Below are 118402 nucleotides of genomic sequence, written 5' to 3' on the forward strand. Positions count from 1 at the left end.
ATCGATCTCCAGATCTTTCTTCACCAAGATTCTTAACATCTATCAACAATGCTATATATGATAATTCATGTAAGCATCTCATGACCGAAGTCTCTACTCAATATGACATCTATTAGTGGCTTCATCAACAATGACAAAAGATTCCTGCTCAAATCTTAAATCTAGGCTCGAGTTTTAGATTAACACATCCAATAATCTCCAACAATTATAAGAAAATTCAGGAGCCCAATCCAAACATGCGAATTCAAATAATTAGAATTCTCCCATCAATATGCATACTCTATGGCCTCAAAATAATCAAATACATCCATAGGAAATAGACCTATTTGCAATATCCAACATGCCAACACCAGATATAATCCACATACATTTTCAACTTCGAAGAACGTTCCTTTCAATATTATGAAATCTCCTTAGCTTACTCCAATACTAAATCAACGTACAAATCCCACTCTAATAATTAGCAGCAAAACCAAAAGTATGATCACATTAAAACCCCATCAAATTTGAACTTTCAAATCATTTAAATAATATCTAAACATGGTATACTCGATATGCCATTGTTGACCTATACTTATCTTAGGTCAAACCTCTCTTATCATGATCAAAGACAATTTATACTTTCCTTCCGTATGCATCGAAAACCAAACCGATGCATACATTTTATCACAATGCCCAGTGATCTTACAGCTTAAACACTGAATTTAATTGTCATGTCCTAAGTGGTCATAACCTTAAGCTATGATATATTTCTGTCACGATCCCTAGTGATCTTAAACATATGCTCAGATTCCAACTGGTCACATTTTCCAATAATCTTAAACCTCAAACTTTAGTGCCACTAAGGCCACAGTCCCTAGTGGTCTTAAACCTTAGATTATAATATCATTCTTGTTACAATCTCAAGTGATTATAACCCAAATCTCTGATAGTTTTTCTATCATAATTCTCCACTGATACTCGCCTGAACATAAACCCTAGGATACCTTAACCTTAAGCTCTGATACCACTCTGTCACGCCCCCAAACCCATCACCCAGGTCCGGCACGCGACCGGCCGCATGAGCCCTAGAGCGGTGCCCTAAAGATCATGCAAGGCCTAAAAGGTACAACATTCACATATATGCCAAAACCAAAGATTGATGTAATTCAATCAAATCCGGCTACAATGTACTGATTTATTACATAATTTCAAATGTCCATAAATAAAAGATAAATTGACTTCTAACTATCTAGCAGTCTGACTCCAGATCGAGCTCACTTCTTGTCCCATCCGACAGATTCTACGAATCCAGTGCCTCTGAAAAAAAAATGGAAGTGTAGTATGAGCTTTTCCAGCCCAGTAAGAATCCCAACAGCCACACACAACAAAATCATAAAATAATCAAGTATCAAAATATATATAGCATTTCATCATTTCAAAAGCTCAACAAACAACAAATATATGTAATCAGTACATATACACAAATCCTTTGTTGTTTTCACATTATGTGATCCATTCCCATATTACTCAAATTTTAAAGTTTTCAAACTTTTCATTTCTGGCGTTGGACTAACCAAGATCATGTCCCAGTCCAAGACTGCACAAATCCCACGCATCAGCTCGTGGCCGCTATCCTACGCATAAGCTCGTAGAGGCTATCCCACACGTAAGCCCGTGGAGGCTATCCCACGCATCAGCTCGTGGCCGCTATCCGTAAGCCCGTGGAGGCTATCCCACGCGTAAGCCCGTGGAGGCTATCCCACGCATCAGCTCGTGGCCGCTATTCGTAAGCCCGTGGAGGCTATCCCACGCGTAAGCCCGTGGAGGCTATCCCACGCATCAGCTCGTGGCCGCTATCCGTAAGCCCGTGGAGGCTATCCCACGCATCAGCTCGTGGCCGCTATCCGTAAGCCCGTGGAGGCTATCCCACGCGTAAGCCCGCGGAGGCTATCCCACGCATCAGCTCGTGGCCGCTATCTTATGACAAGGTTAGTCCAACCCATATTACATGTCTAGTTTTACATGTTCAATCACATTCCCATCACATCACATATTTTCATAAATTTTCAAAAATATGTTATTTCTTCCCAAATGAATTTATCTCAATATTTTCATTATAAACAACATGCACGCCTCATAGGTGCCGCATCAACTCATAAACAATAACAACATAATAATGAAAATATGTTGATAAAAATTCGTCTCATATGTATCATATCAACTCACAAGCAATAACATCAAAACCGTAAATAAATCCAACGATAAATCAATATATGCATAGAAGTGCTCAGATGTAGGGATTCTTACAGAAATTGTAGACTGACTCAAACACAGTCCGAATCACAACCTACGCGCTGGGGTGCTGAGTCCCCTGATCAAAACCTCCTGGCTCTGCCGACTCTTCCTCTACAACATCAATTACAAATTACAAACTAAATCATTTAATATTTAAATATTCCAAACCATAATTGATATTTACTATGGGGTCCATAACCAGATCCCCAAACATCTCAATCTCTCCAAATCTAGGGCAGTCGGGGTGGCCCGACTCCCACCCTTGTACCATCGGCCCATGTCGTCGCCAGCCGTGGCCGCTGCCACGCCGGCGACGATGGCCAGTCCCGATGAAAAGACCAAAAGAAGGGTGGATGATAGAGAAGGATTCTTCCTCCACCTCTTTGGTCCAAGGGCAACAGCCGGGGTGGTTGTGCCCTCACCTTCCCCACCCTCGGCCACCATTGGCCGAACCATCGCCGGCCACCCCTGCTGCAGTCACCGGCGATGGTGGCCGGCCAAGAGAAAGAGAGAAGAAGAAGTCTCTTCCTCTTCTTCTTCTTTTCCTTCTCCTCTTATTATTATTATTATTATTTTATTCTTATTTTCTCCTCCTCCTCCTTCTTCTTCTTTCCAATCGACACTGTCCCCTACCCCTTTTTCTTCCATCATCAACCGAAGACCACCGAAATGGTGGTTCGGCTCCCCCCACCCGACGGCAGCCACAAGGGTCCACGACCACCGCCGCCGCCGCCTGTGGCCAGCCGCCATCGTCACCGCCGGTGGCCAACCGACGCGGAAGGGAGAAAGGAGATGGGATGGAACCATGCGGGAAGCCCTCGGTCCACCCATCCCGATCCCCGACAAGGCCCTAGGAACTCATCTCCACCCTTACACAACTCGATCAACCCCCAATGCCATGGATCCCGGCCAACCGGCGACCGGCGGCGGCCAACATTCAGAAGAGGGAGGCCGAAACAGGGGTACCCTGTTTCGGACTCTTTCCCGACGATCCGCCGGCCAAAATCCCACTCACACGACCCAAAAACCAAGCAATGAAGCACAAGGGCTTACCTCGGTTCGGCGGGATGCTCCGGCGGCCCTTCCGGCGAGGATTCGGTGGAGAAATCCATGAGTAAACCCACGGATCCGAGGCCTCTTCGTGCGTTTGGTGGGGATCCTCCTCCTTGACCGGCCGGCTCACGAGATCCGCTGCCTTCCCGGTGCTCAAACTCCCCCCGGCGACTCGGCTCCCTCCGGCGATCCCCTCTAACGCCGCCGCCGTCTCCCTCTCGTCTTCCCCCTCTCTTCCACGATCGTGCCCTAGGCACGATCGTTTTAAGGGGGATGGGCCCGGTCTTTTCGGGCCAGCCCATCCGCCCTCTTTTTTTTTTTTTTTTTTGTTGCTTTTCTGGGGTATTACATAATCTAGTACAACTTCAAGAATCACCTTTTTTTCATTATTTTTGTTTATCATTTATATATGAAGCTAATGGTGCATCAAAGTTAATAAGTAGTTTATGTTGTTCGCAGTGCACCTTTGCATCAGAAAGGGGAGGCTTGGGACGAGTGTGTGATTTGTTTATCATTGTTCTTTTCAGCTTTGCGTTACTGCATAATCATCTCTCCTATTCCATTAACTATTTGAAGATGAACAGCTCTTTAAGTCAACTTTCTCCAGAAATGAAGCTAGCTACCTTTTCCTCACAAACTTCTTGAAGAATCTTTTTGAAAATAGTATTATTCCTTGATTTGAAAAGATATTCTCCATTACCATATTTTACTTGATGGATTGTCACTAACCATAGCACTGCTTTATGTAATATATATATATATATATATATATATATATATATATATATATATATATATATAAGAACTTCAATTCAAAGATAATTCTCAAAGCACATTTAAGGACTTGATTTTCATGAAATCATAATGTTCATTTTCAGCGTCCAACTAAAATCACAAATTATCACACTATTTTTAATACATCTGAAAGAGCAGTCCATCTTTTAAACTATAGTTCACACAAATAAACTTCACCTACAATTTTGCACAATAATTTCCTGACTTTTTGAAGCTAAATATTGTACTAGATGGCATCCATTAGTAAATCAGGAGCATGAATGCATGCGCTTAACATAAATCAAGAAAAGGAGGGGCATGAAAAAGGTAGAGGAGCACTTTTGGCAACAATGGGCCATGTGTCATCAATTTTTTTAAAAAAATCATAATCTTGTCAGCAAGATTAAGAACTGGATTAAAAGTAATCGTTGTTTCTTATAGAAACATTATATTAATAATAAAGCAGTTTTCTATCAACTTTGCCTTCATTAAATGCTGCAGTTGCTTTACATACTTAGCCAATAAATTGCTTTCCAAATCAGAAAACAACTTTTCGCCTATTTAAACCTGTCTAAAACTAGCTCCATGGATTGCTTCCTTCCCGGCTCATCACTCGGGAAGTTTTTTCTGGATAGACCATGAAGCTGTGCCGATGCCTTTGCACAGCATTTTGTTTTCTGATTTTGTCGGCCGTTTTCACACTCATCAGGTGTGAGCCACCGATGTATTAAAAAAAAAAAAAAAGGGCTCTATGGATAAACTATCTGTAGTCATAGTGGATATCAGCTCAGACATTGAAGTTATGTAGAGGATCAAATCCTCATAAATTGCAAGGTCTGTAGAAACTTGAAGTGCAGGCCAAAAATATCAGCAGCCTAAATGTGTATTTAGGAGAGGAAAAAAAATGGACTGCAAGCTTCTGCCAGTAAGTAATTTGGTGCCAAAGATGAACTTCCTGCATCCAGCCATTTCTGAGCACTTCTGCACCAAAATGAACTTAAAAGTAGGAAGTTCATATTGGCACCAGATTGCTCAGAGTTGGCCTAAAAGGTATTAGTGGAATCTAGCTGGGATGGGGCAATGAATTGAGAGATTGGTTGAGGTGGGAAGGCGTGGCAGGTCTATGGTACAAAATCATTTTGGTCGAAGGGCCCATTTTCAGATAGGCTAGAGTTTTAGTCCTTGTAAACGTAGAAGCTTTTTGGCTCGGTAGATCTAAGCTATCTGTCATGCACCAAATTATTAAATTCTTCCTTTCCTCTTCTTTTAAGGAAAGTAAAAGCTCTTGATATAATCTCCAAATGCAAATATGAGCATACAGTACTATTGTGCACAAGCTTTGGTTTTGCTAACTAATATTGCCAAGTGATGGTAGTACAAGACAGCGGTGCAAGACCCATTTCTAGCATATGATATAAGATCTTAACATGGTAGTAGGTCTATATAAATAAGCAGAAGATGTTAAAAAAAAAAAAAAAAAAAAAATCCTACCTGAATGAAATACAGACTCAGCAACCAGTTTATAGATATGAAATAACTGAATAATTTGAATAATAATATGATGATGCTAGTTGTTCTTCGAAATATGAGTTTCCTTGTGAAACACATTGAATCTTTTGCTGATTTGTTGCTTTTCATCTTTCGCGAAGCAAAAGAAGGGATCTTCCGCTTATCAGTTCAAAAAGAAAAAGAAAGAAACGAGAAAAGGATCGAAGCACAACAACATCAAGATGTCTTCTCCTTCAAAACTTCAATTTAAGGTACTCTCTCTCTCTCTCTCTCTCTCTCTCTACATATATATAAAATGCCAGAAAAAATACCCTCTAGAGAAATTCATTAAAAAAACTGTAGTCAAAATTTTGTAAAGAATCATGAAGGAAATGAAAAGGATCTGTAGATGACAAGAAAGAGAGGAAAAGAATTCTACAGAGATCAAGAAGAGCAGTGGTGGTCTTCTCATAGTAATGAATCGATTATTTACCCTCCTGATGGAGTACTGCTTTTTCGATCAGATGACAAGTTTGATGCAAGCTTACCAAACCCTGGTTACTGCCGATGCTGGCGAACAATCTAGTCTTGCTGATCTTCCATATCCAGTAGTGTTAGCAGAAAATTAGGTAGGTTGGGCATGGTGGAGAAGATGGGCACATGAAGAACTACATAACTCTCTGTAACTTGGTGAAAGAGAGGTGTTCAATAGTAATGCACGTGCCCTGCTTCTCCATCCTGCACAACCCACCTTCCAATGCTCCGGAGCACCAGCAACCACCTACAGAGATTGAGAAGCTCTCCCTCCTTTCTTATTCATATATACCATCCAATTTGGCCTGTCCATCTCTCTCTCTCTCCCCCTCCCTCTCTTATCTTCTTCATTAGTTTACCTCGGCTTTGGATGGGTATTGGATGGGTATTGGTCATGAAGAGTTGGGAGGGTACCAACCTAGGGGTCCAGGGCAGAAAACTTTTCTTTTTCCTTCCAAAGAGCAGGTGACAGATGTAGTCCTCCTCCTAGTGATAATTAATGCCACATAGGACACATTGCCCGACGACTTTGATGACATGGACCCATGGGGAGTCCACAGGTGTGATTGGCTGGTTGGGCATAGAAAGGCCGAGCTCGAAGGTTTGTGGGAACGCAAACTTGGTATCACCCACTGCATGACAAGGCCCAAATCGTAGCTTGCTACCTTCCATTTCTGCCAAATTTTTTTACAGTAGCTGCAGGGTCCGTTGGAAGTCTTCTTCCTTTAATAATTTGTAATGTTAAGAGAAATTTTAGTCCCACATTATTTGTGTAAAGTTTTTTAGATAGTTTTATAAGCATTCATATCCTATACATGTTAAAATAACTTTTTGGTGGGAAGTTGTGGAGGGAAAGCCAATATTATATTATCAAAGATTGGCACTTGCACCTAATTTTATCCGTTTTGCACAAAATAACTGCACTAGCAGTTATGTTTTGAACAGGCACTATTCCAAAGGTTGTGCTGGTTCAGAGTTTAATTCAGGATTATAAATTGCCAATATTCTTCACAGATTTATATAACTTCTTCTACATAAATCTTTCATTTCGTTGTTTTGAGGAATCCTAGTTTTGCTGGCTAGGATTCTGTTTTGGTTTTGTTGTATCCTGAAGCGAATTTGCTGGATCACTAATAGCAATATAGTGGGGCAAAATTCGCTTAAGGACAGTGTTAATTCACGCTTCAAGATCGGTTTCAAATACTAGAGTTCTTCCTGCTTCAACTGCGTCGGCAATCCACTCGTCTCTTCAGAACTCACAGTAAAGAGTGACGCATGGGAGTGATTCACTGATTTCAGTGTAAGTTTGTGATATTTAGGTTATGGAAGGTGCCTGCAGCCACCCTATTAATTATTACGGCTGCTCATGAAGATGACATGGGCGTGTTTCTACCTCAACTACCATAAGCAAACTTTTCCTGTCCTAAAATGACAAAACATAATACTTTTCATATGTCTTTTCCTTCATTCAATCTCCACGCTACCTATAGTTTCAATATATGCACAAAGAAATAGAATACTTTTCATTTGGCTAGAAAGAAATTTAACCGCAAAGCATTGTGTTATCATACTATTTTTTTCTACCATTCCATACAAATGATGGAGAGAAAAAAATTTCACATAAATGTGCACCTTAAATGAAATCTACACTGATTAAAAATTGCCCAAACTAGCCAACTCAATTACCAGTGAAACCATATATGATCCAATTGTTGCTTTAACCATGGTACTTGAGTTATTTTCTAGTGCGGCTAATGCATTGTATATCTCATATACCAAAAATGTGAAGGAAATATGACATAATGTTCATAGGACCACAATCTCTTTGTCCCAATTAAACAATGGTCCCAAAGAGAGACCTGGATCTTGATCTATCAACAAAATCCATCCCACTACCAGATATGTAGAGAAATTGGAGAAGGGTGTCGCTTAATGACCATCGATCTTCTCCTGCGATGAGCAGCCTCAAAACACTAACTACATTTTTCTAGCATCTGCCATTTCCCCATGAGTTTTAGAAAATATTTCTTATTATCTAATTAGTTTCTATCTAACATCTCAAACATCTCGAGAGAGCAGGTAGACATATGGATATATCACATGATGGCAGCTTTTCTGTCATGACCTAGGATCTCACCTAAAAAGATTAAATAGAAGATATTGTTTGGATTTCTTAGTTCTGTGTAAATATCTAAGATCTATCCCGTGTATAGTCGATGTGAGACTACATTCATATCTACATAGGTCCTCACATACTTCCTCCATTTAAGTCCTAGTATCCTTGCTTGGCTAAGAGTTCAAACTTAATCATAAATACTACAATTCCAATTATAAATACCATGACCAGTCCATGGTCAGCTCAAATGGATCCATCTTGCAGTATTCTCTAGTCTACATAGGCCACGGACCATGTTCACTCTGATACCATTTGTTATGACCTAAGACTTCACCTAAAAGGGCTAGCTAGAAAATATTATTTTAGTTTTTTGGTCTTGTATAAGTACTCAAGATCTACCTAATGCATAGCCAATATGGAAAACAAACACTTATGCAAGTTCATACAAAATATGCAAGGATCCACATGAGCATATATTTAGTCCTACATCAGTTATACAATAGGTGGATCCTAGGAACTTATATAGTGATCCGATTAGAAAGAATGGAGATTTTTCTCAATCCGCTTAACTCGAATCTCTTGAAAGAAAATAGAAGAAGATAGAAAAATTATAAAAATAGAACTTAAATCCTCTTCTCTTTTATTGATGATTAAAAAAACGAGGCATATAGCCTCTATTTATAATGACGAGATTCACCCTTATATAATTTAGATCGAATACATTTTCTTAATTCTAATAAGACTCTCTTTCCTAAAATAAATATTACTAGTAGAAAGCTTCTCGAAAAAGTTAAAATTAGTAAGGAGGTAGATCTCGACTTCTATATCAACTCTGCCTACTGTTGCTCCATATGATTCTTTTCGAATAAAAAGTTATGTCTGGTCAAAGTTTTATTCAAAAAAAAAAAAATCAGTTTGACAAGCCCATTTCAAGCCCCAAAAGATAGAACTTAGGCTCAATTGCTAGAGATGCTGCTCCCTTAAAAGGTTTGGCGTCACATTGTAGATTCAAAAAGTTGTCTGATTTAAGAAAAAAAGAACATCTCAATCAGACGTCATATGATCAAATTATGGTCTCCAAAAATTTGGCCTGTGATTTGGCTTCCTAATGTAGCAGATTTTGCTTCTAGACCCTGTTCAGCTCTGCTCATAGTGGCCAAGATAGTTCACATCAATCTGAGGATCCTCCTGGATCATATAGGGCCGAGGTATCTAAATAATACCTTCTGGCTAACCTTTTTGGATGAGATCCCGGATTGTTAGAAAATGCATTAGAACAAAACTCAAACCCATAACCATGTGGACTCTAGGATACTGTAGCACAGGTCTACTTGAATTTACAACAGATTGATCATGATATTTGTGATTAGATTTGGATACTTGTTATTAGATATGAATGAATTTGAACTCTTAGCCTAATGAGGATGCAGAGGTCTTAATGGAGAGAAGATGCGAGAACCCGTGCGGGTATGTCTTTAGTCTCACATTGGCTACATAATGGGTAGATCCTAGGTATTCGTACAAGACAAAAAAATTGAAATAATATCTTCTGGCTAGCCTTTTGTGTGAGGCCGTGGGTTGCTCGAGTTTCCTTGTTTATTTTTTTCTGCATGACATATCTAACCTACACTAATAAGCTACATTTATATAGCATAAGTTACATCAACTGCAAACATATTTGCATGATAGTCGATTCTGAATTGTCGTATCTTGGCTTGGAATTCAATACATACCTCAAACTTTGCACTAAAATTTGTCTTCTCACAAATATAAATTATTTTTAACATAGTTAGTCATTGATAGCAGTTGTATCTCTATGAAACCTTTTATATTATTCATCCTTCATTTTTTAAAACAATAGTATGATAAGGATGCAACCATCAAGATTTGAAACATGTACCTCTGCCAAAGTGGAGAATGTGATGCATGTAACCTAATATCTTGCTGATCATAATAATATCTTAAGATTGAGTGCAAAATTCATTCTCTATCTAGCATTATAAGATGAAACAAAAGGTTTAATTATAAATAGATCAAATGTTTACAGTGTGCTTGACAGGTAAAAGCGGCCAAAGGATCCTAACACCCATATTTTTCTATGTGCAGATGAGTAGATCGCGTCGTCGTCCTACTAAGATTCGTCTGCTGGATTGGTGGAAGGAACCGTGGCATGGTCGGAGATGCGCGTCCTCGATACGATTCCACAGTGGATTCCAACACGGAGATCCTTCCAAATTTGGGCTATTTATATACGCAGTTCGGCTGCAATGTTTCAAATATAAATTTGAGGAGGAGGGGGGGGGGGGGGGGGGGGGGTTTAGTGACGGACTTTAGTGGTAAGTGATCATTTCATGGCGTGAGGACATTAATGCGCGAGGAATCATTACACATGCGAAAAAGAGCAGGCAGGGAGCAAGTAAAAAAGGTTGGCTTTGGCCATCTTTTTATATAGCGATGGTCGTCGCAAGAGCCAACATCCATGAACCAGGCGTCAGTGGTGAATCCAAGACATAATAAAAAAAACGAAAGATTAGATCCCCACCTTAATATCTTAGGCAAGCGTGATTTGTGCACCTATACCAATTAGTCCTAGTAGTTTCCTCCCTGGTTTCGTGCAACCATTTGTACTAAATCCTCTAGTTTTTTCCCTGGCTTCCTGTTTGCTTTTGTCCTGTATCCTTCTCTTTCTCCCCCTTCTAGAATACGTGGACTATCCAATGAGAAAGGAGGATAAAATTCACCCTTCTTAAGGTTTTTTTGGGGGAAAAAATCACTAGTCTGAGTGCAAGTGCTGCTTTCTTATTAACGACACTTTCAAGAAACAGTGCAAATAAGAAAGTGATACCTGCTCTTTGATGCCTCAGTAGCTTTTACTAGCATGAGAATTTGCATTATATGTGGCCATGATTAAGTCATGAAATCCACATCAAGTAGCTAAACTTTAAGCATTTAGATACATTAATTTGCATTGTGCATAGGTATATAAGTCACATTGCGCTATAGCCCCTTTGAATCTAAGGGACCATAACAGGTTATAATATATACATATATAATTATTCTTTCCTTTTTTCTTGAGAATGACAGCAAGAGAAAGTTCAGCTGAAACTGGGATAAGGGCAAGACCGAACCGAGATCGTTGGCATTGGTTGCCACCTTCAACTTTTTTTTGAAATTGTAATGCTTATATTTATATATCTCATTTCCATAGGAACTTTTGCATTCGAGTAAGGTGATATGAGCTTGGGCCTGCTCTAGATATGAAAACAATGAGTAGGAAAACAGTGGAAGGCTGATTGGTCTCATGACATTGCCTTGTCTGATACAAATTAGATTTTGTTAACATGCGGTCCCCTAGTGGACACGCATGCAACAATAAGGGCCTGTGGATCAGTCTTTTAGTTTACGGTCCCTCCCCCATCCCTCACCATAGGGGGCATATATGCTTTTTAGAGGGATTAAAAATTAAAAAAATATACGTATAGTTATGGACCGATTATTAAAAAAATGGTCCGATGGTAGCACTTTTTAAAATTTTGGTTTATAAAAGGACCAATTCTTTAGTTTCCCTGATAATTAAGAGGGCTCATCTAAGACAAGACTAAAAACTTGTTTGATTCGAAGAAAAAAAATATATCTAATAAAAAATAAAAAATTTTCTGTTTGGCTGGAGTTTTCGAGATGAAAAAGTAGCATTCTCATGAAAATAAAATTCTCATATTTTATGAAAAAAAATTCATGAGACATGAAAAGGCTACTTTTCCACCGATTGAAAATTAAATTTTTTTTTCTGAAAATATCATTAAGCCATCAAAATTTATCGATAAATTTTTTTTCTGTATTAAGAATATAATAGATATTTCATACAACTTTTCTAAAAAAAAAAAGTAGTTGCTCAACTAAATATAAGCCACTCTAAAAAGTGTCACTTTCGTATAATCAACTAAATATGCTAAAACTATTTTTTTAGATATTATATTCTTAAAAATTATTTTATATATATATATATATATATATATATATATATATATATATATATATATATTTGCAAATCAAATAAGTCCAAAGAGGAGTATCGGGTTGCAGTCTTGCAGAGGAGCTGGGCTGGAAGGGTCCCCTACTTTAACTCCATTTTGTTGGTATTTGAAATGCGCATCTTTCCTATATTTTGAGCCAGACTTTGTCTATATTTTGAAATCTACTGGCCGATGCCCTGCTGTGGCCTCTCGTTTCAAGCCACTTGTGGTCACGTAGCATCAATCTGAGCCTTCTCTTTTCTCTCCGAGAGAGCACCTTTCATCTCCGTGGGCATCATCGTCATCTCACAAGTCACATGATCAAGCTTACGTCCTTTTCCAAGACATCAGCCTCGCTTGGTGCCTTTGCAATGGCTGTCGGACCCGCGATGATGTGACTAATGGGGGCCCTCAGCATGGTGACTTTGGACTCCTCATTTGAAATGGCAAGCTTGCAACCTCAATGACTTTGATGTCTCCCTCAACATGGCAAGTTTGCACTCCAGACGTATCGAACATGGTGGCCCAAGATGTGATATGGCTCATTGAGTAGTGTCATGTTCAATGATTAATTTGACAATCTAAAATAAAAATAAAAATACTAATAGCGCAGCTGATTGGATGGTAACTTAAGTAGCCAACCATATCGGAACTATATTATGGAACTTCATAGCTTATTTTTTTTGCTTAATTTTTGAATATCTTATTTTCTAATTTTTACGAATATATTTATTATAGAAAGTAGTTTTATTTTATCAGATTTATCAAAAAAATTACATCAATAATTTACAAAATTGATGTGCAAACCTAAGTGGACAATTAAGTATCGTAAGTAATACAGATTCTTAGAAAAAGGTAAGACAAACAAAGTAACTTTTGTACAAGATTCTCATCTAGATGTACATGCATGTCTATGTGTATGGACCGCTATCAAGTGCCGTTAAATACGCATATCATATGAGAAGCAAAATGAAGATAGGCCGCACGAGGTGATACCTTAATTATCACCAAACCTAATGGTTGATAGTCTCAAATTAGTGATCTAGATATTAAGGACCTTATGAGCTTTCCTCTTTCTTCTTTTTTTTTTAAAAAAAAAATAATGGTAGTAGTGTCTTTACATTTTGTAATCTCTCTCTTTTCTTTTTCTTTTTTTTGAGTGAAGGGGAGGTCAAAGGCCTCCCAATTTATTAAAAGGAAATGTACATATCTCCATTAGACAAGGAATAGGGGATGGTAGTTGTGGGCTTTTTCTTGAAAAAAATAAACTTAGAATCCATTTTGGATGTATCATTTCATCTTTCACTTTCATCCTGAAAGCTACTGCATTGAAAAAAATTAACTTAGAATCCATTTTGGATGTACAACCAAGCATTGCTGGCAGAAGGCTTAGGTCTCAGAAGAGAGATATCTAGAGATAATTTTCCATCTATAGTGTTGAAAGAGAATATCTCTCCATCCTTGTATATAAACAGTCCGAGCCAACCTCTTTTCCAATTGCGGTGCCTAACATGAGTAGTCATGGATGCTTACATGACAAATTGAGTGACAAGAGAGAAATTTCTACACTCAAATCCAGAATTAAGCCTTGCCGGTGATCATTATTCGCTCGATTGCGTCTATGATAGCTAGATGTAGGATAGCTACATCCTCAGCTGCATCATATTGTTTTCTTGGACCATAAGAGAGCCCAAGCTTGTTATCTTTCCCCGTTTTCGTTAAGTTTTACTAATTATCAAAAACATAAGGCAGGAACATGAAAAGTAAAACTAAATAAATGCATGCTAACAATTAATTGGCTGCAAGCAGGAAGTTTGCAAGGGTTGCTTGGAGACGAAGGAATTCATGTAGATAATAGCATCTAAAATTTAAATACTTAAAAAACTTTTAAGTAGAATTGAGTTTTAGTTTGCATATCAAGATCTTTTGTTGAGTTTCTCTCTAACAAATGGTATCAAAGCCGATGACTAGCGATCGTAGATAACTTTCGAAGCCATAAAGGTACTGAAATTAGTAACTCTCATGAAGAAAGGTAACATAAGAATTGATAGAGCCGCGTTGTAGTAGTTGTGGTATGTCAAGTGAGTACAGCAAATCAACATGTTAGAGCCAAAGCGCTGTTTCGAATATGGTTCTTGGGAGGCTCACTAGGCGAAATGTGGCTATTAAAGAGTGCGGCCAACGGATCTTCGATTTTTCGGTGGTATGTGCTAAGCTCAGAGCCGCCTGGAAGCGCATATCCTATATCCAACGGACACTTAGTGCGGATTAGATCATCCTCGAAGGCGACTTGGCCATAGTGATTGATTGGATCAGGGGTCGAAGACGTGCAGACGAGGTCAGGCCGTTGCTACTTGACATTCGCAGACTATTGCAGGAGTGTGGTATCCATCAGGCTACACATGTTTATAGAGAAGCGAATTGTGCAGCTGACTGAGTCGCTTCCTACGCGGCTCACCATTCTGGAGGTTTTGTTTGGAGGGAGCGCGACACAGTCTTTGTTATTTTTGGATTTTGTTGGACGTATTTACATCCAGAGGGTGTGAGCCGTCGTTATACTTAAAAAAAAAAGTGCGAAATTCTTGAACTGGAGCAATAATATCGGTGGTGAAATATAACTCTTGGGGAGCAGGCTGAAGTAACACATTATGCATTCAGAAGAATAATTAGGGACAGAGCTGGATTGGAGAGTAGTGGGTTGGACTCAAGTGAGTTAAAATTGTCTCATACATGAAGGGGAAGACTGTTGAGGATTATACGTGAGTTTTAGTCCCATATAAAATAATTAGATGAAGGTAGAAGGATTGGTACGGAAGATTGAATTCAAAACTAAAGGATTAAGCTTTTAAATTGAAATTAAATTTTACTTGTATATCAAGATCTTCTCTTAGTTGGACTCAAACTTCCTTAACAGTCTCCTTCTTTACACTTTTTTTTTGGGGGTGGTTGGGCTTGCAAGTAGGCATCGGGCCTAAAATAGCCTAATTCATAGCCTTGTCCAAATTTGCCAAATGATGTATTTTTCTTTGAAACTCTCTTCATCGAGGTAGTCCAAAGAGGCAAAACCTGCGCGTTAGTTGGTGGGAACAAAGTCCGTTCGCAAGATTGGATGCCGCCAACATAGGGTCCAAATGTCATTGATTCTAGAGGCATATTTGGTTAGGGAGAACTAGATGCTCGAATAGGAATAGAAATAAGTAACTCTTATCCTGGCTGTCTTGTTGGGGGGAATTTTATTTTCATTCCGATTTTAGAAGGAAATGAGAATGCCCTAATCCCAAAAATTCAATTTATACTCTTTTCTAATATTCAAACCTCATTCTGATTTTTCATCTCGAACCAAACATATTAGCGGATATGGCCATTCCGATCTTCCAATCCATTTTGATTCTGAATCTAATTCTGATTTCTATCGCGAATCAAACACACCCTGTATGTCCTAAATAATAAAAAAAAAAGTTCAATGTTAGGGGCTAATGAAAATGAGGTGATTGAGCAAATTTCTCATCATATGTATATTTTCTCAATATATATATATATATATATATATATATATTGATGTGCCCTTATTGCATGCCTGTCTCGTGTCTATTTGTGTGAAAAAGAGGGACAAATCAAAGAAATTTGCATCTGTTGCAGTACCAAATGTAGAGAAATTCTTTCATCCCGCATGTGCGTGGGTGCGCATGTATGTATGCATGTGTGCATGTGTATGTGCGGGTGCGGGTACATGTGTGCTTGCGTGTGCACTTTTTCTTATTTCCTACCTTGTAACAAAAGTTTTGGTAGGAATTCCTCTTTTTAGCTTCTCCTTCTTCTCTTGAATATCGAGAGCTCTTTTTAGATAGAGCTTCTTTAGAAAATAGGGTGAAGGGATTGCCTTCACTTCAAAATTTATAGAAATAAACAAGAAAAAAGAGTAGATTTCTATAAAAAATATGAGCTTTTAGATCTTGCTGCACGGGTTTGTGTTTACAACCATAACAATTTATTAGGACTGGCAATGGACTTCAGTCAAACCAAAATCCATTACGCTAGTCTGGCTTTAGGTTATGTTTTGGACCAGACTGAATTAATTTTGCATCAATTTCAAGCAAACCTTAGCTTGGCCTAAACCTGCTCCTACCTTAATTTTGCATTAATTTTGAAGCCCGAGCTTGAAGCTTGATATATATCCTGAGCTACCATCACTTTTACATGGAATCTTAAACATCATCATCTTTTATCTAATCCAAAACAAAAACATAACCCCTTCTCACTGTCATCGCTTTGCTCTTCTTACATCCCATGCCAGCTCCCAACACCTCGTTGCTCTTCTTTGCCCTCTTCCTGTTCCTCCCCACTGCCCATCTTAAGGGCCTCAGCTCTATCAGCAACACAAATACCTATTCTACTTGGCCCTTCTCCACATCCAATAATACTAATAGCATTAGAAACGATCACTAAGAAGCCTGTTATAATGGCCAAAGCTACCATGCTCTAACTAAGCTTTTGTCCTTTCTCTTATCCCATGAATGTCCCTGTCCAGGTAATAAAACAGGAAAAATTAGAATTAACACAAGTTCAATTATATAATATAACTAGTACATCTATAACTAGCTAATAATATTTTTTCAGGGCTTGTAAATTTAACATCATGTATTGTTAGCCTATCAAGCGAACATCTCAAGAAAAAAGTTCCCAAGATTCAGACCTCTTGAATTATGTGGCATCTGCAAGTCCTCCTAAATTGGACTGAACCGATAAGGTGAGTGGATACTCTTCCTAGGATCTTACCTAGCCAAGTGATTGGACCAGTTCAACATCTTGACCCATTCCTATATGGGCTGGACCAAAAGCATTTAGCATGCTAAGATTACCGAGAACTTTCTTCTAATCACGTACTAAGATCTTACCTCAGAACTATAAAGCCAGGGAAAATTAAGGAGAGATGAATGGCTGTCGCACAAGAATAAAGATACAACAATATGCAATTATGCAAAGCCCTGTCGCAAGGAGAACAAGAACATAGTCTAATGATCACATTTTGCCTCCATTTATAAAAAACTTTCAGGTTTAAAACTTAGCAGAGGTTTTCTAGGTTACCATGGACATTGGTATCTAAAGCGAATTTCTGTCCCTATTCCTAAGAAAAGTTGCAAGACCTAAATGCAGTTTAGTAACTTGAGAAAATATAGTAGCACAAAAACTTGGATGGTGAATTTTCCCAAAATTGGGTTATTTGAGCAATGAGAATGTGAAGTCTGTTGGTTGCGGTGCTGCCAATACCTTATTGCATTTGCACTTGTAAGAGAAATTGTAACAAATGAACCAAACTTCCCTTTTAAAGGAAATAAAAGGAATTTTTTTTGCAAGATCCAATCAATGTCCTAGTAATTTAACTCTTGTGAATAGGACTTCATCCGATTTTGACTCTTCTATTACAATAATTATGAAACTGCTACTCTATTCTTTGCAAAGTTTTTTAGTGTTTGACATCTTTATATTCTTTTCATATATTTTTTTTTTACGTATAATTCCTTTCTTTTGTTGACTAATCATATACAAAGACTCCTTTTTTACACAGTCGACCTCTCTTATTCCAGAATTTCTTATAAATCTTAAGTGAACTTCTTAGTAGTCACAAAAGGATATTTTTCCCTATTTTTTCCCCGTTTCACTCATCACTCGGGTCTTTAATACTTCTAACCAGTAAGCCATTTCATTCTTTTCAACACTCTTGTTGTCCCGTTTCAGTTTTGTTGCCAGCATCATTGCTATATTTTAGATTTCCATTCTATCTCAAATTCGAAGTCAAGCAACAATAGGGAGAAATGTGGCTCACTTAGTTAAAAGCTTTGAAGGATTGAAGAGATGGAGGGAAAGAACTACACTAAATACTTCAATGTGGCTAATGGGGAAGGTAATTAGGATCTTATTAGACAATTTTTTTTATAAGCAAAATGTCTATATATATATATATATATATATATATATATATAAAGGACTTTATGCACAACTTATTGATAAAGAGAGGAGTTATATAAAAAAAATCCCTGACAAGTGACAACTGACAAGGTCAGGAGAAATTAATACCCTATCATCAGGGAATGAATTTTTCATTAATACCCTCCTGCCGTAAAGAGATTATACCCTCCACCAAATGCACAGATCAGCAATGCACCATGCCAATAAAATTTCGCCACATGGCCGTAAGAAGAAAAAACAAAGCCGCGCGGCAGGATTGCCTGCCTCATCATCGCAGACCTCGCTGTCCCCATCGTGGCCCAAGCAGAGCTGATCACGGGCCTTCTGGCCCGCCCAGCCCGGTCCGAAATTTTTCGGACTTGGGCATTAGAAAAAGGCCCATAGGTCGGATTTGGGCAAGAAAAACGGTCCGATCAAAAAAATCGGGTCGGGCCTGGTCGGGCCATTCTGGCCCATTTCCAGATTCCAAACAAAAAAAAAAAAATCGGACCTATCAGGTCGGGTCGAACTAGACGGGCCTAGAACCAGATTTATAAAGTCGGATCGGACCTGGACAAAAATTTAAACCCGTCAGTCGGGCTGGGCCGAGCCTGGGCATAGCCATCGGGCCTAATTTCTGCTGTCGAGACCGATCCGAGCACGGCCCGGCCCGGATTTTGATCAGCTCTAGGCCCAAATCCTCGCCAAGACATCCGGCCATTGCTCGCCCTCCTCCGTGACAGCGGCACAACCTCCCTCCACGCCCAGATCGCGGTCGCCCTCAGCAACCACTCCGCCGGTCGCGAGCTCTTCTTCCTCATTGTTGCGGACGTCACCGTCCCTCTCGTGCTTTTTTTTTTTTTGGTGAAAACGGCTACTCATATCATATAACTCGAACGTGAGTACATCCTGCCAAATCAAGAGAAAGTAAAGAATACAAAGGACAGGGAACATCTGAAACAGACGTCCAAATAACATCCCCAGAATGTCGGGCGACATAGGAGGCGACCCAATCTGCTGCACTGTTCGCCTCCCTAAATACGTGTGCTGCCCGAAAGCCGCCCAGCATCTGAGCCATCCTGCGAATCTCCCGGATAAGGGGATGACCATCACCAAACCTATCCGCCCCTCGAACCCAATCAATCACCATGGAGGAATCTCCCTCGAGGTACACCCGCTCGGCACCAAGAACCAACCTCGCATAGGATATACCCTCCCAGGCTGCCCTCAGCTCAGCTCCCACTACCGTAAGTCCCGGCGTGCAGCGACCTCCTGCAGCTATCATCCTACCAAAATGGTCCCTGATCACAAAACCAACCCCTCCAGTCATACCATCTACTGACCTACTGTCGTCGAAGTTAACTTTGATATAGCTAAGGGGTGGGGGTACCCAAGAAATAAGGGCAAATCGGGGCGCTAAAAAAGCGTGACGAGTACCCCAGGTGTCCCTAGCCGTCCCAGAAGAAAACACATCGGCAGCCATCAAAACCTCCCTCGCATGTGTCAGTGCTCTATCCACCACCATCCTCGGTGACATCCTCCTCCCCTTAAACAGACCAGCATTCCTGCCCAACCAGATATAGTAAGATAAGTAAGCCATCAGAATCCCTACCTCCAAAGACCGAGGGCCCCGCGTGGAATCTCTCAGCAGGCGGATCAGGTCATCCACTGAAGCCACCGTGTCAGGGAGTGGGACCGATGACCTCCTCCATATCTCTCGGGCTCTAGGGCACTGCACAAGAACATGCTCGATGGTCTGCTCAACATCTGCACAAACCTCACAACACTGAGAGATCCGCATACCACGATGAACTAACAAACTCCTAGTCGGGAGGCAGCCCCATGCCACCTTCCAGATGAAGAGCGCCACTCGAGGATGGATCCGCAATCTCCATATCCAACCACCCTCAATCTGCCGATCTGGCTCCGATCTGAATAGGCCGAGAAGATCTATCGCTCGCACTCGCGACCGTCCCGTCGACATCCACACTAGCCTGTCAGACTCCCCCCCGATAGGAACCGGCAAAGTCAGAACCAACTCTGCCAACTGCTCTCCAAAAGTCCCTCTCGTGCTTCAGGTCCTCATTGCTGCCCTTGTTGCCCGGATGGAGTTCGCCCGCAAGGATGCCATCCGCCCCTTGTCTCCTGGCCACGTGGTGAAATCTCATTGCCGAGGTGCAGGACCGATGTGGTGCACCAGGTTATGGTTTTCGCAGCTGACTCTTAGCAGCCAATCCGTGTTCAGGGCATTGATGGAACTCCATCACTCGAACACGTGTCATTCATCCGATGGGAAGATGAGGTATTTCTCCCAGCGTTTACCTTCTTGTCGATTCCCAACAAAACCCACCCATCGTCGACTGTCACAATCAACCCTCATTTGCCGCTCTGTAATTGGTTCGGTGCATGGCGATAGTAGTGATGCCACCATTCATCAACGGCCACGTCATATATAATATTGTTGTGAATATGGAGGTGCCCTTTAGTATTTTCCTCTTTAAAGATTCGCTGGAAAGCGGTGGGTTATCCACTTGTCTTCCCTTCTCCCTACCTTCGTTTGGTCACACCAAAAGCCCCAAAGCTCCTCCTCCTACCGAGATCAAAAAGGAGAAAGAATGTCTACGAAAGAAAGGGAAGAACAATTAAAGAAAAACCCTAAAAAGCCCTCCTTTCGCTCTGTCTGTTTGCGCTTTTCTCCTCTAATCTCTTCCATCTCTGGGGGCTTCTTGGTTCTCCAGGAAGAGAAGAAATCTCTCCTCGTTTCTTGACCAATCTTGAAGCCAGCGGTGAGTATGTCAACCGTTTCCAGTTAGGATTTCTGTATTCACATGTTACTTATCTGGAGCCCGTTCTTGCCCCGTTCTTTCTGTTTATTTTATAATGGGGTAATGGAAATCTCAGTTGAAATATGGTGAAATTTGAGATTTTTGTGGTTTATGCTTATGATTCCTTCTTCTCGATCGGATTCGTTGCTCTATACGTGAGTTTGACTGCTAATTGATATGTTTTGGTGATGATATGTATCTGGAATTAGTTAAGTTTGATCGAATCAGGGATTTCAAGGCCGGGTTTTGTTGAATCTTCGTTGATTTATTGAAAGAAACAAAAATTTAGTCTTCTCTTTTGTTCTAACAAGTCTGTCTGCTGATGCTTCTTCGAATTGTAAAGCTTTGTATAGGAAAACTTTGTTGATTAATGACATGCTGAAATAAATGCGGGCAATGCGATTAAAAAAAAAATGGAAGGATAAATGCGTCCACCAAATGGTTCCTACATATGAGGGGAAGAAATTGTGGGTATTCGATAATTAGTCTGACCTTTATAGTATAAAACAACGAAAATTCTTGGCTAAGAAGTTTAAAACTTCGAGGAAGAAGATCATTAGGTATGCCAGTGAAGTAGGAGGAGCTGAGGGAAATGGGAGGTATGGATCCTAGTAAAGCAGGGATCCAGGCTTATGAGGGTTGATCACTGTAAGGAGGACACCTCCATATGATCTTGTGGACTGGTCCAAATTCAACAAAGTCGAGGGAAGAAACAATGGCAAGAAAGACAATGTTTTTTTCCTTTAATTTTTTTGATAAAAAATTTAAAAAAAATTACCCGAGTATATGTCAGCCATGGAATAGCGGATTGTAGTTGTGAGCTTTTTCTTTAAAAGAAAATAAACTGAGAATTAGGACTAACTTACTGTATAAGGTGTGGTAGCCTTGCAGGCAGAGAACTTATGGTCGCCTTATTGTTGAACATGCTTTAAAAAAATATTTTATTAGTTATTTTGTATTTACAAGCAATAAAGATGGGGTGTCACATCCTAAATCCAAGACATAATACAACCATGCTACCGTGGGGTACCCCGCTCACGATAACATGAAGCCAATCATGGCAACTTGTATAAAAGTTCATATTATACAAAATATAATAATAAGGGATCCAAAATCTTGCATCAATTAAATAAGAATCAAGTTGTTGCTACAAATCTTCTAAACTCAAAATTCTCATATATTCATAAACCAATATTTCAAAAATCCATAAAATTATTAACTCTAAGCCAAGAGTCAATTAATAAACTAAAATTCTGCTGCAAAGGTCTCTTAGCTCAAACTCCAAGCCTAGATCATTCCTCATTTCTAGTGATCTTATTTGTCTAAAAAAAAAAAAAGATGTGAGCTATATAGCTCAGTAAGTAAACCTTATACTATCTTATCAGATCAATTATAAATTTTTACACGCATCATTAAATCATTTAAAGAAAATAACTATCACTAGAAAACAGAATATATTATAATAACAATATAATCGTAAATTAATCGTGTTTTTGTATATGCATAAATCATGCAAATTACATAAATATGGTTTCCAACACAAACAAAATCGTAAATCATGCTAATTTTATAAATTCATAAATCATTTATCATTTTGCTATATCATAATTCATAATAATTCTAGAGACTGAATGCTAAGATCAACTTATATCCGTGACAGGACTGTAATCAAAATCATGCCAACTACTATAACTGCTGGTGGGGCTGTATGCTAAGCTACTATAATCCGTTGGCGAGAGCTGTATGCCAAGCTATTGTAATCTGTTCACGAGAACCGTATGCCAAGCTACTGTAACTCGCTAGTAGAATCGTACATAGCTATTTAAGAGCCCATAGTTATATTTCTTATGCCATATTTTCTTAAAACATATGTTCATATGTCATAAATAAATGAATAAATAAGTTGAAAGACATTAAATGGCTTGATAGAGTTAAGAGTTCATAAATAAATCATTAATAGTGAAACAATTATGTAAGCAGTCGTTTCATAATAAAGATGCAAATTCCATAAATATGAAGTTCATAGTTCATAAACCAGTCATTAATATAGACATATCAATAAAACCATACTTTTCATGACTGTACATGATTGCATAATATCATATGCTTGACCTTAATTTAAGAAAACATAAAATCATCAATATCAAATATTCTTTTTATATTTCAAAAAGTTTTAAGCAACTGATAACTCAAAAACTACTAAGAAGTGTCAGAATTACTTATCTTTTGCGTTAAATCCTCAAAATTCACTAGACAAATCTGCTAAATTTATTTAAAGATATTATAAGAAAAATTAATTCATATTCGATAACTGTAATAGTATTAAAATAATAAGAAAAGGGGACGGTTGGTCAGGCATGCGGTAGCACCGGGTGCGTGATGTCTAATTGATTCGATCAATGAATCATGAAGCACGGACTCGATCAAGGCCAAGATCGTTTGGTAGGATTTATCTATAATGGGTTTCAAGATGCTCAATAGGGTCGGGATGATCGGTCTGATAGGCTATTCGGGCCCCAAGGCAGCTTCGAGCCTCTTTGCAAAGGTCAACTTGGATCCATAACAAAAAAAGATAGAACTTTGAATTGGGATCCCTAGGTCCGCTTAGAGAGAGAAAGAGGAAAAAGAGAGAGAAATAAGAAAGAGAGCATCTTCATCTCTTCTAGAAGAGGAAAGGGAGGTTGGGATCATCAAGGACCATGCTGGGGGGCATGGCTAGTGGCCAGTGGCGGTGGACAACCACCAGCAGTAACTAGTTGGCAAGAAAATAAGGGGCAAATGGTCAAAAAGATGGGAGAACATGGAGTTTTCTTCCATTTTTGTAGCCCTTGGTTGCTCACTGGCGGCGATGGCTTCGTCGGAAAGGGTCATAGAGAGGGTGGGGGACTTGGCCAGAGGTTCGGCATCAAGAGGCGGTGGCATCGGTAGCTAGAAAAAGGAAAGAAGGGCCGAAAAAAATAGGAGAAGCAGAACAAGGAATTTTTCGGTCAATTTTCAGCCAATTTCTTGGCCGGTGTCAGTGGTTTAAGGCTATGGGAAGAAGAGAAAACAAAGAGGAGGAAGGCCGAAGCCTTGCCTTGGCTCCGCAACCTCTCCGACCCCAATTTCCAGTGGGCACAGTGACAGATTCTCCGAGATTTTGAAGGGAGAAAAGAGGGAGAAAGAAGAGAATGAGGGTTGTTGCTCAATGGTGGAGGGTCATAGAGGGGAGGGGTTTTCTTTTTATAGAGGAGACCTAGGGTTCCGGCGGCCTTAGGTCTCCGATTTGTGCTCGGAATCCCCGATGGGAGTCTACTGTTGCATGTCACGTGCGAAGCATGCAAAGGGCCTGTGATAGGCCAAGCCCAATCAGGCCTAGTGGACCAAGCTCAGGCGGGCCTTCACATGGGATTGCAGAAGAAATTGCTGAAGCTGTTTGTCATGGCTTTAATATAAAGAGATGGGTTAGAGCATATGCCAGCCCTCTTTTAAGGGATTTGCAGAAAAGTATAGGAAAGAGTGAAGAAGAAAAAGAATTAACTGACAAGATTCTTGGTGGTTTAGATTTGGGGAGGGTGGGGGGCAAGAGTTTGGCCTTTTTATTTAATGTAGGTGCACAAATAACATGAAAGTCCAAAGATAATTATTTTTGTATATTTTATGAAAATATTATTTGAATTTAGTGGTCCAAATATCGCCTAAACTGAATTATCTTTAGTTGTATTAAACTAGTACCGGTCAGTTTTCTTGATTTCTTAATATTCTATTTTTGCTTTAATTGTTCTTGCAGTGGTGCATATTATCATTAATAGTGTTTCATGGATGGCAAGGCTCTAATGTATCTTGTTTTTATATACATTCAAGTTTATTGTCTGATATTCTTATAGAATTAGTGATCTTCAGTTTCATGCTATTATTGTCTGTTGGAAAGCTTTATTAAATAAGTATCACTGTAATAATGACAATTATTTGATATTTTAAATATTAATTTACTGCAGGTTATTCGGTCGATTGCTTATCAAGATTAGAGTTGGTGCTGTTCCTAGGACAGAATTTCAGGCATCTTACTTGAGTACAGAATTCTGTCATACCTATTAATGCTTAACTCTGTGTTCATCTGTGGCGTATCCTTCCAAAGACCCAGAAAATTCATAAAAAAATAGTGAATCCTAGCATTTATGCCCTTGAGTGACTTCAGAAAGAGACTATAGTAGGGTGAATTTCCATTAAGTAGTTAATCATCAACTACTTCTAGTCACAGCTGCCTAAGAGACCTGAACTGGAGTATCCATTGAAGTTTGCTTAAACTATACAAGAGAATGGTTTCAAATGGTAATGGAAAATCCACGAATGAAATCCAGGAAGAAGTAGGATCAACCATGCCACCAAATGGTTATGGAACCAAGGATCAGATACCTCTTTATATCCAAACTTCTCAGATGGGACTTCTGGATGAGAATAAGCACCACAATAAATTTCTGAATACATTAAAAGCTATTCCTTCTAAATCCAGATTTAAAAAATTTGGGCCTTCCCCTTCAGCCAAATTCCGGCAGCTTGCAGCAGAACGAGATGAGATCTCACGATCAGTTCATTCTGCTGATGAAAGTTCTTCGAGACACTTCCATGTGCCCTTTGTCCGGAAAGTCAATTGGACTTATCTGTGGGGACTGTGTAAGGAATGGATCAAAGAACCCATGAACATGGCTCTTCTTGTTTGGATTGCTTGTGTTGCCATCTCTGGTGCTATCTTGTTCCTTGTCATGACTGGCATGTTAAATGGTGTTTTAACAAGGAAATCCGAGCGAGACACTTGGTTTGAAGTTAATAACCAAATTCTCAATGCTCTGTTCACTCTCATGTGCCTCTACCAACACCCAAAACGATTCCACCATCTTGTGCTTTTATGCAGATGGGAACCCAAAGACATTCTAAGGCTTAGAAAGATATACTGCAAAAATGGGACCTACAAGCCTCATGAATGGATGCATATGATGGTCGTGGTGATTCTCCTCCATTTGAATTGCTTTGCTCAGTATGCTTTATGTGGGCTTAATTTAGGATACCCCCGATCAAAGCGACCTGCGATTGGAGTCGGCCTTTGCATAGCTGTTGCAATTGTTGCACCAGCTTTAGCCAGTGTATATAATATTCTTAGCCCTCTTGGTAGAGAATACAAGATTGAAATGGATAGTGAAGCACAAGTTGAGATCATCTCTACTGATGATAGCAGACCAGCAGCTCTCCGGATCAAGTCTCTTGAAAAGAAATATTCATTTATTGCAAGAGAAGACCACGGGGCTCCAGAGAGTAGACCAGAATGGATAGGGGGGTTATTCGATTTCTGGAATGATATTTCTCTAGCCTACCTTTCAGTCTTCTGCAGCTTCTGTGTTTTTGGGTGGAACATGGAGAGGCTTGGGTTTGGTAACATGTATGTTCACATCGTGACTTTTCTTCTATTCTGCACGGCTCCTTTCTTTATTTTTAACTTGGCAGCGGTCAATATTAATAATGATGCTATTCGAGAGGCATTGGGAATTGCTGGCATTTTACTTTGTCTTTTTGGCTTGCTGTATGGTGGCTTTTGGAGGATTCAGATGAGGAAGAAATTTCACCTTCCTGGAAACACCTTTTGCTGTGGTCATCCCTCAGCGACTGATTGTTTTCAGTGGCTTTGCTGTTGCTCATGTTCTCTTGCTCAGGAGGTGAGGACAGCAGACTATTATGATGTTGTGGAAGATAAGCTTTGTATGAAGCAAACCAGTGATGATAACCAGCTTGCATTGTCTCCTTTGCCCAATGAAGACGGGTTGCCTCTATTCAAATCCACCCCTAGTTCTCCTTACAGGGGAAATTCCAGTCCATCTCTTTTCAAGATGGAATACTCATCAAGTCCCGGCAGGTTTTCAGGTGGGCATACTCCAGACAGGCATTTGCCTGCAGTAAAGGAGGGTTCATCTCTGGAAAAGGAAGAGGATGAAATGAGACCACCTGTTCAAGATGTTATAGAAAAAGAAGATACTCGGGCACCATAGTTTGTGGAATAAGAGAATTGTAATTTTGAGTGTATTCTAGTCAAAACTGTTTTTGTTTCTGCAATTTCTTCTCACTGTATGGAATTTCTATATTGTGTTGCATGAAATGGAAGTGATCGAGTTTCAATATTTTGATCTATGTCTGCCCTTAGATGTTTTCACAGAAAATCACCTTCTTTCCTTGCATATTCAGAAGTTCAATGACATTTATTTGTCATTAGCTTATTTATTTCTCATTGCAAAATATGAACAAAATATAACTACTACTAAAGGTATTACATATCTAAGACCTAGCTGGTGTCTGATTTACCTTGCTTGGCTTCTTATTTACTCTCCTATCAAGTGTAATGCCTGATTAGTGCGATGAGATTAATATACTTTGTTTAAATTAGTTGCAGAAGAACTGTATGTACATTGTTACTTTTCCGGTTCTAACAGGTCTAAAACATATTGATCAGGATGGATCTCTCTTTCCATCATATTCAGTTTTAGCTAGTCTTGGGTCCGGGAGGGTGAAGCCAACAAAGTCAAACTACTTCTGATTGCTATAGGGTGGGATTTTGCTCATGTCGAGAATTGAGAGTGGAGTATTATCTGCTGCAAAAAGTCAGCAAAAATGGCAGATTTCAATTTGTTGTAGGTTCACATTTGTCTCTCATCATTTGAAACAGGTAGATGCTCGAATATGAAGCCACCTAGTTAGGAAGGACTACTGCGTAACATGTCTACATCGATCTCTCAAGTACTAAGTGATGAGGATAGCCCTCATTCCATGCTCCTTAAGCCATCTCTATGATTTCATCGTCACAGCGCTGAATGTTTTTTATACTGAAGAGATGGGAAAATTCGGTCATGTAAAAGAGATCCGGTCGCAGCGAAAATTTGAGCCTCCTCAAATCAGAAATCCAAGGGGAAGCAGACAATTCAAACATAGTAGACCACCCACTCTTTCCAACCACATTCCCATTCTGACATGTAAAAAGGCCACTTGCTCCAATATTCAAGGCCTGTTCTGATGCAAAAGTCCATCAACTTGCTCCAACCAATCACCTGTTCCGATAAAGTATATGGAGTTTAAACTTACACTTCCTTTCAATTCTGTTTAAATCTTTTATTTCCCCGTAAGCATGTCATTGGATATGAAGGATAAGAATTGATGAGGTCTTTCAAGAAAACAATTAATGAGACTGTCCTAGCGATATTAGTGGTTTAATTCGGCATTGTTTGGTTTAATGCGTCTTCCTGTCTTTTGTCAAGTGGAAGCAAAATGATGCATATCATTAAAAACAGAGGATTCTGCTGTTTGACGGCATTTCCGATGATTAGAAACTCCTCTTTATTCATCCATTATTCGCAGCCAGATCGACGGCAAATTGTGTCAAATGGGTGATCCCAGAAAAGCTTCTTGTTGTCAACTCTCTTCCCATCCAACATTTTGCTGTTTAATAGGACGTTTGGGGTACTTGGATCTAATATGTATCTTCTGTTGCTCGGTCAAGTTTGGGTACCCACCACGGTCCATTTCCTGCTCCACCGGAGTGGGGTCTTGGCGTGTTGGTCCAGGCCTGCAGTCGACCTCACCAAGTCTTCCCAAATAGAAGGATTCAATAACGAGAGAGGATGCGGAAGAGGGTGAGTCATAACGGTTTCCAAAGCCAGACTATTCCACAGTCAAATATGTCATACTGCTTGTTTGTCAAAAGCTATTTAGATGAGACGCTGGTCGTTTGTTACATATATCCTTCTCAAGCCCGAGTCCCAAACTCCCAATCAAATAATATTGACTGGAAAGTTGCAATTTCTAATAGCCTGATGGTCTTCGACTTACAAAAAAGATTACTCTTTCCTTCTTCTGATTAGCTGAATTTTTTTATTCGTGGCTGGAGAAACTCTCATGTTGAGGGTACAACACCTAAAAATGAAAGGAGGGTCCTATTCCAAGAATAAATTTATTCTATTCCTCCATTGAAATAATTATTCCAGAAATAAGTAGGCCCGGTGGGAATAAGCATTCTTGCGGCTGAACTCAATAGGGAGGGCAATGCCGTAACTTCGGTGAGACATGACTGGACTCTCTTCGTTTGACCCAAAGAAGTTTGAACGTCTGGTGGCGAGCTGACCGTTTCCACCCGCCCTTTTGCTTATGATATCCCTTTCGGCCAGTTCATTTTGATGTCTAATTTAATTTCCTCTTCTATATATGTATATTAAGAAAAAAAATAAGGCTTTCACATGTTTGTGGTACAACTAAATGGAAACTTCTTCCAATATGAACGAGGGAGCCATGCTTGTTCTCTTCCGGGCAAGCCCTTTCTGACGGGAAGCAGGAAGAGCTCTGGTGCGGACTTCCCAGATTCTTTCGATCGACCGGCATATCATCTCTCACCATCGCAGAGGTAATTCTTGCTCTTCGATTATATTTAGGAAGCTGGATTTGTTTATTTTTAGTAGATCATAAATATGAAGATCTGAAGGTTTTGGCATGACAGGTTTGGATAATAGAATTTTTGTTTCGTAAGATTGGGTTTTGAGTTTTTGTGAATTTGGCATGTTGCTGAACTCGGTAGGATCTGCTGAACTCGGTTTCTCTTATTGTAGAAAATTTCAATCGAAATGATTATATTTTGATCATCTGGTTTGTTGTTTCATGCTATATTTATCAGCTACAATGGGATTATTACAAGTTATATTTTCTCGATGCCTTGAAAGCAGTTTTTGTGTCAATTGATGGATATTTGTTGTCATTTTTTATGTGAATCCCATGTTGGATATCTCAAGTTAGTGATGGTATTAAGGGCTTCCTTCAGCAACTTGGCATTGGTTTCTGGCATATGGCAACAAGTGATCACTAGAACTTTCGAACTCTTTGAATCATAGTTTGGTGAATACTTTGCTAGGATGGGGAAAGGATAAGGTGTTTGTGTTTTCTGATAATGTGCTTTAAAGTTTGCAACTTATGATTTGCCCTTTTATTTCCCCTAGAAAAAGAAGAAACAAACAGTTTTCTGGGTAGATGAAGTTCTTCAGATTCTGATTGTATACCAGTATTAATATAGCTTTTCAGATATAAACACCAAAGTTAACATGCTCAGGACTATTTCTGCTCAAAAAACATGGCTAGAATTATTCATCATCTTTGGGATTTCGATGCAGGAAATTTGGTTTTGGTCCTGAAAATTTTGGTGCCGCCAGCCAGCATCATATTTGCAAGAAGTTTTGTCCAAATTTCTGGCATCCTCTTGAGAAAGTTGACATTCTATCCATCAAGAAGGATTTGGCAAAGAGTGGTCCACTGAATTCCTCATTCTTCAAATTATTAGCGTAAAACAATGGTTTCTAGTGGCAACGAGGATAGCACAGAAGAAGTCCATGATGGATTAGAATCTGGAACAGCACCAAGACTCCCCAAGCTAAGGGAATACCGCATTAGGATCCCATCACTTGATGCAGGACCACTGGATGAGGGAACACGCAGAAGGAGGCTTCTGGACTTTCTGAAAGCTCGTCCCTCCGTCGAGTGGTTTAAGAATCTCAAATTCTACTCCCCCTTCGCAATTTTCCGGCGAGCTGTAAATAAAAGAGAAGAAATCTCAATTTCAATTCCTTCTCCAGTTGGCAACCGACGCCGTTTCTATATCCACTTCATCAGGAAGATCAACTGGGCTTCTCTCATTCATATCTGCAAGGAATGGTTGAAGAATCCACTGAATGTTGCTCTTCTTCTCTGGTTTCTCTGTGTTGCTGTCTCTGGTTGCATGCTGGGTTTGCTCCTGCTTGGGCTCTTGAACAAGGCCTTCCCTACAACATCATCTAGAAATCATTGGATTGAGATCAACAACCAAGTCCTTAACGCACTCTTCACACTCATGAGTATTTACCAGCATCCGAATCTCTTCCATCACTTCTTTCTACTCTGCCGATGGAGATCAGAAGACATCATTGAGCTCAGAAAGATATACTGCAAGAATGGAGCTTACCGGCCTAAAGAATGGGCTCATATGATGGTTGTTGTGGCCCTCCTTCATATCACTTGTTTTTCGCAGTACACCTTGTGCGGTCTCTACTGGGGATACTCCAGAAAGCAGCGACCTGAGTTTGCCGAGAACTTCTTCTTTGCTTTGGGGATTGCTGCACCAGTCTTTGCTGGTCTGTACACAATTTACAGTCCTCTCGGGAGGGAATACAATTCTGAATCCGAGTCTGATGAAGAGTCCCAGGCTAAGGTTTCTGGTGCTGATCCTAACCAATCTAATAAGGTTGGTCTTAGGCTATACGAAAGGAGAATAGTGATAAGTCAACCAGAATGGGTCGGCGGGCTGTTCGATTGCGGCGACGACATTACCGTCGGCTACCTCTCTTTCTTCTGCACCTTCTGTGTCTTTGGATGGAACATGGAAAGGCTTGGGTTTGGGAACATGTATACTCACATCTTTACTTTCCTTCTGCTGTGTGTAGCTCCCTTCTGGATTTTTAGCATCTCTGCCCTCAACATTCACGATATTGTAATTGGCGATACGGTGGGGATTGCAGGGATACTTCTATGCGCGTTTGGTCTGATCTATGGTGGTTATTGGAGAATCCAGATGAGGAAGAAATTCAAATTTCCAGGTAATACCTTGTGCTGTGGCTCTGCTTCGATGACTGATTACATGCAGTGGATGTTCTGCTGGGCTTGTTCCCTGGCTCAGGAGGTGCGAACTGGGAACTTCTATGAGATCGAGGATGACAGCCTCTACAGGAAGCTTTTGGATGCTGATGAAGAAAGCCGGTCTCATGATGGTGGATCGAGCCCAGAGATTGCATCCGATTGTAGCTCCCCTCTTCCAACCTCTTGTACAGCTGAGTCACCAACTTCTACTACGAGAAGAGGAGTGGAATGTAGCAGTCCAGATGATCAGTCATTTGGAAGAAGGCAAGAGAGCTCCTTGTTGACTCTTCATGATGTAATGACTCCGCCTGTTCAGCCATTGATGGAGTCTCAATACAGAGCTAGCGATGATGATGCAACCACACCATCACCGGCTTCACCATCCATATTACGTACAGAAGATAAAACACCGCCTCCAATTTAAAATGTGAAGTTTTATGAGTTTGTAAAGATTGTGCAACGTTTGTACCAAAAAAAAAAAAAGATTGTGCAACGTTGCTTTACCATAACTTGTTCAGCAGTGTGCACAGAGAACACTGCTCTTATTCATCAGAGCAAGTTGTTTCAATTTTTAATGAAAATTCATTCATGATATCTTAATGACAAAAAGGATGGCTTGGTATACGAGGCTCGAAGATTTGGAGAGGGTCGGATGTGCATAGCCTTTCTATTTCTGTGTTCGGAACCTATGACATCTAGATCATAGTGAAACAACCCTGCAATGCTGCACTCATGAATTACCATACTATTAATGTATTACCATATTATTACTATTCATGAATTTCTAAATTAAGGATTCTATACTCATAAAAGGGTTTTTATTTTTTGTTGAATTTATATATGGAAGAAGGCAATGGCTTTTGAAAGATGGATTTACAATCGTATAAGCTTGAAATTATTTATTCTTGAAGAATATATAACTAAATTTCTATAAAATAAGAATGAAAAAAAAAGATTTTAGATACAACCACTAATTAAATGGAAACAATTGTTAGGAACAAAGCAACATTTTGTCCAAGATGCGGATTTTTAATAATAATATTCAAAAAATAACTTTTTTATAAAAAAAATAGGTGGATTGAACTCTAAGCCTCCAACAATATTGCAGGTATGTGCGAGTCAAACATAAGGTTAACACTTAATATTTTCATTCAGAGATATTCTAGATCAAAACCTTCCTATTATTTTTGCGCCTTGTTGATGCATCAGACCACATGAGATCAGCTCACTTTAGGATACAAAATTTTAATATATACCCTAAATTAGCCTTAATCAAGTCGTATTGTTTCATTGTGTACTGAAGGGGTCTCTGATCATACATGAATCTTTCATTGATCAAGTTGTTAAAACTCCATTAATAAAAATGAAAAAAGAGACAGCATTTAGAAACATAAAACAGGACTAGGATCACCAAGCATATATTTTGATCTTAATACTGTTTTCCTCTTTTTGAACAGAAAATAGAGAGAAAAAGCTTAGACCATCTTGCATTAAAAAGAAATATGAGTCTAGACTATCAATTGTTTTCAAGATATTTTACAATTATTCATGATAGGCATAAATTAGTGGTCACTGTTATTGCTTCCACCTATGTGCTTTATATTGGCTTTCAGTACTATAGTTGTATATAGACAAATCAATAATTTTACAAATATTCATGGATGCCACATGTAAATATTTTTAGTGAAATTTTTTAATACATGATTGGAGTTAATTGCGTTGCCCCTCAAGCTTGGGCCTATGGTGAATGGAAGCTGACTACTGCAAAGATTCAAAATTTCGCAGCCTTCTGAATTGTCCACCCTTTCACTGGCCTCTCAAGTTTATGGAAGGGTAGGGTATAACTCTGATATAACATAGTCTGGAGGTGGCCTGCAAGTCTCCTAGATTTCTGTTCGCTTACTCAACCCTTTAGATTCACCAATAACAAGTCTAAGTCCTCTTCTGCAGCCTAGCTTTAAGGGTCCAAAGGTGGACCAATCAGAGGGTCATATTGTGATTATAGACCATGCATGGTGCTCGGTCAATGGTAAATGATGCGGCGATATTGTTAATTTTCAGGAGGCTCATCGGATGCTAATTGGTCTAGACTAGTAGGATCACTTATATCATCAAATCGGCACATCAGCATGGTAATTAGTGGTCTCACTATTGTGACCATGGTTGATTCTTGCATTGCATCATTAATCTGAGTTGACTACGCCATTTGGCCAGGTCAACTGGTCAAAGGCACATTGCTAACCGACCGATGAATGCCATATGGCCCAAAGTTAGATTGATGAATCAATTATATCCGGTAGCAATTGGTCGTCTTGCCATGGTTACCATGATTATTTCATAAGTTGCACCTTAAAACCAAGTTAAATGCTCCACTAGGCCAGGTCAAGGGTGCATCATTGGCCTACCAATAAATGTGACATGTATGGCCCAGAGTCAGGTTAGCCAAAATGACCTAAATTAAGTTCAGATAGACTTTGGGGTGATGGTAGGCCCCAATTGGGCTGGACGGTTATCTAATTAGATTTCTTGGCTCAATTTGATACTGATTTTGGAAAGTCCACGGGAAATCGCCCAATATTGGACCGGTTCCATCTTCTTTTATTGGTAATGACCAGTTCCATGTAATGGCCGGAAAATTGTTCTTCAATTGGCCAAGAAGAGCTCGCCAGCTGGTCAGCGTGAATGTAGTCATGTTTGGACTCGTGTGGGCAGGCTTTGCGGCCAAATATTTTTCTAGTTCTCCATGAAGTTCATTTGATGTAAAGAGGATAGATCCTATATATTGGCAAGAAAATGTTATAGATTAGTAGTGTGTGGTTTGATTTAGTAAGATGATATATGATATGAAACTAGCATATATAATCTGCAATAGATACCCTTCTGTAACTTTTTTTAACTATTTTTGAAATGCAATATTGTAACAAACTATATTTTTATTAAAAAATAATAATGTAACAAACTATTAATATCCGTGAAGTGTGGGTATATTTTTGTCTCCTTTACAATATAACAATGTATTAACTTATAATAAATAGAAAGTTTTAATGATTAAATTTTTGTTGCATATTAAATAATAAATTTTAATGATGGTTTAGCACAACACCATCAAATAGTGAGCTTCAATGATGGCCGACATCCTAATACGGATATCTATATTGGACAAACAAGACCTCCATGCAGAAACTTTTATTAATAACACCGTCATCATTAATATTTTTGTTACATATCTCAGGCTTGACTGGAAACCAGGTTCTAAAAAGACAAAAGAATAGTTTAAGGAAGAGGGTGGAAGGCGAGAACATCGATAGCAGGTTGTAATCTCTGAAGAAAGAGGGGTCGAAATCTTTTGTATTGGTTGAGATTACGAAGGAAACATGCAATAATCTATTTCTTCCTTGCGTGTATGGATGTCCGGTCCCTACTTTCACCTTGCTTTCGAAGCATCCTCTGAATTTCCTCCGAGTGTCCCTTGTGAGAACAACGTCCGGTTTTCCACAAGAAAGGAGATTTGTTCCCTAACCGTGTCAAGTAAAGAGGCTTGCAATTTTTTTTAAAAAAAATATAATATAACAATATAATAGATTATAATAAATAAAAAAATTAATAATTAAATTTTTATTGCAAATTAAACAATAAACTTTAATGATGGATGAGTACATGAATATCGATGTCATTAATAGTTATTGCATATTAAGCAATGAATAGTGTTAGCATTATTAATACGGAGTTTATATGATATAAGTTAAGCCTTTATTTTATTATGTATGTATACATATAATAGATGAATTGGGTTAATAAGAAGATACTTTTATCATTAATATTGATATCATCCATTTGTCGAATGAAAAACTGTACAATTTTTATGTAGAAACTCCTCTCATTGATACTAGTATCATTAATACCGATCGCATGTGATCTAAGAGATACGTTTTTTCTTCTTTTTCTACATGTTCTTAAAACATAATATAATAATATAACAAATTATAACAAATAGAAGATTTCAAGTGCTAAGTTTTTGTTGCATATTAAGCAATGAACATTAATGATAATCAGCATATTAATGTAGACATTATTGTTACGAATATTGATATGGTGAATGGAGAGTTTTGTACAAATTAAATCTCCATTTTAGACATATAAAATAGAAGAGAAGTGAAAAAAATAATTAGTTAGTTAGGCAATCATATGGTTTGCCAGGAACATTGCTAATCCATTTTTATTAATTTTTCATCCAGGACAATTTTGCAAAAGTGAAAATCTTGAAAGTTGACTATAAATAAAATTTTTCTACTTAAACACATAACATGTTTCCAAGCAGAGTATTTGCGCCACTAATAATGATTCAAATATATAAATTCACTTTTAACAAAAGTTTGTTCTCAGCATGTTACAGAACACAAAGTGCAGTATAGATTTGTTTCATTGTCCAAGTTACAAATATTTTTAGTACAATCAGACAACTCGAGGGCTCTTGTGTCATAAATTTTGTAATTAAGATTGTTAGCATATAACATGGAACTCATCGTCCACTTAATACAAATTTCAAACTCATTTATGAAACACATCTTGTTTCAAAGAAAATACCTCATTTCCCTGTAAACACTTAAATACTGTTATCTTTCCATCAACCTGGAAATAAAAGGAGAGAGTTTGGATGCGTGTCTATTTGTGTATGCACGTGTACGCGTAATTGTCGCTAAGTAATTCGTCAAAACAAACGTGCAAACCGAAGGTGTGAACCTGTGACTTCTGGACCCGACGCAATAACATAATGAAAAAAGTGGGGTAAATTTATCAATCATCCGGTAGCCGCAATCCGCGCAAAGATCTTAAAGGACGCACTGAATTCAAAGACGCACCTCATCAATTGGACTCGCAAATCACGCGAGTCGGGGGGTAGTTCGGTAATTATGGCGTGGTCCGCCAGCTCCAGCACGACAGGATACCTTGTGCGTGTGGGTGATTTGGTCAGCAGTCCTCCCTGGAAGTCGACCAGCTTCCGCCCGTTTCCGTCGACCGTTAAACGTTTGAAAATCTACAGTCCCCGCTCCCTCTCTCACCATCTCTTGCCGCCCTTCTCTGACCTCTTCATCCTCCCCTCCCAAATTCCTCAAGCTTTTAATACAGTTAATGGGAAGTTGCTGCCATTGACTATAAATTTCTTTTTTTTAATCGGATATCTCCAAGGAGACCATTGACTATAAAGCCTTGAGGAGAGGCAATAATAAATTTAGTTAACTCTAAGAGCAGAAAGGTCACCTCTATTGGTCCTTATCATTTATTTTTTCTCTTTCTTTATATATAGTGGGAAAAAGGCATTGCATGCCGAAAGTGCTCCTTAAGCTTTTCCAGGTCTCTTTAGTCTGGGAAAGGAGGGATCAGGAGCATGCGTTTCTAGTCATCTTCTCCTCCTGCTTGCTCTCTCCGCTTGGCCAGAGGTACTATTGCTGGCCTTTACTTCTTCTGTATCATGTTCATTTGATAGATGTATCGATAAGGAATTTAAAAGCTTGTGTTTAGAAAAAAAAATCATACTTTCTGAAATTGAATTTGACACTGTGATCGTTTGTGTTGTAGTTTTTCGGTCTTAAAAGAATAAATCTGCTTTTCTTCTTGATTCTGTGCTTTCTTGATCAAATATGATGTCGTATTATTCTTTTCTTAGGATATTTTTTGCTGCGTAGGGAGGAGGTATATGCTCTTTGTAACTCATAGTTCTATAAATCCTAATGGCATGTCAATTAATTGATCTGTACAGAAAGATCATGGCTTGGGAATGGAGTGATAGTTTTGAAGATTTTGCGCACTTATGTGTTAAAAAATTCTACAATTAGGTATTGATTTTTCTTAGGATAGCCTTATAAAATCATTATGGAAGAGAAGAAATGACGCCGGCATCAGTTTCACACAAAAAAGAAAAGAACTTAAGGCATTTGGAAACAGATGGATGAGCAGGACAGAAAAGGAACTAGTAGGAGAGAGAGGACGAAGAGAAGGACAAAATTTCTTGGATGTATTCGTACACGTATTGTATGAAATACCCGTTTTCAGCAAAAAAAAAAAAGAAAAAAAGAGAGAAGGACAAAATCATGATAAGAGAAAAAAATATTATGACAGAGAAAAAGGTTTTAGTAACAAACCACAAGGTGAAAGAGAAGGTGATCTTTTGATGTGATAAAATATGAAACCACAATTGACATCCATCCAAATATAATTCATCGTTTAAATGAGTGTTAATAAAGATAAAGTGGCTTCTCAATTGGGCTTTTGGAATCTGACGCTGAGTTTTTACAGGTAACTGGCATAAATATTGGAGTCCCTTCGTTCTACATAGATACAAAAAAGAATGGATTCCGACGAAAACGGTGAGAAGAAAGATGAGATCCAGGCAGCACTTGGAAAGGGCAGAAGGGATCACATCCCTGTTTGCGTCCCAACTGTTGAAAAGGAACTTCTGGATCAGAGAACCCGCAAGAAAAGATTTCTGGACTTCTTAAAAGCCCGTCCATCCAACGAATGGTTCTCCAAATTTGGCTCCATTGGTAGGTCGTCTCCTTTCACCTTTCTGAAGCGAAAGGGAAACCAAAGGGACGGCTCTTCACCACCTGATCCTGCTCCCGGCGGTAGATGGCGACACTTCCATGTTCGGTTCGTCAGGAAGATCAACTGGGCGGCCTTGCTCAGGTACAGCAAGAACTGGGCAAAGCATCCCATGCATATGGCTCTTCTTGTCTGGCTCTTCTTCGTCGCTGCGGGAATCATCATGCTCTTCCTCCTCATGACCGGGCTCCTCAACGGTGCGATACCGAACAGCTCCCAAAGAAAGAGGTGGACGGAGATTACTAACCAAATCCTCAATGCTCTCTTCACCATCTTGTGTCTCTATGAGCACCCAAAATTGTTCCACCACCTGGTACTCCTATGCAAATGGAGATCGAGCGACACCGTGGAGCTAAGGCAGGTTTACTGCAAGACGGGAGCTCGCCGGCGTTATGAACGGGCTCAAATGATGCTCGTCGTCGTCCTTCTCCACATCACTTGTTTATGTCAGTATGCCATGTGTGCTCTCTACTGGGTTTACACCAGAAAGACGCGACCAGACTGGGCGGTGAACCTCTTAATGGGCCTTGGGATTGCAGCACCAGTCATCGCCGGTCTCTACGTTGTCTACAGCCCCCTGGGGAGGAAGTATGAATCCGAGACAGATGAAGAGTCGCAGCGCGAAGTAGCCATGGCTTCTAAACCAGAAGCAAGTGAGCTGAAGCAGTATTCCAGAAGGGTAGTGGTGACGAGCCCAGAGTGGGTAGGAGGGCTCTTTGATTGCTGGGATGATCTCACTGTGGCCTACCTCTCGTTCTTCTGCACCTTCTGTGTCTTTGGGTGGAACATGGAAAGGCTCGGCTTCGGCAATATGTACGTTCACATCGTCACATTTATGCTGCTCTGCCTTGCTCCTTTCTGGGTGTTCTACGTGTCGGCCCTCAACATCGAGGACGATGTGATCAGAGACATGATGAGGATCACAGGCGGCGTGCTCTGTTTTCTCGGCTTACTCTATGGAGGCTTTTGGAGGACTCGGATGAGGAAAAGGTTCAAACTTCCTGGGAATCCCTTCTGTTGTGGTTACCCAAACGTGACTGATTTCATGCGGTGGCTCTTCTGCTGGTCATGCTCTCTAGCTCAGGAGGTGCGGACGGCGAATTTCTATGACATCGAGGAAGACAGCTTCCATCGAAAAGAAATGGAGGAGGAGAGCTGCCCGGGGTTGCAGCCGCTGCCACGAGAAGGTGGACTGGGGCCATTGGTTGCACCCAGCCACCCAATTCTGAGCAACTCTAGCCCAGCTAAAGATGAGAACAGCAAACCAGATTCTAATGGAATAGCAGCAGACTGTACTCCTGATGATTCGGCAATCACCACCAACACAGGGGTTTCAACTTGAAGATAACCAGATGCACAAGAGCTGAGATAGGTCTCTGAGTGGTTGATGGGTCAGAAAGAAGAGGGGGTGGCCGTCCATAGGCTTCCTTCATCAGATAGGACACTTCGCTTGTGTTAGAGATTCTTAATTAAGAGCCTAAAGAGTTTGATGATCTTTCTTTGTACTTATTATTCATAAGAAAATTCTTTTCTTATCAGTATAGGATGGAAACATAAGCTGATTTAATATTGGGGTGGAAGATTGTAACTGGGAAATGCATATAACCTTAGCAATTTGGTTGTGTAAGGCCCAGCCTTACTGGGCCGGCTTGTTGGCCTGGCCTGGTGCCAAAATAGTGGCATGAAGGCCTGTTTTAGTTAGAAACAGAGCAATGCCCTGGTAGATCATGGCGGAGAAGGAGGAAGAGTCCTTCTCCACCATGAACTCCATCAAAGGCTAGGATAAGCCTAGCCTCCACTACTATATACAGCCCTCCCAACTCTCCTTCAAACATCACCAACGATCGCCGACCACCGTCGCCACTTTTTTCCTCTTTCTTCTTCTAATGCCGCCGATTCCTAGTCACTATGCTCGCCGGAAATTAGGGTCGACGACGCCGACCGAGCCAAGGTAATGCTCCGATCCTCTTCCCCATTCCTTGTTCTTCCTCTCATAACCCGAAGTAATAGCTGTTTGCCACGAAATAGACCAAAAGACGACTGGATAAGGATCCCTCATTTTGCCTCTTTTTCCTTTTTTTTTGGCAATGCTCGTCGGCGGCATTCATCGCCGAAGCCATCGGCCGCTTCTCCATATTGGTTCATGGTCGGAGCCAGACCCTCAGCCATCGGCGAGCGAGCTGGGATCCGAGTTCACTGAGGTATCCAAGAGAACCATCCCTTGTTGACCAATTCTACGAACCCGAGTTAACCTCTATAAAAGGCCCTATCCACTCTGGTGCCCGAGCTGCCTACTCGACTAATCGCTTTGGCCCTGTTAAATGTCCCTACAACCTTCATTGATAAACCATTTTAATTAATTTTGGCCCTAATTGAGTCTGATTCATTGAGCGAATTGTCTAAACCTGACCCACATGAAACCATCGTATGCCCGATCAAATCTTCTCGTATTATTTTATTAAAATTATCAATTAGACATTAATTTTGTTGTTAATATTTTAAATAGGTCTAGTAGAGTTGCCTAGTGAAGTCTGACAGTCTAAGATAAAAGAGGTAAGTAGATCTTACACTCCTTATTATTTTTTACATAATCATATTTTTTTTGTGCATAAAATTTGCTCGTGAAAATATCATGCTTTTCTGAAAATTATGGATCAGCATATGTGTTATGAAAATCATGCTTTATTATGAAAAATAGTTTCATGAATGTTTTGATGAAAATAGTTTTATTATGAAATATGAATCTGATCATGTCATTTAGTGTTTTTCATCTATTTATATGTATGTTTTAAATATATATATATATATATATATATATATATATATATATATATATATATATATATATATATATGTTTTCTAAAGGCTTTTAAATTACTATGACCACTCACCACACAATTGCCTCCGTCCCTCATAAAATAAATGTTAGAAATACATATAAAGAATAGTAAATTCAGTGGCCTGTGTGATACATAAGTAACATAATTCCATCCCTTGAGGGGAGGGAAAGAATTCGGCATGTGACATGCTGAATCAATTTAGAGTACCAATGTGCAAACCAGATCCCTTGAATCCCATAGAGAATTTATGCAAACCAATTTACAGGTTTAATATCTAGTTAATCTGCTATATGACCTCAAGGGCAATTACCGTGGCAGAGAGATCTTATCTGAGGTATGAATTGTGGGAGGGAGCATCAGAAGGTTGTCCATCAAAGAAAACATTGAGAGGTTGGAATAAAACCTAAAATGATGAGTTATGAAACTAATAATCTATAATAGGAGGCAAAAATAAATTATTCCTATGAAGATCCATGGGGGCGTATGTTTAGTCCCACATCGACTATGTATTAGATAGATCTTCGATATTTATACAGGACCAAAAAATTCGAATAGCATCTTAGCTAGTTTTTTTGGGTGAGGTCATGGATTATTACCAATAGTATTAGAGCGGATCGAGCCCATAATCCACCTAGATTAAGGAAAACTGCAGCACAGGCTTATTTGGGTTAACCATAAGCTGATTATGGTATTTGTGTTTGGTTGACCCTTAATCTGGTGAGGATGTTAGGGATTAAATAGAAGTATACGAGGATCTTAGAAGTTTTTGTTTAGTTCCATATCGGCTATATATTGAATAGATTTTGGATATTTATAGTGGGTCAGGAAATCCAAATAACATCTTCTGATTAGTTTTTTTGGGTTCAGTCCTTGGTTATTACAATTCTTTTAATGGTTCTCAAAATGGTGAGCTTAATTGCCTATCACATATATCTAGTCTAATGTATTGCATATCTCAATACCTACGCCTTGTTCCTTTTTCTTCTTTAATCATTTGAATGCTCTGAGGGAAGGATGTCTTGATGTAAATAAGCATCTAACCGGGTGCAAGGATATATCTGTGTGTGTGTGACACGTACTCTGCCCAGAGTTCAAGCGATAAAGCAAAAGGGAACCCAATTATTTGGTCATAAGCTCATAGGCTGAAGGTTTCGGGTATGTTGTATAGCTACTACAGAATAATAAGCTAGGGTTCAGAACGTTAAATTCGGGTTTATTTGGTGATATTGATCGCCCACTTCACACAAAATTATCAGATCTGGATTCATGCAGCCTCCACCTCTGGTTTACAATGCTGACATCCCCAAAGTTCTTGAGCAAACCTTGACCACTTCACAATTTTTGCTCATTTAAAAATGTATAATTAGATAGACCTCTGAATACTTTTTTCTTCTTATTTAGATGGTGTTTACATCCCTCCAAACTTTTAAGATCAAGCTTCCTCAGAGCCAGATGATCTAGGTAAAATGAATGTGAAGTGATACTTTATGACAATGTCTAAGCTGCAACTGGGTCATTGATTGCCTTGTTTTAGCTGGCCAGGACAAGTTAAAAAATTTCTAGAGACTCTCAAAACGTGAAGCTAAACACTACAAATTATTTGGGCTCTGAGTTCCTTTTTGCCCCTCTTTCTTTTCTCCTTTTCAAGATGCCATCAACTTGATAGAATATAGGACAATTGGATAAACATTCTATGACCTGATTAGATTTCAAAATGACAACCTTGCTATTTATTCCCTGCATATCGTACTTTAGAATCTTAAAAAGCTGCTAAGAAATTTTTAGGTGCTAATCACAGCAACGAAAGGGTAGCATTGGTTATAACCAGCCTTAGCTGAGCTGGTTGGTATCCCTTTCCACTTGAAAGAGATCTGGGGTGAGAGCACCAATGGTGGCACGTTCACCGTATTTCTTAAAGAAAGTCAAAATTCGTATTTAGTCCAGCTGCTTTAATAACATCAATAAACGCTAATTTAAAGAAAGTTTGGTACCAGAAAGTAACATTTCAGATCAATATAGGGGAGATGAGAAGGAGGTTGATGTAAATGGAGAATATTCAGACAAAAAGGGGTTTTGAAATATATACCTTATTTCTGGAGGTATCTCTTTCTAAAAGCAGGGAGAACAAGTAAGACAGGAAGTTTTCTTAGTGCATTCAGACTTTTTAACTACCTTTGGTTCATTTAGACATTTACCTTTTGGGCTAAGTTAGGGTTTGAGAAGTTCTCCAAAAAGTAAATTTGGTCCGAAACCTATGTCGATAGGATAAATGGCTTTAAACTAATTATGTTTCTCAAATTCTGGATTTTGATATTATCAAACCGAATTTTTCTCTAGTAACGAACTTAAAGGATTTATTGCTCCAAGAAAGAAAGCAACAGTTTGCATTGCTTTCAAAAATAAAAACTAAGATAACGGCACGTTATAATTCTATTTGCAGAACAATATAAAGTGCTTTCTCTATTTAATGATCTAAATTGAATAGTGCAAAGTTGGGTGGGGTCAACAGCTTATTAAACATACCTCAAATGCAAAAAAAAGTTTATTCTCCTTACTTCTTGTGATAACCTAAGATCTCACCCAAAAAGCTAGGCCGAAAGTATTTTTTTGGTTCCTTAGTCCCGTATAAGTAGCTAAGATCTACCTAGTGCATAGCCGATGTAAGATTAAACACACGCCTGTACGAATCCTCATATACTCCCTCCGTTTAAGCTCTGGCATTCTCACCAGGCTAAGAATTTAAATACATTCAAATCCAATTACAAGCACCATGATCGACTCATGGACAACCCCAATGGGTCTATATCCCTTAGTACCCATAGGCCATGCAATTCAGGAGAATCATCAGACTCAATGTGGACCATTTTGGCCACTACGAGCAGGGCTCGACAGGGCTCAGAAGCGAGATCCTTCACATCAGAAAGCCAAGTATTAACTCAAACTTTAGGAGGCCATAATTTAGTTATACAGTGCTCGATTGAGATGATTTTTTTTTTTAATTGGGTATTTTTTCGAGATCTACAACTTTGGGCCAACCTAGGAGATTGAATCAGGCTAAAATTTTTATTGTTTAGGCTCCGAAACGAGTTGGTCAAACCGCAAGTTTTCTTTTTGGGTAAGATTTTGACCGAGCATAACTCTCATCCAATAAGAATTCGGTGGAGCGACAAAAGACAAAGTTAATGTAAAAGTCGAGATCTACCTCCTCAATATTTTTAAATATGTCTATTTAAGAAAGAGAAGTCATACCAGGATTATAAAGAGGAATCCGATCTAAATTGTGTTAGAGCGGACCTCACATTATAAATAGAGGCTATGTACCTCATTTTTTAAATGATTAATGAAAGAAAAGAGAACTTAAAGTCCTACTTTCGAAATTTCTCTATCTTCTTCTAGTTTTCTTTTAAGATATTCGAGTTGAGCAGATTGAAGAAAATCTTTCTTCTCGCCAATCGGATCACCATGGGCCAAGTCCGTTTTGATACCATTTGCAACAATTTAGGACCTCATCTAAAAGGTTAGCTGGAAGATATTATTTGGATTTTTTAGTTCTGTATAAGTACCTAAGATCTATCGAGTGCATAACCCATATGAACTAAACTCACCCATATGAATCCTTACACTCCTAATTTAGTCTTGAGGTATAAACCGCTCTATCAACGACGTGTTGTTAGTAACTGACATGCTTCAGCAGAACATACCACTTGCAAATTATAGAGCTCGCTCAGTTGTATCACTTGTAGCGAGTGCAAGGACCTTCAAGGTTGACCGAGCCCCTCTAGAACTGCTCTTTCTCCATCCCTCCTCAAATGGAATTCCCAACTCAAACTCTACTCCATCATCCCTCCGCGCATTTACAAGCATTTTAAATGCTAAAAGTATTTCTATTATGATCTTCTGTTACACACAACACTGTAGAATCCACTTTTCAATTGACTTCAGCTAAATTGGTGGTGCAGTTGGATGCAGTTGTTAAAAATACATATATAAATGCACTACAATACACATAATCTAAAGTATACTATGAAATGCCTGTCAATTTTACAATCACTGGAGCTTACACTTCGTTTCTATTAGGATATTGATGTTCTCATTTGGGCTTTCACTCTTTTTTTTTTGGCACTTCTTTGAAAAGGTACAATCATCATCTATTTCTCCTTGTCACCGTGGACCATGTTTGGTCCATTATATAATTTCTATCATTGTTAATTGGCTATTGGATCTGATCCTGCAGCATACTTGTTTCAATCTTTTGATGATAACATTTAGAATGGCATGAATTTTAATCATCTTCACCCAAGGGTCAGACTTCTAGGAATGAGCAACTAAGTAGCCCTGCAAAATAATGCATGTTGGTGCCAGTTAGGAGATTAAACCGTGACTTCCACCACCTTATAAGTTATAAATTGGCATTGTCATGGTAGGCCACCATTTCCCACGCCTAGTGTGACCTAATTAAAAACTCATCGGTCCAACTCTCACTCATTGCAAGCCCTCAAAAATCCTTTTTCTAATATCAATTCAAGCATTGCATGCGTCGATTATTTGCATCATTTTGATATATATAATATAGAGATATACATGTATATTATGTATATATACACATACATATATATAGACACACACACACACATACTTACAAGCATACAAGCATACACATTTTGCTAGATATTTCAAGCACACACTTACTGTGAGGACAATAGAACAATTATTTCAGTTCTCCAATTGGAGTATTTCTGGGGAAACAATAGCTTCAAGGCAAAGACAGGCCCACGTTCCTTCCCACTGAAAGGAAGGAAAAATACAAGAGAAAGGAAAAGGCTTCATCACTCATTGCAGTAATGGAGGCCATTATTTAAACTAAAATGACACCTGAGTGGTGTAGAAGCATCAAAAGTTCTCTCATGATGCATGAGGCTCTTCTTGTGCAAACAACGTTCATGTGAAGCTTTACAGTAAGAAATTACGACACAATGTACATGTATTGTGCGGTTCTATGTTTCAATTGTTGGTGATGTATGAGGTTTCCAAATCTTGAAGCTGAAGTTCTTATAGTTGCATGATTGTAGGGCCTGCCTTTTGTTGGTCGTTAAGTATCTTAGAGTTGTGGCCATTATAAATAAGTTCATATAAAAATTGAAGATACTATATGGCAATTATATTATATATAGGTAACAAAGATGACACGTGAAATGAAGCCTTAGATCTTACGGACATCAAGCTTGTATGGTACTAGATGATTAATAATAGTTCTTATACTAATGATATATCCATCGAATTCTGACATGCTAATTACTAATTAGCAATTTTGTTTCTTAAGTTAGGTATCAAGGTACATTTCGTAACTGTTCGTTCCACATCGGAATTCACAGTTGCTTTCCCCTTTATTTTCATGGTCGAATGTTATAGATTATGTTCGATGATTTCATCTTCCCATTTCCTGTTATGTTAAGTTATTATCGGTAAGGTGATTGCATCAACAGAACAGGAGAAATAAAATAACAGTTAGAATATAGTTGTTCAAGTTAAGTTGATGTTTTCCACTTAAGAGTGACGGAAACATGGTTGCGATTGTGATTAAGATATGATTTGTTCAAGTTAAGTTGATGTTTGAAGTGTCTTAATTTATGTTTTACACTTAGTGTAATGAAAACATGGTTGCAATTGTGATTAAGATATGATTTGTTCAAGTTAAGTTGATGTTTGAAGTGTCTTAATTTATATTTTACACTTAATGAAAACATGGTTGCGATTGTGATTACGATATCATAAATTCTCTTGGACCTGCTCAAGTATGGGAGTGGGACGGCCAGATTTGGTAGGTAGTTGGTCTCATGTATTGCACTATAAGTATACGGTCATGATGAGGGGGTCCATAGTATCAGACATGGTTGGAGATAACGACATGACTCCAACCAATAGCCAGAACGGCAGAAGCTGTTCTATTTCATCATTAAATATGCTATGTTTCGATGATATTGTCGCCGTTAATTAATTAATCGAGAAGTTTGACCATACCCCGGCTGTGCGCGTACTTTTCTGCTTAGATTGCGCCGCGGAGCATTCTAACTCGGACTCTCTTTTACCAATCGCAGGCTATCATGTGATCGCAATTATGCTGCCCCCGCACCGATATAAGGACGTAGATAAAGTTACTGTTACCGTCCGTGATTTCCTTTAATTTTGTAAATAAATTTATAGTCTAGAGGTGGGCTTCACTAGTTCATGTAGAAATACAAACATTGGCATTTGATTTACAAGAAAAAGAAAGTACTCTTCATGATAGTTAAATATTACAAACAATATAATGTTTGAAAAATGTATTGGTGAACTGGTGTACAAAAAAATAAATTACATGAAAGAAATGTGGGTTCAATTAAAATAGCTTTATCACCAAATGGTAGATAATATATCTATTTTCTAGAAAACATGTTGGTTACAAACATACAAAATCTACTCCATGATATGTGTGTGAAAGAAAGTGAAATTGATCTTTTTTTCAAGACATAAATAAATTTTGATTTTTAGTTATACAAAATGATAAATGTACTTTTATGTTCAATTTTCTAATCATTTTATTTTTTTTTTCTTATGAATAAGGGAATTGAATAAGTCAACATATTGATTAAAGGAAGGATCAGTAATTTTTTTTTAAGAATATGATAATGGAGATAAAACTGGAAATGCTATAATGGCCAGTGTACGTGGAGCCATCAAAACATTCATCAAAGTATAGAGATAGAAATGTATTACTAAATTAAGTATTTTATATAAAGCTTCTTTAGCTAAAGCTTTTGTAGCAAGAGAAAAGGGTTGAACTTTTGAAGCTTTCATTGTTCTTGAGTTGAGAAATTTGTAGAACTTTTTCTAATTACAAATTTGAGAATTTTTTTTTGCACAAAACCTTTTATTGTTGACTTTTCTTCTACATCAGAGAAACAAATATTTTACAGCTAGGGTTGACCAAATATTGTTATATCTATATCCATATTTATTTTATTTGATAAATACAAATATGGATATAGATGTTAATCAATTATAAAACTTCATATCTATATTTATTTTAAATAGATGCGGATACAAATTAGACATCGATAGTATACATATAAATATAGATATAAATTGGTTAATTAAACTTTAAAATGATAAAATCAAAAATATTACTAAGTGTATGATAAATTAAGTTAATAGTATATTAATATAGTTATTTTTTAAAAAAAATTATGAATGCTATGTAAAATTAAATAGAATTATAAATAGAATCGGATATTCGAATATGAATCGAATAATTATCTATCTATATTTATATCTATTTTTTTAATAAATATAAATATTAGTTGAATTCTCGATAGCTTGATTTGTACTTTTATCCCTATTTCCCGCGCTCCGTTTTTAACAATTGTTTTGACAACGTAAAGATCACTACTTACATCCAAACCTCGGAAGAATTAATGCTTATGTTAATCCGCCGGTAAAATGTAGCAGGTTGATGAAGCGTGACGTGGGTTACCGGTTTCCGCGGTAAGCTGGACCCCTGAATGGCGCACTTTAAGGTGGGTCCACCGTCAAATTAACTCAGAAGTTTTTAACGATCTTATTAAATGCCTTCGCTTCTATCCGGTTTCCACTGTATATTCACTGGAATTCCCAAATCCCTAAAAAAGGAACCAAGAAAAAGAGAAGCAAAGCGAAGGGGCTAAAGAAATCTCGTCTTTACGCCTCTCTCTCTCTCTCTCTCTCTCTCTCTCTCTCGTTCTATGTGAGCTCTGTCGCAGAGCTCTAATGGACGAAATGTAGCAGATTCCCGCAAGGAGAGCGGCTCCCAATTTCGAAATCCGGCAGTTTTTCTTCTCTTTCTTTGGGTTGGAGAGATGCCGATGATTCGGTACCAGATAAGGAATGAGTACGGATTGGCGGATCCGGAGCTCTACGGAACTGCACAGAGGGATGATCCCGAGGCGCTTCTTGAAGGGGTCGCCATGGCAGGCCTCGTAGGCGTCTTGAGGCAGCTTGGAGATCTCGCCGCGTAAGTGTGATTTTTCTTTTCTTGAGCTACTCGTGTGTTTCTTGAACCTTGCTCGTTGATTCGGAGTCGGAATATTTTTTAAGGGGATTTGACGGGATTGGGTTCGGGCATCAGGGTGGAATTGGAGAAAACTCGCGCTTTTATTTCTTTGGAGGATTTGAGTAATTGAAAAAGAAATAGGGTTTTTGGGGTTTGTTTTAAGAGAAAAAAAGGTGAAGGGCTTTTGGGGTATTTTAGTTGCTCAGGTTTCTTGCTTAAACTATTAGGTGTCGGTGGAGAAAATGTTGGATTTGATTGTAAATTTAGAAGTTTGGGGGATATGGATTTCCTTTTCGAGCCAAAAGAATGATAGAGGGATATATCAAGTGTAAGAAATTATTATTCGTAACGAATGGAATGAAATAATATGTCTTTTGATGATCTTGTTCGACATAAATAAAAAAGTAACCATCTTTCCATTTCTGTATTCCTCCATGCTTACTGAATTATTGCTTATTTGGAGTCCTTAGATTATGTGCCGAGCGGCACATTAAGAGTTAACATGATCCTTTGGACTTCTGATATTTAAGCTACCTGGATTGTTTGCTTTAGGAACTGAAATGGTTAAGGTTGGCTCTCTTATTGTACTTTTGTAATACAATTGGATCTCTGTTGAGAGTTTCAAAAACCCGTGTATTCTGCAATTACATTGAGGCTTAAGCTGTGAAGGAACTCAATGAATAGAAACACTTAAAAGTATCTGGCATGGCACTGTCTGATGTCACGGGAGATTGGTGGAGCTATATCACAGTGAGATTGTAGGAGCGTAGCAGAATTATGGAAACCAGGTATGATGCATAATCATATAAACTTGTATAATTTTAATAAGACTTGTGTATCAGAGGTCTATACTTGATAAAAAGGGAGCTGTTAGTCTCAAGTGGGATGTAATTGAGGGGACTTTAGATTCTGGAGGGGGTGCCACAACCAAGGTAGATAATTTTAGTTACTTAGAAAATGGATGAAAGATCAAAAGATTTTACCAACCACTTGAATATATACAAATAAACAGCAGACCATGGATGATACAATTAATAACAAATAAACAACAAAAGAGGAAGATAAACAGTGAGATGTGTGTTATAAATGTCACGCTCCAAATCTGGGACATGACACGACCATACCACCGAGAGGTACAACTCATGATAACATGAAGCCAATAATTACATTTAACTTCCAAATTTATCTCAAACAAAATATAGTAAATAAAAGTCCAAATTCATCATCTATTAAATGCAACCAATACTGGTTTGGAGCATCTAAATCCAAACATAAATACTAAACCCATAATTCTCAATATTTAAAAAATTATTAAGCTACAAATTCATGACCAACTAAAGAATTAAAGTCCTGCGACATAAATCACCAAACTTACTAGCCCAAACTCCAAACCCGAACCATCCTTCCTTCTACAAACTCTACTCATTTGAGAGTGAGAAAATAAAAGATATGTGGACACAGCTCAATAAGTAAAATTTACACGACCTTACCGAATCGAGCATAAGTTTTTCGATATCAATACACTATTTAAAGAAAATAACAGTTATTGTAAAAATAAAGCTTTTTATAGTACAATATATTAAAAAGTCATAAGCCAATCATGCATGCATAAATCATCAATATTTCATAAACATAGTTTCAAGTTTATATTATAAATAAATTTATAAATTATTTTTTTGCCATTTAGCATATCATAGTTCAAAATATTGCTTGTAAATATTCGTGCTACAATCACTTTATACTCGTGATAGGGTCCTGTTTCGTAATTGACAAAAAATTATGTTTTGTATGCCAACTTTATATCCCCTGGCAAGGTAGTATTTCGTATGGATGCTAGCTTCAAGTGTCGGTCTTCTCCAAGTCTGGAAGGTCATACATAGCTATCTAAGAGCCTTTCAAATACTTATATCTTTTTTTCTTAAAACATACACATAGATAGATAAAAAAACTAAATTGAATGATCGGATTCATATTTTATAACAAAGCTATTTTCAATTCATGAAACTATAAAGTATGATTTTCATAACACATATGCTGATCTATAACTTTAAGAAAAACATAATATCTTCATAGACAAATCTTATGCATAGAAGATGCGATAATTTAAAAAATAATAAGTAGTGTAAGATCTACTTTTCTCTTTCATTTTAAACCGTCAAACTTCGTTAGGCAAATCTACTAAACCTATTTTAAAATATTAAAACCAAAATTAATTTCTATTCGATGATTTTAGTAAAATTAAAAATAATAAGAGAAGACTTGATTGGGCATTCAATGGTTTCGGGTGGGTTAGGTCTAAACGGTTCGCTCAATGAATTAAAGAGGCGCATACTTGATCATGGCTAAGATCGTTCAGTAAGTTTCATCGATGATAGTTTGAGAGATGCTCAACAGGGATGGGGCGATCAGTCTGATAGGCTGTTGGGGCACCAGGACGATTTAGGACATCTTTACGGAAGTCAATCTGGGTCCATAGGATAGGAAAGTGGGACCCTTCGCTGGGGTCCATAGGTCTTTTAGAGAAAGAGAGAGATGGGAGAGAGAAGAGAAGAAACGAGAGAGAGAAAGAGAGGGATGGGTTCTCTCTCTCCTCTTCTTTTTTTCTTTCTTTCTTTCTTCTTCTTTTCTTGGTAAACAGGGGAAGAAAGAGAGGGTGGATCATGGTGGTCCGGTGATGGTGCCAACCGGAGGAGATGATGGGAGGTGGAGAGCGGCCAATGATAGCCTATGAGAACGACCATGCTCGGCCAAAGCAAAGGAAGGGAGAGAAGAGGAGCAGCATCCCTAGCTGCCTCGGTGGCAGTTTTCTCGGCCCAAGGGAGCGGCGACGGGGGTGGGGAACTCACCAGCGAGTGGCATGGATGGCAGCTCTCAGCCGTGGCGATGGATTCCGATGAATCTTAGCGAGAAGAGAGATGATGGCTCTCAAAACAGGGCACCGAAAATTAGAGGGCGAAGGTGGTGTTTCGGGCGGTGGTGCTCGGGCGGGTGACACGCCAGCCACTAGAGAAGGAAGGAGAAAGGAAATGGGGAGAGGTGCGGTGATCAATCGAAGGGAAGAAGGAGTTTAAATAGTGGTTTTGGGAGAGGATAAGATTGAATCAAGTCGGTTGTTCATTGGTTGCAGCGGCTCCCAACAACCGCCGGCCGTGGAGAGTTTGCGCTTGTTGCGCCTCCCTAATGGTGGCCGTTCGGGCGGGGGATTGCGATCTCCTACTCCATTTCCTTCTTTTTTTTCGTTGAGGAGTTTTGGGCTTGTTCCAAAGATGGGCTGGTCCAGTGAACCAGGCCATCATAATGAAGTAGCCAGATGAGCAGAATATCTGATTCACAAGTAGTGGATGGAAAACTTTTGTAAAAGCAAGATAGACTATGAGGGCCTAGGAAGCACAATACTTCAAATTGCATCTCGTGCTGATATTTTTTGGATAGTTCAAGGGTATACGTTAGATACTTATTTTAATTTTTAAGTATCTTATTTTTCAAAATTTTGAAAGGCTTCAGGTATTTCCTGAATATTCTTGAGATACTTTTTCGTTACCTCTAAGATGATGGGGAGGGCTGTATTTCCTTACATCTTTTTTATGAATTTTCATATTTTATGGTTAATCTTGGAGTTTGTGGTGTTGATATTACTGTACGGGGTATGAAATATTATCTATTAATTTGAATCCAATAAAATGATGGAGTTTGTGAATTTTAATACAGGCTAGGTTATCTAGTTAACCCACTGTGCTTTTCACCTAGCAATATTGCGTCCTGCTTTTTCAAGATTTCCCATACCAGTTATTCATATTGTGTTATATCCTATGCCCTATCTGGAGGCGGTGCTCCATGAACAAGGGTGCAATTGTGCTGGAGGAACTTTAGGCGATTCAACCTTCAAAGAGAGAAAAGCTATTAGCTGGAAAAAAATCTTTACCTTGACATTACCTTTTATTTTCTGCCTAGTTCGAGAGTGTAACAGATCCTACACATTCAAGATATTCTGGCTACTTCAGTTTTTTCTTCCTAGTAATATTGGTGAGATTCTGCTGGCTTTGCTTTTAGTGGTGTTGGCCATATTATATAGTAATGAGATGGCAAACCTTTGAGGCAAATTTTCGTTAGTTAATCTGTAATGTTATAGAAAAATTAACTGCCGAGTTGTTTTTGTCTACTTCAACATCGCTCCTATTGTAGTTAAGTTTATTACGTTTAATACAGTCAGCATATAAGAAGCAATATAAGCAGCCACCTAATTATCTAAATTGGTTAATGCATGTTTTATCCTTTTCTTTGTGAATGGATGTTTTTGCCTTGGCATCTTCATGATAGAGATGGAACATGCACTCATAATATCAAGATGGAATTTAATCTCAATATTGTTTTGAGTTATATAGTTCTGTATGATAAGAACTTATTATATCCTTCTCTTTTAAAATGTCATTCTATTACTCAATTTGGGAGTTGGTCATATGTGTGTCTGCATTTTTTATTCTATTGTTTCCAAAAACATAAAGCTGACATGAAATTTGGTCCCCTCTATGCAGCTGTGCGATAAAAATTTCATTATTTGCTCACAGTTATTTTGGATTGTTCAGTCATTAATCTAGGTGGTTGTGTTGCCTTTCTGCCACAGGTTTGCTGCAGAGATATTTCATGACTTGCACGAAGAAGTGATGGCCACGGCTGCTAGAGGGCATGGACTGATGCTTCGTGTCCAGCAGCTAGAGGCAGAATTTCCATCAATCGAGAAGACCTTCTTCACTCAGACAAATAATTCAAGTTTCCCTTGCAATGATGGTTAGTGTGCATTTGTAAATTCTTCAATAATGCTAATTTGTTGTTGTATTTTTAAGGTCACAAACAAAGTTTAAAAAACATAGGTCTGTTTGCAGTTTGGTTAAGCTGATGCAGGTTCACTTAAGTAGTTATAGGAATTAACCACTCTAATTATTGAAAAAGGAGCTTAGTTAAAAACTTTTATTACATATTAGGTTGAATTGTTGTTTTGTATCTTTTCTCTTAATTGATTATCCTGAAACATTAAAGAAGAAGCAATATTGTGATATCAGAACTGGTAAGAATGTTAATCCCTTGGAAGCATCCAAGTTCCAACATTTTAGTTCATATATATTCTTATGATTGTTGTTAATGTGACCATGCTGTAGGTATTGACTGGCATGCTAATATTCAAATGGATCAGAATCTAATCACGCAAGGAGATATGCCTCGTTTTATCTTGGATTCTTATGAAGAGTGTCGTGGTCCACCTCATTTATTTACACTGGACAAGTATGATGTTGACACTGGGACCTCATCTGCTTTAGTGATATTTAAAAGTTGTCTTTGATGACTCGTCCTTGGTCCTTCAGGTTTGATGTTGCTGGTGCCGGTGCATGTTTAAAAAGATATTCTGATCCCTCTTTCTTTAAGGTGGTGTTAGCCTCCTCTGGAATGCTGGAAACAGAGTTCCCAAGAGAAAAGAAAGCTCGTAAGACTAAGGTAATATATTAAAAAGTAGATAATGACAATATGACACATTTGCCATGTTAGGATTGTGATACGGCTTGTCTGGAGTTTCTTGAGAGATCTTTTGCTATATTTTGTTGTTCGGTGTGGTTTCTTCCTATGATTACTGCATTACATTTTAGTTGACTTTGTAATGTAGAGTAGGGCCTCCATAAACTTTTAATAATGAGTCCATTCACCTTCCTTATTTTTTTTTTGTTTTCTCCCCTCCCCTCTATTTTCGTTCTTCAGTGAGCCGTCTCCCTCTTCGAGGACCCTTAATCAGATTGGGGATACTGTGATGTGACATCTATAGCTTAGACTCTTCACAATAGTTGAAGACTGGATGCTGCCTTTGGCTTTATGACTAGAGTGAATATAATGGTGTAATCTTTTGGGGAAAGATGGACTTTAATAATAGGTTTAGAAATCTCTCATGCCACTTTAATTAAGTTTTGAACTTTTGGGCAATTTGATCCACCCATTTTCTTGATTTTTTTTTTTGAGGACTTCATGTTTGTGACTTACCTTGCAAGGAAGATTGGAAATTACTGACATATGTATATATATACATATATACGTACACACACACACACATATATGCATATATATACATACACACACACACACGCATATACATATATATATATATGCATGTGTGTATAGATATACATATATACATATATATATATATATATATATATATATGTCTCTCTCTCTCTCTATATATATATATATATAATCTATGTGTGTGTGTGTGTACAAAAAGGGTCCTCTGAGGCAAAGAAATCATGATCCAAACATCATCTAGTCATGCTTTTGTCTTTGAGGTGCAGCAGCTTGGGCATCACTTACTTCTAGTCGTCTTACTCATCTTTTAATTCGTGCATTTGTTGCATGTTCTGTTTGCCTGTTTCCAGGGCCAATAGGACCCTTTTTGTGATTTTCTTGAGGATGTGTAATCAATGGTGATTAGGATATGCTATTTGTGCCTTTTGAAGAATGAGAGCATTCATTACTTGGCTATATTGGCACTGTAGTGACATTTACTTCTTCTTTTTTTTAATCTGTTGAAGGGTGATGTATATTTCTAATGCTTAGTTAGGAATCTACCTTGGCCTTCCAAGAACGAGATATGTTTGGGTTCCCCCATGCAATTGACCATCCTCCAGCCTGCCATTCTGCATACACTCATTTGTCAAGCTGATGTTCTTCTCCAGTTCAAACTCTAGGTTTTTTTGTATGCCTTTTGGTACATCGAAGGACCATTATTTGTTGCTGTTTATTCTATTCAGGCTCTTTGCTTAAGGCCAGATACCACACTTATGTTGAGAACCACTTATTCTGCCAATCAGCAGTCTACAGCTGTCTTTTACGTCTTCTTTTTTGACTTTGTCATAACCTAGAACAGCAAGAAGCAATTTTTTCCGTCAAACAAAAGCACCAATCTGACTATCTGATGTTGTTTCATAATATTCTGGAGGTTGTTTAGCTTTCTCTCTTATTAATAAGTTGCCTTTGGTGATCCGTTTGTGCTATACTTTAATCACCAATAATATGTGCCAATAGTAAAACTAATAGCCCAACTCTTCATCAACACACAAAATGTGTTTATGTTAGGGGGATGAAGCACTGATGGTAAAGGTAGGGAATCAATGCCCTATGTATCCACATTTACCAAAATTCCTGTTTGAGGAATACATTGAGATTTTGATTCTCATTTTGATATTTAGTTTGATCCCGATATGAATCTCTTCCTTAGTGTAGTCTATGTAGCATTTTTTTTTTAAACTTAATAAGAAGATTCAACCCATCATGTTCTTTCACAATTTACAAGAACGAGCCATAGCTCTATGATTGCCATTTTTGAAAGGAGTATATGTGTGGGAAGTGAGCGGGAAAAACTATATTGTTGGTATGTATTTTCTACTTAAGTGTTATTCTGGTGTAACCATAGCTATGCAGGTGTATTAGCCAATTGTCATTGCATATCTATCATTATACTTGCAACTTGTAAATCCATCAATAACTCCACAAGTTAGTGGTCTGATTATTAACTAGTTGCATTGGTATAATAGTTGCCAACTTCCAATGGTCTTGAAACTTCAAAGATACCAGACTACAGCAAACATGTGTTTTAATGGTCATAATTTCTCCGAGAATCTTTGGCCTAGGTATTTGCTGGAAAGAAGAATCTTTTTGAAGCTATGGTATTGGAATCTATTATTATCACTGTGAGGTGACTAATGAGATATGATAGAGATATTAAAATGTTCAAGCACCTATAGACTCCCCTGTTTTTAGTTTACTTTTGCATATTACTTTGCTAAGAGGCTGTTGATCATTATTATTTTGTGGAAAATTTTGACGGGTAAAAATACCATTCTTTAAAATAATATGTGCTAGTCTCTTCTCCATAGTAACATAATCTATTTTTATAATTCATATTTTCCCAAGAAACTTTTTCATATTAATGAGTTATAATAGGAGTTAATTCTATTGCATTCCAGCGATCATGTTGTGTCTCTTCCCTATGTTGTATTTTTGTTTTTCTTTACTATTTTCCACTTTTTTAAGAAAACCATATTATCAACCTAGTTTAAATTATCAATTTCTTGAAATTTGAAAGGAACATGCTTTATCATTTCTCTTTCAGAAGAAGGGATCACGTCGGAAGAATGGTCAAACACTCGAGTCCTTATTGGCACCCGATGCCGATTTTGAGTAAGCGTCCTTTTGATTTAATCTACAAGCTGATTATATTTTTGATACATAATGTCAATTTATTGTCTTTAACTTTATGATTGGTGCATACAGTTTGCGGCAGATAACTTTTGACCAAGTTTCTGAGAAAACTTCAAGACATGTGAGGTTGAAAACTAGGCATTCAAATGGTATGGACAAAAGCAACGACAGAGGCTTAATGGAGCGTCTACTTGAAATACATTTATCTGAGCAGAAAGTTCTGTTTGGAAATGCTATAAGCCACTCCCACGTAAAAATAAATCCAATTGATTCAAATGAATCAGCTACTGAAATACGCGAGATTGCAGTTGATGCTTCAGCTGACCGCCCATTAGTTAGAGTGACAGACCTAATTCAGTCTCCTGATGAAAAAGAAGTGGCAGGGTTGCCTTTATATGATTTGGAGATGCAGAAGATAAAGAATAAAGAATTGTCAGAGGTACTGCATGACTCATTTGGTGAACTAAAGAAGACTGACTCAGACTATCTTGTTGTGGAGCAAAAGGAAATGTCCACTGAGTGTGGATATAAATCAGAAGTCTGTCTTGATGGCTATGTATTTAATCAACCTGAAACAACTCCTTCACTGCAGGTGGTTGATCAGAACAAATTGTTGGGGGATGCTGAATGCAAAACAGAAGGTGGTGCTTCCGATGACATAAGTAGTGAGCTGGATAATTTCGTGGATGCATTGAATACAGTGGAATCAGAATTAGAAACAGATTTTGAATGCAGAGGTAAAGCTGAGGCGGGTGTCTTCAACATGGAATCTCATGGAGAGGATTCTGACACTAATGAGGCACAACAGGAGTTGCAAGCGCAATTTTCAGAACGAGATTCTGTTGATAACTCTGCCAAATCGTTGAGCTCAAACACTATGCTTAAAAATGAAATAACAAGTATTTCTGACTCAGATGCAAGTAGTTTGGCTGTTGCACAGCCAACTCAAAGGAATATGGTTTCTCTTGATTTGCCTGCCAATTCAGAAATTTGGACCGGTAAAACCCATAATAATACCACTGAAACAGATTGCAAAGACATGGAAAAATCCGATCTGGGTGTCGTTATCGTGGAACCTCATGGAAAGAATTCAGACAATAATGAGGCACAACAGGAGTTGCAAGTTCATTTTTCAGAACCGGATTCTGTTGATAACTCCACTAAGTCATTGGACTTGAACAATATGTTTAAGAATGAAACAACATGTGTTTCTGAATCAGATACTACAACTAATCCACTTGTTGGACAGCCAACTCAAAGGAACATGGTTTCTGTTGATTTTCCTGCCAATTCAGAAATTTGCCCTGCTAAAAGTCACGATAAAACTACTGAAGAGCTCTGGCAAGATGACGAGGACATGGAACTGAATTCTTCAGGTGATTTAGTCTCTAGTTCTTGTTTTAGAGATTCAACTTCTGTTCTTGTCAGTGATCATCATCTGGGGAGCTGTCATGAATCCCAGTCTGTTACCGGAGACCAGAATGGGTTACCTTCTGGTTATGAAGCATCAGAAGCTCATGAAGCTACCAAATATTTGGATGGTAATTTATGATTCATCTTCGTGTGGAAAATGCTATGATGAAAAACTCTGAGAACAAATATAAAGACTCGTATTTGGGAGACAAACATCACTTGTCAGTGGATCTCACCTGTCAGCGTGGTGTTCTTTATCCATAAAAAAGAAGAGTCTTGATATTTGGTGTTAACATAGAATTGCTGTTTTCCTATTTGCTGAAAACTTTTACATTTCTTCTGATTCTTTACTCTATATAATATGGCTGGCAGGTTCATCCCTTGAGAGCGATCATCTTGAAACGCCTCATCCTGCAGAGCATGTTGACGAGCTGATTTCAGAAGATATGGCAGGAACATTTGACATGCCTGATCTCTTTTCCCAAATAGAAGACAGAAGTGTGTCCAGAGAAGTTCCTACAGGGTATATTGAAGACTCATTGCTTTCATTAACTGCGTCCATAATAGGAGAGTCACAAGAATCAACAGAACCAGATACTAGGGCTTGTTCAGGTGGGGCCAAATCACCAACCATCTCTACATTCTCCCCTGACATCAATTCTATTGCTTCAAAGCCTGACAGCTTGGCTACAGAACTGGAAAATGGCATGCAGCCTGAAGATATAGTTTCACAGACATCATCTGGCTTTGTGAAAGACACTCATGACATAGCTGAAGAGTTCGATGGTAAGTTTCTTGCAGAGCAGAGGCCTCTGAACTTCTTTCTCAAGCAAATGATGACATGGTGTTTAAAAAATTTTAAACAGTCAGAACTCATTTCTGATGTTTTTTGCATTTATTTTATACGACAGGTTCATCCCCTGGGACTAAAGATGATGTTTCTGAAAAGATTCATCCTTCAGACCATTCTGTGGAGCTAAATTCAGAAGATGTGACAATCATGCTTGACATGACCAATCATCATTCCCAAACACGAGATGAGTGTTTTCTTGAGAAGGTTCCTCCAGGCTTTGTGGAAGATTCAACCCTATCTTCAACCGGGCACATAGGAGAGACACAGGAATCCATGAAACAAGATACAGAAGCTTGTTTATGTGGTAGCATATCACCTACCATCCCTGCTTTGTCTCCTGATATCAGCTTTACTGTTCAGCCTGAAGGCTTAGCTGCTGAAATGGAAAATGTTGTTGCACCTAGTGAAAATTTAGCATGTTCAACAGTTGGCCCTGAAAATGCTGAGGAAATGGCTGAATATAATATTTTAGTTCCCAACACTCTGGCCCCTGAGTTGGAGTACTTTGCTGATGCTAAGCAGCCTCAAGAGTTTCCCTATGTGGTCTCAACAGGGTTTACCCATTTGTGTTCTTTAGAAGAAACCTGTCCTAGTGACATGCAGTTGCCGTGCAATGTTCCCAACCATGAGCTGATTGAATGTCCCATTCCTGTTGATGATACTTTGAAATTGCTAGATGAGCCTACAGTACATACTTCTCAGGAGAATACACTGCAGACAGGAGAACCTACACAATGTGATGACCTAGTAGCTGAGAATGCAATTTTTGAACATAACAGTGATAATGCACATTCTTCTTCAACCTATTCTCCAGAAACATCAGGCCTTCAAGTACAGTCACAAGAATATGGCATTCCTGATGTTGCAGCGGTATATCAGCACCAAGTGGAGAAACAAGAAGCAATTAGTCCAAAGGACAAAACAGCATTGGATTCTCAAAACATCCAGTACAGGACTCTTCCTTTAAGCGAGGAAGATCAACCTGACAAAACAGCATTGGATTCTCAAAGCATCCAGTACAGGACTCTTCCTTTAAGTGAGGAAGATCAACCTGTGGCTGCTTCTACAGCTTTTGACCCTGAGTTATCCATTTTATATTCATCTGATCCATCTGATTTTAGATTGCTTACCGATGTTTGTCGAACAAAGTCATCTGGAGATGTCCAAACAGATCTGCATTCCGACAATGACGAAGCAAATTCGGTATGTTCCTTAGAAAGCAAACAAGATTTTGTTTTAAAAGCTTTGCCATGTGGTGGTTGTGAGAGTACAGAAGAAAAGAAGCTGCCTCCATCTACTCATTTCCTTTCAGAGCCAACAATTTTACTTGAAGAAGCTGCCTCCAAATTAGAGATCGGCAGGGAACTAAATGTGTTACCTGTCCATCAAGAGGGTGGGCATCTTGATTTGCATGCTCCAACTATTGACCTTAATGATGAACCATCAGAAGAAGGGCCAGAACTGAGGTCCCATGACTCTGCTACCAATGCAGATGTTAGTGAGTTGGATACACCACTATCAAACAAAGCCATATGTTGGCAAGTTGAGCCAGAAGCTTCCACTTCTTCTGCATGCAGTTCTGAACTTATCTCAAGTTCTTTGGCTTCTAATGTTTCAGCTGTTATGTTACCATTTGTTTCAAGCTCCGATGCGATGATTTTGGAAACTTCTCCTCAATTGCCTGTCGAGCCACAATATGGTAAACCAGTCTCCAGCTTTCCTTTTCAAGATGTTGAAGAACCACCACCGCTTCTGCCACTCCCTCCACTTGAGTGGAGAAGGGGAAAGCTTCAACTGGGCTCCTTATCATCAGTTGGAAGTTTATTTCAACCTCCTAGTGGAACAAATCGATCAATGGCACCATCAGCTACTGATTGGAAGCATGGACATGGTTTACTAGCGGGTGAAGGCGAAATGGTTAAGCCAGCAAATCCATTTGTTACTGTACCGGTGTTGGAAGCCAAGAGTTCTCAGCATGGTTTGTTAAAATCAGAGGGAGAAAAGATGCATCCCTTTAGGTTGTCTGAACTGCCACCTATTGCGGATGATGAGAGATATCAACATGATGCCCCATTTTTAGAGGGGAAAGTTGTGTATTCTTCAAACCCTTCTTTGGTAGTTTCACCTGTAGAAGATGAGAAGCATCGGTACAGTCATAATTCGGTGGGGGGAGTGATGTTGTTGCCATCAAACCCATTTGCATCATTATCAGTATTAAAAGATGAGATCTCTCAGAGTTCCCCACTATTACAGGGGGAAACACCACAGCCTTCAGAGGTTACTGGTTCTCAACATGATCAGTTGCTTAGTTCAGAGTTGGAGAGAGATCAAGATTCCAGACATGATCGCTTAAGTTTAGAGAGTGAAACAATCCAGCCTCCAAAAACATTCTTGGCTGGTTCTCATCATGATCAGTTGCTTAGTTCAGAGTTGGAGAGAGATCAAGATTCCGGACATGGTCGCTTAATTTTAGAGAGTGAAACAATCCAGCCTCCAAAAACATTCTTGGTACAGTCAGATATAGAACACGAGCAGCATCAGCATGGCTCTGAAATTTGTGGAGTCGAAAATATGCATCTTCTGCAATCATCGATGCCAGTACCAGCCACAGGAACTGAGTTGCCTAAGCCTGGCTATGTAACTTCAAGGGAACATGGTCAATCTTCTCAAATTGATGCTTTACCAACACTAGATGATGAGAACTCAAATGTGAGGCCTCGTTCGATTCGTAACCGGCCTAGAGATCCTCTGATTGAGGCTGTTGCTGCTCATGATAGAAGCACGGTAAAAATTGTTTAGGGACACAAGCTTATATTTTCAGAAATCTATGCCAGGTAAGAATTGAATAAGAATTTTTTCCCCTTTTATCTTGTGTTTCAATGATTTTGCAGATGAGAAAGATATCAGAGATGGTTCGACCTTCCAATAAGCCAAAGGAAGATGAAAGGGATTCATTACTAGAGCAGATAAGAAGCAAGGTAAGTTGCACTTTATTGGATTTCCTTTGTTTTATTAAAGGCCTGGCTTTGGTTCTCACTTAGAGATTACTTGTTCTTTATCAGTCCTTCAACCTCAAACCAGCAGCCGTCACAAAACCAAATATTAAGGGTCCTCCAACAAATCTCAAGGTTGCTGCTATCATAGAGAAAGCAAATGCAATCCGCCAGGTTGCTCCTCGACCAATAGACTAGAAGTTAAATCTCTCTCTCTCTCTCTCTCTCTCTCTCTCTCTCTCTATCACCATCTTAGCAAACATATTGTTGGTATAGGCATTTGTGGGAAGTGATGAAGACAATGAAGATAGTTGGAGCGATTCTTAAGCACTGACCATTTCTTGAATTGAAGTTCTCCATAGTTGGAGTGATTATTAAGCACCAATCACTTGAACTTTTGAGCTCTCTGTATCTGGCATATGCCAATCATGCGAGTCTTCCTTCAGTAATACAGTTGTTGAACACAGACATGAGACACGGTGACAGCAGTGGAGTAATCTGCGTGAACCAAACAATCAGCACAGAAGGGAGTCTTTTTGTTCATGCATATATATTGTCGTGTGTATAATATTCTTTTTGGTCCTTTCTTCTTTGTGTCAGAATGTATTCCACAGCTAGCTTGTATTCACCAGCGAAGGCTTTAGATGAAAGAAACAGACCTTGCCCTTGTCGCTTAATGTAATTTTAAGTGAAAAATTTTGGTTTGTGGATTTGAGAGGCATAGATATTTGAAGTGCATAGAGCTTCCTTCGAGGCTAGTATTTCCTGGTTTTGTGCAGGGCTTATTGCCCCTGTCAGTGCAGACTTGGTGTGGGACCGCGAGTATTTGTGTGACCTTAAGGCTGCGGGTGTTAAACTGTAGACTTTATGTCTGGTTCCTAAATTTTTCTCCAGATTGGAACCTTAGAAGGCTGAGAGCTGCAATGGAATGATGCAGACTTGGTAACTTCTGAAATCATGCGAGGCAGTAAGTCTTCTGTGGCCGCTGGGAGAAAAACCATTCTTTCGCTTCTCTGGAGGGTGGACTGAGTTTGATCTTAGTCCATATTATCTATATATCCAAAATGTTTTCAACAGCGTACAAAGTAATGTATGGCAAATCACTGGTATAGAGTCTAGGTGTCGGATTTTCGTCACTGTTTCATTTTTTTCCTCCTTTAAGTTCATTTCATTTTTCTTGGAGAAACGCAGAATTATTTACACTGTGAATTCACTTCTAAGAGTTTAGACAATCAGGAGAATACAATACTCTCTCTTGAGGCATAAATAAACACATTATTAGAGTGATTTACTTGTAATTTCCTCTTTTTTACATGGATGTGGAAGGAGAAAGTGTTTTCTTGTGTTGGCTCTCAGCAATTGTGTGTGAGTTTGGATTAGTGATCCTGTCCTTTCTCTCCTCTTCCCTCTCTCCACGTTATGTTCAATTCGATGGGAATGCTGCCTATCAACACCAGCTTCGGTGGCCTGGAGGGGTTGGCGGTGGTATGCCAGGGATCTGTATCCAGTCCCGGCGATTGGTGTGCAGGGCCAGCGTTTTACAATCTCCTGTATCATGTTTGAACTAGTTTTGGCAGCAAGTATGAAGGGACCGGCAGAGAGATTGCATATGTTGTGTTCTTGCCCTAGTCCGGGCAGTCCATATGGAGGGACTAGTACAAATTTCTCGTATACTACGTTTGTACAAGTCTCAGCGCTGGGTTATACGTTCGAACTAATTGCGGCAATGACTGCAGGAACTATAGATGGCATGTCTAAATTATCTGTCTATGAAGGGAGCACCAGCATCGGCAAATGGTGTGCCGATATCAGTGTAGATCTCGTGCTCTCTCAGCTAGTCGCACCACATAGAATACAGTGAACGGTTCAAACTTAATTGGCTTAGGACAAGGTTAATCACATCAAACTATGATTACAATATCCCTCAAAAATTAGGTTGAGGGAGAATAATCCAGTCACCATCTCTTTAGTTTTTTACTCATCTCTTTTAACAGTTTCTCTAAATCCTGTGTGCCAAAAAAAAAGAAATGCTTTCCTAAATTTTTAATCTCTAAAATATATAAAAAAGCTGCCTAAATTTTTAACTTTTCAATTTCAAACATAATTCTAAGAAGATTAATCCATTAAAGATATAAAATATTTCTAGTAAGATTTTTTTTTTTTTACTTAAAATGTTTAAAACATGCTAAGCCTTCTTCTGGAGAAGGGATTCTATTATTAGAAGACTTTGAAAATAAGAAAAGGAGGAGAGACAATCTACGGAAAAAAAAATCTTCTCATAAAAAAAATTCAAAACTTCTAAAAACAATTTGGATTTTGATAATTTTCAACGGAAAAGAAGAAAAACATTTATTAACCAAGAGACGGACATAAGATATAATGTATAAAAAAATAAATATAATTAATTAAGTTTATAATTATTCGAAATCTAAAACCTTTAAAAAGCAATGTGCACTTGTATCCGCATTTTAACCAGTCTATATGTCTACATAACCATTAAAATTTACAGCAAAAAATTGTTAAACAAATAATTCGATAAATACTAAACATTTGATTTTAAGACCGCGAAGCTTAAACAAATAGCCTACAAACCTTCTCCGGCAATGCCTTGTAACCTAAATTGCTTCCAAAGTCTTTACAACATGCATTCCTTCCCTCCATGCGGCCCCTTAAATTTTTTGGCGGGGAATGGCCGCCATCCCTCTCCCCCGCCCATCCCCTCCTCCTGCCTACCTCTCCGCCGCCCCTGAGCTAAAGCGGCGCCTCCTCCAGGGATGCCGCTGCTTCCAAGAGCTCAAACACCTCCACGCCCGCCTCCTCCGCCTCGGCCTCAACGGCGACCAGTACCTCCTCAACCTCCTCCTCCGCTCCTCCTTCGACTCCGACCAGCCCGCCCACGCCCTCCTTCTCTTCCACCGCACCGACCACCCCAACCTCTACCTCTGGAACACCATGGTCCGAGGCCTCGTCGCCGCCGATCGCATGGCCGACGCCGTCCACCTCTACACCGACATGCGGCACGAGGGCCTGTCTCCAAACAACTTCACCTTCCCCTTCGTCCTCAAGGCCTGCGCCCGCCTCCTCGACCTCGATACCGGGGTAAAGATCCACGCCCACGCTTTGAAAGCCGGGTTCGACTTGGATGTCTTCGTCAAGACCAGCTTGCTCTCTCTGTATGCGAAATGTGGCCGCTTGGATGAAGCCCAGCGGCTGTTCGAGGAAATTCCGGTGAGAAATGTTGTGTCTTGGACCGCGATTATCAGCGGCTACATGGGTGAGGGAAGATTGGAGGAAGCGCTGGATATGTTTCGGAGGTCATTGGAGATGGATTTGAGGCCGGATAGTTTCACACTGGTCAGGGTCTTGACTGCCTGTTCCCAATTGGGGGACTTGAAGGCCGGGAAGTGGATACATCAGTATATAGAGGACAAGGGGATGGGAATGAATGTTTTTGTTGCTACATCGCTTGTGGATATGTATACTAAATGTGGAAGCATGGACAAGGCTCGAGCTGTCTTTGATGGGATGGTTGAGAAGGATGTGGTGTCTTGGAGTGCGATGATTGGTGGATATTCTTCCAATGGGCTGCCTCAAGAGGCTTTGGAACTCTTCTTCCAAATGCAGGCTGCCAACGTGAGGCCTGATTGCTATACCATGGTCGGAGTTCTTTCAGCTTGTGCTAGATTAGGAGCTCTGGAGTTGGGCCAACAGGTCAGCCGTCTAATGGACATGAGTGACTTTCTCTCGAACCCTGTGTTAGGGACAGCATTGATCGATATGTATGCCAAATGTGGAAGTACAGCTCATGCTTGGACTGTCTTCGAGAGAATGATGGAAAAGGACCTTATAGTTTGGAATGCAATGATAACAGGGCTTGCCATGACTGGCCATGGGAAGGTGTCGTTTGGGCTTTTTGCTCAAATTGAGAAGATGGGAATCCAACCTGATGGGAATACTTTCATAGGCATTCTCTGTAGCTGTACTCACACTGGTATAGTGGAAGATGGAAGGAAGTATTTTTATAGCATGAATCAGGTTTATAACTTGACTCCCAGAATTGAGCACTATGGCTGTATGGTTGATCTTCTTGGCCGTGCAGGCTTGTTGGAGGAGGCTCATCGGTTGATCAAGGAGATGCCTATGGAGGCCAATGCAGTTGTTTGGGGGGCTCTGCTGGGTGGTTGCAGGATACACCGTCACACCCAACTGGCCGAGCTTGTTTTGAAGCAGCTTATTGAGCTAGAGCCTCAAAATTCTGGGAATTATGTCCTGCTATCAAATATATATGCTACAAGTGGCAGATGGGAAGATGCAGCAAAACTCAGGTTAGTCATGAATGAGAAGGGGATCCAGAAGACACCTGGACGTAGCTGGGTCGAACTGAAAGGTGTGGTTCATGAGTTCCATGTGGGGGACAAATCCCATCCCTTGAGCAAACAAATTTACTCAAAGCTCGATGAGTTGGGTAAGCAACTAAAGGCACTAGGATACATGCCAACAACAGAAGTAGTCTTGTTTGACATAGAAGAGGAAGAGAAGGAGCATTCCCTTGGGCATCATAGCGAGAAGCTAGCCATTGCATTTGGTCTCATCAGTACTAGACCGGATGAAACAATCCGGGTAGTGAAGAACCTTCGTGTCTGTAATGACTGTCATGCAGCTATTAAACTCACTTCAAAAATTACCAATCGTGAAATAATTGTGAGGGATAATAACCGGTACCACTGTTTCAAAGATGGCTTGTGTTCATGCAATGATTATTGGTGAATCAACAGATTATTGTAACATAGAGAAGTTATTTATTTTGTTGAATTAATGAAGATTATTGTAGTTGTATGCATATCAAATTATTGAAGTTGGTATGGTTCCAAATAGAAATTTAACACCCTAACTAATTACCACCTTTTAGCTTACTGATACTGCTGTCGTGACTGGACAGATTGAAAGGGCTATGCTCATTAGGCCAGCTCGGAATCTTCTGATCATGTAAGGCAGAAAACTCAGAACATCTGCAATGTAATTGAACATGTCAAACCATTTGTATTGCATGGTCTCTTCTTACAGTGCCTTACTATTATAATAGAAAGTCTCTTCTTTCTACTCCACCCCAGATTTCCTTTTTTAAATAAAAAAATATTCTACGATAGGGATCAGGCCCCCATATATAACTTTTTCTTGGGCATCCCCTTCCTGAGATCGATGCCACATTTTTACTACTTTTTGTTCTTCAGATACCGAAGCTGAGTCTCCAGTTTTTGTGATCAAACTCCCATGTGCCCCAAACATGTATAGAGCCCCATGCATCCCAAACATGTATATAAAGACACGTGCATAATACTAGTTTGTATTAAATAACTGGTTTTGTTTTAGCATGTACAATTGAAGTTTTATTTATTGACAGATAACTGACTTCTGATGTATTTTGTTGGCAGTATCATATTCGATCAAGCCTCATCAATGCCTGTTTCATGGCTACACAATTACGGGGTATTGTTTTAGTTTTGCTTCTGAATATGCATAGATCGATATGTTTTCACTTGAATATAAAATATAAGTTGAGCAAGGTGCTGTAATGACCATTTGCCTTTGTGGTGGCAGAAAGATTATATTCCCAATGTGTGATATGTTCCAGTATCTTATTTCTGAATTACTTTTTTATGTCAATAAAACGTAAATTAAGTTTGCAGGTATGTGTTTGTATTTTATGAGTTTTCTCCTATGCAAATGTAGAGAGATGATACTTCTCCATACGAAGGAAAAGTATAGAGAAATGGTGCATCACTGCAATCTAACTGAGATGTTATAATGTATTTGATGTCCAGATAAGTTACCAATGCACAAGCATCTCGAAGCTACTTTTTACAAGATAGATGCTGAACCAGTCACAAGGCTCCGATTTGATGCTGATCATGTCTTGCCATCCATGGAATTCCCCGAGACGTCACTATTTCTTTCCTCCCACTCTTTGTTCCTCCTGGAATTCTTCAATATTTTGTGAGCAGAAATTCTAGTTCAGAAATAGGCCTTCCATCAGTCAATAAACCTGCAGTGGGACATTCTGTGCTCTTGGTGCACCAACACATCTATCTTTTCTCCATTCCCATGGTTTCTCAGGGTTTGGTGAATCCCAGAGACCTCTATGTGTGGTACGCATTTCTTTTTGTCCCACTGAGAGCATCATTCAAGCAAAGGATAGAGTTGGTAACATTTTCAAAGGATTATAAAATGTGATGGCTGATGCTGCTGGAACTCCCTTCTGCAAATTCAGGGAACTGATTATAGGTCACATAATTAACCTTCTCTTCAGCATCTTCTCCTGCAAGAGCTTGACAGGGGCATCTGCAGAGCAGTTAAGCATGAAGGCAAGGACTTAATCTTGATTTCTCACCTATACAGATACACCATTACAATAAAGATCTCTGACACATCGACAATACTGATCATCTCCATATGCATGAATTTGCAAACTCTTCCTTTGGATAAGCTTAACCAGCTCATCCATAACCTCCTTCCCATAAGGCATTGATCTCCCTGTTGGCTTCTCGAAGATTATGACAAGACAAATGATGACAATATAGGTACAAGTTTCTTCTCTGTCCATCAAATTTGTTCCCTCATACCATAGTCTAATTCAGTATTTACTTGTGAGGGCCTTATAATTCAAACAATTTAAGACCCTGTAATCAAATAATTTTTTTCTCATTTTTATTTTGAGGGAACGAAAATTAATTGTTTCACTCATAATAAGTAAATGTTACGATAGAGATTTGGGTGACCTACATCCTGCATTATTGATCAGCTTCTGAAGTGCATCGGCCTTTGTGCAGTTCTTCACAGTTGAGCCATGGTCCTCTCAATGGTTGTCTTGCATGTTTCGTAGAATGCGTGCCAGTTCTCTTGGGTCTGCAGTGTCCACATGCAACGTAAAACTCTATCAGCAACAGTAATTGCATCAACCTATCAATAGAGGTCAGTCATAGGAAATGATCAAAGCCACATGTTTTCAACTTGATGTTGAACTATTCATGGTTAAGAGTAAATCACAGGCAATGCCTGCAGTTTAAACTTCACTCGTGGCAGTGATGATGAAACAGTGTAGGTTTCTTCAGGAACCAAGATGCCCTGATGAAAGAAGGATGAAAAATACCATACAGCGCCTAGATGGAATAGAAGAGTGAACAGTTTTGTGAAAAAATTTCTGGTGTGAACAGCTTGATGGGATTCCACAGGTTTCACCTCAGCATCTGCTTTCTGATTCCTTGTCAATGTCAGAGGACAAGCTTGGTTGCTTCTTCTAGTATTCTTGGACGTGGCTTGGCTTCCTTCCATGCCACTGATAGTTTCTTGTACCTATATTAAGTAGGAAAGCATAAAAATGGACCTCTTCAGCTACTCAGGGGTGTCATGCTCTTCTAAACTAATACTGTTTACAGACTATTAATTGTTAATTAGCATCATGTTGTCTTTGTGACTCATAGAAGAGCTCGTTAGTGTGTATGTAACACTTGAGGGCAAATTTCTCTTAAATGCTACAGACTCGAGCTACATGTGGATGGCAAGGCAATCCATCCCAAGATCACATTGCCATCTGCTTTGGAACCGGAAGTGATACTCTTGCAGGTGTGCTTTCTTTCTTTTTCATTCTCCCATTGTCTTCCTCATCATTTCTTACTAGACTACAAATGAACTAATTGTTGAACTTTGGTCTAACACGCTAAGAGCAAATTGTGATATCAATTGGTCTGCGCTTTTTTGGAGGAGACATGTTGTCTCAGCCCTTCTGGAACCATGATATCAGTAAAAATTGAAGAGAACTTAAGTTTCCAGTGGAGAAAAGTTACAAAAATGTTATCTTTGATATGAGCTTATGGATAAAATACTATTGATATCTTTAGCTTCAGACAGCAGAAACACGAAAATAGTGGTGGTGGTGATGAGTTGATGATAAACACCTGAGAGGTTATGCCGAAGGTAAAAAGATCATGAGCCTCATGGGATGTGCAGGCTGGTCACAGTCTCCTCTGAAAAATTTGAGGTATTTATCATATTCCTCCAATAATCTATTACGCTTTATTCTACTCAGATGTACAGAGGAAGAGGGGAAACAGTATGAAGTTTGCTAGGGGAGACTTGAGAAGTCAAGGTGAGGAGGCCACAGAGAGATGCAACACATGGCATTGCCTCATTGCAAGATGTTTCAAGTTGCTGGGGAAAATCAAATACAGTTCGGTGAAATGGATCTGTTGAATATAGGAGGCCAAGGCAGTCAGAACCTGATCTTAGAATTCCATGGTATTGATGTAACCTGAATATTCTATGTAGTGGTCCTGCCTAGATCAAGTGGTTCCCAGACAGTGGACCAATCATACAGCCATGGTCTCTGGGTGAACATCACACAAGCATGTCCTTCGTTCATCTGATGTTGCTACCTGTTTTGCACCTGAGGGCAGGTTGGTTTCTTCAGTAGCTGTTCATGCATTTTCCACAATGTCTCTCATTTGTTTTCTAGTAATCATGAAAACAAATCTATTCTGCTCGTTGACATGATTCTTAAGAACTAGCTTTCTCTTGACCTCTGCATTAGCTGGAAAAAAAAAACAATGGAGAAAAGCTGGTTTGACCAGTTTCTGCCACCGAAATTATCGCACCAAATAATTTTTCAGTCTCCTGCATAAATTTTAAGTAATGTTTTCAGGGCTCAACAGATGTCGCAGTGGCAAAACAAGAAAAAGGGTTGCTCCCCATTATTTGTTCTATATGACTGAGTGCAATAATGAAGTTTCAATGCCTTTTTTTGAAGGATATTTTTATGTTGATAAAACGCTAATGAGATTCCTACACATGATTTTGCTATTTGTGAGTTTTTCTATTCAAATATACAGAAATGGTACTTCTCCTCTTTCTTTTTTTTGATGTAATATGGAGGAAGCAGAAATGGTACTTACTTCTCACAAAAACAGAAGAAAGTGTACAACAAATAACACACCAGTGAAACATCATTGAGACATTATTACATATTTAATGTACAGATGAGTTGCACAAGCATCTCATTAACTACTAACATACAAGATCATGAACTAGTCACACGACTCTCAATTGATGCTGATTATATTTTTATCCCCATTTCCTGGTGTTGCGCCTGCCGTAAAGCTCTCCCAGATGTCACTCTTTCTTGATTCCCACACTTTGTTAAAGAAATTCTTCAATTTCATGTGAGAATACCGAAGAACACAGGCACATCTTGAGCTCCCTAAGGCAGACTTCATCCCAGAAGCAGGCCTTCCATCAGTCAATGAACCTGCAATGGGACATTCACCGATCTCCATGCACCATTGCCTCTATCTTTTCTCCATTTCCATGGTTCCTCGGGGTCCGGTAAAGCCCACAGACCTCTCCGTGCATTGCGTGCAGCTCCTTCCCACTGAGATTATTGATTTATGCAAAGATCTGAGCTCATAAAATTTATAAAGGATTACAAAATACGAAGGCCGATGCTACTGGAACTCACTCTTGAGAATTCAGGGCGTTGCTCATGGGTTACATAATGCCATGCACAGCCTTTCTTCAGCATTTGCTCCTGCAGGAGAAGGTTGGAAAGCACATCAGCAGCAGAGCATCAAGTACACAGGTAAGAACTTGCTCTCACCTGCACAAATACACCGTCGCAATAAACATCTCCAACACATCGACCATATCTATCTGGGCCATATGCATGGATTTCTAAGCTCTTCCCCTGAATGAGCTTCACCAGTTCATCCTTAGCTTCCTTCCCATAAGGCATTGGGCCTTCTGGTGCATCAATTCCCCTGTTGGCTTTTCATGTCACGACAAGACCATTGACAACAATACAGACACAAGCTTACCGTCCATGAACATCTAAATTTTGCTCATTACCTCAGCCTAATTCGATATTTCTTTGCTAGGATCTCCTCATTGTTTCGACCTTTAATAACCCTGTAATGGAAGTTTTTTTTTTTCAGTCATTGTAAGTAACAATACTATGATAGATAGTTAGTTGGATGACCTATATCCTGCATCTATAATACGCTTGTGAAGTGCATCTGCCTCTGAGTAGCTTTTCTCAGCACGAGCCCTGCTTCTCTCGATGGCTGCCTCATGTATTTCTAGCGGCACACTGGCTGACTCTCTTGGGTCTTTTGTGTCCACATACACAGTTAAACCGTCTCCATCCACAACAGCTCTTGCATCAACCTAATACCAGAGATCATATGAGATAAATAAAGCTGCAGGGTTTTCAACTTGATGTCAAGTCCTACAAGGTTAATGCTATCTCACAGGCAGTGTATGCAGCTTAAATTTCACTCCCTCAGGCAATGATGATGAAGCAATGGAGATTTCTACAGGAGTTTGGGGAGAAGGAAGACCATAGAAAGCCAAGATACCCTGATCAACAACAAGGATGTCAGACTCTTTATATATAAGGCCTATGAGATAAAGATGCTCAAATAACCTCATCCTTATATGAAGAGGAAAGTGAACCACATATTCTAAAGGTCCTGGTGCAAACAGCCTGCATGGGGGTCTAAGAATTCACCTCGACTTCCGCATTCTGAATTCGCTTCAAAGTCCGAATAACAAGACTGGCTGCTTCTTCTGGTGTCTTTGGCGGTGGTCTCGCTTCCTTCCATGCCTCTGATAGTTTCTTGTACCTACATTAAGTTCGAAAGCAATCAACCTCTTCATCTACTCAAGGTCAGGGGAACAACTAATACAGGTAGTATTCAATTAAGACTGACAAACTTGGAAAGTTCAATTCGTGGGTATAAAAGCACAGGAAAACCGAGAACAGCATCCTGTTAATACCACGGACTCAAGCAGCTCATGAGTCATGAATCACAAAAGTCGATTCCCTGAGTGTTGTCTTCCTCATCTTTTCCCACTTCACAACTAAACAAAGTGTTAAACACTGGGTAACAAGCTAAGAGTGAGTATTATACCAAATAGCCTGTGCTTTCTTGGAGGAGACCACATGGCGGCTCAGTCCCTCCGGAACCTTTTTTGACATTGAAAATTGAAGAGGATCTAATGTCAATCTTTAATGAAATGAAGACATGGATAAACATATTTATATTGAATAAAATTTGGTGGCTTAGCCTCCCTTTCTCTCTCTCTCTCAAACAAAACAAAAAAAAAGACATGGATAAACTACTATTGATGCCTTCACAAAGATGGCGGAGATGAGGTGATGATGGTTACCTTGGAGGTGATGTCAAAGTTGAAGAGATCATGAGCTAGAGCAGAGAGGCCAACGGTGGCCGCTGTCACCCCATGGGGACCTAAGGATTGGGGCTCTTCGGGAGGTATGGACAGGTTGCAGTCTCCCCTCACAAATTTGAGAATGGCGTTTCCCATCTCTTTCTCCTTGCTATCTCTCACACACTGGGTTGCTCGGAGGAGCGATAGGAAGAGAGGAAGAAGAAATGGGAAAGAGCTTTTGTTTGTGGTAAATGGGAAAGAGCTTGGAAGCTTGTTAGGGAAGACCGGAGAATTGAGAGCTTAAAGTGAGGTGACTAGGACACAGTGGATGATGTGACACGCGGCGGAGTTTCATTGCCTATTGCTTCAAGTTAGTATTAAAAAAAAAAAAGAATTGCTGTGGTTCGGTGAGATGAGTATGTTTTGTCAAATTGAATAATTGCCTTCTTTGCCCGAGCAAAAAAATAAAAAATAAAAAAATAATTGCCTTCTTTAAAATAAAAAAATGAATCCGTTGAGTAATCGATTCGAATCCCGTGGGGTCTTGACCGTCAGCGAGAACCATGCTTCCAAAGGAAAGTGTGAATTTCAAAAAAAAAATAAATGTTTTATTAAAAATATTATATATGGCATGGTGAAGGAGCCAAAACTACTGCAATAGCTGTTATAAGTGTTGTCATTGGTCATTAGTTTAAACCTCCACTGGAGCTAACCTTCTTACCATCTGTATTGGAGATGCCTGATCTGATTCACCGGATTGGGTATTTGGTTCCATGAGCGGTGTGCTTGTAGCAATCGCAAATTATTTTAGACGCGTAGCAAGCAAATCCATTTGGTACTCGGTTGGGCCTCAATGGTTGTTATTTATTTCTTGCCTTGAATTATGGGGCAGTAGGAGGCCAGGATGAAGCGTCGGCAGGCCAAAAGTGGCTTTCTGTGGGGCCTTCAGTCCTCCCAAAAGCAGCCGCCATTGATCTAGAGGATGAGGGACGGCAATTGGAGCTAATCTAGATATCCGAGGCAACTCTGCTTGAGTCATCAGAGGAGTTATTCCTGCATTTGTTGAGTCTTGAGCTTCACACAAACACAATGGCATCGGTGCGATGTAAAACACATAACATCAGCAAGGGATTAGAATTGCTTTAGGAATTCACTAATGGTTGTTAATGTATTCAATGATTTACCACGGTTGATAACAATAACAATTGAGATGCGCGGCTCAGAGAATATGATTGTGAAATATGATGCTGTAGCAGCAGCCGTAGCATGGGGAACTCGAAAGAGGCTATTGTGATCCGGATCTTAGACAATATACGCTAACTCTTCAGATCTTCTCAGTGGGCCAAGGGGCTCTAACCCATCATTTGGGTTAGCTAATTCATTGTCCTATGGTCCTTTATTAGGAACTTTTTCGGATTCACAATTGAAGACTATAGACAAAGAGGAAGTTCAGTGGAAAGATCAGCTTCCATTGAGGTTCGTCTTCTTTTTGGTTCCCATGATCCGTGTGAGGACAAAATTCCCATTGCCATTGATAAAACCCTTTGTTTGAGGATCGATTCGAACTAATTAAACATGACCTTTCCTGGGGAGTCTCGTTCTGAAAAAGAAGGTTCCAATGAATCCGAGGAAAATAGCACATTATGGCCATAACCAGTTAAAGATCACTGCCATCTCACGAATTGGGTTCGAAGCAATAAAGCTATTTTCCTTTTAGTAGATCGTGCGTGGGTCTATTCTGATCCAAATGAGCTGGATTTTATCCGACCTATTTAAACCCTAGGACGTAGATAGGTTCCAGATAAAATAGTCAAATAAAGTTCGGTCGGATGCGGGTAATGGTACATCCCACTCCGAATCCGATCCGATATCCCTTAATCTAAATCCCCTTTCCGATCCGACCCGAAGTGGGTATGGACCGGGCATGGTTGTGGAGCTTTTGCGGAGCAGGTACAAATATTGGCCGATCTGACCTATACCTAATTCATTGCCATCTCTAGAGGATGGAGACTTTTCTGAATTGACCTTAGCTTTTGGGGAGAATATTGCAGTTATGTGATCATAGTCCTACGTCAAAAACACCTTTATTCCGAAAAAAAGTGAAAGGGAGAATATAAAAAGTTAGATCATCATGTGATTTATCCGGAATGAGAAAATTTGGAGGATTATGACCTTGTCAAAAAATTGTATGACCCCACTATAAGGCTGTTAACGAGACAGGTCCTTCCCAAGCCGGGAAAAAAGCCCGAGCCCGACTTGGTCCAACCAAGCTTCGTGGATCTCAGGCCCCTGTAGTTGCTGGCAGAATCAAGCCCTTGGGCTATATCTCTGAAGGGCGCTCAGTTTCCCTTGAATCCGGTCACTGGGCCAATGAGGACTAACTAACCGGCCCACTAACAGCCCTACCCCATAATCAAAATAGCATCAAGAAAAATTGATAAATATTTTATTTTAACATAACGTTTTTTTCCGATGGTATTACAAAATAAATGGCTCCCTTGAATGTTTGACTCATGGACCTCTAATTGCAGAGTATTACCAAAGCATCCAAGGTTTGAGCATTATATGTACACCATATCCGGCATGTGTTACGCCGGTGAACTACAAAAAGAAAAAATACAGCAAGATTATTATATGCATGATCGGATTTGAATAGCGCATATCTGAGGGTCAAATCCTAAAGCCATCCTAGATCCTAATAAAGTTTAATTATAATTCCCAAATCCTTTTCAAATCTTATAGAGTTTGCTAAACATATCCTATTAGGATTCGGGATTGGTTGGATACCCGAAAAAATCCATTTGGCTACCATCCCTGTATGTGAGCAGTAACCTTACATCAAAAACACCTTTATTCTGAGAAAAAGTGAAAAGGAGAATATAAAAAGTTAGATCATCATGTGATATCTCCGGAATGGGAAAATTTGATGGAGGATTGTGACCCATCATTATAAGTTTGTCAAAAAAGATCATGACCCATCATTAGAAGATTGTTAATGAGAACGGTTGCTCTCAAGCCTGGGGAAAAGGCTGAATTGAGTCCGGGACAAAGCCCGACTTGATCCAACCAAGCCTCGAGGTTGGGCAGAATCAAGCCCTTGGGCTGTATCTGTAAACCCCAGCTCAGTTTTCTTGGATCCGGTCACGAGGCCCATGATCAACATAGCATCCAGACAAATTGATAAATACTTTTTTGTCTTAAAATAATGTGGTTTTCTGATGGTATTACAAAATAAATGGCTCTCTTGGATGTTTGATTCATGGACCTCTAATTGCAGAGTATTACCTAATCATTCAAGATTTGAGCATTATATACACAATATCTGGCATGTGTGATGCAGGCGAACTGTAAAAAAGAAAAAGTGTAGGATAATTAAGTTGCACCCCTATGTAATACCACATAGTTTTTACTAACTTAAAAAGTAATTTCGGAAATTTAGATTGTCTTAAGGCTGCATTTGGTAGAAGGGATAACTTTTGGAAGGTTGTCCCTCTATTATTGAAGGGATAAGTTTTTTTCATTTTGTTTGGGCCAAAAGACTGGGCCAGTCAAGTGGACCGGGCACTGGGTCTCACATTGATGCACTGAACATAGTCTCTATCTAGCAACCACAAGAATAATCATGTTAGAATGCAAAGAATAAGGATTTTGAAGTGGAGAAGTTCTTCTGTTTGAGAACTCCTTAAGTCCTGATTACTTATATTTTCTTTAATTTTTGAAAGAGAGATGCTTTTTGTCTCTCATTTTGGTGGAGCGGTACAAAAAATGCTTTGTGGTGTTGATCAATCAGATAAAAAGCTCCTTATGCCATTGCTGCAGTAGCATGGCTCGCACTTTATAATTTGATCATGCCTCCATGAATCACACCAACCCCCCGAGTTGCACCAACCTTTTTGTGCAGTTCGGCTCAAAGAACTTTTTTTTGTGTGAGTGATCCAAGCCATGTTGCATCACTTCAGTAGTGTAGAAGAAGGTTCTCAAGATCTGGGCAAGTGTGTGGGTCTACTAATGTGCAGAAGATATGATTAACCTCAGGTAGCATTTAGTAAGTTTGAACTGCGCACACATTTCGTTCTCATATTATTTTTATTAACCTCATGCATATGAAGTATACTCTGTTGAGGAATCTATAACCTTAAAAGATCGTTTGTTTTAGAGGGTGGCTGCATGACGAAGTTTTGTTAGCCTTCTCATCCCATAATCGCTCTCTCATCCCTCGTCAAAAATAGTGGCTTCGAAACAAAGATGCATTAAACTTCTATGGAAGAGTTATAAAGTTAAAAAGACATGGTGAAAGAAACGCCTTCGAAACAATTTTGAGGATCCGTACAGATGTATGCTTGTATAGTCCCACATCGGTTATTCACTATATAGATTTTGGGTATTTATATAGTACTAAATAACTCAAATAGTATCTTTCAGCGAGTCTTTTTAGTGAGGTTCTGGGTTGCGACGATAATGAGATTATAGGCCATGCATTTCTCAGAGAGAATTGGCATGGTATTAAAGCAGATTATAGAAAAGTTTGGCATAAAAGGAGACATTTTTTATGATAAAGGCATGCATCTCAATTCAAACACCTAATCTTTGCTTCATTGCTTAGCTCAGCAAGGTTTCTTTCCAACCATAAAAATAAGTTTATGACCCATCTTTTATGGTGCAGATCAGGCATGGGCTTATCCTTGTATCAACAACAGACTAATGATGCACTGCAAAACAAAGTCCCACCCTTAACAATCATTGATAGGTAAATATTGGGGTAGTTTTGATTTTTTTGTTACATTTTACCCCCACTTCATATGATTAGGGGATTTATTCTTGAATGTCAAATTAAATAGCAAGTTCTGATTGTTAAGGCGAATGTGGAGGCTCTGTGGAAGCAATGGTTGTAACCTAGCTAAAAAGAGATTCCTCCAGTTGCTTACTCTGGAAGTAGCTTTTTGAAGTGTGTGAAATATCTGACTTCGTTTCAAGGAGAAGAGTCAGTGGGTGCACTTGCTGCTTTAGGGAAAGTAGTACTGCCCTGCACCAAAGAAAGGAATCTACCAGCTTAATAAATTTCGAGACTCAAGACACCATCTCCACACTCTTCCAGTCTAAAGACCGAACTACACTGAAGTACAATGGCTGTAAGTATCCCTTCTTCGCCTTAAATCACAACTTCTGTACCTAACTGGAGGAAAATGGTATGTTTTGGTGGGTAATCTAGCGTGCAGCAAATTTTAGACTATGATCATGGTGGTCAAAAGACAACAGATCTGTCTCTTTTATTCCTTTCCCCAGAACATTAATATGATGTCCAAGAATGAAGTTCTTTTATTCCTCTGCAACTTCATTTCTCTTACTTGCGTATGATCGCGGAGCAATCAATACTCCTGCATGTCAACACTTGATGGATTTCTTTTTCCTTTTTTTTGCTAACTTTTCTGTTCTCTTTTCCCCTTCTTCATCAACAGTTGGTGGAGTTGAAGGTAGGAATGCACTGTGAGAAGTGCATCAAAGCAATCAAGAAGGCCATCAAAAAAATTGAGGGTAATGTTCTTAGTTTGGCATATGTATTTTCTAATATCATAATCCCCTTCCTCTCATGTTTTCTCATCCTCTGTATAACTTTGTACCACAAATAGACCGTATAACAGTTCATTGATTTAGTCATAAAATAAATTTAGTTCTTCCATTTTTTTATCTAATAATATATCAATTTGCAGTTTGCATTGTGTTCCTAAAATTAAAAGTTGTTCCATTTATGCTGAGATGCGCAGATATTGAGACTTACAGGCTTGACACAGACCTCAACAAGATCACTGTGACAGGCAACGTTACAACTGAAGAAGTAGTCAGAGTACTGCACAAAATTGGAAAAAATGCCACTTCCTGGAGTGAAGACTAAGAACTAACGGATAAAACCCACACCTTTGGATGATACTTTCTTCACAACCTCACAATTATTATGTGGTGGAGGCGTTTCTACGTTGTAAGATGATTGAAAGCACCATTTCCTGTAATAACATGAGTAATTTTAACCTTGAAGTCTCTTGGTGATTTCAGTATTATGTACTTCATTATTATGTGGAAGCCATGCTCGTGGGCTAAGTTGTTTGTCCAAGCTGATCATAAAGATTATTGGCATTGATAGATTATTTGTCAAGGGCCTGTTCAGTATTGCTGCGATTTTTTTTTATTATTATTATTTTTTTTTGAGTAGTAGGGATGTAAGAATACCATTCGGCCTTTATTGCAGATCGAAAAGAGCTTTACAGATATAGGACGTGACTACAATGGCAGCTGAAAAGAGCTTTTGATTACAGGGGAAGATGAAGTTTACCCACAACAAGATAGTAGGAGTTAAAATAAGACTGCAATAATGACTCACAAAAAATGAAAGCAGTAGGATAGGTGAAAGTCATTTAAACAAACAGCTGCAACCTGGCTGAAGAAGGTAGAGAACCACGGAGAAGAAAACTTGTATCAAAAACAGAATCTTTCAAATTCGGCATTCCGAAAGATGATCTTCAGTTGAATTTAACTCTAGTCTTCTGAATTTCAAACATTAGAAAGTGCAGTAGCCAATCTTTTGATTTTGTGCCACACTACGCCATATTCAATCAGTTGTTTGTTACTACAAAGCATCGACCAGTTATTAAACAAACTGAGACACTCTGAGGCTATTATAGTCATGGATTTCTACTTGTTCAGAAAAAGTTTTGAATTCCTCTCTCTCTGGTAGCTACAAGCATTAGCATTACACAATGAGTAGTTTTTGGAAAGTTCCTCTGGTCCAGCCAAAGCATAGTTCTTCGAAGGCTTTGAAAGATGGCAAAACTCCCATAAGTAAGCACAACGATTTCCAAATAGTACCGGAAAACAGGCAATCGGCAAAAAAATGATCGAAAGTTTCAGTTGCATGCTTGTAAAAAATACAGCCTCCTAAGTTTTTCTGAAGTTTCCAACCAATTACATCTTTAGCATTCAGCTTGTTCTTCCAACACTGCCACATAAAGCATTTTATTTTGGGGGGCACAGACTCCAAAAGGTGCTAGGAATTGCTGCAATTGCAGATGGGCCTTTCTTCTCTTTTTTTGATTTTTTTTCCCCTTTCTTCTATTTTTTCTTCTCTTCTAATATGTTACTCTTGTTTCACTACATGTATTAATGAAATGCGAGGTGGTTCATTATTTATTTGTATAAAGAGTGCAAGGCGAGATTATTTGCCACTGATTTATTTGTGTGTGCATGCATGCATGCTTGCGTGTTTGACTCTGATGTGCAAAATAATGACAGAAAACCTCAGCCATTTGTGGGCATTAATTTCTGTTTACCCCGAAAAAAATTTAAAAAAAATTAAACAGGACTATAAATGTTGGAAGGAGAGATCAATCTGTAACGCCTGACCTGCCAGGTATCAAATGTTGCTGGTTATAAGAAAAGACCTTGAACTTTCAAATTCCTAGGATACTTGAGACCTGAGACCTGTCTCTAAGGGAATTCCTCTTGCGAATGAGCCACAGCTCATTTTATATGTTTTGTTTTGACCTGTGCCTTTGCAAGCTTACTAATGGAAATTAGTAAATTATTAGATTGCACTTCATGTACGGAAGACTTTTAAAAAATAAAATAAATGTCTAATCTTTTGCATGCATGCTAGGTCAGATAGAAACTGCAAACCATATTTTAGACATCAATATTTAAGAAAAATTATTATAGCCTAAACCTTGATATTTAAATCATTTCATACACGTCATTTGAATTGTTTTTTAGCAAATTGATCAAATACTACATGATATCTACCCGAAGAAATGATGTTTGGTAGATTTCTTTCTTGACAAGTTGAACTTCCGTTATAGAAGTTTCTATCATGTAGCCAGTGGTAATTAATATCATGGAATGGCCGGCAGGCAGGATGTAGGAATCAATCATCTTTAATGATTCTTTCTATTTCAGCGCTCAGATTTGCCTATGTTTCTTGGATGCCCCTGCCTCTTGGTCATCTCAAAGTGAACTTTGATGCCAGCATGTCGTTGGATGGTGTATATGAGGGTGTGGGTTTTGTGATTAGAGACTCTCTTGGCAGGTTGGGAGCTGCAGGAGGTCGGCGGGTGCCTGGTCTCACTGTTGTCGGAGCAGAGCTTCGGGCAGCATGGGAGGGGCTGTCTTATACGAGGAGGATTCTCGGTGCCGAGCGGGTGCTCCTCGAGGAGGACTCTTCTATGGTGATTGACTGGATACGTTGTTTGGATAGGTATGGAGATGGTCACCCTCTCATCAGAGCGTCTCGCAGATTGGTTCGGGAGATGGGTGATCTCTAGGTAGCACATATTTTTCGAGAGGCGAATCGTGCAGCAGACTGGGTTGCTTTCTTCGTCGTCCAACATTTTGGGGAGGTCCTCTGGACTTCCATAGGCGATATTCCCTATCCCTTGTACTATTTACTTTCTGTTGATCTGGCAGGCTGTACTCACATTAGATCTTTATAAATGCCGTTTTTCAACAAAAAAAAAAAAAAAAAGATTCTTTCTGTTAACGTTTTTTTAGGTGCCAATCTTTTTTGCTTCATAACCACAACTACTGGTGCAAGATTTGTTCAACATAGATTGCCAACACTTTGAGACAAGGCCTAGATCATGGAGCCCAAAGGCATTGAAGGTTTCCTTCCCCTAGGAACATATATTGTCTCACACTTGGTTTCTATATACAGGGTTGCAAGTGGGATAAGCTCCTTTTTGGAATTTGGTTGGAAGGATACATGGAGAGAATGAGGGATCACATTAGTTCTCAAAAGGATTTGAATTTTATTACAAGAGCAAAATTACGCTCAATATGTTTAAAGTGCAAACGGAGGTCGAATTGTCATTAGAGGGGCTAAACTTCTCCTATTTCATGGGATATGTGATTATGCTATGCTCATATTTTGGGATTAAACAAGTCATAGAATGGATACCAATTATGTTAGGCTTATCTATTGAAAACAGGTGGGCAATATAATAAATATTGATTGATGAATTCATTGGAGGAAAATATATATAATTCTGGAGAATATATCTTTTCTTATATGCCTTTGATAGTGCTCGACCTTTCATCCGAACACCTGTAAACTTTTTCTTGATTTGGACCACCACAAACATTAAGAATGTCACATCCAAGTCCTCTACAATGGTGGTTAATCTTGAACCGGTTGTGTGGTTGTCTGGTAATGATGAAGCCAATATTTTTATATTTTAACCGAGCAAAACTCTGATGAAGTCAATATCGAAGAGCCATGGCAATCAGAAAAGCAAAATATTAGGGGCTTTTTGAAACTCCAAATCCCTTTTTTTTTTTCTTCTCTCTCTTCTTTCTTTCTTTTTTTTTTTTTTTTTTTTTTTTTTTTTTTTTTTCAAATTTTTCATACAGTGCATGTACAAATACACCCAATAAAATTAAAAAACACTAGGTTACGAAGTACCTATGGCAGCTCTTCTTCTCTGACCAGAGGATGTACCCTGAGTGGTGGGCCGCGTAGGCAGCCACCCAATCGGCCGCCCCGTTGACTTCTCTGAATACATGCTTGGCTTGGAAGGCCACCCCATTCCTCATCATCATCCCTATGTCCCGAATCGAAAGGTGGTCCGTACTCTCACCCCTCGCCCCCTCCGAATCCACCTGATAAACATGGCCGAATCGTTCTCCAGAATGATCGAATTTGCCTGCAGCACCAGCCGCACATGTCGAAGACCAGCTCAGGCAGCTCGCAACTCTGCCTTCAAAACTAACGTGTCAAACAACTGGCAGCCACCATTCTGAAGTGTGGGCTCCGTATAACAAAGCCCGCACCGCCCCCGCGTACCTCCATACAGCACCGACTCGTCGAAATTGATCTTGAGGAAGGTCAGAGGTGGAGGGTTCTAGGTGAAAAATCTTGAAATTGTTGTAATTAATTGACACTAGATAGATACTTGGGGATTCGCTTAATCCTTATATTGAGTTCTAAGTTGTAAACATAGGCTGCATGGTCGATCGGAAAGGCATGGGCAAGGATGATGGTTATCCTTTTTTTTTAATCCCCTCTTCCAGGGAGAGGGTGGGGTGTCCTTAAGAGCCATCAATTATTCTAATATGGTTATCCTACATGTCGATGATTTTTTTAATTTCAAGATTTAACATAGCCAACATTGCTTCCAAGAAAGAAAGGTACCTATAAAGTACAAATTGCATGCACAAGGGAATAAGAAATTCCATATAGATGGTGATGCTTTACTAAGAAATTCCACAAGTTTTGTCGGTAGAATCATAGCCCATACAAGAAAAAATTCTCCTAAGTGCTGCTTCCTTATTTGCTTCTGATGTTGTGCTAGTGCAGTACTAATGGATCGAGCACATTATGGGTGGCTAAGTTCCTTGTGAATCATGTCAATCCTTATAAGTCACACCAATCCTCTTGTGAATCACACTTTTCTTTGTAAATTGTGGACTTAATAGTTTTTCATTTCACATCTTTCATTAAATATTGATGAATTATTGATGCAATAATTACCAGTGTTATAGACATATTACCTCTAGACATTATACCATATCCTTTCTTCCAAATTTTCCAAAGTATAGTACTATAAAAAGCTAAATCAAAAAGCATTCCATAACTCAAAGTTACGCAAGTCCCTGACCCACCATCCACTCCATGAAAAAAGGATAAGCTACCTGCCATGCATTTTGCGAAGCATCCCACACAAGTGAGTAATGAAAAATCCCCTCTTGTCAAACAAAATGTTTGGTTCTATTGCTCCATAGTTCCATAATTAATTTATGTTATTTAGCTTGGTTGTTTATTGTGACATTGCTAAGGAGAGGTCCAGCTCAAACCTTGATGATGATGCCTATTTGGACGATTCTTTGGAACATGGCAGATGCTGATTTGCCTGAAATGCTGTCTGCTGTTGCCATTGGTACAGCTTGCAACATTTCACTACTTACACGGTACGTACGGGAGGTGGGATCTCAACGTCCCAGGTGGAACCTCCCCCATTTCATAGTGAACTCGTGAACCCTTCGTCTACAATAAAAGTACCAAACAAATGAACCACCGGGATGAACTCGCACAGCAAATGCAAGTCTAACAAGAGGGACCCACAAGATAGTTGGGCTTGTAGAACTAGGTGCCTTTCCCTGTGGGTGTACGAATGGGTGGAATGCTAAAAGGTAGTGGGATAGGAAGGTACAAAGGACAAAGGCAAAAAAAGAGCGGAGAGAGAGAGCCGGCCTTCCCGAGATGTGACCTGGCTTGGTGGAATTGGAAAGAAAGATGATGAGGAGGCACACAGACTTAGGTTCGGGTTGTATCTTTCGCGTAAAAGAATGATTCTCCTTCTTTCGGGACTTCAACCGTTGGATTGTGCAATATTACTTCAAGATCTGTGCAGTCAGATGGAAGACAGAGATTGGATTGCTTTGAGAGATGTGCAGTACGTGATCCAACGGTTGATGTCGCGAGAAAAAAAAACAATCATTCTTTCGCGTGAAAGATACAACCCGAAGCCTACAGAGTTTGACGCTTGCGCAATTATCGGGGTCAGGTGAGTACTCCGGAGAAGGTCCTTTTAAGTACGGCATAGCTTATTTCCCTTATTATTCTATTCCCTCTTCCAGTCTTTTCTCCACCCTACTTGCCTGCATATGCTCACCTCCCCTAAGCGAAGATATTCTCCCCTTGTGACGCTCGCAAAGCAGCTGCCTCTTTCCCATCCACGAGCCGTCTGTCCCAAATCACACCCAAAATATATATATATATATATCATAAACCTAAATAAAAAGAAACAAAACTTAATAGAAAAATATTAGCATATATGTACATATCCCAAATTATGTAGAATGATCCAAATCAGATATCTTAGATTTTGGATTTAGAAATAGAGATGAGTTTTAGGTTCACACTATCATTTATTTTAACTAATTTTATTGATATATGTCAGAAATAGCTTGAAGAAGCATCGGTAACTTTTAAAAAAAATTTAACATCTAAGTATTCAAATTATCATAATATTATTTAAAATATATATAATCTGAGATAATTGATATACATAAAATTTCTGACATTAATGTTTGAGAATATATATTTCAACATCTTGATCTGGCTATCGAAATAATAATAATAATAATAATAATAATATGTAATTCTAGTTACCCTAATTCTCAATTTCTATAATTACATGATGAAATGGGTTAAAGAAATATTATAATTTGGTATTGTATTTACATTACATTGGTCATTGGATACTCTCATTTATTACCCTCACTGATTTATAGTATTATTTCATTTAAAAATTTATTCTTAATTGGATCATGTTATTATATTCAAATGCAAGTTAATCATGGCACCTTCCGTTAGCGGGCTGATAGGAGAATGTTGAGGTAAGTTCACCTCAGGGTGACGTGATCTGGATTCGTGGCTACAATATCAATAATTTTCACGGACGGGTCTAAAGAAGGCTACGACTTTATGCTCGGCCGTCCAGGAGCAACCTAGCGATCGTACCTGTCCGCACCCGCGGCCTGTCCTTCCCCATATCTCCCTGCACCACATAAACTTATCTCCCCAACTTTACCATTCTACCCCTCCTCCCGGTCCTTCCATACGGCAACGCCGTCCTCCTAAACTTACGTCCCTGCCCTTCGCCAAACCCTAGGGGGCCTGACAATTTGCTTGGGTTAGAACTTAGAACTTGAATTCCTGACTCGAAAATTCTTCTCTTTTATTCTTTCGAGTGAGGGAGATCCATTCAGTATAAATTATCAATTTCATGAATTTTGGAATGTACACCCTGACTCAGAACCTCCAAATCAAGGGATCAAGAATGTGGTGAACTGGTGATTCTAATAATGTCCAATACACCACTAGACTATTTGAATATAACATGGTCGGGTAATTGAGTCAAGCTCGGTTTGAACTATTTTAATTTATTACAATCATTTAAATTATATTGTGTCGTGGATATTAAAAGTTTTAATTTTATTAAGTATTTCAAAATTTACCTATCTAGTGTTGAAATAAATCGAATACATAGGTAGTTAATGACTGCATGTCTTCCTATCATCTTTAGCTGCTTTTAGAAAAAAAATTGTATGCCTGATTTGACCACGAATAACCATGAAATGACTTATCAAGAACTACATTCATTTAAATTTGGAGGTAAGTTGAAGCTGTATAAATTGTCAATCAAGAATATATTTTAAATAGCATATATGGTAAATATGAATGTATATATGGAAATTGAAGGATAAGGAACATGTAGACTTTTATGTGGTTTGATCATAAAGTACTGATATTTATAGACATTTTAGTAAGTATATTAACTTAATTGAAAAATATTATATTATTTGCTAAAATATATTTTTTATAAAAAATATATTTAATATATACTTTAACACTTATCTATTAACTAAATATATTTTTAAAAATGACTATATATATGTATACCTCGATAAATATGGTTTGTGTGATTAGGTAAAAAATCGCCATGTCTCCAACCCTTAGTTTACTTACTTCACATGTGAATAAAGATATACATCAATACTTTACATACATCTTTCCAAGTAGATCTCAACCATCAATATATGTGGCATCATTTTTCCAAACATCTTAAACGAGTGTATTTCATAAATGATATACTTTTTAAAAATGATTGAAGTAATAAGGGGCTAAATACTAAAAATTGTTAGTTTAATTAGTTGGTATCCCTATTCTATGGGCTTGCCCTTATAGGGGGTCTAAGATTCAAATCTTAGTAGTGGAACAAGGTGCAGTACACCGGATTGCTGAAAAAATAAAAGAGAAAAGTGGTTTTCTATCCAGCTATTAGATTGTTCTCAGATTCTCTAGCTGGCATGGTTAATAAGTGAGAGATTATTTAGCTCACAGGTTCTTATAAAACTACGAGCTAAAATCGACCATTGGATGAGGCATCCGGTGGGTTTGGCAAAACCATGTTCGTCTCGATGGATAGACATGAATCATGAAATATTGAGATATGATATATGGAAACCATCATATTTTCTCCATGGTCTTATTCAATAGCGAGATCTAATTAGCATGTTACTATGGGCTAAACCATGTTCTAATAAATGCATTATTATTTTCCTAGAGAAATTGCATTTATAAATTACCGAACAATTCTTCTCTTCTCTCCTAGATCAATCCCTATTCTTTTCTCCTCTATTGATTAGAAGCTTCAATTCTCCTTATTTCTTATGATGGATTGATTCATAGGGTCCATAAACAAGCGAATACCATTGAGAATGAACATGTATATTTTCTCCCTATAAGCTTATCCTTTAATCCTCCGTCGCCCTCTCTCACCCTTTCTCCATAATCGAGTCAATCTCTTCTCATTCTCTGTATTCTCACCCTTACCGACTTCTTATCCCTACCATTGTTGTCTGTCTATATGTCACCCGTAGACCTCTCACGACAACCACTGCACTGAGACTATCACCCTATCATCACAATCTCTCAAACTTGTCACTTGACTTTTATCCTATCCTTCTACTTTTGAGTCATGTAATTTTGTTCTAGTCTAGTCTCACACTTCTCAACTTCTATATGTTTGTTTTGACCACTATGTTGGAACACTAACATAGGCTCTTGCCTTTCTTGCTAACTCAATCTCCACCACCTTAATTATTATTTTATTTATCTTCACTTCTAATGTAGTTAATAAAATATTCCTTATAGGATAGACTTGAGCCATTATCAACTCTCCTCTATTTTCTTTTGGAAATAAATTCATCTATTTTTAAAAAAAAAACTGCTTTGTTCTTATTTTCTCTCTCCCTCTCTTTTTAAATTTTTGCTACATTTAACTTTTTTTTTTCTTCTTGTTCACTCCACCCACTTTAGACCCTTATAGGTTTTGCTTTTGGAGAGGCTAAAAATATTTTTTTGGAGTCCAAACTCTCCCCGTTATATTATTCTTTTTTTTCTTTGATTTTTTTAAAAAATTCTCTAATATTTTTTTTTTCTTTTCTTTTCTACTCCACCTGCACAAATATATCACATGTGTTAAATATTAGTAACATAAAATGCGAGGCAGGACTTTTTGGAAAGGCCAAAAATATTTTTTTGGAATCCAGACTCTCCTTGTTGTTTTATTTATTTATTTTTCTCTTTGATTTTTTTCAAATATTTTATAATATTTTTTTTTCTTTTCTACTCCAACTGCACAAATGTATCACATCGGTTAAATACCGGTACCATAAAATGCGAAACAGGGTGCACAAATCTCAATTAAATGAGATTTGGAGAATAGTTTCACTCAATTATGGGTTTTCATGACAGGTGCAGTTTAGGTTATTCAAACGTCGTAACGGATTGGAGGAGAGAAAACCCCCTCAAACCCAGGCCTGCCACAGCTACCACACTAGGGGTATTTACGTCATATAAGTGAAAAGTCACTCGCTCCCTCGTTCTTGGAAGTAAACATAGTAAGGGCATTTTTGGTAACTTCTCACGCACCATCTTCCACCTCCGTCCTCCTTCTATATCTGCCCACAGTTTTCTGTTATCGTTAACGATTACCCCTCTCTCTCTTTTCTTCTCCTTCTCTTCAATCTTGCTACCCTCTCCCCTGTCCTTCGTTCTCAATTCCCAAATCCTGCGTTCAAGAAGCCATTTTTACAGCGTTTCTTTCTGTGTTTTCTTCTTTCTTTCTACATAATGGAAGCGATCGGCCGGAGTAGTTGGAGCCCCGGAGCTCTCCAAACCCTAACGTTCGATCTCGTCTCCAAGAACTCCAACACCTACCCTCGCCTCAATCCGAGACCCATCAAGAAGATGCGGGGAGAAGCGGAGCAGCAGCGCAACCCCTTCGACTCCCTCACCGAGGAGATCCTCTTCTTGATCCTGGACCGCCTCGGCTCCAACCCCGTCGACAAGAAATCCTTCTCCCTCGTCTGCAAGTCCTTCTACGCCGCCGAGTCCCGCCACCGCCGGACCCTCGCGCCCCTCCGGTCCGACCTCCTCCGCCGGGTCCTCGCCCGCTACCCCTCCATCGACCGCCTCGACTTCACCCTCTGCCCTCGCGTCACCGACGGCGCACTCACCGCCGCCGCCAACGCCCTCCGGTCGTCGCTCCGCTCGGTCGACCTCTCCAGGTCGAAGGCCTTCTCCAGTGTCGGGCTCGACAAATTGGCCTTGCACTGTACTTCTCTGGTCGAGATTGATCTGTCATACTCGTTCTATCTGACCGACGGGGCCGCTGCGGCGATCGGCCGGGCGAGAAATCTTGAACGGCTGTGGCTGGCGAAGTGTAGGAGGATCACGGATATTGGGATCGCAAGGATCGCCTTGGGTTGCCCCAAGCTGAGATTGCTCTGCTTGAATGAATGCATCAAATTGACCGACATGGGGATTGAGTTGGTGGCGTCTAAATGCAAAATGCTTCAAAGTTTGGATCTTTCCTACTTGGCGGTAATACTTTTGATCCTTGATCCTTCTGATAACTGATACCTGATGATTGATGCTATTTGCTACGAACAGAGAGCTAACAAAGTAATTTTCTGGTTTTAGATAGGTTGGCCTTGTGAAATGATTAGCCCTGGCTTCTTTTTCTTGTGAAGAGGGTATACTTTACTGGCATTAAATCTTGATTTGGAATGGGTTTTCATTTTCTTATCAGTGTTTGTTAAGGTAATTGTCTGTTTGTGTTTGCTATATTGATGTCGTGCTTTTCTCTCAAAAAATTCTATGATGGTGCTATATAAGTCAGAGAATTTCTATAGTCATATTTGAATTAGTGTAGTTGCAAAGTGGGGACTTTCTTTGCTCCAGTTTGTAAGTGGCTTTCTGCTCCAACACAAGCTAAGTTGGTTATATTTTGACATTTGCTTAAATTAGTCACCTATCAGAAAGGGCTGGATCCTGATTTTTAATTATTTGTGATAGAAAAATAGCTGTTTTTAATATTAGCCTGGAATTTGCTTCTTCTGAGGTCTAAAACAAAGTTAGGTTAAAGTTGAAATGTGCTATGTATATACACTCATCTCCTTTTGAAGAAGAGGGACACGGAATTTGCTGCAAGAGTCAGGGAAATCAAAGGCTGGAGTAGGATTGACTCTCTTTAGAAAAGATGTGTAGTTTGGTGGTTCGAGAGGAAATATGCTTAGGCATGCAGGGCAGAAAACTAGCTTGAACTGCAAAGCTCATCCATTTAAAAAAGGCAGCACATCAAATAACAGTGGAGCTCATGCATCAGGCAAGACGGAATATACTTCATGTTGCATAGAGCTGTTTTTTTACCTACAAGTATGTGTACATTAACAACAACATTTGTAAAATTAAGCTGCCAGATGGTAGCTGGATTTGAAAGCAGAACATGCTTAGTTGTTCTTCTTGGAATCATTCACAGCAAAATAGCAAATTGTCTAGGTTGGTCATTTTTAATTAGTAGTGTTTTGAGTTTTGACCAATCTAGAGCCATTTTGCCTCGTAAAAATGAATTTGAACTATTGATTGCAGTAAAAAAATTAAATCGTTTCATTTCTCAATCTCCCTTTCTGGCTTCATTGGTTGTTTGAAGTTGGCTTTCTCATTTGCAAGAGACATGAATGATGTCTACTTGCTAATTTTATGACCTTGTGCTTTTTTTTTTTCGGGCACTTCCCACGCATTGTATTATTTTGATGAAAATTTTGCATTCTTAATGTTGCAGATAACAGAGAAATGCCTTCCAGCTATCTTACAACTACCATATCTTGAAGATTTGTCACTGCCAGAATGCATTGGTATTGATGCTCTCAGCCAAGGATGCAAGTCATTAGAGGTACATATTAATGTTCTAGCTAAAACCAGCTCAAAATGATTTACTGATGTTTTTAGAATAAAAATGTCTTAGTAGCTTATTGTAAGACTGATCTTAATGATGCTTACTGTGAATATTAGTTGCACTTGAGCATTTGCAGATTGACAGGATGACTATTGAATAGGTTTGGAACTAAAACATGTGAGTTATTAGTAGTAACTTTCACACCATCAATAATGGAAAACAATCGATGAGACAAGCATCAGGCAGATGTATCATCAACTATTATCCAGAAAAATAAAGCATTTGTCATAGTAAAAGCTATTTATGCTTATTTAAGTATTTGAAATTACATTATTTTATTAATTTAGTCTTCTTAAAAATGATGCGGAGTGAGTGAAAGGAGAAGAAAATCAAAATAAGTTTCTTAGATAAACTGTACTGTGAATTATGTAAAATGGCATACAAAGGCATACATCCCTAGAGGAATGTTAGAATTAGCTTTGCATTTTATTTAGGTAAAAGGATCAAATATTCGTAATTGTAAAATTCATATCTGATACTTTAAATCTAAAGAATTAATTGCTTTTAAAGCCCCTTTCCTGTAGATGATCATATTATGTGATTCCAGCATAATATCAATTATTCATGACCTCAAATATGTGTTATCTCACATCCATGTACTCCTCATTAACTAGTCAAGTTTTATTGGGCCCTACAGCTTTATTCAAAATTTTGCTTCCTGCAGGCACTCGATATGTCAATTTGTCAGCAGGTATTCGACATATCAACTTGTCAGCATGCTAAGCATGCTGGATTGTCCTCCATCACTAATAGAAGCTTGGGTTTACGCCAACTGGGTTTAACATACTACATTCCTGTAAGTCCATTCTAACAATGCCCCACCCTGGGAAAGACTCAAGTTTCCATGAGACATATTACTAAATTGATTGCTATGCAGGTTACCTGTTTTTTACAAAGGCTTCCTAGGTTGCAATCTATCAAATTAAGTGACTGTGAAATCACATCAACTGAACTGAAAGCCATTGGAACTTCCTGCTTATCTTTGAAGGAGCTTAGCTTCAGCAAGTGCTCTGGCATCACAGATGAAGATCTTTCTTTTATTGTGTCAAAGCACAGGGAATTGGTGAAATTAGATATCACATGCTGTAGTGAGATAACTGATGTTTCACTAGCCAAGATCACAAGCTCATGCACATCCCTTACCTCTTTGAGGATGGAATCTTGTAACCTGGTTTCGAAGGAGGGCTTTCGTCTGATTGGTCAACATTGTCATCTCCTGGAGGAACTGGATCTTACAGATACTGATTTGGACAATGAAGGTATTTTCCTGTCATACTGTTAAAAGTTAAGATTATCATTTTTTAAATTTATCAAATCATAGATTCTAATAATATTTTTTATATGCAGGATTGAAGGCCGTCTCAGGATGTTTCAAACTTTCTAGCCTAAAAATTGGCCTCTGCATGAACATTAATGATGAAGGTCTTGTTCATGTTGGGAAATGTTGTCCAAAACTCCAAGTGCTTGATTTGTACAGGTTTGTGACTGTCTGCTTCCTTTGGGCTTTATCTTATCATTATCTTTAGTCATTGTCAAAAAAAACATTGGTGTTAGTTGCAGCATAGAGTTATTGAACCCAATCAAGTTAGAGGAAGGAGATTAGAAATAAATAATTATGACTTAGAAATCTCTACATTAAGAGGATTAAAAGCTGAGTCTTTCTGTTCTGTTTCTGAGTTTTCGGAAAACATCTGGATGTTAGAGAACTTAATTTCAGGAGTTGTTTAGACTACATCAGAGTAACAAGCCTTTATATTTGATTCTTTGCATTTTTCTCCATTTTGCAGTGAACCATAATTTTAGAGTATTTCATTTTCAAGTGTGACTAGTTCCACCAATGATGTTTTGATTACTACATATTTCAAGGTGGAAGATTAGGTTGGACATAAGTTGGTCATGCTGGTATGGCTATACAAAATTTGCATTTTGGAGCTAAACTAATATGGATTACTACTACAGGTGTACGGGAATAACTGATATGGGTGTTTCAGCCATAGCTCTTGGCTGCCCTATGCTGCGGATGATTAATCTGGCATACTGCTCAGATATAACAGATGATTCATTAAGATCATTGTCAAAGTGCTTGAACTTGGACACACTGGAGATTCGAGGTTGTCCCCAGGTCTCCTCTGTTGGTATCTCAGCTATAGCTGTGGGATGTCGACAAATCACCAAGCTGGATGTCAAGAAATGCTATGATATTAATGATGATGGAATGCTTTCACTTGGATGCTTCTCCCAGAATTTACGCCAGGTACGATATTTGCCTTTTTTTCCTCAACATGCCAGGATGGCGATCTGGATTTTAACACAAATTTAATTTGTCCACTTTCAGATAAACTTGTCATATTGTTCAGTAACAGATAGGGGGCTTTTGGCACTTGCTAGCATCAGCTGTCTACAAATTATGACTATTTTACATTTAAGGGGGCTAACTTCAAATGGTCTGAAAAATGTTCTATGGGCATGTAATGGTTTAAGAAAAATGAAGCTTCACTCATCATTGAAGTCCTCAATTTCCCAACATATTCTGGAATACATAGAAGCACGTGGATGTATGCTTCTGTGGAGTAATAAGCCATACCAGGTATCCTTGATTTCCTTGTCCAACGAATCTGCAATACTGATGAGCATATTGTTTGGTTTTGTTCTCTCATACACTTCTTTAAATACTTGCACTTTTAATAACTTTCTTGTTGTCCACATTTGAGATCTTCGTCTTGAGGTTTTGATCGATGTACATGTTAAAAAGAGTACCTGTGTGGTACTAGACTATATATGTGTTGGTTTCTAACATTTTCATAATTCAAGTAGCACATCATATTGAAGGTGCAGGATTCTTTTATTTTATTTTTATTTATTTATTTATTTATTTTCTGCCTATGTGAATAGTTTTCTCAGTTCATCATGTGCTCCACTTAAAAACCTTCAGATCACAAGCATCATGTAAGGTACCACCTCAAGGTGTTGTTTTAGTCTAACAGTCACCTGAAATCATGACATACAGCAGGGCTCTGGTGTGAGGCTGGAGTGCTGCGAGTCTTGATATTAGGCTGTTCCAGAAACCACCTCTGACTGTTTAGGCGAGAATTCATACATTAAATTGTCAAAATGATTTTTTTTTCCATCTGGAATTAGCCAAACTTGGGGATCAGGCTATAGATTGTTATTGCAACATATCATTTAAGCTATGAAGTTCTATATATAAGGCTACAGAGGACTAGGGTGGCTTTTTTTAATGGAAAAAAGGTGATTTTGTGAAGAATCTCTATGAATAATAGAATTTACACAATCCATGTGTTGGTTGATAAGCAAAATGCTAAAATATATGGATAACACACCAATCATTTGTGATGTTGTATGATGGATCGTACAGAATTTGTGAAAAGAGAAACTGAATGAAAGTGTAATGTTCATTTGTGTACTGAAAAGAGAGCATAAAAGAACTAGTCTAGAGGATGAACTGATTTGGAACCCGAAATCTTCAACAGTAAATGAGAGGTCATGAGCATTGGAAGGCACTGAAGTGACCACATGAATGTGCTTTGGTGCAAGGTTATTTTACCAATGTGCTGAGATGTATTGAGTAGAGTTATAGGAAATTATAGAAGTGTCATTGTGACGCAGAAGACCACTTGATGCTAATCTTATGACAAGTCTGTCCTTTGAGGAGAGCATAATGACGCAAGTGGATCCAAACTTCTGATATTGCTAATATACAAAGGAAAGTAGGGATTATATGTCCAGTGCAATTTCTGCACTTCATTGGTCATATTTCTAATTTTCTCCTTGTTATATGCTTCACATCATCATTTCCTATCACACCCTTCATTTGTACATGAGCACGTTTTTGCTGATTTAGTAATATGAGATTTGTTGCCATCATGTTAAAATCTTCCTCAAGTCACAAGCTTGTGATCTCATGATACCTTAGGAACACTGGTTCACTTTTTCCATCACGATAAAAATAAGAGAACAAGCACTTTGTAATTGTAAGGCAATGAACGTTTAGGTGTTGACTATATCCTTTTAGGAACTATATCTTTATCTTTTTTTTGGCAGGCTGAATTGGTGCCTAATGATTAATGGATAATGTTCTTTTGGCAGGCTGAATTGGTGCCTAATGAAATTTGGAAGCAACAGTCACGGGGTATGCCTGAGTAGAAATTAAAACCTCAAGGATCATGTGTGATAGCCTCCGCAGGAACTATGGGCCCATTTCTTCATCAATGTTGTTGGGACTCAAAAAGAACAATATACTTAGCCTTGGAAGTTTGGGATGACTTTGTAATGCTTCAAGCTGTCCTGATTGAGGTTACCTTTCGGGCAGGGAAATGGTTCTTCTTGCAAAGAATTTTATTTTGGTTAATGTTTCTGTATGTATTTGTGTTAAGAAAACCAATGAATCCGTTTTTCATTTATTTTTCTCCCAATCCAAGACACAATTGCTCTTTTTGTACCCCGTTATTTAAGGTAAAAAAACGTGGAATCAGTTGGACTAATTCAAATATCTTTTGAATCCCATCACAATGTGGTTGCCATGGTTGTTTTCTTGGGATGGTTATTAAAAAACAGACTAATTGCTCTGTTTACCATTTCAAAGTAGGCGTATGATATTGATGTTCGATCGGTGATGTTCTCTGTTCTGTTGGCTTCTTTAGATATTATTTTCTAGGCTCCTCGCGCGGTCTCCCTGCAGTTCTAGAATCGCGACCTTGGCGTTCCATTTCTCGTACCGTTCCTTGTTCTTTGTTTTTGGGTTTGACCGTTTCAGCCCCAGGGGACGGTGGAGCCCGGTCCCTTGTTTGTCAACTTGATGCCCCTTTCTTTTTTTTTTCTAGATTCAGTTGCGGGGCCCACCACATCTCTCGCTACACATCTAACTCTAGGTCAACATCGAGTTAGCTACTAGAAACCTATACGGCAAACTAACCGGATTGGCTCCGAGACCAACCCGAAAATGACCTTATTCGGAATAGTCGCAAATCAGGTCCTGTTACAATATTAAACCTAATAATGTGATGGAACAACTATGAGTGGAGATATGATCGTTAGAAGCAACATTTTGTTGTTGTCCTTTTCTTGTTGGATTGGGTGTGAGCCCATCTTATCGTCTCTGGAGTTCTTCTTACAAAATTTGGGGCACTTTCTCTATGTTTACCAATCGTCAGCTTCTCCGTATCTTTAGCCGCTCCATGCAAGCTGTGGTTACCTGCTCCAGAATCAAGGCATAGTGCTGTTTCCTTGCTAGAAAGATAATAGAATATTCATACACATGATTTTTGAGAATGTATTTTAAACGCATGATGATTGCGTGGGCTTAGAAGGGTGGGAAGCAGACTTGCCCGTCAACACTTGAAATGGTCTTGAATGAAAGCCTAAAAGACACATGGTGTGCGCACCATGCCAATTGGATTTGACAAATCCTCTCCTCCTCCTCCTCTCTCTCTCTCTCTCTCTCTCTCTCTCACACACACACACACACACACACACACACACACACCCCACCCGGTGTACCTCAGTGGTACACCGGGCAAATAATATTCCACCAGGTGGACATTCGGGCCACCTCGATGCAGGGGGAAAAAAGGAAGCAAACCGCCACTGCCTCCGCACCCCACGACGCCGCCGTTCGCCCCGACATGAGCCACCTCATCCCTCCAAGCAGATTCAGTCGAGCGCTCCTCCTCCTCTTGGCGATGACCTGAAGGTCGCTTGCGAGACCCTGGCAGAAGCCGGTGGCCGGGGATCCATCTTCGGTGGCGGCGGAGGACCCAGACCTTTCGATAGAGTCGTTCGAGGTCTTGATCGGGGACAAGATCGAGTGGACGGACCTGAACACCGTTTACGATCGAGAGGAGGAGCATAGCGAATCATGAGGAGGAGCACGGCTCTCATCATGAATGGAACCGTCGGCGAGGCATGAGGAGGAGCATGGGCTCATGGCCCTTGTCGACCCCCCCTTCGCCTCTACTATTTCCAAGGTCGTTGTGGCCCAGATCTGCTGTCTCACCGTTGGGCACGCCGCCGTGGTTCCGTTAGGCTCGGGCTAGGAGCCAAAGCTGCTGAGGTGGCCAGAATATTTACATGAAACCATTTTATTGGCCCGGTGTAGGATATAATATCTCCATGGCGACAGAAGGAGACAAGTTAGTTAACCGAGAAGGAGCCACTTGTAGCCACCAAGGTGGTAGCCTAGTGGTACTGAGCACCACTACAAAAAATTGTGTTTTTGCCGACTCTTCCCCGCCGACGCTATCAAAAAGCGTCGGCGAATTTCGAACGGAGTCGAAAATTGACGATGAAATTTAGAGACGACGACGCTTTAAAGCGTCGTCGAAGGGCAAAAGATACGACGACGCTTTAAAGCGTCGTCGGAGGCCAAATGGAGCGGCACCAGGCACGCCATCCCCCCGACTCTTCTCTCCTCCTCCTCCTTTCTCTCTCTCCCTTTTCGGATCGCCTTACTGACTGCGGGAGATGATACGAGGAAAAGGAAGACAAAATGATGCTCTGCAAAACTTCATCCTCCGTTCTTCTTCCTCCGCTTTTTCCTTCGTTGACGTGAGAGAGAGAGAGAGAGAGAGAGAGCCGGGGTGAGGGTGAGGGTGAGAGGCGGAAGGATTAGGAAACGGATAAGGAACAGAGCCATTTTCTGCCGCTCCATCCGCCCACCCCACCATCCGCCGACGTTCCGATCTTTTAATCCCACACCGGAGACCCCACCCGTTCTCCCCTAATTTCTTTATCTACTGCACCTTTGGCGTGGGGTGTTGGGAGGGAGAGGATGGAGATCGATCTGAACACGATCGAGGAGGAGGAGGAGGAGGAGGCGGCGGGCCCGCGTCACCGAGAACAACCTCGACCTCCGCCACTCCGCCTTCAAGCCCACCTCGCCTGCCGCCAAGCCACCACACGGCTCCATCGAGGGTGGGGAGACCAGATCCCTTCAGCTTCTCCTGGGTGATTTCATCCATCCTCCGAGCCATCTCGGGACTCATATGGTTCCTGCAATCCCCCACCTCCCCTTTCCTGAACAGCGGACGATGGAGGAGTCATGAGGGGGAAGCGTGGGATTTGGATAGACGCGGACGCAGAAAAAGCTCAACCCAGCGCCCAGCCACAAACCCATTTCGAGAAGGAATGCAGCACGCTCACGAGCCGTCAGTAAATAGAAGGAATGCAGAGCCCTTATTCCGATCTTGTGACCGTTAAGACGAGCTACGTTCTAGCCTTTGCAGAACCATGGCGGCCATGCCCTGTTCCCCTCTTTCTTTTTTAATTTTTTTTTTAAAAACAGGTTGCTAACGCCGACGCGTATAAGCGTCGGCGTTGAGTATTTTCCCGACGCTTTCATTAGCGTCGGGAAAGTCCTGTTTTTGCCGACGCTTTCTCTTAGCGTCGGCAAAAACCGGACCCACGCCCACCTGCCCGACGTTTGACCCACGCTTTGTGAAGCGTGGGCTGGGAATTCGCCGACGCTTATAAGCGTCGGTAGAGACAAAAAAAAGCGTCGGGATTTCTTCCTTTTTTTGTAGTGGCAGCAATTCTAACCACAAGGTTCCAAGTTCGAATCGCTGCGGCGACGATTAAATTGTGGACCGGAGCTCACTACTTTGGCCACTGCTTGGACTTGTGGTGTAGGACCGCTCTTGAACCGCTAGTAGCTGGGGTGGTGCCGGGTGTGACGTACTCACACGTGGGACTCGAGCCAGAGCTCAGAAGAGTAGCTGAGCCAGGCCTACGGGTGGGGAGGGTATGAGTAAAACCGGTCGGGATGCCCAACACACGGCCATTTCTGCCCGCATCGAACATTCTCCTGGTGGGACGGGGGCCCAGTGGGGGCTGCTACGCGAGGGTGGGCTTGTCCCTTCCTCCCCCCGCCCCTTTTTGCATTAGCAAAAAAAAAAAAAAAAAAAAAAGGAGCCACCTGTTGTAATTGTAATTGTCTCCCCTAGTAGTGATGGTAAGGCACCTAATGTTCCAACCATGAGAAATATTAATTAGGAATTTAACAAGAGGAAACTAGATGGTGCAGCTAATCTTACAACCAATACTGTGGATCCCAGCTCTTGTACTAAGAAAACAAAATATTATAATGCTAGCATATCATGAGGCAGGAGGAGGAGATTGGTGTAATTAGAGCACAGCCCAATACAAAATAGAGTAATACCAGTAATCCTACTACGACTTATGTAAAAAAATTTCTGTCTTTGTACCAAGCTTGGGCAATCACAACTAGAATTTATTGGATATACCTGTTTTTGTTATCCAAGTTCCATCCAAAAATGAATCGATCCAATCCAAAGTATATCGCTCCAAATATGGAGTAGATGTACTATAAATACAGAAGACATTGGAACCATAATACCTTTTGTTTAGCAATCAAAGATTCTAGATTCAATTTTTATAACATTTTGAAGTATTTGGATCTAAGTAATTGTATTATTGGCAGGTCTTCCTTATATTTCCCACTGCCTATCTACTTTTTATATCCAGAAAAAAGATAGGGAGTGGAGACAGCGGCGGTCTGTTTTTTTTTTTTCCCTCCTTACACTAAGATAGCCAGAATATTTATTAATTGGTTGAATATTATTTGCTGGCTGAACTGGTACAGTGTGTGGGTGTAGGAGATGATATCTCGTCACCACATTGGCAACTGGAGCCTGCCACGGCTGCATCCTCGCATGTCGGTTAGACAAACGGCTGTTTTTTTAACGACTGCATTAGGACAACTGTGAAGCAATCTTGCCGCGTAAAGTCGAAACAATTTGGTAGCCGGCCTTTCCAGCGACATGGGTGGCCACCAAAAAGCAGCTGGCTGGAGGCTGAAGCCGTAGTGCCTAAAATTGTAATGAAGCTCAAGGACAACCAAATCCAGACAAGTGTGGAGATTTTCCTAGCTATGTTAACTTTGCCCGCTTCATGTTAGTTTGGCAGCTTTTGCTTGGGGCCAGTCTCAAATATCCCATAGAATATAGAATACTGAATATAGGAGGGGATGGTGCCATGTACAAATTGAAGGGCATGTGTGCCGCAAATTAGACATCATGGAAAATCTATCAAAGTTGTTAGCTTTGCCTCTTTAACCTTCTCTCTCTCTTCCAGCCGCGCCCCCACCCCCCTACCTATATATATATGCATGCATGCATGTGTATGTATCTGTATGTATTTATGTATGTATATGTATATATGTATGTATGTATGTATATGTATGTATGTATGTATTAAAAACTAATTCTAATTCTTCGGATGGAGAAATTCACTTTCTTATCTCATTGATAGAAGAATTGTGAGGCTTTTTCTCTATGGTGGTTTAGTTTAGAATTGAACCCATTAAAAAATACTTTATCTCAAACTGGCAAAATATGGTGGAGGCAACACATTAAAAACCCACAACTTCTTGGAGTTATCCTGCACTTGGAAAAGAAGTAGAAAAAAAATTAATTATTTTATTTTAATTTGAAATAATGTGATGAGCGAATGACGGGAATTGAACCCACACATGGTATTACTGCCTTGATCCTTGATCCGCTTAGCTACATCCACACATTATATATATATATATATATATATATATATATATGTATGTATGTATGTATGTATGTATGTATGTATGTATGTATGTATGTATGTATGTATGTATGTATGTATATGTATATGTATATGTATATGTATGTTTATATATGTATATAGATATATACACACACATACATACACATGTATGTATGTATGTGTGAGGACCCGTGCGGGTGTGTGTTTAGTCCCACATCGGTTATTCACTAGGTAGATCTTGGGTACTTATACAGGATCAAGGAACCCAAATAATACCTTCCGGCTAGCCATTTTGGGTGAGGTCCTGGGTTGTTACAGTATGTGTGTGTGTATATATATCCATATATCTCTATATGTATGTATGCATGGAATATGTATGTGCGACATAAATTGCCTCCACGTGTGTTGTTGGATTGCAAAAGTTAAATAGTGATGGCAGGCGAAAGACCCTGGAACTCCCATGCAGATTTTTCTCTATGATTTTTTGTTCTTTCTTGCATCCAATTTGAAGTTTGGCAGCTCTAAAGTCTATATTAGAACTAAGTAATTCTACCCACAAGGAAGCTACTCAGAATTCACACATAGCAACTATTGTTTCACATGCAAAGGAAACTAACATTTGTTTTGACTCTTCAACTTAATGACTTAACAATATAGGTTGAGCGTGATCTCTTATTTACAGAAAATGAGCTCAGTCAAATCTCCAAATGCAACACATCCTAATTTTATTTTTATTAATTTAACACATTTTTTTACTTGGGACTTACGAAACTCATAGGACCAATTTACCCTTTGCTTAATGAATAGAGGTTCAATTATAATTGGTTATTTTTTTAATTTTTTTAATTTTTTTATTTTTAACCCTTGGACTTTCAACAAAGGCACAAAACTAAGTCATTATCATGAGCTAGTATTAATAGGAGCAAAATTATTTAGGGATGTTTTTGTGATTTCCGCGGCACGGAGGAGGTCAAGAAGGGTATCAGGACACTACGGCCCTCGGCCGCCGGTCAAACCCACGAGTTTTGACCAGCAATTCAACGGTCAAGTTTTCCACCCTCGCTATCTCCTTCTAAGAAGATGCCCCCGGCTCACCTTTGCCCATTTACCTAATACGTAACCCAGTAGTCCAATATCACCAATCCCCATCCTCCCCTTCCCTTCTCTCAGCCATATTCCACCTCTCCTCCTCCCCGACTCCATTCCAACTCCCTCTCTTCCTCTAATTCTTCCCTTCTTCTGGTCTCTCCTCCCTATGGCTTCCTCCACGAGGAGTTTAGAGACCTCGGCCAATTCCCAGTCAGCCGCCTTCTCCTTCCCGACGTCCACTTCCTTCTCCGAGCTCCTCCTGGGTGCTGGAAATAATGATGGCGAGGACCGGTCGATGACCGGGACCGGTCGCCGGGGGTTCTCTGGCAGTATGGTAAACAGTGGAGCAGCTGGTCCGAAGTTCAAGTCCATAACTCCTCCTTCACTGCCTATATCTCCACCTCCTATCTCTCCATCCTCCTACTTTGCCATTCCACCCGGCCTCAGCCCGACGGATTTCTTAGACTCTCCTGTTCTCCTCTCCTCTAACGTAAGAACATGAAATAATACAGTCTCTCCTTGTCTGCATATTTTTATGATTATATATTTCACGAGTTACTTCTTATGCTATAATTTCGTTTTGGAAAAAATAATCCTCTCTTCCTACTTTATGAAGCTATTTTAATGGAATTTTAGGTACTACAATTGGTTCCTCCGATGTCCAGCTTTTGCATGATAATATTCAGTCTGTTTAGATGTCTTGTTGACCTTCCTACCTTCATTTTATTTTCCATCCCCCTTTTATTATTGTGATGATGATAAGAGAAATTTTGGGGTTCGTTTTCATGATTTCCTATTACAGCTAAAATCTGTTCCTCTAAATCCACAAGGATCTCTTTTGAATTCAAACTCCTCAATATTGCTTGATTGATTGATTGGTTTTCTTTTCTTGGTAGCGTTACTACGTGATTTCATGCATGTTTTGGGACAAATTGTAGTTTGTCTTGAACAACCCCAACTAGCCCCTCTTTCGGCCCCCTTTTCTTGCAGCATCATTTAATTTGTGCCTTCCAACTGTTGTGTTGAGATGTCTAGTCTTTCTGATTCATGGGTTGACCGACTTATACATCTATTAGGTATCTGTCAATTATTCCATAAATGATGCTCTACTAATTAATCTGCGTTGAATATCTTTTGATAGATTCTGCAATCTCCAACAACCGGTACTTTTGCGACACAAACTTTTAATTGGAGGGGACCTGCTGCTGATTATCAGCAAGGCATCAAACAGGAAAATGAGGCCTACTCTGAATTCTTTTTCCAAACCCAAGCAAGTAATGGGACCATGCAAACATCATCCCTCTACCCTTCGTCAATGCCCATTTCTTTGGTATGTGCCCCAGTCTCCTCTTTTATAATCACTGCTCTTGTATGTTCTTTTCATTTATAGATCTCTGACATGAAATATTTTTGATATTATAAGACCTTATAGGATTCTAATGTATACATCTTGCTTCTCTTTATGCTGATGTAGGATCAACAATCATTCAGTTACCAACAACACAGCAACAATGCCTACACTAAATCCGAATTCGTCGCTCCCAGCCAAACGAGTTCTTCTGGAATTCCAACCTCACAAGCGAATATCCAAGTTAACAATGGCGGCTACCAATCTAACGTAAGAGCGCAGAGGAGGTCAGATGACGGCTACAACTGGAGAAAGTATGGGCAGAAGCAGGTGAAAGGAAGCGAGAACCCTCGCAGCTACTACAAGTGCACTTTCCCGAATTGCCCGACAAAGAAGAAGGTGGAGAGGTCGTTAGATGGACAGATTACCGAGATTGTGTACCGGGGTTCCCACAACCACCCAAAGCCTCAGGCCACCAGAAGGAACTCGGCTTCCTCTCAAGCAATTCAGGCTTCAGGTGCCGCTGAAGCAGCCGATCATTCTTTCAGGGCACAATCAGGCACACTGATTGACTCCGTTCCGACACCGGAAAATTCTTCAGCATCTTTTGGTGATGACGAAGTTGATATTAGTAAATCAGGTGCTGATGAGTTCGATGAAGGTGAACCGGATGCTAAGCGATGGTAAGCATTTTCTTTTGTTAATCAGACTTTAAGAAGAGTAGTATTGTGAAGGGGGAGCGAAGTGAAATAATGTCTTCCTTTGTTTTCCAGGAAGAAAGAAGGTGAGAATGAGGGAATTTCAACCTTGGGCAATAGGACAGTTCGGGAGCCGAGAGTGGTGGTTCAAACCACAAGTGATATCGATATCCTTGACGATGGGTATCGGTGGAGAAAATATGGGCAGAAGGTGGTGAAGGGGAATCCGAATCCAAGGTACGAATTATTATAAGCATGTTCATGGTACACAAATTAGTATAACTGAGTTTAATTAGCACGTCTATATATCTTTTTTTTTTTTGCTTGATCCCTTTGGTTACTTGCTTCATGTATAGGGAAAATATAACGTCTAGTGCATGATGTAAATCTTCTACATTAGAATCGGTGACTAATATTGGTTCCATGCATGCTACCTATAGGAGCTACTACAAATGCACCACAGTGGGTTGCCCGGTGAGGAAGCATGTGGAGAGGGCATCCCATGATCTCAGGGCAGTGATCACGACCTACGAAGGCAAGCACAACCACGACGTTCCCGCTGCTCGTGGAAGCGGAGTCAGTAGGCCTTCAACAGACAGCAACAACTTCACCACGGCTATTAAACCCTCAGCAATGGTGAATCATCCTAATCGAATCGCTGCTAATTCTCTTTTTAGTGATAGACCAAGTGCTTCTGTGAGCCATGCTCCATTTACACTCGAGATGCTGCAGACCCCAGCAGGGACCAATATTGGATTCTCTGGATTTGATAACTCGATGAATTCTTACATGAATCAGCAGCACCAGAGACACATGGAGGGTGTGTTCTCGAAAACAAAGGAAGAGCCAAGGGATGACTTGCTTTTCGAGTCATATCTATGCTGAGATTTATAGGAGGGAAAAGCAATAAACGCAGTTGGTTCTACTAGTTAGGATTCTCATCATACATTTTATAGGCTTTTTGGGTGTAAATGGAGTCAAAAGTGGTATAGAAGATCTAATCTCATTTTTTCATTTGTTTTGAGGCCCAAACCAGGCCTCTCTCACTCCTGAATGAATAGCATCAAGGAGGGAAAGAAAGAGGAGCTAATAGATTTGAGCAAGTCCAATATTCATGTTGTACCACAGGATCTTGTGAAAGGTTTAAGAAAGGAAATTTTCACAGAATCTATCAGATATGTGAATAACGGTAACTTTAATGCACCCAAATCACAACCCAAAAGCTAGGGGCGCCATTTGCACATGCACATAAAAATTATATAACTTGATGCCTTGTGTCAGTGAATTAGTACCCAATCTTTCTCTCTCTCTCTCTCTCGCGTGCGCTTGTCATTGCGTATCCGTGCACTCGCTTGTAAAAATGGTTTGACATACTATAGCTTGAATAGTAGCTTGTTTATATCAAGCCTTCAATAAGGAGCGGGGAGAAAGAAAATACTTACAATGACGGCGCACTTTATTTGAAGGAACCTCTAGGACAAGCTTGATTAGTTTATTGCCAAGTGTTAAGGAAATTTTGTATATATTACAAGTGGCGTTGCTTGACTTCGTATAAAATTGCCTTGCGTACGTACAAACTTGGGATTAACGATTATCTAGCATTTACAGTGACATTGTGTGATAGCACCAGTTATTTGCATCTATGAAGGCATGTTCTTCAATATAAAATCAAAAGGATCGTTGAAATATTCAACAACTTTGGGCAATAAGAACTGCTCCAACTTTGCAAGCCTTTCTTCCCTCACAAATACAGTCAAATCAACTCATCCTATCTTATGTTGGAGCAAAATAGATGCTAATAACATGCAAATCTTTTCAAATAACAATGAAAAATAGAGCTGAACAATGGGGCACAAAATAGGCTCAAAACCACTATAAAATCCTTCATTTCAACCATTAAAAACTGAAATATAACTTACAAATATGGAGAAAATCAGCAACTAGGAAGATGTTTTTTCTTCTTGTAATCTTCTTTCTTTTAACACAAAATCTGCTCAAGGAGTTTCTCCTATCAAGCTCTCACCACTCTCTTTTTATTTTTCAAAGAGAAACTCAAAAGACACCCTCATACCATAAAACCCATGGGCTAATTTTTCTTCTTTTTTTAATATAAAGTGGGACCTACAAAGAGACCATTAAGTACACTAAGAAACCAGAAAATTACATAAAATGCCATAGACTAAAAAGTCGAAGAAACCAATTAAATTGGGTTTAAATTTCCAACATCTTAGTGACCTCAAAAGAAGCTTCGGCAATCACTTAATTCCAAATTCCCATTGTTGTTTCTTGTTTAAACAAGATATGTAGTCTTCCAAACATGTGAAAGCGGATCCACGTAAAAGCATTTAGAGTCTCCTTTTGATTTCATATGATTACAAATTGCTTTTCTACGTAGCCAGCTTGTTTTCCATTCTTTGTAAGAGGACCATCCAGTCAGATTTTGAAGGTCTACCACCCCTGAGTGGGAGGCCAAGGTATTTTAGGGGAGGCGAGATCAGCGGAAAATTCAATCCATAAGCACACACCTCCAAAGTTTGACCTGTGCCCAAGGGAAGAAACCGAGCTCTTGTGGCTGTTAATGGATAGCCTAGAGACTAGCTCGAAACATATATAAGAGGATCACTTTGAGGACTGCACACTACTTTGCCTCCGCTTTAAGAAAAATCAAGGTGTCATCCGCATATTGCATGATCTTTGTGCCACCAGCAATCCATGGGTTCCCCAGTCCTTCATAAATCCTTGTCGAAGCAGCATCATTAAGCATTCTGCATAAGGTGTCTACTGCAAGAATGAAAAGGAAGGGAGAGAGTGGATCACCTATCTCAATCCCCTCCTGCAGAAAATCCAATCCCCCAGCTCGCTATTAATATTTACAGCAATTTTGCTTGTGAGAAGAATATTTTCAACCCAACTGATAAATAAGCGTGGGAATTTTTCCATAGTGAGGACTTTGAGAAGATATCTAGGGTTGATTCGATCAAAATCCTTCATGAAGTCCAGTTTGTAAACCGCTCCTTCTCTGTCTTGCACTTTCTTGAATTATGCAATATTTCATTTGCACAGAGGAAATTATCCATAATAGATCTCCCTTTGATGAAGGCAGGCTGAGCAGGATCGATAAGCCTATCAAGAAAAGGTTGAATCCTGTTCACTAGAACCTTGGATATAATTGTGATGCAGCTGTGGATTAGACTGATGGGCCAAAAAATTGCAGGGAATTGCATGGTTGAGTCCAGCCAAGTCTAACTTTTTCTGATACAACTGTCGGAAAAGAAAGAGGATGTCTCCAAAAATCATTCGATAATGACTGAAGCACACCTGGGGTTGGGTGTACTAATTTGGATTCCTGTAGGCCTGCTATCCAACAATCATTCGATATCAAACAGTCTCTAACTATTCTCTTTTTCACTGGCTCCCCAAGACCACAGACGTTCCAACTAATAATAGTCATACTTGAAGGGCCAAGACAACATTGATATCCAAATAAACATAGGAAGCATAATGACTGAAAACCAGAACGAGTGCGAGCAACATACGTAGAAAGACTCATATCCACCCCCACAGGTACAGGAGGGATTCTTCTACTAGGTACAAACAAACTGGGAGCATCATAATAACTTCCAACTTATAATATCCATAACAACTTCATCCAGGATACAGTAGACGACTAAACTGAGCTTAAAGAGGCTCTGCTCTCCTCCATGCAATGGATGATTTGAACAATCTTCTCAACTTCATCAGAATCCAATATCTTCACCCCAGAAAGCCTCGCCCATTCCACCAACTTGTCTGGGTCAACAGATTTCAAGAGCAAGTGAAGCTTGGCAACCTCAGACTGGAGACTCTCCGAGAAAGCGTGCCGGTGGACCTCGTTGCTAAAACTCGGCTCGGCGTCTGACAGGGGTACAGGAGGCTTGCCAGTGGCACATTTCTTCTTCTTTGCCGAGAGAAGCTTGGCTCTTGCAATCTTGAGTCTATGAAGGGCTTTCAGTATATAATGCAACCTCTCAAGAGGGCTTCTCCACCCTTTTGCCAGTTTCATTCTTTTTTTTTTTTTTTTTTTGAAGATTAACTATAGGGTATATAGCCAAGGTTTTTATTTATTTACTAATATAAATATGTACAGTGGTCGATCTTGAAAAAAAAAAAACGGGGTCTCTAAACACATAAGGAAAGAAGAGAGAGAGAGAGAGAGGTGAATCCTGCAAAGCATGCCACTATCCTTGCATTCATTGCTCAGCTATCCCACGCGTTGCACTGCTGATGGTGGATTATCTTTTATTGGAAGTCCAGAGTATGAGCACGAAGTTTGTTTAAAAGTTAACAACGGGTTCACAAGTCCATATTAAATAACAAATTCCAGATAAACAACTGCCATATGCCTTGTCACATTTGCAAACTTGTGCTCATATGGAAGAAATAAAAGATGTTCGTTCAAGCAAAAGTAAAAACAAAAGGGAGAAATGAAAAATGAAGAACAAGCGAATATGATTATATACAAATTTTGGCATAAAGCCTATATCCAGATGCCAAAGCAGAGAGAGCGAAGGACAAAAATGCAAAGAAGGCCATGTTGATGGAGGCTCTAATTATATTTGTGGACAAATTATGTGCTCCTTCGCGTATTGTCATAGATAATCCCGACAATAATAGATATGCGAAAACCTAAAAAAATTAAAAACCTTTTAGATTTTTTCTTTCTCCAATATCTAAATGAAGTAAAAATGTAATTTCATATACATTTTATTGTAGCTAATCCTACCAACAGGTTAGACTTAATTGACACTAATTAGTAAATACATGAAGAAATGGGTTGGTAAGTATAACTTTCCAATTTTAATTTGCTTCAATTTGCAAACGAAAAAGAAAATAAAGTTTGGTGATCAAATGGTGCAGTGAACGTTACAATAGATAACATAGGCTCTCTCTGGAAGAATTAAAAAAAAAACACTAAGAGTTGATTAAATTCAAATAAGAATAAAATTTTTGAGTCAAATAGCACATCGCTACTTAAGAGATCTTCTCAACAGAAAATATTTTTACCATGTGATATAGATAAGCGGAAGATAAAAATGATAATTTGTAAAAGTAAAATGTCTTGAAGAAAGTTTTGATAACCATAGTGGTAATTTATGCTCAGCAAATATTAAATCCCCAAACCAAACTTGGAACATATCAAGTACTCATATATATAAATCAAGCTTCAAATGTCCAATATTGAAAATAGTTAGGGTAGGCTCAAAAACAAAGGGACATTAGACCTCAAAAAATATTTATTAGGTAATAATATTAAAATTTATTGGCTCTAAATTCCATGTAGAGTGGAAAATAGGGAAAGATCCTGTTAGTCTACCAAATACAGTATTTCGCATGAAATACTCAATTAGAAATAATGAATTGCTTAAAATTGTAATTTCATGTGAGCCAATGTTTCCTCAAAAAAGATAGCTCCGAGGAAACTTCAGCTTATAATCATGCTGAAAGAACTATGTCCAAAATATATTCCTACCTCATCTTTTTAACCAAAATTGCAAGGTTATACACTAGTTAGCAGAATTCCATTTCCATTGTATTGAAATTTGTCTACAAATCACAGAGTCCTGATTTTTTAGCTGATGTATCAATTAGCACAAATCAGCAATTCACAGAGCCGAAATGCAACCTATTGTTCACATCTTTAATTTCAAATTGTAGTTTATGTCCAATTGACAAAAATTTACCAACCTGGTCTGCGGCAAAGCTGATGATCCGTGACGTCCGTCCCAGATCCTTCCCTCTGCTCAAACGGTGGACTTGGAGAACAACTTGAACCATAGAATACAAAAAAGCGGGGATAATCACAACGAAACAGTACCTGTAGATCACAATAAATGTTGTTAACAAAACCGCATTTTAAGGCAATCATGTTAAAAAGCTCTCATCTTTTCCTACTATTATCAAATGTAATGAAGGAGTGCAATCACCTGAAGTCATAGTATGGATTAATGAAGCCTAGGCGGTGACGTTGGTTGTTGGAACCCATGAGGATGAGAGAGAGTAGGGAGAAGAGCCAAACCAGCGCCCTCAATACCAGACTGCTCTTCTCTATCGAGTCTTCCCTTCTTCTCCGGCGGTCAACTGGCGTGACCGTGGCTTTCTCGAGAGAGTCGTCGATGTCGATCGCCGCATGGTTTCCCGGTGGGGGTTCCATGGGTGCTGTTGATGTGGGAGATCTTGCGCTGTCTCCGTCCGCCGCAGATGCCATGCTCGTCCAGGAATTTGATTGGTTTGGAAGAAGATGGCTGCAGACTTTCGTCGCGAAGATGAGGAAGAATCGATGGCTGTGGCCTGTGGGGTTCGTCAAGAGGAAGAAGAGGAGGAGGAAGAATTGAAGGAGTTATAGATACGTGCTTACGGGAAAGGAGTTACGGAGATGTGACGGATGGGCAACTAACCTAACAGCAATGGGTTTTTTTCTGACAAAGAAGCACTTTTTTCCCGGGGTATGGCAGGGATTCCAACCCGCCTCTGTCTTTTTTTTTCTTTTTTTTTTTTTGAGGAAAGGCTGGAGGGCCAAGGTTGCTGCGACGCCATCGCCGGCGGCTTCTGCCACCTCCGACGGAGACTGGCCGGTGCCGGACCCAGGCTCGGAGTGGTGGCGGAAGGACGTGGAGTTCCACTCCGTCGTGTTCCACGACCTCATTGTGGAGGGCTTCCTCTCCCCGACCTCCAAGACCCTCTCCGTTGGGTCCCCTGCCGGCCGCGAGATCATCGCCCTGAAGCAACTCGGCGTCCCCGACTCATTCGGTGTCGCCGAGGAGCCGGCGCCGCCTCTGGTGGCCGCCGGGGGCGATGACCTCCGACGACGACTGTTAAATGACGGCACCTTCGACTTCGTCTTCGCTGCCGCCGGCTGCGTCGATGGGGCGTAGCGGCAGGCTGGTCTCGCGTCAGAGATCGCGCGGATGCTGAACCCCGAAGGGTTCTTGGTGGTCCACACGACCTCCGCCGGCGACCTCCATTCGCTTCTCGATCTCTTCCCCAGCCGTGGAATGATCCAATTCCGCAAAATTCACGCTGATGGAATGAGGTAGATTTATTTATATATTTTCTTTCGTTCTTTCTCGCATATAGGCTAAACTTTTCTTTTAATAAGTGAGCCCATAAGAATAAAGAGACAAAATTTGAACTCAGGGCCTCTACTTTAATACCACGTTAAAATCACCATTTGTCCCAAAAGCTTAAGCTGATAGAATGAGGTAGATTTATTTATATATTTTATAATTTTTTTTTATAGTGATAGCAACAGAATCCACAAACTAGTAGTAATAAAAAAATTTCACAGAATTCTTTGGCCAGACATACAGCGTTGCATCATTCCGCATAGATGGCGTTCAGCGTTGACCGCACCGACTCTAGTGCTGCCACAACCATAGATTGCCAAAATAATCAGTTATTGTCAGCACGTGTCAACTAGCTTCTCAGCTATGGCTGAAGTCATCTGGTTTGAGGTACTGTTAGTCTTCATTAGCATGTGTCGAATAACTCTTCTGCTTGGTCTAAAGCCGTTCACCTTGATTTATACCAAGATCAGAGGGAGAGATAGGTGGACTTAATTTTGCTGTGTGATTGAAGGGTGCGTTGTTGTCATAGAGGGACTTTGTGGTGATCAAGATGGCTGCGGAGGGAACAGAGTTTAATCTTTTTGTCAAGCAAGTTCGAGACGGGGGCTATCTGTTTGGTTGACGAGGTCCTTCTAGAGTGCCATTATAATCGGTGGCAGAGGTGCTGTCCGGAGAGAGATCGCCCAAGTATAAGCACAATTACGGTAGTGCCTGAAGCTCTTCACTACGCTCAGAGAGAGTGGGATTCTTGTTCATCAGTGGTGGTGATAGCAACGGAATACACAAACTGCCAGTAATGTAATTTTTTCAGTGTTGATTTTGTTTGTTTTTTGATCGAAGTTTACCATACCTATTAGGACCATACTAAATATACCGTAGCATACCGGTACTGATGCTTGATATACTGAACTTACCATATCATACTGTATATCAATACTGTAATAGAATAGTATCGATATGGATCCACTACCGAGACGTGCCTTATTTTTGTTTACTCTTTCTTGTCGTAGCTGAGTTTTTTCTTCAACAATTAAGAAGTTCAATTTCTTCAATTCATTATCCAGACTATTGTTTCATCAGATTACAATCTTTGTTGTTTCACTCCAGGTCTCTCCTCTGTTTGCTCATTTTAACTAATTCTTGTATTAGAAATTAATGATAATGGTGAGTGCACTGGACAGCCAAGAGCAAAAATCTGCAGGGCTTTGAAATTTGTCAGTAGTTGGAAAGACTGCTCCTCTCATCCTATATTTACAGCCTTAAACTATTATGACTTTTGCAAGATGAGCCATGTTATTCTCAACTTGAAATATTTGGCAAGTTTTCTTTATGATTGCATAATGCTTTTCAGTTGTTTAATCTTTTTTTATTGGAAAAAAAATTAACTATAACTTCTTTCTATCTAGCTACAAGATTTTCTGTAATAGATAGCCAGTGTGCAGGGGAGTGCTTTCAATGCAGTCTAATACATAATAGAAAGAGTCAAGGTATGCCATATTGGTACGGACTAGGTAGTATGGAGTGTATCGTACTATACTAGTTCAGTACCGGTATCTAGTACGGATGGCATAACAATACTTGGTATGCCAAAAAAATTTTGTATCGTATCGATATTGTGTTAGTGTAACAACTCAGGATCTCATCCAAAATGGCTAGCCGAAAGTTATTATTTGGGTTCCTTGATCCTGTATAAGTACCCAAGATCTACCCAGTGAATAACCGATGTGGGACTAAACACACGCCCGCATAGGTTCTCACATACTCCCCCCGTTTAAGCCCTGACATCCTCGTCAAGCTAAGGGTTTATATCTATTCAAATCTAATCGCAAACACCACGATTGACCCGTGGTCAGCCCCAATGGATCCATGCTGCAGTGTCCCCTAGTCCACATAAGTTATGGGCCGGGTCCGCTCTGATACCATTTGTAACAACTCAGGATCTCACCCAAAATGGCTAGCCGGAAGTTATTATTTGGGTTCCTTGATCCTGTATAAGTACCCAAGATCTACCCAGCGAATAACCGATGTGGAACTAAACACACGCCCGCACGGGTTCTCACAGTTAGTGTGACATAGGTACAGATCCGGTACCCAGATGGCGAACCTTGGATAGAGTTCAGTAAATCTTGAGTTCTATATCAATAGAGCATGCTAGATTATAAAGTAAATCAAAGATTTTTTTGCAGCACTAATATTGATCGCGTGGAGGTTTCTTAGGTTTGTATGTGGGTGGAAACCAGTTGCTCGGACCGGAGAAAATAATTCTTAAACATAGCTCTGTTTGTTTTCTCAAAAACTTTTGAAATGATCTGTTTAGCTGTTAAATATGGTTTGTTTAACAAAAAGTAATTTTGTAGTAGTCTTGGTTGATGGTTAATTGTGGCTTCTAAAAACTTTCAGGGTGCGATAGTTTCAGATCCAACTAACTAAAATCTGGATAAATGCTTTCCTATTCTACATGCTTTGAAAATGGGGAGGATCGAGAAATAAAGGAATTGATTACGGTGGAAAAGGGTACAACAGCTTAGTCTTCTAAGATCAGCAAAACAGAGCTCTTCATATTCAAAAGAGGCTGCTATAGAAGGAAAGTGTTAGCCTAAAAATCTTTGTGAAATTGCTTGAAACTTTCAGACAATGAATGCTTCTGCTTGTTGGTCTGGATGAAGTTTTTTTTCCACTACTGATTTTTCTTATGAGCATCAATATTTTCTATTCTGATTATCAGATACTTAGTTTAGAGTCGATTAACTTCTTTTTCTCGCATATGTTTCTCTCCTCTCTTGGCAATGTAATTCATTTCTGTCTCTCATATTTGTTGTAAATATGATTAATCTTCAATAAAAGTCATGTCACTCCTTCTTGCCTCCCTTTACATTAAAAAAAAAAAAAAAAAAAGGAGCAAGTTACACTTGTCATCACCGTGATCATTATACGCCGCATCAATCACTTACTATCACAAGAGAGTGGCACTCGGAAGCAGCACCATGAAATTATGAAATGTAATTATTTTTAAGCTGCTTATTTTAGGATTCTGACCCAAGAAGAAACTTGCATAGTTACTGCCTGGTGGTAAAAAATGGTTTCAAGTAAAAAACTTAGCTTTTACTTGTTAAAAAAAAAAAAAAAACTTGTAGATTATATATGAAAAGTTTGCCAGAATTATGATTATTAACTTGGTAATTTCATAATTAACTAATTTATCATGATGAATAATAATAATTCATAAGTTGCATTGATCTCTCCTTTTGATCTGGTAAAATGGTAGTTGTGTGTTGCCGCTAAAATTGAATATGTCAAACTCGCCGAGGTTCGATCCGAAGAAACTGGATGAGCTGGATGAGTTAGTTGAAGCAATGAACGGTGGTTAATCAATTTATTTAATGTTCGTGCCGGAAGGTCGGATCGAAATAGTAAATCCGACCTACGAATAGAAGGAAAAAAAATATGGAAAATTGCCGGAATTCATCCAGTTGGATCGTTGATATCTAAATCATGCATAAAAACTATATAATATTATTACGTAACCTAACTTGCAGTTTATATTACGTAAACTAACTTGCAGTTTTTCTCATTTATAACGCTTTCTAATGGTAGCGGACCTGCTGATGCTATGGATTCTGACATGCCATTTAATATCCATGTAATGCTTCATTTTGTCATAAACGTCACGCCTTGAAATGGTTTTTCTTCTAAAACCTCCTTCTCTATTGGCATTTGGCGTTGTTATAATTGGAACTAGCTCTCTCCCTCTCTCTCAACCTGTACATGGCCCAAACAGCTAATTTTTTTTTAATTGTTTTTGTTGGATAAACCTCTATCGAAGGCTCCGTTCCATCGTTGATGTGGCAAGCCAACCGGCAAGCAAAAGAAACCCCGAAAATAAAAAAAAATAACGGATTGAAAAGAAAAAAAAAAGGAAACATTAATGAGTTGAAACAAAGCTCATGTTCATGACCTGCAAACCAAGGACGCACGACAGTAAATGCTGTTCCCAGGCGCAATGAATCTCAAACTCACATTTATGTCGCCATTTATTCCTCCTCCCTCCCTCTCTAGCCTTTCTGAGATCCTCTAAGGTGGTCTGACTCCTGGCCGGAGCCAAGGTGGGATTGGGTCTGATTTGGAGGAAGATGGGAGGGTGTTGCAGCAAAGGGGAGGTCGGGGCGGGAGGACTTCGACCCAAACACGAGGAGGAAGAATTTTATGATGGGGAGGAGGAGGAGGAGGAGGAGAAGGAGGAGGAGGATGGCACACGTGTGAGGTTGAAAGGGTCGTGCACCTTTGCATCTATGTACACGCAACAAGGATGGAAGGGTGTCAACCAAGACGCAATGACCATGTGGGAGGTAAGGCTCAAAACGAAGAAAATTAAGATCAAAAGTAGGAGAGGGCTCTGACTCTGAGAGATTTTGAGGAAACAGCGATTATAGGTTTTGTCATGCGTTTTGTCCATAGTTTTGAACATCTTTTCTCTTTTAGGTTCGTGTATTTGGATGCTCGTTTGTTCTCATTGTTTAATTTTCAGTTTCGTAGTTTTAATTCATGATGGTGAATGGTTATTAACAACTTTTGTTTTTGAGGATTGAATTTTAATGACTTTTCATCAATTCTGAGTTCTTCCATTCTCTTTTTTTGTTTTGAGCAAAATGGTGGCAAGATCCACCCTGTTTCATTCATGGGAAGGTAAAAAGAAACGAGAATCTACTTCTCGGCTCTCTGTTTGTGGAAATTCTGTGTTTTTTTTTTTGTTGTTCTGAATCATTCGATAACTTTTAGACGTTTGATAGATGTTTAGCTTTTCAGAGACCTAGCCAGATTCCATGGATCGAGTATCATAAAATGATTTAATAAGACGGAAGAACGCATGAGAAGAAGTTAAATGTAACAACAACAACAAAAAGAATAATAATAATAATAACAACAATAATAAACATTCACAATTTTTTTTGAAGTTGTCCTTTAAAGAGTTTGATGGTCATTTCTTTTGATTCCTTTCAAAAAATTTCAACCAATTTCATGGTTTATTAAACTAATAGGCTTGCCCATCTTCTTCTCACGGACAAATAATAATAATAATAATGATGATGATCATAGTTCGTTAGTTCTTTCCAGAAAAAAAATTATGTCATTTCTCCTAAGCAATATCGCATTTGTAATTTTTTTTGTTTCTTCTTGCTATAGAGGGAATTGCAATTTTCTGTGCTTTTTTTTCTATTTTTCTTTAAGAAATAAGAAATGAAATATGGAATTAGTGTTTTTTTCCTCTACAATTTCCTTGAGAATGAATTATATTTTTCTCATTTACTTGAGCTGTTTCTTCTTTATGCTATTCAAACCCGTTCTCATATTTATAGCATTAAGATCCACAGGATTTTGTGGGTGAAAAGGATACAATCTTTTGTGGTGTCTTTGATGGACATGGCCCCTTCGGTCACAAGGTTGCCGGCCGTGTTCGTGATGCCCTGCCATCAAAACTCTCTTCAGAATTGAAGTCATCACAGTCCTTTGAACAGGACAACAATGAGAGAAATCTGAATCAAAACAATGTTAATGGGGATGACAGCGACGACTCAGATCACTTCCATGATGCTAGTGATGATTCCCAACAATGTTTCTCCTCATGGAAGGCCATCTTTGTTAAGGCCTTTGATAAAATGGATAAAGAGCTCAGCCAACAAGCTGGCATTGATTGCTTTTGTAGTGGAACCACAGCAGTATCCATAGTTAAACAGGTATATCTATGTCTTGTAAAGAAAAAAAAATATTTTTTAACTGATTATGATTTAAATTCTAACAATTTGTCACTTTTTTCCTCTTCTAGAGGGAACACTTGATGATCGCCAATTTAGGAGATTCTCGGGCCGTTCTTTGTACCAGAGATGATAAAAACCAACCTGTACCTGTCCAACTCTCAGTTGATCTAAAACCAAATGTTCCAAGTGAGTTCTCATATTCTAATTCAATCTTTAATTTATATAGTTTCAAGTGTCATCTAGTTTAGACAAGCGATTTTTTTCTTTTAATATGGAGACGATACCGGGCAGTGGTGTCAGCTAATATGTATTCTTTTTTCTTCGTCATTGGGTGTGAGATAGGTGAGGCTGAAAGGATTAAAAGTTGCAAGGGAAGAGTTTTCGCTCTCAAAGAAGAACCAGATGTGCATAGATTATGGTTGCCCAATGAGGATTCTCCGGGCCTCGCGATGGCAAGAGCTTTTGGAGATTTTTGCCTGAAGGATTTTGGGCTTATCTCCACCCCACTGGTTTCTTATCGGAAGCTATCTGAAAAGGATGAGTTTGTGGTTCTCGCATCAGATGGGGTAAGCAGATGTCATGAAAACCTATGTATAGATTGCGAGCTAATTATTTTTAAGCAATAATACTACAAAATTACTCTCAGAATTTTTTCCAGAAGATTTTATTCTCGATCATTCCATAGTTGATGAGAATAAGTGATTATTCTATATGACTTACATGGCCCAACTATACTTAGTAGTGGACATACTATGCTGTTTCTGTCCATGTAGATTTTGAGCTTTCAGATGTTGACATACTATAGAGTCAGTTTCTAATTCTTGCAATCGTTCTTTCATTATAAACTTTTCTAAGTTTTAATACCAATAACTTGGTGACCACGGTCTGGACTGGAATTAGAGTTTGTTACCATGGTCTCCTCAGATGAGCTAATGTTTGTAAATGTCATGGAATCCATATGATGCCTCTTCTTCTACTTTCTATTCAACTTCTATTTACTCAACTTTATTTGTTTTTTTATTTATTTTCTCATAGAACATTCAATTTAAATCTTGCTATCTATGATTTTCCCTTTGTTCACAACATGAAGGATAAACAAC

The 118402-nt window shown here is 39.3% G+C and overlaps 10 protein-coding genes and 1 long non-coding RNA gene across 19 annotated transcripts in view; 9 read left to right on the forward strand and 2 right to left on the reverse strand.

Annotated features, from left to right (window-relative positions):
* The first annotated feature begins 20736 nt into the window (after positions 1 to 20736).
* Positions 20737 to 27172, forward strand: LOC103714386 (uncharacterized). The gene is made up of 2 exons (XM_008801607.6): positions 20737 to 20987; positions 25004 to 27172. Exon 2 carries the CDS (start codon positions 25325 to 25327, stop codon positions 27041 to 27043), a length of 1719 nt encoding a protein of 572 aa, XP_008799829.4. The 5' UTR covers positions 20737 to 20987; positions 25004 to 25324; the 3' UTR covers positions 27044 to 27172.
* A 2053-nt stretch (positions 27173 to 29225) lies between these two features.
* Positions 29226 to 32285, forward strand: LOC103714414 (uncharacterized). Of its 2 annotated transcripts, XM_088703432.2 has the most exons (3): positions 29226 to 29439; positions 30197 to 31460; positions 31574 to 32285. In XM_088703432.2, the coding sequence occupies exons 2-3, from the start codon at positions 30373 to 30375 to the stop codon at positions 31653 to 31655; spliced, it is 1170 nt and encodes a 389-aa protein (XP_088559558.2). In that variant the 5' UTR covers positions 29226 to 29439; positions 30197 to 30372; the 3' UTR covers positions 31656 to 32285. The 2 variants fall into 2 exon arrangements, with proteins under 2 accessions (XP_088559558.2, XP_008799873.4); XM_008801651.6 differs by having other exon boundaries at positions 29232 to 29439; positions 30197 to 32285.
* A 4690-nt stretch (positions 32286 to 36975) lies between these two features.
* On the forward strand, positions 36976 to 39834 carry LOC103714413 (uncharacterized). Its single transcript, XM_008801650.6, has 2 exons — positions 36976 to 37129; positions 37986 to 39834. The coding sequence occupies exon 2, from the start codon at positions 38038 to 38040 to the stop codon at positions 39631 to 39633; it is 1596 nt and encodes a 531-aa protein (XP_008799872.4). The 5' UTR covers positions 36976 to 37129; positions 37986 to 38037; the 3' UTR covers positions 39634 to 39834.
* Positions 39835 to 48746: 8912 nt separating this feature from the next.
* Positions 48747 to 63389, forward strand: LOC103714385 (uncharacterized). 3 transcript variants are annotated; one of them, XM_008801605.6, is made up of 11 exons: positions 48747 to 49157; positions 53818 to 53981; positions 54350 to 54473; positions 54554 to 54683; positions 57346 to 57413; positions 57507 to 58975; positions 59220 to 59633; positions 59759 to 62484; positions 62592 to 62678; positions 62763 to 62867; positions 62970 to 63389. In XM_008801605.6, exons 1-11 carry the CDS (start codon positions 49003 to 49005, stop codon positions 63018 to 63020), a joined length of 5493 nt encoding a protein of 1830 aa, XP_008799827.3. In that variant the 5' UTR covers positions 48747 to 49002; the 3' UTR covers positions 63021 to 63389. The 3 variants fall into 3 exon arrangements, with proteins under 3 accessions (XP_008799827.3, XP_026663201.3, XP_088559560.2); XM_026807400.4 differs by having other exon boundaries at positions 48758 to 49157; positions 57507 to 58810; XM_088703434.2 differs by having other exon boundaries at positions 48758 to 49157; positions 53829 to 53981.
* A 1914-nt stretch (positions 63390 to 65303) lies between these two features.
* LOC103714412 (Pentatricopeptide repeat (PPR) superfamily protein) lies at positions 65304 to 67531 on the forward strand. The gene has a single exon (XM_008801648.5). It carries the CDS (start codon positions 65382 to 65384, stop codon positions 67458 to 67460), a length of 2079 nt encoding a protein of 692 aa, XP_008799870.3. The 5' UTR covers positions 65304 to 65381; the 3' UTR covers positions 67461 to 67531.
* Positions 67532 to 69475: 1944 nt separating this feature from the next.
* On the reverse strand, positions 69476 to 70782 carry LOC148702808 (uncharacterized). Its single transcript, XR_015968389.2, has 3 exons — positions 70646 to 70782; positions 69930 to 70043; positions 69476 to 69596 (listed from the first exon to the last, which is right to left on the reverse strand). It is a non-coding gene; the product is annotated as an uncharacterized LOC148702808 (long non-coding RNA).
* An 878-nt stretch (positions 70783 to 71660) lies between these two features.
* LOC103714384 (putative staphylococcal-like nuclease CAN1) lies at positions 71661 to 74306 on the reverse strand. Of its 3 annotated transcripts, XM_088703435.2 has the most exons (9): positions 73911 to 74306; positions 73652 to 73707; positions 73249 to 73363; positions 72990 to 73097; positions 72718 to 72905; positions 72588 to 72647; positions 72340 to 72499; positions 72202 to 72270; positions 71661 to 72114 (listed from the first exon to the last, which is right to left on the reverse strand). In XM_088703435.2, the coding sequence occupies exons 1-9, from the start codon at positions 74064 to 74066 to the stop codon at positions 71983 to 71985; spliced, it is 1044 nt and encodes a 347-aa protein (XP_088559561.2). In that variant the 5' UTR covers positions 74067 to 74306; the 3' UTR covers positions 71661 to 71982. The 3 variants fall into 3 exon arrangements, with proteins under 3 accessions (XP_088559561.2, XP_088559563.2, XP_088559564.2); XM_088703437.2 differs by lacking the exon at positions 73652 to 73707 and having other exon boundaries at positions 73911 to 74173; XM_088703438.2 differs by lacking the exons at positions 71661 to 72114; positions 72202 to 72270; positions 72340 to 72499 and having other exon boundaries at positions 72584 to 72647; positions 73911 to 74206.
* A 4577-nt stretch (positions 74307 to 78883) lies between these two features.
* Positions 78884 to 81092, forward strand: LOC103714382 (Heavy metal transport/detoxification superfamily protein). Of its 2 annotated transcripts, none has more exons than XM_088703439.2 (3): positions 78884 to 79039; positions 79367 to 79442; positions 79673 to 81092. In XM_088703439.2, exons 1-3 carry the CDS (start codon positions 79034 to 79036, stop codon positions 79798 to 79800), a joined length of 210 nt encoding a protein of 69 aa, XP_088559565.2. In that variant the 5' UTR covers positions 78884 to 79033; the 3' UTR covers positions 79801 to 81092. The 2 variants fall into 2 exon arrangements, with proteins under 2 accessions (XP_088559565.2, XP_088559566.2); XM_088703440.2 differs by lacking the exon at positions 78884 to 79039 and adding an exon at positions 79053 to 79096.
* An 8296-nt stretch (positions 81093 to 89388) lies between these two features.
* On the forward strand, positions 89389 to 96286 carry LOC103714411 (RNI-like superfamily protein). Of its 3 annotated transcripts, none has more exons than XM_017844579.5 (8): positions 89389 to 90342; positions 91583 to 91693; positions 92421 to 92552; positions 92634 to 93015; positions 93104 to 93233; positions 93716 to 94010; positions 94092 to 94343; positions 95864 to 96286. In XM_017844579.5, exons 1-8 carry the CDS (start codon positions 89590 to 89592, stop codon positions 95918 to 95920), a joined length of 2112 nt encoding a protein of 703 aa, XP_017700068.3. In that variant the 5' UTR covers positions 89389 to 89589; the 3' UTR covers positions 95921 to 96286. The 3 variants fall into 3 exon arrangements, with proteins under 3 accessions (XP_017700068.3, XP_088559568.1, XP_088559569.1); XM_088703443.2 differs by having other exon boundaries at positions 89449 to 90342; positions 95819 to 95867; XM_088703442.2 differs by lacking the exon at positions 95864 to 96286 and having other exon boundaries at positions 89421 to 90342; positions 94092 to 94608.
* A 6144-nt stretch (positions 96287 to 102430) lies between these two features.
* LOC108511557 (WRKY transcription factor WRKY24-like) lies at positions 102431 to 106851 on the forward strand. Its single transcript, XM_039124927.3, has 5 exons — positions 102431 to 102890; positions 103542 to 103730; positions 103875 to 104431; positions 104522 to 104683; positions 104887 to 106851. Exons 1-5 carry the CDS (start codon positions 102567 to 102569, stop codon positions 105329 to 105331), a joined length of 1677 nt encoding a protein of 558 aa, XP_038980855.2. The 5' UTR covers positions 102431 to 102566; the 3' UTR covers positions 105332 to 106851.
* Positions 106852 to 115305: 8454 nt separating this feature from the next.
* Positions 115306 to 118402, forward strand: part of LOC103714381 (putative protein phosphatase 2C 73) — a 3899-nt gene continuing 802 nt past the window's right edge. Inside the window, exons 1-4 of the mRNA XM_008801600.6 lie at positions 115306 to 115895; positions 116919 to 117281; positions 117371 to 117488; positions 117645 to 117868. Of these exons, the coding sequence (XP_008799822.4) occupies positions 115680 to 115895; positions 116919 to 117281; positions 117371 to 117488; positions 117645 to 117868 (921 nt within the window). The 5' untranslated portion in view covers positions 115306 to 115679. The remainder of the gene's footprint in view (positions 115896 to 116918; positions 117282 to 117370; positions 117489 to 117644; positions 117869 to 118402) is intronic.

This window comes from Phoenix dactylifera, chromosome 8, assembly GCF_051530095.1.
Source record: "Phoenix dactylifera cultivar Ajwa chromosome 8, Ajwa_hap1_PhDact_Kaust_v1.1, whole genome shotgun sequence".
Lineage (NCBI taxonomy): Eukaryota > Viridiplantae > Streptophyta > Magnoliopsida > Arecales > Arecaceae > Phoenix > Phoenix dactylifera.

Excerpts from the sequence above, each read along its gene's own strand:
- LOC103714386 (XM_008801607.6), top strand. The coding sequence starts at position 25,325 with ATGGTTTCAAATGGTAATGGAAAATCCACGAATGAAATCCAGGAAGAA.
- LOC103714414 (XM_008801651.6), top strand. The coding sequence starts at position 30,373 with ATGGTTTCTAGTGGCAACGAGGATAGCACAGAAGAAGTCCATGATGGA.
- LOC103714413 (XM_008801650.6), top strand. The coding sequence starts at position 38,038 with ATGGATTCCGACGAAAACGGTGAGAAGAAAGATGAGATCCAGGCAGCA.
- LOC103714385 (XM_008801605.6), top strand. The coding sequence starts at position 49,003 with ATGCCGATGATTCGGTACCAGATAAGGAATGAGTACGGATTGGCGGAT. Across the intron at positions 54,684-57,345 it reads AGAAAGCTCGTAAGACTAAG|AAGAAGGGATCACGTCGGAA; the intron begins GTAATATATTAA and ends TTTCTCTTTCAG. Across the intron at positions 62,679-62,762 it reads TAGAGCAGATAAGAAGCAAG|TCCTTCAACCTCAAACCAGC; the intron begins GTAAGTTGCACT and ends GTTCTTTATCAG.
- LOC103714412 (XM_008801648.5), top strand. The coding sequence starts at position 65,382 with ATGGCCGCCATCCCTCTCCCCCGCCCATCCCCTCCTCCTGCCTACCTC.
- LOC103714384 (XM_088703435.2), bottom strand. The coding sequence starts at position 74,066 with ATGGGAAACGCCATTCTCAAATTTGTGAGGGGAGACTGCAACCTGTCC. Across the intron at positions 72,906-72,989 it reads TTAAGCTGCATACACTGCCT|GTTGATGCAAGAGCTGTTGT; the intron begins GTGAGATAGCAT and ends CTCTGGTATTAG. Across the intron at positions 72,500-72,587 it reads AAATATCGAATTAGGCTGAG|GGGAATTGATGCACCAGAAG; the intron begins GTAATGAGCAAA and ends AAAAGCCAACAG.
- LOC103714382 (XM_088703439.2), top strand. Across the intron at positions 79,443-79,672 it reads GGCCATCAAAAAAATTGAGG|ATATTGAGACTTACAGGCTT; the intron begins GTAATGTTCTTA and ends TGAGATGCGCAG.
- LOC103714411 (XM_088703442.2), top strand. The coding sequence starts at position 89,590 with ATGGAAGCGATCGGCCGGAGTAGTTGGAGCCCCGGAGCTCTCCAAACC. Across the intron at positions 93,234-93,715 it reads CAAGTGCTTGATTTGTACAG|GTGTACGGGAATAACTGATA; the intron begins GTTTGTGACTGT and ends TTACTACTACAG. Across the intron at positions 94,011-94,091 it reads TCTCCCAGAATTTACGCCAG|ATAAACTTGTCATATTGTTC; the intron begins GTACGATATTTG and ends GTCCACTTTCAG.
- LOC108511557 (XM_039124927.3), top strand. The coding sequence starts at position 102,567 with ATGGCTTCCTCCACGAGGAGTTTAGAGACCTCGGCCAATTCCCAGTCA. Across the intron at positions 102,891-103,541 it reads CTGTTCTCCTCTCCTCTAAC|ATTCTGCAATCTCCAACAAC; the intron begins GTAAGAACATGA and ends ATCTTTTGATAG. Across the intron at positions 104,684-104,886 it reads AAGGGGAATCCGAATCCAAG|GAGCTACTACAAATGCACCA; the intron begins GTACGAATTATT and ends TGCTACCTATAG.